At 40.1% G+C, this 121,896-nt stretch overlaps 6 protein-coding genes across 11 annotated transcripts; 1 reads left to right on the top strand and 5 right to left on the bottom strand.

The window, feature by feature from the left end:
• Positions 1–2,547: 2,547 nt before the first annotated feature.
• Positions 2,548–17,866, bottom strand: traf3ip2l (TRAF3 interacting protein 2-like). Of its 2 annotated transcripts, XM_072683050.1 has the most exons (10): positions 17,672–17,866; positions 12,453–12,551; positions 11,480–12,165; positions 9,897–9,930; positions 9,709–9,773; positions 8,238–8,335; positions 7,941–8,009; positions 6,350–6,463; positions 6,167–6,241; positions 2,548–4,467 (listed from the first exon to the last, which is right to left on the bottom strand). In XM_072683050.1, exons 2-10 carry the CDS (start codon positions 12,494–12,496, stop codon positions 4,321–4,323), a joined length of 1,332 nt encoding a protein of 443 aa, XP_072539151.1. In that variant the 5' UTR covers positions 12,497–12,551; positions 17,672–17,866; the 3' UTR covers positions 2,548–4,320. The 2 variants fall into 2 exon arrangements, with proteins under 2 accessions (XP_072539151.1, XP_072539152.1); XM_072683051.1 differs by lacking the exon at positions 17,672–17,866 and having other exon boundaries at positions 11,480–12,136; positions 12,453–12,520.
• Positions 17,867–19,270: 1,404 nt separating this feature from the next.
• On the bottom strand, positions 19,271–43,499 carry chd1l (chromodomain helicase DNA binding protein 1-like). The gene is made up of 25 exons (XM_072684371.1): positions 43,299–43,499; positions 41,674–41,786; positions 39,776–39,882; positions 39,340–39,454; positions 39,217–39,248; positions 39,039–39,120; positions 37,316–37,478; positions 36,579–36,734; positions 36,269–36,361; positions 34,862–34,958; positions 34,199–34,272; positions 32,879–32,989; positions 30,117–30,231; positions 26,929–27,082; positions 25,844–26,036; positions 25,608–25,753; positions 24,372–24,535; positions 23,658–23,860; positions 23,381–23,479; positions 23,208–23,278; positions 22,853–22,967; positions 21,579–21,687; positions 20,433–20,727; positions 19,861–19,944; positions 19,271–19,732 (listed from the first exon to the last, which is right to left on the bottom strand). The coding sequence occupies exons 1-25, from the start codon at positions 43,390–43,392 to the stop codon at positions 19,610–19,612; spliced, it is 3,108 nt and encodes a 1,035-aa protein (XP_072540472.1). The 5' UTR covers positions 43,393–43,499; the 3' UTR covers positions 19,271–19,609.
• Positions 43,500–44,259: 760 nt separating this feature from the next.
• On the bottom strand, positions 44,260–47,148 carry sft2d2a (SFT2 domain containing 2a). The gene is made up of 8 exons (XM_072683049.1): positions 47,083–47,148; positions 46,586–46,675; positions 46,189–46,274; positions 45,743–45,824; positions 44,898–44,933; positions 44,710–44,768; positions 44,552–44,581; positions 44,260–44,311 (listed from the first exon to the last, which is right to left on the bottom strand). The coding sequence occupies exons 1-8, from the start codon at positions 47,146–47,148 to the stop codon at positions 44,260–44,262; spliced, it is 501 nt and encodes a 166-aa protein (XP_072539150.1).
• Positions 47,149–49,315: 2,167 nt separating this feature from the next.
• On the bottom strand, positions 49,316–59,053 carry tmem45a (transmembrane protein 45a). Of its 3 annotated transcripts, none has more exons than XM_072683046.1 (6): positions 58,814–59,053; positions 55,489–55,699; positions 54,702–54,914; positions 53,524–53,708; positions 53,272–53,414; positions 49,316–52,067 (listed from the first exon to the last, which is right to left on the bottom strand). In XM_072683046.1, the coding sequence occupies exons 2-6, from the start codon at positions 55,682–55,684 to the stop codon at positions 51,971–51,973; spliced, it is 834 nt and encodes a 277-aa protein (XP_072539147.1). In that variant the 5' UTR covers positions 55,685–55,699; positions 58,814–59,053; the 3' UTR covers positions 49,316–51,970. The 3 variants fall into 3 exon arrangements, with proteins under 3 accessions (XP_072539147.1, XP_072539149.1, XP_072539148.1); XM_072683048.1 differs by having other exon boundaries at positions 53,524–53,633; XM_072683047.1 differs by lacking the exon at positions 58,814–59,053 and adding an exon at positions 57,903–57,917.
• A 4,351-nt stretch (positions 59,054–63,404) lies between these two features.
• Positions 63,405–70,984, bottom strand: lnp1 (leukemia NUP98 fusion partner 1). The gene is made up of 4 exons (XM_072683045.1): positions 70,829–70,984; positions 66,528–66,746; positions 65,045–65,152; positions 63,405–63,548 (listed from the first exon to the last, which is right to left on the bottom strand). The coding sequence occupies exons 1-4, from the start codon at positions 70,982–70,984 to the stop codon at positions 63,405–63,407; spliced, it is 627 nt and encodes a 208-aa protein (XP_072539146.1).
• Positions 70,985–76,096: 5,112 nt separating this feature from the next.
• Positions 76,097–113,879, top strand: opa1 (OPA1 mitochondrial dynamin like GTPase). Of its 3 annotated transcripts, XM_072684370.1 has the most exons (31): positions 76,097–76,279; positions 77,839–78,157; positions 79,502–79,598; positions 80,098–80,205; positions 81,716–81,763; positions 83,258–83,346; positions 84,768–84,914; positions 86,309–86,362; positions 86,445–86,549; positions 86,671–86,757; positions 86,909–87,022; positions 87,290–87,370; positions 87,474–87,548; positions 87,637–87,708; positions 88,058–88,157; positions 88,239–88,369; positions 89,062–89,134; positions 89,229–89,301; positions 89,396–89,511; positions 90,989–91,053; positions 91,258–91,334; positions 92,435–92,600; positions 93,393–93,545; positions 93,730–93,838; positions 93,980–94,059; positions 94,175–94,315; positions 95,003–95,119; positions 95,333–95,426; positions 95,582–95,692; positions 111,801–111,873; positions 111,968–113,879. In XM_072684370.1, exons 1-30 carry the CDS (start codon positions 76,251–76,253, stop codon positions 111,863–111,865), a joined length of 3,096 nt encoding a protein of 1,031 aa, XP_072540471.1. In that variant the 5' UTR covers positions 76,097–76,250; the 3' UTR covers positions 111,866–111,873; positions 111,968–113,879. The 3 variants fall into 3 exon arrangements, with proteins under 3 accessions (XP_072540471.1, XP_072540469.1, XP_072540470.1); XM_072684368.1 differs by lacking the exon at positions 84,768–84,914; XM_072684369.1 differs by lacking the exons at positions 81,716–81,763; positions 84,768–84,914 and having other exon boundaries at positions 76,098–76,279.
• The last annotated feature ends 8,017 nt before the right edge of the window (positions 113,880–121,896 follow it).

Raw genomic sequence — 121,896 nt, 5'->3', positions numbered from 1 at the left:
TCCAAGTCAGAAGTGAATCTGAAGTGAGGTGAAATCACTCTGTTATATATTGTAAAAAACACTGGATTCTAGGACGTCTCTGCACCCTGCTGCGCAAGAGAGGACTGCTGATACTGTCCTTAGCTGTGCAGCCTACAGTATGTTTGTTCATCCGGACAGATAACAATCATAAATCATAAAAGCAAGTCTGTTTAATATCAGAATAAATCTACATATGCATTTTTGAGCGAGTTCTCCTAGTGAAAGGGCAGAATTTACAGTTATCATCCCATACCTACTATGTAATCAGTCCTTCATTAAAGTGAATCAGACTCATACAGTGGCTGCAGTTCACAGAGTCTGCAACAAACCCGTGTTCTTCTGTTTTATTTAATATTCTTATTAAATATATATATATTTTTTACTCTTTTATCTAGGTTCATTTGCATCTGCAGGTATCTACCTGATTAGCTTACAGCTACACCTGGTCTATTTCTGAATAAGGCACAACACAAGGCACCCAGTCAAAATCACATTGGTCTTTTACAGTCTTGGAGTTTATCTTGGGCTCCTGAGGTAGGCAAACGCTCTTAGACGTTATAGTGTGTGTGTGTGGGCAGGTTTTTGTTCTTCAATACAACTTCATGAAAACAACAGAGGAGCCATTTTTAATTATAGCACAACCACCCATACACACACACACACACACACACATTGCAGCTGCTCCTGGAGTCTGCAAATGTGCTCTCTGTGCACGTACAGTACAACCAGTTCATTACTCTCATGCAGCGCCCCCTTAATACAACAAACTAAAACCCAGTCACAATTACTGGGTATGATGGAAACAGCCATTTCATGTCAAATCACCTGAAGAGAGGATGTCTCATTTCCACCCACTACACACCTCAGACTTGCAGTATGAACTGACAGAAAGAGGGTTTACTGTGAGCTTTAAGCTGCTGTTGTGAGTCCTCTGACATTTCCATGTGCTGAAGACCAGGCTGCCTCACTTATCTTTTCTAAGCTAATAGACCCTATTATTAGCATAAACCTATAAAGCAGCTTTTGGTTCACAGATTCCAGGAAAAGCATCTACCCGTATGGATTACACACACACACACATATGACAGTGGAGGCTACTGAACAAACGCCAGAACAATTATCTATTCATATCTAAACCCTAAAGGCCCTCAAACCCTCAACAAAGGTCATATATTAGTTTCACAGCAGCTACTATTATAATTTGCAGTTTCTACTGATTGTTGTTTGCAGTATGCAGCTGTAGTATGTATTATGCACTATTATGTAGTGTGCATCTGTAGTATTCAGTGTACTTTATTATGTAGTATGCACTAATGTGTAGTATGTGGTATGCACTATTACCTAGAATGTAAGGTGCTTCTTTAGTATGTAATATGCATTAGGTCATATGTAGTGTGCACTATTATGTAGCATGTGGGGTGTTTCATTCATATGTAGTATGCTTGACTGTGTAGTATGCATCTGGAATGTGTGGTATGCATTGTTATGTACTATACAGTGTGCATCTGTATAATTCAGTGTGCAGTGTTATGTGGTATGGCTTCACCTTGATTTATTTATATTATATTATTCATATTATTATACCATTTGGTAATAATTTAAGGCTACACAAATTTGATTAATTAATTCGTGTTTCATGAAACTCAAAATAAAAACAGTAGAGTTGTTTTGCTGAAACAAGAGATACTCTGAAGAATGACTCCAATATTGCCAACCAGTTCAATGGAGCTAAAATGTCATGTGAAGCAGGAAGGCTGGGGTTTCCATTAGTCCTACTGGCCTATTTTTCTAATCTGATTGGACGCTATTGAGAAACAGTTTAAAAGGAAAGGAGAGATTCTGATGACCTTGGTGTGATATGATTGAGAAATTGGACAAAGAAGCACTAAACAGAATTTTATAGAAGTCAGTAAATTGTGTTTAAATGTTTAAAACAATAGGCCTGAATGAAAAGACAGAATTAAGCTATTAGTGTTAATCACGTGTTCAGGATACCAGAGCTGAGAACGGCATATACTACCACACTTACCATTTGTGAACCGACTGTGAAGCTCAGCATTTTAATTATGTTACTTTTATTTATTTATTTTTAATTCTGTCATTCGTATGATTTTGCAGATGAAACTGCAGTTCTAGTATAATTTACACTTAGTCTCATTGCTAGTTTAAATCAGAAGATTTTTTAAAGAAAACACTTTTTTTTATTCTTTTTTTTTTACTTTAACCCCTTAAAAAAGCCTAGGGACCGTTTGCGGGCCAAGGTGTTATTAGAAACTTCTATTACCAAAGAATAGCCCCACCAGTTTTGTGTACTTCTGCCATCTCTGCAGAATAAAAGGAGTTCAAAAGAAAACTCAAGCAAGGGGAATTTGCTGAAAAATCCTGAAGTATTTGATATCAGCAAATAGGTTCAACCTTTTTCACAGCAAAAATTGTATGTTCTTGTGGGCTGCTTTTTAGCTCTTCGGGTGGTTCTCACTGGAGACACACTGATGCAGGTACACCTGTACCATTACACTATGTTTATTTCTCACATTCAAAAATTAAGGTTAACAAGTGGCTCAGCTCAAGAACAATGACACATACATACATATGCAAGGCCTCCATTCACATATCCAGCACAACAGAAAAGCTGCTCTTTGCTTCTATATATAACAAATATAGCATGAGGATTCTGGACATATGACCATGAAAAAATTGCACATCCTGTAGAGCAAGCCTGCTTTTTGAAGGAGGATATACAGTACAGAGCATATAGAAAGAATCGTGCAGCTCTATGTGCAGTTATGAATGTGTGTGTATGTTTAAAATTAGGGCATGTGAATTATGGCATGGTTCCAGTGCTTTTAAGATCATTTGAGGTAATGTCCCTGGGGGCTTGAGTTCTTATCATTGACAGGATGAGTGCACATTTTCCATTTCTGTAATCACTATTGCAGTTAAGAGAATATCTGCAGATGCTATAATCTTGTCTCTATGTTGAAACTAGAAAGGAGTTATGTGAGGTCATAAAATCAGATGACATTGTACAGATGAATTACTGGCTGCCCACTGGATGAAGCATAGAAAATCACTTAGACACTCAATCGGGGATGATTAATGTCGGGCGAATAGTGAATTACGTAAGTGAAAGCTCAGTTCATGTGGTTGGAAAAGCTCAAATATACACTCGCTCTTTTATCTGTGCAAATTTCCCTGTTTGTAATATATTTCACCCCCCTGATATCAGCTGAATAAACAGAATATAAAGAGGTGGGAGAAAGCTGAAAGCAATGTACATTTCTTTTTGAATTTTGTGTAAATTGAGTGAATATATTGCTTTATATATTTCTATTCTTATATATTTATTACTATACTATAACTTATTACTTTTAATATTTATTATCTACTTTTATATGTATGTACTTACTATATATTTTATAGTATTATTTGCTTATTATTGCATCTTATTTTATATCACTGCTGTCCGATGAAAAACATGTATCTCAAATTTTGTCTGTTTTTAGGTTTCTCCATAGTTTGAACCCTGTAGCTGCTCTGTACACTGTGTAAAACAATTAGGATGAATGGACCAATAGAAATGCTGTAAATTACGTGGAATAAACACTTATTTCACATTGACCTCAATTAAAAGCTAAGAACAGTTTTGCCTTGTCCTGTAAAGTCATCATTTTGGAGATATTTTTCATTGGACAGCGACGATATATTCTACCTTATAGTCAATGTTGTTGTTTCATGTGAACAGACAGTTATGGAAGCATTTCACTGCTAGTTGTACTGTGCATAATTACATACGTGGAAACCACACATATGAAAATGTGCTTTCTCTATTTCGATACAAAAGCGAACAATGTGTTTCACAGAATCTTCCTCAAGTCATATTTGGCAAATGACTTCTTATGCTTGTTATTTACAGCAACAACTGAAACCCATAATCTGCCACTGTCATTATCTCTGCTTCGCTGTCTGATTGCCTGTATGAAGAGATGCTATCAGAGAGGATGTGGAAAGAAGAGGCACCAAAGGAAGAAACAACGTTTTTCTATTTTTTTTTTTTACCTGTATCAGAAACTTTGACACAGAATGAATAGCCATCCAAACACATTAAGACTACAACAACAACACACAGCTTAGGTTTCATCGGCATAAATGCATCCTCCAGAAGGTAATGTAAGATTTTATAGCAGAAGAAGCTCCAAACTGGTCCACTTCTTTCCTAATAGCCAGTCACAGTTTCAACAATCCACCATGGAGCCTTATGTCTCAGCACTTACGCATGACGAATAGAGGAGACCCTCACTAAATTGGGATAGAGACGATGGTAGGCAGCTCTCCAATGGGGGGAGGGTTGTACTTTTCGACTCGCATGAGCCGACGCAGTATGTCATCTCTGTCCCTGGGCCAGCAGAAGACGTGTGTGTTCTGGAGCCACTTGGGAACATGGCACTGATGATGAAAGAGCTTTCGTTAGAATTAAGCCTGAATCTGACCATTAACATATACAACCGGTCTCACCTTCTCTTAATGCATAAACTGCAGGCTTATTCAGTTATTCTATAGTTATTATATAATCGAAGACATGTTACCTAGCAACTAGTATCCTTTATTCAATGGCTTTTAGAAAACTATTAATATATGTAGTCATGAGGGTCAGAAATGAACCAAGGAGTTCACCAAGGAGTTCATTTAGTAATAAAGCTCCCCATCAATGCTAAAACAGTCTGAAGTGTGGCAGTATTTGTTCCTGAGAGTTTTATGGTCATGTGACTAAACCGTTTGTTGCCTCCTCTCATGCAAATAAAAAACATCCACAATGCACGATATGTCTAAATAGCCAATAGAATGGGACTATAGAAGCCTAAGGTCATTCTGCCCAATGGCAAGCATCAGTTAGATGGGTATAAAGCCCCGAGCTGTAGATCGGTGTTCTCTGGAGTAATAGAGCTTTATCCAGTACTAGACCCCATGCTCTTGTGGTGGAATGCTATCAAATCCTCATAGTAATGTGCCTAGATCTAGTGGTAAGGCTTCTAAAAACACATGGATGTTGGACAGGCCCGATAGCCAGGCAGTGCAAACGCTGTGGAAGATGTTTGACAAGGCCTGTAGCCGACTCAAGTTTGCTAAACTTTATTATGACACTATTCTAGTACTAAATGTAGATATGGTTTCTGCCTTTTTTGGAACTGGAAATGTAAAGGCCCAGGGAACTATGGAGCCGATCAGCGACTTTGTGCCACCAGAACGGTTACCCTCCGTGCTCAGAACTGTTTGGCTCTGCAGATATCAATTATAATACATCATTTCATCATTTTGTTTTACTTCCACACTGTAAGTCTAGTCTTGAAAGCTGTGGTTCTTTTCCTGGCTTTAAAAACTCAAAACACAAATTACTAATAAAACAACAGGGCTTGAGTGACAACAGGACTCAAAGCCCTAACTTGGATGACTGAAGCAGCAATTAATTATGAGCATATGTTGTTTTTGTAGTGTGAAGTTTCTTACTTTTTAAACTTTTTTTTAAAACTGACAGCAGAAGTACCGGTGACTAAAGTTCCAGTAGTTTTTATAAAGAAGCTGATTTTGATCTGGTTGTATTTCATGATATACTTGTTTGACTGATAAATAATGACTGGGCTCACTGACATTAAATTCTTTTCTAAAGAAACATCCTATTTCATCTGAAAAAAGACTTTAATTGCCTTTCTTTCTCATAAAATGAAGACACCTGCTCATTCATTGTTTCTTCTGAAATCAAGGATATAAAAAAAAGAGTCGATGCTGTTGTTGTTGGAGTAACTGTCTAGATACATTCGGCCACAAGAGCATTAGTGAGGTCAGGATGTTGGATGATAACTTCCCCACCCCATCCCAAACTCCCCAACTCATCCTAGAAGTACTGGATGGAGCACCATCATTCCAGAGAACACAGTTCAACTGCTCCACAGCTCAATGCTAGTCAGCCCACGCCTGGCATTAGGCATGGTGCCAATAGGTGTATGTTTATCTGCTCCAGGGAGACCTATTATTATTGGCAGCTCTTCTGTACTAGAAAAGGCATGTGCGCATTTACATGTGTGTGTCAGCAATGGGTGAAACATAAAACCTGTATTTAAGTAAAGAAAGATTGATTAATGAATCTTACTTTCTTGGCACCGGGAAACAGTACAGGAATGAACCTGAAATTCTTGCAACCGTTCTGGATGAATTCATTCTGCAACTGAAAGGCAAACACAGCTGAGTAAAGCCTATGAACTGGTGTACCACAGAAAGTGAGATTTGCTCACAAGAGTGTTTAAAAGGCATTAGTAAATACAAACACACACACCTGCTTGTGGATATAAACAGTATTGAGTGTTTCATCATTTTCCATGAATAGTGAAGCATCAGTCACAATCTCATAGTACTTTGGACTGATGATGATAATGATCAGGTAGTCTTTCTGAAAGAAAAAGCAAAGATGTGAGACTCATTGAGTAACAGAAACCACAACACAATTTTGTTTCAAAACAAATATAAATGAAGTCCTCTACACTACCTGAAGTGATGCCTGTTTGTGTATGTGTGTGTGATTTTCATCACCCTTCAATTTCTTTAGACTCTGGCAACAGTGTAGACTGTCTGGAATTGTATCCACTATTTTCGCTATATCCACTATATTCCTTTTTTAACACTTAAAATAATTCTCTGGACGAGAGTTGTTTTACAAGGAGAGGGGGGTAATGTAATTTTGCCATAGGGTATCAGTAATGTTTATGACTGATTAATAAGAAGTATCATGCAGAAAAAAGAAAGATCCAGAGATCACATGCCTTCATTACATCTACATCTAGACTGCTCTACCCTCGAAATCCCTTTGTCCTCTATACAGTACATTCAAAACTCTGCAGCTAAAACCTCTGAACCTACAAAGAAATCCGCTCACATCACGCCAATCCTTTAAACTGTCCACCAGTAAAAGAATACACGCATTACAAAATCCTTCAAAATTCAACAAAATCCTTCAAAGCTCTGCATGGACTTTGTTTATACACTATTAGGCACATAAGTACTGGGACACCTGCTCATTCAGCATTTATTCCATTTCTTCAGAATTAAAGGGTATTAAAAAAAGAGTTTATCCTGCTGTCATCCACAGCCTAAACCGGGAGTCAGAGGACCTTCCTTTAAGAGACGAATCATACACTACATGTTCAAATGTTTGTGGACATCCCTTCTGATAAATGCATTCAGCTACTTTAAGTCGCTGACAAAGATGTGCAAAGGCACATACACACAGCTTGTCTAGTCCCTGTAGAGAAGCACTGCCAATAGAATAGGACTCTCTGGAGAAGATAAACATAAAGCTACTGACATCATGTCTAATGCCAGGTGTGGGCTAGAGAGGTATAAACCCCCCAGCATTGAGGTGTGGAGCAGTGGAACTGTGTTCTTTGGAATGATGGAGCTCCGTCCAATACTGTAGGGATGATCTGAGAAGTTGGGGATGTGGTGGGGTTAGGATCCCCTAACATCCTGACCTAACTAACACAAAAGCAGGGTCAACTACTATTTAATTCCCTTGAGTTCAGAAAAAAACAATGAATGAACAGGTGTCCCAATACTTTTGTCCATATAGTGTACTTTTACAACACAACACATTTAATTTAAAGGTAATTTTAATTTTCCTAGCCATCTACCTACATGTCATTAGCATTGTTGTTAGACAGCCAGTAGTTAACATCACTGCATGAGGTCTTAATTTGGACAACTATGAATACAGGTAAATTGCAATGTTTAAATGTTTAATCGTAAATTGTAAATATGAAATAGCAATTTACAGAAGAGTGAAATATCTCAATCCGAGCACAGGCTGTATAGTGAGTCAGTGACTCTAGACGAACAGCTTGTAAGAGAAGTAAAATAAAAGAAGGTCTTACCTCAGCGATGTACCTCTCCATGAAGTCAATTTTACTTATGCTTCTAAACTGTTGTTCAAACATGTCAATCTAGAAACAAAGAGCACAGGCAGGGGTTTGGATATCCACAGTTACTGAGAAGAACCAAATGTCTCTATTTTCTCTTGCAGGAGATCAGTCCAGAAGGTCTATTAGATCAATGATGGCATCTTTAAAATGTCTGCTCTCGTCCCATGAAAGTGCCCTCAAGTATAAGACTGATCTGGAATCCTTCATTACTCAGTTTCATACAGTGAAGTGTACAGTTCTCTCTCTTACGTGAGTGTAGAAGCCGTTGTGTCTCAGCAGAGCGACAAAATTGATGACCTCTTTAACATGTTTGTCATTGTCAGCTTCATAAGTGACAAACACCTTCCCTGCAGCAGGAGACAGCCATGAAATATGAAAAATAAGAAACACACACAAGGTACAAGTGCATTCACAATCCATCTTTATGTCAGACAACACTCTAAACAATAAAGGTGCTGCAAAGGGGTTGGGCGATTCCAGAGAAGAGCAGGTTTGGTTTCATAAAGGACTGTTTTTGTAAATGAGCAGTGGGTTTGGAGAACATGTAACTTGGTAAAGAATCTGTACACCAACTTCTTTAAACCTTCAAAAGGTTCTTCCCACTCCACCTCTGTTACAACAATAATTCTTAATGGGACCAAAAACGGTTCATCTACGGTATCATGCAAAGAATCCTTTGCAGCACGCATATTTTTAGGAGTGTATGCAAGTAAATGGAAAAAGTCTTGGTCAATAATTGGTCTGTTTACGCTTTCAAACGTCTGAGTTATGTGTTCTGTTTTTAGATGCCATGTAATTTGATGGCTGAAATAAAAATAATGTTTCATTGACTTTCTGCTTCTGAAAATGCTGACAAAAAACACTTACAGCTCTGGAGAGATAATGAGAGAATTTAATTGAATAATGAATGCCGAAATGACACATCCAAACACACAAATAGCCTGACACCTTGACAAAGCACACAAACACACACACACACACAGTCTGGCATACACCAGATGTACAGTATACTATAGTGGAAAAGTGAAAGCTATCCAATACAACAGTACTGCCTTGTGAAATACATGGTTTAACACCATTGTATGTTCTTAAATTACACAGATTAAGAATATATAGACATATAGATTTTGTTTTACTCAGGACAGTATAATACAACATTTTTTATTTCTGCAAAAAGTAAAAAAGACTAAAAATAAAAATAGTATTATAATATAAATTATAAATATCTGCCCTTGTCCCATCACAGTGCCCTCAAGTATAAGACTATACTATTTTTTTAAGTATTAAAAATATTAAAACATTCATATCAAACTTCTAAGGAATTACAGGTCTCTCTTGCATTGAGTAATGTCACTGTTCAATGTTCATGCCGTCTGGCAAACACTGGACAAGGACAGCGTACATGGCAGGATAGCAAGGAAGAAGCCACTACTCTTCAAAAAGACCCTCATCCCAACTGTTAAACATGGGGGTGGCAGCATGACACAAACCCTAAGCACACAATAAATAAAAAAAAAGATATGGTTAAAGCTAAAGAAATTAAATACTTCGGAATGTCTATGTCAACGTCCAGACCTAGCTTAGAATTCATTCAACCCTTGTGCAGGACTGATCTGACTGCAATCACATTATATTTTATTATATATTCAATTTATGTAACTCAATATTTTCACAAAAAAAAAAAAATAATAAAAAATAAAAATAACCAGGGATGACTCACTCTGCTCCAGAGAGAGGGGCGATGTGCTTGGAACACTCTTTGGCTGAGGCTGAACAGACGGGTGCCTGCTTTCACACAATCAGAATAATCACACCAACAAACCAATAACCACTTTCACTCTCCAAGTCATTTTCCTCTTTATTGCTGATTAAAAACTAACTTCACACTCAAAACCTGAAAAACATTACCTATGAATTAGCTCTGGATCTGGCTGTTTGGGACCTGAGCGGGAGGGGGGAGGAGAATAAACAGACAGAATTAGAAACACAGTGCTGTGCTCTTCTACACAGTTATCAGGCAAATCAAATGCAGTCTTAGTTGACATAGGAGCTTCAGTTTCAGATTCAGGGGGTTTTCTCCTAAAAGTCCACCACAAAGCTTGTCAGATGCTGCTCTTAGAGTTGGGCAACATGACAAAGTGTTACCTTTACTGTAATAATCTACATCAATACACTTTTCCTGGCAGTTTGTGGGTACTGTCAGTACTATCACAACACAAAAGACTGCATGTATCACAACACAATAAAGATTTATATCTATTACAAAGAACCTGTAAACAACAACAGCAACAGTAACAAATAACTGACTGATTGATTACTATAATAATAGCTATAATAATATAATAATACCCCCATTCCTTCTTAAACAGTTCATTTTTCCAAAAACTGAGTAATGTGAATGATGCTATAAGACACTGCATTTAAATCAGTCCAGAGCTTAAGGACAGCTACTTAACAGGGGGGAAAGTGTTTGTCCAAAGAACTACATATGATATGAAAACTAAAAATAAAAAGAGGATCTAGGGACAAGATGAGTCAAAGCCAAAATCTGCCTCGAGGGCAACATTTGTTTTCAGCTCAACCCTTTTAAGGGACCTGTTTAAATGTAATGATCTGGCATCAAATAAGTCAAAGCACTTTCTGCCCCCACTTGTCAGATACTTGTCATTTATCAGCATGTTGTCTCTGTCACACAAAAACCTTGTTTCTCAATTTCATAACTTTTTGACATCATTTGAATCTGGCAGCAGTTCTTTACACTGTGTCACAATTCCAGGATAAATGGACTAAGGCTGCTAAATGACTTAGATTAAAGTATTTTGAAGTTGTTGTTTTGAAGAAGGGACAAAAGGTTTTTGTCCAACAACGATACAGAACACTAATTTCTGAAGGTCGTAACTTCTTTACCATGCCCCATTCCTTTTCCTTAATCAAATAAACTTTCTAATATGTATATCTGGGTATAGTGGTATCTATAAAAAAATCCTGTAAAGTTGACTAAATACTCCAGAGATTAATTATTATTAATTATTATGCAGGTAAGGTGTTCCTAAAGTTGTGCCAGTAAGTTCCGTGCAGACAGTTGAGAAAAGCTATAAATTCATCAGTTAAGATGAATATAATAATAAAATTATAATAGTAAAAATAAAACACTGCACTTGTGGACATGTGTTTACCTGCTGTTCTGGAGCAAAACAATGCAACACTCATATATTCCTTAAATAAAGATATATATATATATATATATATATATATATATATCAGTTGTAGCATTGTCATGGGCAAAAGACAAGACTTAACCAATGTCCAAAGGGTGTAAAAGGATCCTGGGCAAAAAGTGGTAATGAGCTGTTCTTCAAACTAGCTCACAAAACATCCACTACTTCCTTCAAAAGAGGACATTCTTGTTGCATTGTACTGTATTTACGTTTACTTTGATCAATTGTAATGATTTATGGTGCTTTACTGTAAATATACAAAGAAAAACTTACATGAAGATGAACATGGCACATGGTTCTGCACCGCATAATGGAGCCTCTGATTTTCCCAGTAGGTGTCCAGTGGACCCTGACCACAACAGGCCGGTCTGTGTGAAGGGCATGGGCATGGAGGTGGGTAGTAACTGTGCTGAGCTAATGCAGTAGGAATGGAGTGCAGCGAATGGGGCTGTTCCAAACTGCTTCCACCTGGACTGTGTCCGTCCGGAAGAAAACGGGAACTATAGGCCTCGCTCTGGTAACCACTGAAATCTCCAGATACTACGCAGGATGGACGGCTGCCATTGGAGAATCCCCTCAACACGCTGTTGTATGAGCTTGGGTTGAGCCAGTCCTCTTTCTGGGGCTCTAGGGTACTGAAACAGCCCTCAGCCTGGCTGGGGAAGGGAGTCTGGGGGCTGTAGCCTGCTGGGAGACCCAAGGGAGGCTGATAGGGAGTGTAGCTGGACCAGGTGTCGCTGCTCATGCTGCTGCAGAAGTCAGAAAAAGGCGATGATCTCCTTTGAGGGGGCTCGTTGCTAGGCAACATGGGGTCAGCAGGTGAAGGCTTGGGGTCGGCCCGAGGGCTAACACTGCTGGCCTCAGGAACAGAGTCTGAGTCTGAAAGGGCGTCCTCGGCATTGATTTTACTCATAGTTTCGCCGTTCTCTTCTGGGAAATTGAGTGACTGAAAATTACAGCTGACAGAGAAATGTTCTTTAGGACTGACAAGAAAATTGCTGTGAGCACAATCAATCAATACAACTGAGAAACAGCATTCACTCCAGCAAAGGCCCTAGGGACCTGTAATGGATGTAAACAACACACTTTGTTCTTGAGTTAAAATTCTGAGTTCCACATCCATTTGCTAGCTGCAATGATGACACGGTCGCAAGCAAGCATGCTTTAAAAGGCTTACGGATAATCAGTCACAACTACTATGCTAAAAGCAAGCTGAACATGGCCAGATTAAATCAACAGACTGTACCTGTAGGATGGTGCTGGTGAGCAGTGCAGACTGTGCAGCATCATTCTGTCAGGGGCAGAAGTGTCAGTGCCATCTCAAGGCCCCAGGAGGTACATGGACCTACAAATGTCCTTAAAATGTTAATTGCAACACTGGCTTCAGTATTGATACAATATATGGACATAAATATTGGGACACCTGCTCATTCGTTGTTTGTTCTGAAATCATGGGTATATAATAGAAAATAATGCAAAACAGTTTTTGCAGTTGGAGTAACTGCCTCTACTGTCCAGGGAACAGCTCTCTACTAAATTTTGGAGCATTCCAGAGAACACAGTCCCACTGCTCCACAGCTCAATGCCGGAGGGCTTTCTACCCTTCTAGCCTATGCTTGGCATCTTTATCTGCTCCAGAGAGTCTATCTGCTTCTATTACCAATACGTCTCTACAGAGACTAGACAAGCTGTGAGTGTGCATTTGCACATCTTTGTTCAGCGATGGGTGCAGCTAAACGCGGCCGAATGCACTGATTAGAAGGGGTGTCCACAAACATTGGCCATATAGCGTATAAGCACTCCAAAAGTTTTTGATAAATATGCTAGTACTGAGGCATATTCGTTATAACCAGATGCACAATTATACTGTATTGGACCTATCACAGTACATCAGTACCCCATCAGCTGTGGTCCAAACACTCATCATGGACATGAATGTAATGGTGATATTGGGTTTTCTGTGATTTATTTGAACTGTTTGAACTGTAATCTAAAAGTAAAATAAAATAGAAAATAAAATAAAATAGAAATTGAATCAAAATAAATTGTACAAAGTAAAAAAAATCAACATCAACACATCAAAATTAATATTAATAATTGTTAGCTGCTGGCAGTTTCTCTGTGCCCACTTTAAAAAGGGTGTGTTTTTCAGCACTAATTGGATTGACCGACACTTTGAGGGATCTAAGACACAAGTCAGAAATGTCACTTACAGCTTGTTTACACCTGGCATTAATATGCATTTCTGGTGACAGAATGAAAAGCCAGGTGTAAACACACCCAAGCCTCAATCCATGATTGGATTACGATCAAAGCTGTTACAGGAATGTGAGAACCATCTATTTTCCGCCCGGTTGTAGAACCTCCACAATAAACAATCTCCAGGAGCGGGACAATTTTGATGAGAAGCCATTGTTTTCCGGAAATAAAATGTTAATGATGTTCATGTTGGTAAGCTTTTTTTTATTTTGTTACATGTGAAAGTAAAATGGGATCTCATCTGCTCACACTGGGGAAGCATTTAAAAGACAAGTGTAAACAGAATCTGGTCAAAGTAAATCCAAATACTATCCAGATACAAAACGCATGTTAATGCCAGATGTAAACATGCTCATACCGGCTCGTCGGTTCACACAATTCTATGTTCAATTCTAGCACATTATGAACTGTAGTCACGTTACCAAGGTCTGTAGGCAGACTCAGCCTGTCACTCTCAGCTGAGAGGAAATTAGTTTGCATGGTCAGGAAAAACCCAGCGTTACCGAAAGTGTCTGGTCAAGCTGCATCTTGCAAAGGCACATTTAACCAAATATGTTGTGTGCTGTATGTATATTTTTGATCCTGTATGAATATTTTTGGGTCTATAGGTATTCATTTTTAATTTAGTGATTCTGATATCTATTAGTTTAGGTTCAGATTTTTCAACACAATGCAAAATACACTTTGTCGGCACATTTCTATTGTAGCTGTGTCCTTTTTATAGCACAGTTTAGATGTGAGAGTGTAAACCATCTTAACTCGGGTGCCTTAGCCACATTTAAGAAAGGGTAAAACTGTGAAGAGCTCAGCAGTGTGGAAACACCAAAATGAAACTTTGACAAAGACAAAGGCAGTGTGCCAAATATGCTACTTGACACTGAAGGTACTCGCCCACAGAGGTATAGCACACTGTAAAACCACTTGAATAATGGATATAATGAGATACTTTGTGAGCAAACTAGCATGTGTTGGACAGTCATCAACAAAGTTGTTCTTATCTGCTGTTTATGTAGTAACGTTACATATGATAAAAATGTAAACGCAACTGAGCTGATAGCAATTCAATGTGAAGAGGAGACGAGATGAGACTTGTGTGCTAGTACAAAACTGGGGACGCTACCCACTAAAGTGGTATTCGCAGCCAGATGCTGCCTTTGTGTAGAGCATGTTTTCTTAAATGCCGCTACAAGAACTAGACTAAAAAATCTTCCTCACATGAAGGGAGTCAAAGGATAGTCAAAGGAAACTTGTAACTGGGTTGCTTTGTTTTTCTCAGCCTCATTTTCTATGAAATTAAATCTATTATATTTAGTGGCTTACTTGCATGCGATTCTCAGAGGAATCCATTTAAATCGAGGTTTTTCAGTGCTTCTTTATTAAGGCATTGGTTCTACGACAACTCAAAGAGCCATCTGAATGCTTACACTGTTCTCCTTTATGGTGGAGGACCTCTTGCATCAAGGAATAATACAATGTTGAACTGAATATCAGCATTTTTTGTATGCTGTTGCCTTTGTAATGCTAATCCAGGTAGATGTAGTTTCAAGTTCTACATGTCACGCAGCCTGTCTCTGATAAAGAGTATCAGAAAAATAAAAGCCTACCTTTACTTTTTTAGTAAAAAGCAATCATCACTCTGGCGAGTTAAACCTGATGAGTGAGCAGTACTGAGGGTATTTTTCTCCTGACTGACTTATATTTGTGGTGTAGCTATTGGTACAGGTCACAACGTCGTGGGAAACCACCTTAATCCTGTGGAAAGTCATTCGTGACATTACGTGATATAAACGTGCCAGCCGCAGAACCAGAGCAACAACATACACAGTTTCAGCAGGAGCCAGAGCTTAATCATCAGGATCAGCATACAGGTTCTTTGGCCTTCAGTAAAAAAAGAGAGTAGTGGAATGAGAAAGGCATGTGATACTGTGTGCGAGAGCAAATGTGATAGGAAAGAGGGAAAGAGAACAACACACAGCAGGTAATAATTAGTGCTGGGTTTCAAACTCTTATGATACTGAATGATCGACTTCAATAGTACTGAAATGCTACAGCTTAAACCAGTAGTCTGTATTCAGCAGATTACTGAGCCAATGCATGTTCCAAAATATAGACTGGTGATTTGCTGATATAAAAACAGCAGCAGTTAGGGGTGGGCGATATGGTAAAAATATTACATCACACTATTTAAAGACAATTTAACAATAAACAGTATGTATTGTGATATTCTGACGTACAGACAAATTCTTAAAAACTGCTATTCAGATACTATCCCTGACTGACTACAGCGATTTCTATTCTGCTGCACTTCTAATTAACTCCAAGGCTTATTGCACACTAAGGCGTATTACTCAGTAACAGCACAGGGACTTCTGTACAAACTGGTGGGGCTATTCTCTGGTATTACACATTTGGAATGGCTGCAGGCCATAGGTTTCTGAGGGGTTAAACAAAACTAATTACTCTTTAAATTAAATGTAGGTCAGCGTTCTTTAGGCGCGGGCGATATCCACAGTGCGCTTAGAAAAGCAGCATATTGTGTATCATGATAACAAAATTGATCCCAATCTCAATGAAATATCGTCATATACTTAGCAAGTAGGATAAGTGATAGTAATACAATTCTTTACAATTCAAGTTTTAAATCCAGGTGATACGAGTACTGATACCTTAAGAAAAGTTCTCTTGCATATGTAAAAATGTGGACATTAAAATATATTTGAAAGAAGAAAGTAGTCATGTTGCTGTAAGCCTATGTGTGTGTTTAAGAAGCAGATACACAGATGGCAGTGTAACAATTTGGCACCAGCAGCTTGAAATTATGGACCCACTCTCCTTGTGTCTAGGGATGCATCGATCCAATACTAAGAAAATTAGCTGCATCAGGTATCAGATAATCAGTCTGATCAGAAGGACCGATCCATTCACAGAACCCGATTCCCGCACCTCCGGAACCAGGGATCAGAGTAACATACAGGCATCATGCACATATCACAGCAAACAGCAAGACTTCCCCTATCTAACCAGCATGGTGCCCTTGACCTGTCATCAACTATCAGCGAGTAATCCAGCTTGTCTTCCATATAAGGAGAGCCGAGAAGGGAGGAGCTGCTAGCTCCTCTTTAGTCTCACAGACTACGAATTTCAGAATAAAAGTCCTGAGCCCAGACAACACTGTGTCGAGGTCCACCACAGGTCCAGTTATTAATTTTAGCCAATTTGACCAATAAACAGAAAATGGGTTCATTAATATCTGTGTTCATTTGTTTTAGTTTTACACTAGTAACTTAGTAAAGTAATGATCACATCAATCCTGATGCCTTAAGTGTCTTAAGTGTCTCCCAGATGGTCAGTTATATGGTTAATGACAATGATATCGGCCGGCACGCAAAGTGCATGTATCGGTATCTGTATGGAACAGAAAAAGATGGATCGGTGCATCCCTTCTTGTGTCAACAGCCCAGGCTACTGCAACAGGTGGAGGTTGTGTAGTTGTGCTTTGGGCCTGTCATCACATCCCTTCACAGCCACAATTTAGCTGTAAATGTACCTGTATCTTCTAATGGCCACTTCTAGCATGATGCATCCATAACGTGGATCTGAATCCAACAGAACTCCTTTGGGATGTCTCAGAAGGGGAGACACAGAGCATGGAAGTTCTCCTAGAAATCTGAAGGAATTACATGTCATGAAGACTTGAGGGGAAAGGAGGCCCAAGTTTTAGTATTACCCTCTTAGTAAAATGCTCTATATAGATGTAAATTCAGACAGCACTCATACATACTCATTGCAATTTTCTGTAGAAACGTACACACCTATACAGCCTTTGTTTTTTTTTGTTAGTAGCATCTCAATTTATATGGATGATTTAATATTTGATGAAGTATCATATTTGACACATTAGATGGGGGTCGTTTAATAAAGGATCTGCATGTACTACAGTAGGCTGAAAGCTGTACCTCAGCTGTCAGTGCTGCACTGGGATTTCCACGCACTCAGCACTGTCTGACCGCAAGAGCTCAAAACTACAGGCTCGACCAACACCTCGCTTTAGCCTCGTGTCTGAGCGCACGTTGCTCTAAAAAAAAAAAGACCTACAGAGACATACAGCCACCGAACAGCTCACTAAAAGCAGCTCACTGGAACTTGAACACATACATGCGACTCATGGCGACACGCTACTGAACCGGAGCTGGCGGACTCACTCACCTCGCAGCTCCTCGGCACAGCAGCCAGCTACAGTCATCTGCTCAAAAACACGGTTGAACACAGACAGCTCCACACAGTTTCCAGCACCGATCGCTGAAAGGAAGCTGGATAGTGACTAAAACTGAGGCTACAGGTCGAAGTTTTTTATTTTGGAAGCTAAATGAAGCTAAGCTAAAACCCACAGGTGTGCAGTAGCGCCGGGTCTGGTGGAGGTTCAGACTTGTGTACTTTCAATAAGCGCACTCTGTAGGTCGGCCCGCCTACTGTTCTCACCCAAAAATCCCCAGCAGCTCAGGGTTCAGGACTCTTCTGTAGACTGTAAATAGAACAGTAGCACTTTCATCGACTGCTTTTACAGAGATTTCACTTTCCGGTACTGCTCCACAACATAACCTGGAATGTAAACTGTATTCAGAGCTTCAGAGAAACACACCTACAAGCCCTGCACTCTTCACAGTCCCTCTGTACAGCACACCAGAGGAGATGACACCTATCAGAGAGAATGAATGGAATCCTGTCAGGCAGTCTGAAGATGAAAAAACAGTGTATATATATATATTTATTTTTTCATCACACATTTTTTTGTGTTGGTAAAAAGAGAAAACTTCTCAACACAAAAGGCAGCATGGGCTGAGCTAATGGAAGTGAAAGAGTAGGCTGAAGATGCTGATGTGCCTTTGTGTGTATGAGTGACAGCTCTGAGGTCGGTACACTTACCACAAGTCAGGAAGGAGAAAAAGGTCAAAGTAAATAATTCTTCCTTGACAGCTACAGTACTGTCAGTCCAAAAACAGGTGTCTTCTGTGGCACAGTAAAAAACAGGTAAATAAAAAAAACCCTCATGCGATCACTGTGACTTGTCATGAACACTGCACGTTGAAGTCTACATTTCTATAATACATAGACTATATGTCCAAATGTGGAGACCCCTTCTACTGAAAGCATTCAGCTCGTTTCATTTGCACTCATCAACACATACACAGCTTGTCTAGTCCCTGTAGAGAAGCACTGCCAGTAGAAAACTGTGGACACTGTGGAGGTGATGCACATGAACCTATTATCGGCACCATGGCTGATGCCAAGCGTGGGCTAGAGGGGTATAAAGCCCCCCCCACCCCCGCAGTGAGCTGTGTTCTCTGGAATGATGTTCCATCTGTGGTTGGTGTGGCGCAACAGATAACACCACTATCTGCCAGTGGGCAATTACACTATGTGGGAGATGAAGGGTTCGATTCCCAGTCTGGGTGACTGTGCTGCGCTATACCAATAAGAGTCCTTGGGCAAGACTCCTAACACTACATTGGCCCACACCTGTAATACGAGTAACCTTGTAAGTCGCTCTGAATAAGAGCGTCAGCTAAATGCCATAAATGTAAATGATACTTCTGGGTTTGAGGATAAGGTGTGGTGATCATCCAACATCCTTGTTGAACTCTTCCAGCAGTGCTCCAAAAATCTAGTAGAAAGCTTTCCCTGGACAGTAGAGGCAGTTACTTCAGCAAAAGCAGGATAAACTATTTTTTAATACCCTTGAATGAGCAGGTTTCCAATTTTTTTTTCCACAGAGTGCATATTCTAATTTAATCTTAGAATAACTACACACTGAAATGGACATTTATTGTGAAACAAGTGCTTTAGAAGGACCTGTGGCGATCACAAGTAGTCACAAAGTGGTAGAACATCCAGGAAACAGCCATCTAGACCATATAAAACAAAGCAATCATCGCCTACCCCGTGTCAATAAATACTTCATTTTATTGGAATAACATTTCATAGTATTTTAATCTAACCCAGGAAGAAAGCAATTTACCAATTTCCTATTCGGACAAATTGAGTTCTTCTCCTTCAAGGTTCATAATCAATGGAGTGGAGAATTACAGGAGATTTGCCACAGGAGACACAGAGGAAATTCACTGGTGGAAAGAAACAATAGCTGTGTCACTTCAAATGATGGACATATTTGGAAGCACGGACTTTTCTTTGGTTGGCAAAGCAAGACTCTAGCCATTTCTTCTTTACAAGGAGTGCTTGAGGATATTGGGTCTTCAAGTCCTGTAATTCCTATAAGAAGAGCAAATGCAACAAAATCAGCAGAGCACGGCAGCTGTTTAACGCCTCCATTAATCTCTCGCTTTGCAGGTAAGGCTCCATTTTCAGCACTCATGGTTGTAAGGCTTTGCTTAAGATACCTGAATATGAACGGGACTTTCCACTTCTGCTACAATGTGAGTAACCTGCGGGCTCATAATGTCCTCGTCATCGCCGTCATACGTACATAGAATGTTAAGGAAATCATCTGGAATGAGAGAAACTGCTGTTGTCTAAACGTGAGCACCAGTTGCTCAGCTGTCTGCTCTGTTATTTTACTCAAAACTCCTGAACACCCTTTGTAATTCATCTGTGCACCACAGTCTCATAACCGTACATCTGCCTGGTAAAAATCTGACTAGTAATTAAAATAAGTAACATAATTTTGCTGGGTGGAGTGTGCTTATTGCAGGGTGCTTGTGTATTTATGTTTGTAACTGACTTACATTATAAGAATGTTGATGTTTTAATGTCCACATAATGAACATAGCTCAGTAACTCAGGCTCAATAATCTACTGACTACTTGCTTTCAAAATGTGCAATAAGCCAGTCATTTCTGACATGACATTTTGTGTGTCCCAATTTTCGAACACGCTTCTTATGAATGATTTCATAATCATGCTCTGTAGTGTCAGCACAGCAACAACAACAAAAAAACATCAAAGGATATGTGACTAGGTAGCGTGTTAGTGTCTTTTTCTCAGAGGCACCCATATTGTAGAAGAAAACATGGACACCTCTCATGAAATCAGCCAGACCGGGAGCTCCTTCACCCTGGGGTGACGGGTTGGAGCCCTCTGGGAACTCTACTGGCTCCTCGCCAGAACCACAAGGACTCAGGGAGCAGGAGGAACGTGGAGACGTTGATGCCGGAGGGGCTGACGTTGAGCTGGAAGTTGATGGACCTGTGGCACTTGTGTGAGAGGCCTTCACGGAAGAGTGTGAGGTGCTTCGTCTGTAGTAGTATCTAATAGTCTTGTTAAGGATGTTTGTAGTGCTACATTGCAGAAACACTGGGATTATGATTAAGTGGTAACAACACCTAAAGCAAAAGAGAGTACAAATGAGACTTTTATTTAATGGTGTCACACCAGAGCAAGAGGTTGGAATCAGAACCCGACCATTGATCATTGATGCTAACTGGTGACACTGGGTTTGGAGATCGTTTTTATTATTTATTTTTAGTTTTACCCAATTTCTTCCTCAATTACCCAATCCTTGCAGCATGCAGCATCGCTAGGCAGCCAGCACGCTCTGAGGACGCCTGTGCTGACTAACATCACATTAAGAGTGATGTGGGGAGGAAGTGCCATCAACCCACTCAATGCCAACTGTGCTCTTTTGTACTCTGAATGCTGATGGAAAGCAGTCCAGGAATCAGAATGTTTCAATAGTTCAAAGTAGAAATTTCACATGGATTTCATTTTTTTATTATTTACCTCTAGTTTATCTCCCTAAACAACATTTTTAATCTGGCAATTCTTAATCGGTCATTGTGTTATGGCAGTGAGGTCTACTAGGACCACCATGAAAACAATGCATTGGCCTATACATGTTTGTTTTTTTTGCATTTGCTGATGCGTGTTTTTTTTTGTTTGTCCTTATTTATGATCTGATAACAGCATTCATTGCTATCTGTCTGTAATCTGGATTTTGTTGGTTAAGCCCGATTTGACTGGACAAAAAGTTTATTTTATTGCCTTATAAGGGTTTGGACCACAATTAAAGCCCGATTAAAGCTGAGCATGTCTTGTTTCTGGTAACCACAATACACATTTTCATTAGTGTGATCTATACCAGTCACTTTTACCAGGATACATGAATGTGGGGATGCCTCTGGAGGCCAGGTGCTTGCGAATCAGTCTCTCAGTGCCATACCAGTTGAAGCCTTTGGTGGAGTGGCCTATTCGTGGAAGATGGACGCTTGCTGGTGGTAAAGAATAACACATATGCTCAACGTTAACTGACTTTACCATTCATTAACAAACACAAAGAACATAGAAAGAACATAGAACGTATACACAAAAATGAAGGGGAAAAAAAAAAAGAAAAAAAAAAAAAACAGCATGAAAAAATAAATAAGATGACAAATAAGTCAATAAAGAAAACACCTTCTGTGGAAAATGTTCATGGTGAGGCAAAGATTGAAAATTAAACCCCCAGAACACTTCGCCAACTGTTAAACATAGTGGTGGTAGCAACATGCACTGGGGTTTATTGCACAGTTGATGGAATTATGAAGGAGAACTACCTCAGAATTCTCCAGCTTTTGGAATGGCCTTTACAAAATCCTGACCTCAACCCTATCGAAAATATGTGAACTTTTTTTTTTTTTTTTTAAAAGATGTGTGCTATACACTTAATCTACCCCAGAAAAATAACTGATCGAATAATACACCGAAAGCCCAATATTCCCATGACACTCATCTCCATGATATATATATAATATATATACATACATACACATTGTGCAGCTCTAGTTTGCATGACGTGCATACTACTATACTATGCAATGTGTTCCAGAGAGGAGGCCTATTTCCTTACAGACCTGTTTAATTCTAGAAAGTAAATAATAAGCTAAAATACATCTATGCAAATGGTATAACTATATATTACATAACTATAAAATATAGATATTAGTCACAATAACACTGCCAACTAAATGTACTGCAAGGTATTACTGCACTACTGCAGCCACTGATTTACATTTTAGTCTGTATAACAAGCACTTTTTTTCCTTGCTTCTGAGAAATGTAGTTCACACCTACTCTAGTTATTGCAGCAAGCAGTCTTTTTTAGCAGGAACTCTCAAATTGCAATATGATTCAGCTGTGTTCACAAGAAATTCCCTGAATGCACCATACATCTTTTTTAACCCTTTTTTCAATCTCTGTTTTACAAGCGTCACAGAGCCACAGTTATTTATGTTTAGTTCTATACCTGTGGAGCTGTGTGTCGAGAGCGTAAACTCTGACTTCCTAATAAGGGTGTGATGCAGTTTACAGATTGACAGCACGACTTCAGAGACCTATTAGCCTTGGCATATGCTGAACAATCTGGAAGTAAACGTTTCCAAAGCTGGTGGTGTTTACCTTTGTGTTGCTTGGCAGCCCTGTAGATCTTCTTGAGGCCCTCCTCCAAGGCAGTGAGGCGAATGCCTGAGGGGTTGTTGGACCTATCTCTTTGCTGGGCAACAACGAGTGCCAGCTACAGCAACAGGAAGCAACAGAGTGAGCGACTGGCATAAGCCGGTACTGTATGGGTGACGGTGTGATTTATGAACATTCAAGCAGTGTAGAAAAACATGAAAGAGATAGTATTAAAGACAGTGAGTGAGTAGCTCAGGTACAGACAGAAAGAAGAACAGACAAATTCAATCAACAACACAGAGAACAGTATGCGAGCGAAAGAGTACTAGGGCGAGCGACTAACATTAGGCTGACTTACATGGTCTCGTCCACTCAGTCTTGACTGCTTGTCATCAACGGGAAAAAGCAGCACATGCCCAAGGTCTAAGTCTGCAACAGAGCAAGTGCTACATCAGTCATGAAAGCAGCTGCTAAAATACCTGTTATGGCAATGTGAGTTAGACTGGCTGATGGATGTGGACAGTTTCCCACCTTCCATATCTCCTGCTAATTCGTACTGTTTCTTTGCCTCATCTGAACGGACTTCCAAAGCTGTGAACAGCCCACCTCGGCCCCACCGTCCAGAGTCATCTACAGACACGCACATAAACAGGCTTGTTCAAGTCATTTTTTATAAAGGACCAATTAAAAAATATCTCCTCTCTAATGACTTTACCTTGTTTCATTTCCACTGATGGATTATAATGATGAGGCTATGTCATTACCAGTCTATTTAAACATCATTTATCAAATGAATGCGTCTACATACCGACACAATGAACAATAATGGCATCCTCCCGGTCAGCCTGAGGGTGGGTAACATCACCCAGTACATAATGAATGGCTGTGTGCTCTGAGTCTGTAGAGTTCACGCTGCTGTTATCGTCTTCATCTTCATCCACATCCTCACCCTCGCTATCAGCAGAGGATAAGCACAAGGACTTATACCCGCATGAGGCCCACCATGCCATCCTGCCACAGATACAGACCCTTTTGAAGTCCCGAATACAAAAATCATTTTCCTTTTGCTCTGATGTGCCCAAGTGAGTTATTCCCTCACCATGGCGAATCAGTGACAAAGAATTTATAATAGTGGTTAGATAGCAAAAGCATTAGGACAAAGGAAAAAAGGAATACTTCACCCAAAGTGCTAATGACACAGACACTAAATGGAATAATGCATTAATTGGAGTTTGAAAAAAAAAAAGATCATGCCTGAAACCTTGTTCTCCTCCATATATTTCTTTTCTGCTTCACTGTGATATCTCTGAGTGTGTCAAGGGGCTTAATAGAAGACTCTCAGAATCTTGGACTGAGCTCCCTACCCATCTTAGAACCCCACAATCTCTCTTTATATTACGACTACACTCTCTGATTTAGAAAAATGAAAACAAAAGGGACTCTGCAATAATCGTATGTGTATAATGCTAATACTGTGAAGATATGTGGGTATTCAGTAGCACCAGGGCCACCAGTTTCTTACTTCTTCCTGTATTTTTGTTCTTCTCGTTGCCTCCTCTTCTCTTCTTGTAGCTTGGCTCTCTTAGCTGCAGCTTCCTGTCTCTTTTGACGCCTCTGCTCCAGCTCAGACTCTGTCAAAGGCCTCTTTCTCCTCGCTGGGGTTGCCAGAGGCCCAGACAACACAATCTGCACAAATATTAGATAGATAAAAGTTACCACAACCAACTGCAATATTTACAAATGTGCTTTGTCTTCCCAACAGAGCACTATATGTACAAATGTTCATGGACACTGCTTCTAATAAATGCATTCAACAGTTGTACTCACTGTTGAAACAGATGTGCAAATGCACACACACAGCTTGTCTAGTTTCTGAAAAGAAGTACTGGCAATAAATAGAACTCTCTGGAGTTCTCATGCCTAATGCAAGGTATGAGCTAGAGGGGTATAAAGCCCCCAGCATTGAGCTGCAGAGCAGTGGAACTGTGTTTTTTAAAATGATGGTCCATCATCCAATGCTATTGAAATACGTTGGGGAGGTGAGGATGAGGTGGGGTGGTGACTGAATTTATTGTCAATGTTTAGGCTGAACTCAAAGGCTCAAGAATGCATGGAACGTCACAAATTAGTGTTTAATTGTGTCAATAATAGAAAGTTTTACCTAAGTTGTGGGGCTATAATATTTATAAAAACACAAAGATCAGATCGGATTGGATCGGTATAAGAAGACTGTTAGCATTACGGTCCTGGACTGGAACTTGATTGGGACATGCCTAGATTCTGCATGAAATTTGAAGTGTAAAGTTATCCAGTTCATTATATTATAGAAATAAAAATCTAGAGCTCTACACTTTATCCTAAAGGTTACCAGCAGATAAGAACAGATAACTCTTGAAAAAGAAGGAAATAATAACAGAAATAAGGCTGTTCTGAGAAGCTTATCATTTTACAACCACAATTCAACACTGCAAATATTGCACAGCTATATTTCTTCACACTGTTCAGCTCACAGGTCAATGCAATACAATAAACACAGACAGCTTGAGCACATAAGTCTTAACCGACAATACAGGAATATAATTAGACCATACATAAAGAATAATCCTAGATGATATTGATTTAAAACAACTATGATGCCATTTTCACTGATAAGATTAAATAAAGGTATGTCTAGTAAGGTGCATGACTGCCAATTTCTTTCTTCAGAATTTATTTCTGCATGGCCATTATTTTTGGCTAATAGAACTGAATGACATACTCCAGTTTTGTGGCGTAGGGTACGGCCCTCTTTCCCTGCATCCACCAGTTGAGTTAACTGTTCCTCTAGTAGAAGCTCAAATGTTTTTTGGTCTTCTATGCTGGGGTCTTTGGAATAGTCCTTCCCTTCAAAGTAGTACATGTGGTCTGGGGGAAAAGGGGAAAAAATGGAATGCAAATGTTGATTTGACAAAATAGATAATTAATATAAGGTAATCATAAGTACAAGTGTCTTACTCTGTCCCTCATCCTCTTCATCCTCATCCTCATCTTCATCTTCATCTTCCTTATTTGGAATCACAAGTTCTTCATCCATCAACCAGCGGCCACCCTTAGATGCACCCAGGATCCGCTTAAGGTCCACGTCCTGAACAGAACTCTCCTCTGTCGACAGCAGCTTATCCACTCCAAACTTTAAAATTTCAGTCAACTGCAGACATGGAGATATACACTCAGCTGGACATTTCATTAACAACTTCCATATAGTAGCACTTTGTAGATTTACAATTACTGACTGTCTTTGTCAGCCACCCTCTACGCCACACATCAAAGGAAAGAGACCACCATAAGACCACCTGATATCATCTGGGTGGTGCACAATTCTAAGTCTCACGTTGGTGGGGAGGGAGAGCATATGTGTATTCATTAAACAGATGCTCAGGCTTTATGACACTGATTTGTCATAAATTTGGGGCAGATGGGACAAGATCTGTCTGCTGGACCCTTAACCTCTAGGCTATCAGCATTTCCTAAAAAGTCTGCATTCCTGGTCAATGAACGTTTGCTAGAAACTACACCTGGTCACAATCAGGTTATACTACATTTTCAAACATGTGCAAACATAAATGTACAACAGAAATAAACAACAGTATTTCACAGTGGAGAACAGGAGCATGTTCAATCTGAAAAGCTGCACTGCTTAGATATGGTTTCCGAGTTTTGGTAAAACGGTGCAAAACAGGATCTGAGGTACGTTATCTGTTGTTTGATGGGTGTGTCAGCAGTGTGACCCAATCAGTAGCAGGAGGCAGGCACACAATGGATTCTAATACATTTCTCTACAAATACACTTGCTTGGTGTTCAAAAACCAAGTGTCCAAAGGCCCACAGTTTCTGCTTAAATGTGCGATCTGTTGGGGCTGTTGGGCCCAGTTCATCAGTCAGCCAAAAGTATTAGCCAGTGGTCCTATGGTCAGAAACTGACAGCAAATGAAGGGCTAGAAAATGCCTGACTGTATATCCACAGGGTATTTTTGTGTAATGAGGCCAGTAAATGTACACAAAAGACAGAAAGATGAAAGACAAAGATGGTAGGGGAGCACCTGTAGAGCAGAGGCAGCAGCCTGTGGTTGCTCCAACAGAGAGAAGCGTCCGTCCTCGATCACTGTGTTGGTAAGACGCAGTTTCGATACTGCCCGTGAGTAAATTATCTCCTCCACCGTGTCCCTACCCAGGAGCCGGATCACTTTCACAGCCCTAGAGAGATTTAATCAAGTAAATGAATGTTAATGTGTAAACAAATAAAAGTAGACAATAGAGTGCTTTCATTGTAACACTGTTATATTGTCTCGGTGTGAGTCAGTTTGCTTTTCTCCTTATTTAAATTGAATAAAGTGTGTTTATGTAGCTTTCAATATTAATTATGCAAAAATATTAAAACTCTGCACTTCAACCACATATAAGACTTAATTACGATATTATTCACTAATGACTGAAGTACTCTAAACTAACGTGTAGGTTATGTGAAATGTGGGCCCACATACACTATATGCCCAAATGTTTGTGGACACCCCTTCTAATGAATGCATTACGTTGCACCTATTGCTGACGCAGATGTGCAAATGCACACACACAGCCTGCCTAGTCCCTGTAGACAAGTATTGGCAATAGAATATGATTCCATGGAGCAGAGCATAAACCTGCTAGCACTATGTCTGATGCAGGCATGGTCTAGAGGAGTATAAAGCCCCCCAGCATGGGAGCTGTGAAGCAGTGGATCTGTGTGTGTTTTGGAATGGTGGTGCTCCATCCAATACTATTGAGATGAGAGTAAGAGAAGATGGGGATGAGGTAGGGTGGTGATCATCCGACATCCTGACCTCACTAATGCTCTTGTTGCATCTTTTGACCACAGAACCAGAATTAAACTGGGTAATATTTTGTTTAGCAGACTCTTCTGAATGTATTGTTCAAGCATCATGTTAGAATTTAAAACAAAATGAATTATTTAAAGTGATTATTTAAGTTTTCATTAATTTTAAACTTTATAACTTGCATTTCAAACACACTTGCAATTAACTTCACACTAACAGAAACGGTTTATTCAATGGGTTTATCATTGCTTTTTTAAGTTGTTCACTGCAGCTACAAGGCTAGCATTGCTAACAAACACTAGAACCAATGTGATCAAAATCTTTACTGTACGTACATGCTCACACCCTTCTCCCACATCCAACTCCAGATTTGTTTCAGCAAAAAGTCAGTGTTTTCTGTTAATTTGGGCATTATAGGTGTGTTGACTTATGGATGACATCTAGGCTAAATGTGGACTTTATATTAAATTAGATATTTTGTGAAAGCATTCCTTTAAGATCAATCACAATAATATATATATATATATATATATATATATATATATATATATATATATATATATATATATATATACACAGTGGGGAGAACAAGTATTTGATACACTGCTGATTTTTCAGGTTTTCCCACTTGCAAAGCATGTAGAAGACTGTAATTTTTATCATAGGTACTCTTCAACTGTGAGTGATGGAATCTAAAACAAAAATCCAGAAAAATACATTGTATGATTTTTAAATAATTAATTTCCATTTTATTGTGGGAAATAAGTATTTGATCATCTATCAACCAGTAAGAATTTTGGCTCTCACAGACATGTTACTTCTTCTTTAAGAAGCCCTCCTGTTCTCCACTCATTACCTGTATTAACTGCACCTGTTTGAACTCGTTACCTGTATAAAAGACACCTGTCCACACACTCAATCAGTCAGACTCCAGCATCTCCACAATGCCCAAGACCAGAGAGCTTTGTAAGGACATCAGGGATAAAATTGTAGACCTGCACAAGGCTGGGATGGGCTACAGGACAATAGGCAAGCAGCTTGGTGAGAAGGCAACAACTGTTGGTGCAATTATTAGAAAATGGAAGAAATGCAAAATAACGGATAATCTCCCTCGGTCTGGGGCGCCATGCAAGATCTCACCTCGTGGAGCATCAATGATCTTGAGGAAGGTGAGGAATGAGCCCAGAATTACACGGCAGGACCTGGTCAATGACCTGAATAGAGCTGGGACCACAGTCTCAAAGAAAACAATCAGTAACACTCTACGCCGTCAAGGATTAAAATCCTGCAGTGCACGCAAGGTGCCCTTCCTCAAGCCAACGCATGTCAAAGCCCGTCTGAAGTTTGCAAATGACCATCTGAATGATCCAGAGGAGGAATGGGAGAAGGTCATGTGGTCTGATGAGACAAAAATAGAACTTTTTGGTTTAAACTCCACTCGTCATGTTTGGAGGAAGAAGAATGATGAGTACAACCCCAAGAACACCATCCCAACCGTGAAGCATGGCGGTGGAAACATCATTCTTTGGGGATGCTTTTCTGCAAAGGGGACAGGACGACTGCACCGTATTGTGGGAAGGATGGATGGGGCCATGTATCGTGAGATTTTGGCCAACAACCTCCTTCCCTCAGTAAGAGCACTGAAGATGGGTCGTGGCTGGGTCTTCCAGCATGATATCGACCCAAAACACACAGCCAGGGCAACTAAAGAGTGGCTCCGTAGGAAACATCTTAAGGTCCTGGAGTGGCCTAGCCAGTCTCCAGACCTGAATCCAATAGAAAATCTTTGGAGGGAGCTTAAAGTCCGTGTGGCCCAGCGACAGCCACGAAACCTGAAGGCTCTGGAGGAGATCTGTATGGAGGAGTGGGCCAAAATCCCTGCTGCAGTGTGTGCAAACCTTGTCAAGAACTACAGGAAACGTCTCATCTCTGTAATTGCAAACAAAGGTTTCTGTACCAAATATTAAGTTTCTTTTTCTGGTGTATCAAATACTTATTTCCCACAATAAAATGGAAATTAATTATTTAAAAATCATACAATGTATTTTTCTGGATTTTTGTTTTAGATTCCATCACTCACAGTTGAAGAGTACCTATGATAAAAATTACAGTCTTCTACATGCTTTGCAAGTGGGAAAACCTGAAAAATCAGCAGTGTATCAAATACTTGTTCTCCCCACTGTATATATATATATATATATATATATATATATATATATATATATATATATATATATATATGTGGTAGAATAATATATAACAATATTATATTATACAATAATATTTATATTAGATTCAAGTACATAACTCAGATTTACATTTATTGTGGAATAAGACTTATTTAAAAAAAAAAAAAAAAAAAAAAAAAAAAAAAAAAAAAAAAAAAAAGATTTCTCAGCATTTTACTCCAGTGATACCTTGTCTGTCCAATCCGGTGGGCTCGAGCTGCTGCTTGTAGGTCATTCTGAGGATTGAAATCACTGTCCACAAAGATCACAGTATCTGCTGCTGTCAGGTTCATACCAACCCCACCTGAACAACACAAACACGAACAGGACTCATAAATCAAGGAGGGGCAAGATGTGAAAACCAGGGCACACACGCTGTTGCAAAAACACCAACATAGTTGGTGCATGTTCCTCTAAACACATGTACAGAACTGGTAGCTACCTGTCATGGAAGTGCACACCTGCATCAGAAACACAAAGAAATAACAAAAATATTTTCTAGGCAAAGGGAATCTTAAAGGCAGTAAAGGTTGAGGTGTCTGGAAGTTCATCTAATTAAGTGGAAAAAAACATTCTCTCCCCCATAAATTATTCTACCCACAATTAACATGGAAGTAGTCATGTACGTCAGCAGCGGCACCATTAATCACAATAGAAAAGAAAAAGGTTATGGCTGATTTAAAAAGCAGATAATACTCCTAATAACTTATGACTTATATTTAAAAACTAATAACAGACTTCTGGGATTAGTGTACAAAATTCTGACACTTTCCACTGATCTCCATCAACAGAAGTCCTAGCAGTTTTGCTCTGGGCTTTCAGTTTGTGCACTAATACCCAAGGTATCTTTGAGTCAGAAATATCGATTCCTGTTCAGAGATCAGAAAACGCACGTGGGTGAGTCTGGAGAGATTTTAGTGTGATGAGAAAGAAAACCTCTATCACACTCCATTAAAGTGACATTTCTAGTGAAATTACATATGGCTAAAATGTCAGATTATAGATTATGGTAAGTCATCTAAGGGTCTCTCAAACCCTAACAGGGATGCACAGTAACTATTTAGCTTGGGTCAACAGTTCTAATATAATCAAATCTAATTGTACAGTTTACATAATAGTGACATTTCAGACACTGCTGGGAAAGTTGTGCTATGCAAAACAACAGTCAAAAACACTTTTTAAATATGAAATGAAGTCCAAGGCTGGCATTTTGTTAATCATGGCTATGATTATGGCCTTCTGTGTAGTATGCAACATTCCCATCAGAATCTTTAAAGTAATATTGCTTAATTTCCTAATTAAGAAAAAAGGGATCCTGCCACACCTGACCACACTTGAATTTTAACACTAGATTTAACACTAGATTTCTATATTATATAGTACATCATTTAAAACCGTCTATCTCATCAATTAGCTTGTTAAAACTCCAAATTACATTAGAACAGATGCGAGTAAACACAAAAACAGTAACAAGATGCCGTGTGTTCTATGATAAAATTTAGTCCATCTGTATCTCTGCATACTTCTCAGCCTCCTTTCACCCTGTTCTTCAATGGTCAGGACACCACAGAGCAGAGCAGGTAGTATTATTAGTAGTATTTGCAGTAGCATTCTTAGCACTACAGCAACACTGATATGGTGGTGGTGTGTTTGTGAGTTTGTGAGTGTGAGTTGCGCTGGTTCGAGTGGATCAAATCCAATTTATTTGTATAGAGCTTTTTACTGTTGTTGTCACAACGACTGTGTCCACTCCCTGTCCATTATCTTGGACACTCCTACCTAGTTGGTTTTGTATATACGATGTCTTCTTTGTATTTTCATTTTTTTCACATTTTGTTATGTAGCAACCTTGTGCTTAAAAAACAAACAAAAAAAAGTGTTCCCGCATTATTCTGCACTCAGTACCCACAAAATTGTAGAAATTACAAATTAGGACATACCTATTTTGACCCTTTGCTTTGAGACTTAAAATTTTGCTAACATTGAGATGTTTCTACACCTTGCTTGGAGTCCACCCATGGTAAATTCAGGTGTTTAGGCAAGATTTGCAAGGTCATGGTCTCACAGCTGACAATGCATCTTAGAGCAAAAACAAGGCAGGAGGAGGAAAGAACCGCCGGTAAAGCTCAGAGACAGGATTGTGTGGGCTGCAGTGAAAGTTCCAAAGAGCACAGTGGCCTCCATAATTCTGAAATGGAAGAAGTTTGGAACAACCAGGAATCTTCCTAGGGCTGGCTGCCCCACCAAACTAAGTAATCGAGGGAGAAAGGCCTTGGCAAGAGAGGTGACCAAGACCTGAATGGTTACTCTAGCTGAGCTCAAAAGATCCTGTGTGCAGATGGGAGAAACTTCCGGGTCAACAATCACAGCAGCACTCCACCAATCTGGGCTTTATGGCAGAGTGGCCAGTCAGAAGCCTCTCCTCCGCAAAAGATACAAAAAAAACACATAAGGGTCTTAACCTTTTTTTTTTTTTTACCTTCCAACAAGACAATGATCCTAAGCACACAGCCAAGACAACCCAGAAGTGGCTTGGGGAAAAACTCTGTGAATGCCCTTGAGCAACTCAACCAGAGGCCTGACTTGAACCCAGTCGAACATCTCTGGAGAGAGCTGAAAACCCCAATCCAACATGACAGAACTTGAGAGAATGGCACGAAATACCCAAATCCAGGTGTGCAAAACTTGCAGCGTCACACCCAAAAAGACTGGAGGCTGTAAACACTGCCAAAGGTGCTTCAACTTGGTTCTAAGTAAAAGGTCTGAATACTAATGTCAATGCAATATTTGTTTTGCAAATTTGTAAAATTCTGTTATCATGTTGTCATTATGGGGCATTGAGTGTACAATGATGGGGGAACAAGGCTAGAAAATGTGAAAAAGTAAAAGGGTCTGAAGACTTGTATATATGTGTTGTATATATACTCACTCATGACCACTGTTGCACCTACCAGCTTTGGTGCTGAGGAGAAAGATGAAAACGTCTTTGGTGCTGAAGTTCTTGATGGCCAGATTGCGCTCCTCTCCTCGCACTGAGCCATCCAGACGCTCGTAGCTATAACCTTCCAGGGTAGGAAGCCAAAGTGAGCTGAAGTTTAAAAACAGGCAGTACACTCATGTGCACACAGGATGTGATACTAAACCATAGCTTTTTCTCTAGATCACAGAACAAGATAAGGCCAAAACATGCATGGCATGGTTGCAAAAATGTACAGTAACCTATTACAAAAATGGTTAATTTCATGCTGATATAAATGAATGCAAAACACTTTGCAATACAAACACTAATTAAAACTTTTAATTACCTGTTTTATTACCAAAGTTTTATTACACTTTTGGCAAGCCCTAAAGTCCATGAAGTCTTAGCCAAAACTATTTTTTACAACTTTATCAGTCTAGGCAGAGCATTTTACCTGTTACCCTAAAACACTCTGTTAGATGACAATGTTAGAAAATTTTGCTAACATTGAGATGTTTCTACACCTTGCTTGGAGTCCACCCATGGTAAATTCAGGTGTTTAGGCAAGATTTGCAAGGTCAAGGTCTCACAGCTGACAATGCATCTTAGAGCAAAAACAAGGCAGGAGGAGGAAAGAACCGCCGGTAAAGCTCAGAGACAGGATTGTGTGGGCTGCAGTGAAAGTTCCAAAGAGCACAGTGGCCTCCATAATTCTGAAATGGAAGAAGTTTGGAACAACCAGGAATCTTCCTAGGGCTGGCTGCCCCACCAAACTAAGTAATCGAGGGAGAAAGGCCTTGGCAAGAGAGGTGACCAAGACCTGAATGGTTACTCTAGCTGAGCTCAAAAGATCCTGTGTGCAGATGGGAGAAACTTCCAGGTCAACAATCACAACAGCACTCCACCAATCTGGGCTTTATGGCAGAGTGGCCAGTCAGAAGCCTCTCCTCCGCAAAAGATACAAAAAAAAAGGGTCTTAACATTTTTTTTTTACCTTCCAACAAGACAATGATCCTAAGCACACAGCCAAGACAACCCAGGAGTGGCTTGGGGAAAACTCTGTGAATGCCCTTGAGCGACTCAACCAGAGGCCTGACTTGAACCCAGTTGAACATCTCTGGACAAGATAAGTCTAGGCAGAGCATTTTACCTGTTACCCTAAAACACTCTGTTAGATGACATCTGATTTATGGAAACCGTAAAGGTGCCTGAGGCATATTATTGTTGTCAAAGCCAGTGTTCTAAGTATACATTCGAAAAACATCTGTGTCTCTACACAGTACGGGAGTCGATTTATTAAAATGTGTGTCACCTCTATACTCCAGATAGTCTTGAAGAATGTCCAACATTCTGGTCATTTGGGAGAACAGCAGAACACGGTGACCCCTGAAATCAAACATATACAAACAGGCTTTGCATTTATGCTCCAATGGTCTCTGTATGTGCTCATGAGTTAAGCATGCTTTCTACCATGCTTATGAACTGTTAATGGTTGTGTCCTGATGTGGAATTTCTTGCCCTTCAACCATAACCAAAAATGAATGCCTTATGGAGACCAATGATGATACTGTTGCAGTTTAAATCTCTAAATATGCTACCAGGTAATTCTAGCTACTACACATTCCTTCCTGTACATATCACTGCAATGATAAGTTCCCAATACAGATTAATCTTTAGGATCTTTCCCCCTCCGTGCACCTATTAGTTGCAAACAGTTCCTCTGCTGAAACCATGAAACCACTTCCCCACTGCTGAGATTTTCACTCAGCTGCATCAGAGCACAAAAATGCTGGCTGTAGTTTCTGGTTGTAGCACCAGTCTCATACAGATAATAACCATTAAAATGTTGCTGCATTTAAGAATGTGAATAATATATTGTGTTATAATTACTAGGTATAGTACTTATACTGTAAACAATGCACATTTGGCACGCTGGTTATACAAGAATTCAAGATGTTACAAGAGACAGGCATACCCTTCTAGCAGATACGCAAGCATAGTATCCAGCAAAGAAAGCTTCCCACTGGCCTCCACCAAGTGCTCCCCCATCTCAAATGGTTCCGGCTCCACACCTTACACAGAGGGTGAGAGAGAAAGAGAGGGAGAAAGAGGGAAGGATGCTTAAATCCAAAAGGTGCTGAGGTACAGCAGTTACAGCTGGCCCAAGGCACCTCATTAGTTAGAGACTTGCCTTGATCTCTACACTATCCTGCCCTCGATGTGACCAGGACCTTTTCTGTGACACTAAAAGCAGTGGGATCTCTAACAACTATCTGTGGAAGGATCTTATCTGATTGACAGCTAAGCTTTTCCCATCATTTGAGCCACTGTGCTTCTAGATGTCCTTGAAGTTTTTTGATCAATTAGTAACGTGTGCATTTTCTTTGCGTAGTGACACTGCGGTTAGGGCAATAGACTAGGGGGTGTAACGGTACGTGTATTTGTACCGAACCATCAAAGTATGGTCGCCGTGGTTTGGTGCACACAGTTGCACAGTGCACAATAAGCTGTGGACGACTGCTGAGACGGTGGCTGAAGCTTGAAGCACGTAAAGCGAAGTGTGAGTTCCATCTGGAAAGCTTAAGCTGTAAGCTGTTTAAAAGAAACATCTGGATTTACAAGGTATGGTGCATTTAAGAGCGTCACTAAGGTATCCTCCTCGTCCTGCTCATTCTTTCTTTCCCCATTGCTGCCGTATGTAGAGAAGAACGGCTCACATGCCACTGGCTTTTCTTTCTTTTCTTTTAACACTCACTGTTCTGTCTGCAGTGAAACGACATAAAATAAACATGTATTTCAGCAACATTCTGGCCTATTTCAACTATTTTTAATAATCCTGGTTGACTGGAGAGGGATAGCATGTCAGTGATGTGTGTGGAAACATACTGAACATGCCAACGTTTACATTTCACTGCTTAATAATCTAGGGTGTAACAGCTTTCCTATTGGTGGAGTACATGAGACCAGGTAGAACAAACTGTAACTAGCATATGGAAGGCCTGTGCCTTGGTTGGAGTGGCGTCACGGATAAGACCAGTACCTTCCGAAGAGCTATTGTACTATGTGAGAGACCATGGTTTGATTCTCGGTCTGGGTGACTGCTGCGCTACACCAATAAAAGACATTGGGCAAGACTGCTAAAACTACATCGGCCCACCTCTGTAATACGAGTTACCTTGTAAGTCGCTCTGGACAAGAGCATCAGCTAAATGCCGTAAATGTAAATGTTTATCCCCTTGTACGAACTACCATAAAGGTCCAAATAGCAGTGTAAACCGAACTGTTTATTAAAAAGTTTTTAAGGATGCAAGAAGTTTTACAGAACCAACAAAAAAGTGAAATGCACACAAAGGAAGCAATGCACACACTTATCTGTCATTACCATCAAACAGGTAAGGGTGGTTCACACATTTTCTCAGCTGCACCAAAATATTTAGGAGCCTGGTCTTATTGCCTTGATCACTCCCAAATGCATCTGAAATCACAAAGCAATTTAAAAGCAAATAACAAGTGTGTGTATCATAGATCATCGCTGTCATATCACATCCTAGCATCTACAAAACAGTAAGTTATGAAGTTTTAATGACAGCCACAATATTCATTCTACTTCTCTCTCAACACAAAAACATGCTCTCACATTTCTGCCTTTAACTCCCACTGCACTTTTGTCTTCTGTCTAAACAAACTCTTACCCAAGTCTTTCATCAGAACAGCTTTGTAGTATTTCTTCTGCAGGGCAGACATTCCATGATACACCACCAGTTCTGTCTTCCTGGGCAGCTCTGCCGCCACCTCTGCCTTGACCCTGCGCAGCAGGAAAGGCTGCAGCACCTGGTGGAGCTCTTTGGCTGCACGCGCGCACACACACACACACACACATAGTTTACACCAACACAATGCAGATAAACATGTCAGCTTACCAGGTGGGTCGTACACAAAAACATCTGGGTTAAACAGCTACTGCGAAATCACTTCAGCTGAGCTTGTTTGGCTTGTGCTGTGGTAAACTAAAGCACTCAAGTGACTGAAGGAGAATCACTGGCTTCAGGCCAATCGTATCATCTCTGAAGTCCAATGATACAAAACACTGAAGCTGTACCGGAATTCCAAACCACATTACATAGAGAACTGCTCTGAGGGCAGCTTAAAAAACAAGCCCTGTAATTAGCACAGATCAGTCACTGACGCAAAGGAATCTTTATACTTTAGCATATTTCCTATTTACAAAAGCTGATATATTGTCTGAGAACAAAGTCAGTCACTAAGTGTCATATGTGTATGTACATATGTAAATGACTCTGATACACAAATGCTAGCTACTTCAAATCCTATGTAACCCACAGGTTCTCTGCTAAAATGAGACATCTACATACAAGAGATTAAACATTTAACAGATTCAGTAATTAGCTCTTGAACCACGCTGTTCTACCTAGAGTGTGTTCAGACTGCACATCTGCATAAGTACTGACAAACTCTTCTGTGGCATCACTTGGAAACACGCTGGGCTGAATGAAGCTGAGGAGGGAGTAGACCTCCTGCAGATTATTCTGGATTGGAGTTCCTGTTAACAAAACTCTGAAGCCCACAGAGAACTGTGAGAAAGGCAAGAGAGAGAGAAAGACAGAGAGAGAGAGAGAGTCAGAATGTGGTAGTCTGCGACACTAATCATCAAACAGTGAATTCAGCTGGGGCGCACTAGTAGGGATGTACTTAGTAAAGGTAATAATATTGTAATTAGGGATGTAAGAATATAGAAGTATTGCAATATTTTGTTTTGCAATACTGGATCGATTCTAAAAAAACACTGTCCATTTTAACTAATCATTTATCAAATTATAGTGGTTAATTTTGTGTTGATGTGTACTCATGTGTTTAGTCTGTGATTACATGTATTGTGATAAATATTGTGTATAGCGAAAAAAGCCTTTAAATATCGTGATATAGTATTTTTACCATATCGCCCCGCTCTAGTTTAAACCCCCAACCACCATATAGCAGTGTTGCAGTCTGTTTCTAGATCCCACTGTTCTGACTGCATTAACCCATAAGAGCCCAGACCCAGATTTGAATAATGTTATTCAAAAATAATTAAGTCAGTTAAAATTAATTGAGCAGTGTTTTTTCTAATTGTGCTAAAGAGGTCACATGACAACTTCTGTAAATATTTCAAGGTTAAAATCCATAACATGTCACAACAACAATTTCCAAATTTCAGCATTGTGTTTTCCAAATGGGCTCAGAATTGGCTATACATATGATATGACATCTTATTAAACCACTTGAATCGTTTAATGAGTTGGAACCAACCTTTAAAAACAGAAAACACACTTAAAATGCGCTGGTTTTATCTCAAGCACTTCCCAAGCACCCAACATTTCATAAATGAGGTCACGTACACACATTTGCAAACCGTCCTGTGACACATCCAGGATGCTGAGTATATGTCACTTAGGGACTTCATGAGTGGAGGATAAAGTGCAGTATCTTCTAAAGGGTCTTGTGATACACATCATCATGGGCTCTTATGGGTTAAAAGTGAACCTTTCTTTTAGTCAGATTTTATGAATATGGTGGTGTTTTGTATACTATGAGTTTACCTGAAATTAGTTTTTTTTTTTTTATTACAATATATTCTTGCTTACAGCACTGCAATGTATCGAGCTATACTGATTGTTTCGCCAGGTTCTTGTCAATACACAGCCCTATATCTGTGTTTGCAGATACTGATTTGAGCAGTTGTTTACATTTAACCTATAGTTTTTATTATATTTAATTATATTTGGTGATGTATTTCTTTTTATTCCATTCAAATAAAAATACAAATAAATGACATATAACATGCAAATCCAGGTTTATGTAGTTCCAATTTCTGCTTTTAAGACAAGGAAAACAACTCTTAACTTTCAATGGAAGTCAAGGTAAAAAGTATTTCTATTGGCCCATTCATCATGACATTCCGTATGTTAAGAACAATGTAAAAAACAACTGTCAGATTCATGTCAAAGCTTGAAAAATTACAAATTTTTTGATTTTTTGAAGGGTTGTGTATGTATTATCTATCTGCCTACATTTACATGTATCTATCTGCCTACTATTACAACAAGGAGCCAATAGACTGACTTTCTATGCAGCCTTCTAACACCACAGCTAACCTCTGTAAGGGTTTGATGGAGCAGCGATTTCTGGTTCTTCAACCTGTGAGCCTCATCCACAACCAAAATATTCCATTTCCACCTGCAGGGGGAGCGAAGGGCCAACATTACTGTATTATAGTAACATGCAACATAAATGTAATCTCTTGCTCACTTCAACCTTAATGCAGAAAATCACCTTTTCAAACTGTTTGCATCTTTCAGACACATCTGTGAAAAGGAGAAAAAGGTGTAAGTGCTAACGTATCAATTATGTGCTAAAAAGATAACCAGCCACTCCCCCTCAAATCTGTGTCCGTACCTCGTAGGTAGTTAACAAGACGTGGAAATGTCTGTTGTCTGTCATTTCTCTCAGTAGCTCCGCCCTTCGTTCTTTATCTCCAGTGTAACACACCACAGACAGACTGGGATAGAAGCTGAGGCAGAGCAGGCCCATGAAAGACATTTTCAGAGACTTAACAAACACTACTGACATCTAGTGACAGTTTTAAAACACAGCACACAGCTTCCAGAGGACAGCTTTAACAGTGGATTTCATGATTATGTGTATGTTGCACAACAGTTCAGGTCAGTGTGACAGTGTAAAATTAAAAGGCAAACCAACACTGTCCAAGTATAAATGACATGAATGTACACTGGTTATGACAAAAGTCTTTAAAGTACTGCACTTTCGCTTTACAGATTAATAATTTATTGGAACTCATCTAATTAAAAGTCAGCTGCTATGCAGGTCTTACCGCTCTAGTTCCTGTCTCCAGTTCTCTAGAACTGACAGAGGACAAAGCACCAGAAATGGACCCTTCATGCCAAGACAGCCTCGAGCATACACCAGGAGAGAGATGGTCTAATGGAGAATAGAATATATGCACATATACATATATTTATGAATATATTAAGACACATAATGTTTGTGCTAGAACATGAGATATTGACAGAGAATAAGAAGAAGAACTGTTCTCTTCTACCTCAGTAACTGCTGTGTTCACATGTTAAGAGCCGACTGCGTATAGCTTTGTCACAGCACATTACATGCCTCTGCACCATATCCTCCCCACCGCACACATTCAGTACCCTGTACACTGTACACTGTACTGTCTGTAGTGTCTGATGTCTGTTGTACATTTACATTTACATTTAGCAGATGCTCTTTTCCAGAGCGACTTACAAAAGTGCTTTGCTTTTTACCCAAGAATAACTAGTTTGAATAGACAAATTATTCAAAGATACCTCTAAGCTTAGACTCTACTAAACACAAGTCAATATGGAGACCATAATGCTCTACTATTCGCCCAAGTATTCTCAGAAGAGGTGGGTCTTCAGTCTGCGTTTTAAGACAGCGAGCGACTCTGCCGTGCATGGCTGTGCTTGTGACTGGTCACCTGGACAGACTTTATCATTTCACTCACATCTTTATCTTTTATGGCTTTATGGCACATTTGCCATATTCCATTAAATTGCCATTAAATTCAGCTGTTTTATTGTGGTCTTATTCTGTTTAGCTTGTTGTGCTATCTGATGTTGACCAGAAGAGGATGGGTTCCCCTTTTGAGTCCAGGTTCCTCTCAAGGTTTCTTCTTCTCAATCTGAGGGAGTTTCTCCTTGCCACTGGTTTGCTTAAAAGAGGCTCGGGCCAGGATCTCTGTAAAGCTGCTTTGTGACAACATTCGTTGCGAAAGGCGTAATAGAAATCAATCTGAATTAACCTTTCAAAGCCAATATATTTTATGAACTCATTATAATTTGTTTTTAGTGTATTTTGATTTGCTTGTATAATTCTTATGTTGCTGTTTCGTTATGGCTGGTGTTTTTGTCTTGTCAGAGCTGCCGTCGTTGCTAGGCTAAGTGTGTATTTGTGGTGGAGTAGTACCTGAAGAGCTTCGGTTATTGTGCAACATTAGCACTCGTAGGACGTCTCTCGACATTTCACATTACAGTATTGATCCATAACTTTAGCTTAGTGTCTATCGTTTATAAGAATGTGATGGATCCTCCTACTTTCAGAACTATTAACCATTGTTGAGTTTTGATGAGTTTTCCTTCATGTTTAAAACCATCTGCATCTTGTTATTTTAATAACACACATTATATCCAAACATTTACTATATAATTCGTGTTGTGAGCAATTTAACAGCTAAAACACACATATAACATGTTAAAAATGCTAAAACTAAATAAATAAAAAATAAAAAAAAGGGAATAAATTGTTTAGAGCTATAATATTACACTCGATTATACAGTCCAAGACAAATGTTTTTCCTTTATGGTTTCCTTTTAACCACATTTTATAATTACTAGGAAGGCATCAAAATGATGAAATAGCATGCATATACTAAAAAGTGTTCAAATGAAATCTTGCACTGTAGAAAATTCTTCAGAAGACTTTTCCTTTGCCCTGATGCTGCTTTACACACTCTTGAGTCAGAGACCCCTTTTTGCTTAGTGTGTAGTATTTCAGATTAGGGCTGAGCAATGTTTCTTAAAACATTAAAAAGCTTGTTCCTTAAAGCAGAATTATGTAAGACAGACTCCAGCCTTTATTCCCATACATCTGGAGGATCTACAGTACATCATAAAAAATAAATAAATATATCTATTTCCAAGAGCCTTGTGATGTTTAAAAGATTTCCCTACTGACCTGACAGGTCTTGCCCAAACCCATTTCATCACCAAGGATGCATCCTTCCAGATTCTTCAGGCACTCAGAGAGCCACTGAACTCCACACAGTTGGTAGGGGCGTAGCTGGATTCCTGAGAGGAAATACAACCCAAAGAAATCAAACCTTATTCATCATAAATTTCCATCTTAAACTGCTAAGGCAGAACTGCTGGCAAGCATTAATAACAGCTCTACACATAAAATGATGAAGAAAACTCTATTATTTTAAAATAACCGGGAAGGCTGCACAGCACCAAGAATGATGGTATAATGAAATCAATATACAGCAAGACTGTAAAATAACAACACCCAGAGATTTGATAACAAATCAAATCTTTGGGTGTTTAGAAATAACTAGTAATTCAATAGATTCATAGTAAATTAAACTCTTGTTTTTTTTTACAGGTCAGTAATATATTTATGTGTGGAACATACACTATTCTACAGAAGTCTAGGAAAAAAGAAAAGACTATGAGCTATTCTGTACTGTTGTCTCATGATCACAATTAATCATTTTTCATCAAGTTATCTTGAGGTCATGAGAAAAACAAGTTATGATCTCAAGAAAACAATGTTGGATATTTTGAGAAAACATTAATCATCTTGAAAATTCTTGAGATGAGAAGAAACATATGATATATAAAATCATATCAATCAATTTTATAAAAAATATAAAAGTGTAATCAAAAGATCATGGTAAAGAAAAACATAAATAACTCATGGTTCAATGTGATTCTTATGTAGTTCCTAATCCTCTTCTATTTTGTTGGTTCAGGACCTGAAGTCGGAATTACAGAAGTACCAATGCTTTTATTTCTTACCTTTAATACAGAAGAAAAAGCTTATAATACATTCTATAAGATTCTTTATAATGAATGTTAAAAGATTTTTATCATTACTATTTCTCTTAAAAAAAAATGATCTAAAAACATCTGTTCTTAAATACTTTGATGGTCTGATAACTCTCTTAAGACCCTCTAAAATGATCAGATGAAATATATAAAGGACTAGAATTACTGTCTAATTTAACAAGATGAAAAGTGGAGATTGTTTTGCACTGCCTACATAAGAACAATGATGTCTTTCAGATGTCATGTTAGTTATCATGCTCTCCGATGGGGATTATTTTTGCCATCATCTGGCTACATGGATTTCACTGAAAACGTCAAATTAAACGTGGATGCGGATTGTGATAAACTCTAAAATCCATCATAGGCTGCGTTATAAACTGTATTTATCAAAAAGTACAGAACCAAATGCAGGAGCTTGATTTTTGAGCTTTCTGTTCCACCGTAAATAATCACAATATACTCATTTAAGGTTGAAGAGGAAAACAGAGCTTAAAACTAGCTAAAAGGCTTGAGCTTCGTAGTGTAGGCGAGCTCTGTGGAGTCTATGTAAGAGACTGGTCTGAGCACTGTAACACGTTTTGGTAGCGCCAGACCAACCAAGCAGTTGTAGAGCAGGTAGCTAGCCAGGTGAGTCCTACACATGTCTTAGGTCTGCTGGAACTGTGAGCAGCGAGGTATTCTGTATAAGACTAGCCCTCATCTGCTGCTGTTCTCTGCCGAGGCTGCACCGACTCGTTTACTCAACACACACACCTTGCAGTCCCCATGTTTTCAAGTCTTTTTCTGACAATTCCGAATTGTCTCTGTCCGGTATGTTACTCTTAACCGCTTGAAGAAACCTTGACATTTCAGTTTCGCGTATTTGTTTTCTCTATATTGTTAGAAATATGATCAAATCAACACTTGAAAAACTTCTGTTTACTATCCGCTAACGTTTCTCCACTGCGCGCCATTCGCGCTGCTTCCTGGAGTGGGCGTGTGCAAACTGCAACTGTCCAATCAGCACTCTACATTAGCCTGCTCGCTCACTCTCTATTGGATAAAACACTTCAAAATAAAAGATTTTTAATAAATACAGAAAACACAATTTACCATAAAACTGGCGAATGCATCCATGTATTTATTAGACTTTATATAAAACTAGCACATACATTCATTTATTTACATTTCTTCATAGTTTACAGATACAGTAAAGCATTACATGTAAAGCATTACATTACAAAACATAGGCCCTGGTCTGTGAGCTAGTCTTTTTTTTTTAGGTCAGCTGAGGCACATTTTATGTTTCTAAAATCCTCCATGGGCCTGAACTAAGAATCAGTGCAACACAGATGAAGAAACAACAGATAATAATAATAATAATAATAATAATAATAATAATAATATTGTGAACAATACTCCAATATATATGCCTTTATGAATCTTTGGCAAGAAGTCCCTAATATCAGCACAGTGTATTTTAATAAAATTCTATATAGTTCTAATGAGTTATATAGATGTATATATATATTTCTATTTCTATATTTCTAATGAGAAATTAAACTAACCTATACATCCCACAGAACATTCAAAATGGCAAAAATAAGTTACATTCATTTTTAAGAGCAAATTCATGTGCAAGAAGTCTGTATGTAAACAACTGGTGAATGCACTGTACAACATGGACCCCACACTAAAACAGACAAGAGGAAAGGCAAACTGGGCTGAAGACTCTTCATTTCATGCACATGGTGCACATCATGGAGAAAAACTTCAATATGGCATCTCTGTAGTGAAGACAATGCAAGAGGATAAAGAATGAAAAAGTGCAGCAGGCACTTTCCATTTAAACGGCAGAAAACCACAGACTCAGCAAATACAGTAATATATTCCCCTTACACATCCATTTTCACACTAAACCTCTGCCCATCTTCATTGATAAACTAAATCCACCAGCACCTCTTATTTTATGAATAAATTAAGTCCAAATACATAAATAAGTAAATAAATAAATAAATAAAATGCACCTTGCAAATGGGATATACGAGAGTCCATACCTGTAATAAAGAACAATACGTAATAGCAATGCAATTCTATTAATTTAAATAGCAAAATTGCATTGTTGTCATTATTGAAGCTAATAATGTGCTAAATGGCACGACCTTTGTTTTCACAAAAGACTTACCAAGCAAATGCAAAGACTTGCAAAATAACAAACAGCAAGGATAAGGCAAATATCTTCCACTGTAAAAAGAAATAAAAATAAAATTATATATTTATTTTCCAGTACAATACCAATCAAGTTAAAATCCTGTCTAGTCCTGGAATAGTCTGTGGTGAGGTAAGCCAGTGATGCTCAATTCATTTACTCACCCAAAAAGCTGCACACAGTGTAAGCACCAGACAGGTCTATGAGGGGGGAAAAAATAAGATAATAATAATAATAATAATAATGTAATTAGATAATTAAATTATATAATTTTCTAAAAGTGATTCCTAGATAAAAAAAAAGCTCTTCTTAGATAACCAATTATATAGATATTTAACTAAACAATTAATATTTAAATGTTCATATTTATTTAACTGCATAAATTTAAAGAACCTTTTTTATTATTATTATTATTATTTTGTGGGCTAAATGAATTAGTTGTAATAAACCTTCACAAGATGACTAGTTAGCTACCCAGTTTGCTATTTTGGATATATTTGGGGCAAATTTGAAGTCACTGACTGACTCAGCCTTCAGTATTTCAATGTCAGATCAATGACATATTGGCCTCTCATGCCTTATGCCAGTTGTAGGCTAGAGGGTTATAATGCCCCCCAAAGTTGAGCTGTGGAGCAGTAGAAGTGTATTCTCTGGAATGATGGTGCTCCATCCAGTATATTTGGGATGAGCTGGGGAGTTGAAGATGAGGTGGGGTGGTAATCATCATAATCAACATCCTGATCTCACTAATGCAATCAGATCCTCACAGCAATGCTCCAAAATGAAGCAGAAAGCCTTGCCTGGACAGTAGAGACAGTTACTCCAACAAAAGCAGGATAACCCCTGCTTGTTTTAATACCATTGATTCCAGAAGACACAAAGGATGAATAGATGTCTCAATACTTTTGTCCATACAGTGTATATATGTATTAACAGTTGTCCTTTTTGGACCATTTGTGATAGGTACTGACCACTGCATGCTATCCAGTTAGGATGACAGGCTACTTACAATCATGACAACTGTTGCAAAGACTCTGGTTTTATCACACATCCTCTTGAGCTGTTTCATTGGTCCCATCAGAAACATGGTGCTGTGAGCAAAGCATTGCAGTTAGTATCTTATTTCTGCAGAAGTCATGCACAGTCATGCATGAGATTTTTTATAAAAACAGTACTGTATTGTGTCACATTTACCCCAATTTTCCATTACAAACATGACTTATATGCACTCAGAAGACAGGTTAACTGTTGTTTGCATTGTGGAAATTGTGACCAATGGCATAATTCACCGCTACTGTAGTGAAATCAATTAAATCACATAAACCACTCTGAATGACTTTATATCCATCTCAACAACTGAAACATGCAGAACTTTTGAAATATAGCTCACTCATCTCCAGTAATCACCTTAATGAAGTCAATAAATGGGAGGAAATAAGTATGAAGGACATTCACCTGAATAAGGAGCAAATATTCCCAAAGGTGTAAAACACAATAAAGAGAATCAGGCCTAACTTGGGGATGAACAGGCAGCACACTCCCTAATGCACACACAGAAAAATAATAATAAAAATCACACACAGAACAAGAATAGATGTAAATCAATCCACAGTGTTCTGTCTTCTTTTCGGGCCACGCAAGCAGACTACCGCACACTTATTCCTCTGGCCACGTGTTTGGCTGTAATAATCATAAAGACAGCATTCCTCCTCCTGCATTCCTCAAAGCTGGTCAGACCAGAGACACCGCTCAGTTCAGCCTCCACTCCCAACTGCGCTCTTACAGGAAGCTGGAAGCGGCTTTAAAGCCATTTTAACACAAAATTTAGACACTGAAGGTTTAAAAAACTAACCAGGATGCTGCAGCTCACTCCGATGACCATGCAAACGACAAAGCCTTTCACCCGAGTCCCCCATCCCAGTGTGGACGCTTCATTGGCTGCCTGACAGAGAGACCACAGACCCAAATAAAGCTCTCATACACAGTCACAACACATGAGCAGCATTAGGATGACCATCACAGTATAAGGCTCCATTTATACATACATACACACACACACACACACACACACACACGCACTCACTATATATATATATATATATATATATATATATATATATATATATATATACAAATAAAAAAAGAAAAGAAAAAATATTTTTTATATACACACATATATACATACATACACATAAATAATACAATGTACTTATATTACAACTCGTACTTATACTTATGCATATATATATATATATATATATATATACGTACTCCACCAACCTACTAGTACGAGTTATCAATCCTGGTTTCAGATACTTAAGAAGGAAAAAATAAAGAACATTAATTTACCTGTAATATATTTCGATTGTCATTGTTTCCCTCTCGACCACCCAGGAAAGCCCTCAGTTTATCCATGGCCTTTAACACTATGAGCTAAAAGCTACAGCAGCTTCGTGGCGGCTTGATTTACCTCATAAACTTTCTGTTTATCTGAGCTCTCCCGGTGCAAGGCCACGTTAATGGTGCCAAAACTCACCTGGGAACACACACACACACACACACACACACACACACACACACACACACACACACACACACACACACACACACACACAGCGCCACACAGTGGTAACTTTCGTGTTTCACAGGTTGCTCTTTAGATCAGTTCCACTGTTAGCATCAGGAACTAGCTAAGACAAGGAGGGCAGTTGCAGCACAGCTGGGGGTCTCCCTACTGCAGCACACCTGTTGAAGCTGGTCAGTATGTGGTCAGGGAACATCAAAAATAGCAACTTTACACGAGAAGGAAAAAACAATCCCTTTTATCTCTTTATCATATAATTTCAAAATCAACTTTATATCTCTTTTTCATCCAGTTTCAAAATTAATCTTATATCCCTTTATCATATAACTTCAAAATCAACTTTATATCTCTTTATCATATAATTTCAAAATTAATCTTATATCCCTTTATCATATAATTTCAAAATCAACTTTATATCCCTTTATCATATAACTTCAAAATCAACTTTATATCCCTTTATCATATAACTTCAAAATCAACTTTATATCCCTTTATCATATAATTTCAAAATTAATCTTATATCCCTTTATCATATAATTTCAAAATCAACTTTATATCCATTTATCATATAATTTCAAAATTGACTTTATATCCCTTTATCATCCAATTTCAAAATTAATCTTATATCCCTTTATCATATAATTTCAAAATCAACTTTATATCCCTTTATCATATAACTTCAAAATCAACTTTATATCTCTTTATCATCCAATTTCAAAATTAATCTTATATCCCTTTATCATATAATTTCAAAATCAACTTTATATCCCTTTATCATATAATTTCAAAATCAACTTTATATCCCTTTATCATATAACTTCAAAATCAACTTTATATCCCTTTATCATATAATTTCAAAATCGACTTTATATCCCTTTATCATCCAGTTTCAAAATCAAATTTTTATTCCTTTATCACCCAATTTCAAAATTAACTTTTTACATTCTGGGCACAAATTAATTCGATCCAAGACAACAACATTAATTAATTTGACACTGCGGTCACACTATTTTATACAAAAGTCATTCATTCATCTATTCATTGAATGTATTTCATTTATGTGTTAATGACACAGAAGCTGAAGATTAAGTAAATACCATGCACTTCCTTTTTCCAGGACAAGACCACAGCTGCTGCCACATATTTATTCAGAAAAACTGTTATTCCACCTGAACTTGCTCCAGACATGGGACTGCACAGGATTGGGGTAAACTGTTTTGCCTTTCATGTACCTCTGCTAGCTCTAGCCCCAGGGTCTCAAGAGGAGATATAGAGAATGAAAGTCCTCCTGAGAAATCTGCAGGAATTGCCGACCCAGTCTAATCAACATTTACCAGAATGTCAAGGCAATATCTTCAACATCATGTGGCATCTTCCATGCCTTGAAGAAACTGATTCTAAAGGACAAAGGGAGGTCCTACCCAGTATTACTATGCTCATTTTACATTACATTTACGGCATTTAGCAGACGCTCTTATCCAGAGCGACTTACAAAGTGCTTTGCTATTTACCCAAGAAAACCTTCGCTAGTTAGAATAGGCTAATAATTCAAAAGATACCTCTAAGCTTAGACATTACTAAACACAATACAATAAGGCGACCATAGAACTAACAAGGTGCTTGGTGAATGTATGTTGAGTTGCAGGTGAAACTATTAGGACACAGTGGCCAATGAGAGTACATCAGGAACCATATACTACCATACTAACCATCATGTCAAAATAGTACACCACCATTAGTCCATTGCTTAATTATTATGTGCAGTTTTTGATGCAGCCATAGACATGCTCTGGAAACTTAATAATGGAGACTGCTGGTGTTTTATGATACTGGTTTGCAGGATCATCTATATGACATACTTAGACAGCTCACACAGTTGATTACGTTCGCAAGAACACAGCCAACATCAATTTGAAGATATCAAAGACAATGTTTAATAATAAAGATCTATTTCTTAGATATCACATGCAGGATAAAAATACAAAAAAAAAACATACATCATATTCCTGATAAATAAACAAGACATTCCAAAATTCTGAATGTGAATTACATTTAAGACACTAAGGCACTAAATATATTACATATAAATACACACATGGACAAACTTTTTGGTAACCTTCGGTTAATGAAAGAAATTCTCACAATGGTCACAGAAATAACTTGAATCTGACAAAATAATAAATAAAAATTCTATGAAAATGAACAAATGAAAATTCAACATTGATTTTGAACCATGCTTCAACAGAATTAGTTTAAAAAGTAAACTCATTAAACAAGCCTTGACAAAAATGATGGTACCCCTGAAAATAATTTGACCATAGGGACATGTTAAATCAAGGTATGTCCACTAATTAGCATCACAGGTGTCTACAATCTTGTAATCAGTCAGTGGGCCTATATACAGGGCTACAGGTAGTCACTGTGCTGTTTGGTGACATGGTGTGTACCACACTCAACATGGACCAGAGAAAGCGAAGGAAAGAGTTATCTCAGGAGATTAGAAAGAAAATTATAGACAAGCATGTTAAAGGTAAAGGTTATAAGACCATCTCCAAGCAGCTTGATGTTCCTGTGACATTTACATTTACGGCATTTAGCAGTCGCTCTTATCCAGAGCGACTTACTAAAGTGCTTTGCTATTTACCCAAGAAAGATCTTAGCTAGTTAGAATAGACTAATAGTTCAAAGATGCCTCTAAGCTTTAGACATTACTAAGCACAAGTCAATAAGGTGACCATAGTACTCTGCTATTCGCCCAAGTACTCTCGGTGTACACAGAGTGTGACTACAGTTGCACATATTATTCAGAAATTTAAAATCCATGGCACTGTAACCAACCTCCCTGGACGTGGCTGCAGGAGGGAAATTTCTGACAAATGAAAGATACAGATATTACGAATGGAAACAAAAGAGCCAAGAAAAACTTCTAAAGAGATTAAAGGTGAACTTCAAGCTCAAGGAACATCAGTGTCAGATTGCACCATCTGTCGTTGTTTGAGCCAAATTGGACTTCATGGGAGATGACCAAGGAGGACACCATTGTTGGGGGGAAAAAAAAAGGGAGACTTGAATTTGCCAAACTACATGTTGACAAGCCCCAAAGCTTCTGGGAGAATGTCCTATGGACAGAAGGCACATCAGCTCTATGTTCACAGATGGAAAAATGAAGCATATCAAGAAAAGAACACTGTCCCTACTGTGAAACATGGAAGATGCTCTGTTATGTTCTGGGGCTGCTTTGCTGCATCTGACACAGGGTGTTTTGAATCTGTGCAGGGTACAATGAAATCTCAAGACTATCAAGGAATTCTAGAGAGAAATGTGCTGCCCAGGGTCAGAAAGCTTGGTCTCAGTCACAGGGCATGGGTCTTGCAACAGGATAATGATCCAAAACACACAGCTAAAAACACCCAAGAATGGCTAAGAGGAAAACATTGGACTATTCTGAAGTGGCCTTCTATGAACTGAAACATGCCGGCTGGAAAAGGCACCCTTCAAACCCAAGACAACTGGAGCAGTTTGCACGTTGAGGAGTGGGCCAAAATATTTGCTGAGAGTCTCACTGACAGTTACAGGAATCGTTTGATTGCAGTGATTGCCTCAAAAGGTTGTGCAACAAAATATTAAGTTAAGGGTACCATAATATCTGTCCAGACCTGTTTCAGAGTTATTTTTTAAATAATTCTGTTGAAGCATGGTTGAAAAGCAATGTCGGGTTTTTGTTGGTTAATTTTCATAGCATTTTTATTTATTATTACTTTTGTCAGATTCAAGTTATTTCTGTGACCATTGTGGGTTTTTCTTTCATTAACCGAGGGGTACCAACAATTTTGTCCACATGTGTATGTAGTATGCTGTTATTCAAGGTTCTCCCCATATTGCACACAGTTTCTTCCCAGAAAGACTAATGAGCAGCGTGATGTAACATGCACTACTAGAAGAACTGCTACTTGCTTGACATTTAACATCAGAATTTCCTAAAAAATGTATTGACTTTGCAACTTAAAGTTATCCAGAGCTACAGTCACACCAGCAGCAACCAGAATCCTTTCATGGAAGTGAATATACAAAAAATTCAACCTTGCAACTCTGAATACACAGATCAGCATTGCAGATCAGCAAAGGCCACAACATCCATGGAAAGTCAAATGATAGCTTTCCTTAAATGTCAAAAGGCTTCCTTTTAAAAGGCACATTTTCTTAAATTCTGATAGATTTAAGTGAAAACACACAACAAGAATATGCATTAAAATGTGGTTTCCTTAAGTGAATTAAGGAAGTTTCCTTAATAAGTTTCCTTAAGTGAACTGAAAAAAGAACAGTTCACTTGAATGGCTTTAAAATCTAAAAAAACCTCAAAAGCATTTCCTTAGAAAAGAGAGAGATCTGTCTATTGATAAACAAAAATTGACAAAATGGCCAGCAACAATTAAAATGACAAAAGAAAATAAAATGTAACTCAGACACACTATCATGGCGGGAGATGAACTGATGGCACCTGGATTTAGCCCTAGCTACTCACTGAAGGGTCTAAGACAGGCCCCGGGAGTTCGGACTGTCAGTGCTTATTTCATATTGGTCCGCAGGGTCAGCTCACTGAAAGCACTTGAAAATATTCTGAAGACTGTATTTGTGTGTGTGTGTCTCAAATGCTTATAAAACTTCATCTTCAGAATCTGCTTCTCTTTCCCGTGGTTTTAGTAGACCCATCTCCATTGGAGGCATTCTTCGGAGTTTGGAACGTACCACACTGAGGAAGAAAATGCATATAGCCATCAGGAATGCAACACATAAGGAACCATATACAAGGCTATGGACTAGAGTCATTCAACACACAGACAACAGATTTACCTTGACATTAAGGGCAAATAAACAAAACACAAACGTTTTCTTATTCATAAATAAGAATTACTTGCCTGTTTTATCATTTGAGTGATTTGTGGCACTTCTGCACATTTCCCTAGTTTACATATGCAGACAGCAGTTCAGAACAGAACACCACCTCAATGAGTGAGGTTACATGTTAGGACAGTAGCATTGCTGTACATAAATATGGTGACGGTTACTTGCAATGAGAATGGTATTTTAGCAAGGATGTGCATATGATCTGTCCAATTTCTGTTCTGTGTTTATCCAGCTACAAATTTAGCAAAGCTCATTCCCCAAGGGAGGGCAAGGGTGGGGGCATTTTGGAAGCTCACTGGAAAAACAAGCTACCTGAGAGTTTAGCAAACTTACTGATTTGTTTCAAAAAAGGTAAAAATCCAGCAAACCTGGATGAGTCGGTCTGCAAGATTAGTAAAAAAAAAAAAAAAAAAAAAAAAATAGTCGTAGCCAGTCATGATTCTCATAGCTGCCTGGGTGGCTCAGTGACACCCAGAACATGTTCATTACTGGCTGGTAAGTGTCTTCAAGACCAGTCACTCCACCCTGTGCTCTAAGATATCCTCGTCTTTATCCTCGAATCGTGTGCAGTTTGATCCCCAGTTAGCTGGAACACAGCTAGCACTGTGCTGTTTGTGGTGGCCAGCTAAACAAATCTAAACTAAGCCTAGCTAGCCAGCTATGGGATTAAACACTAAATAACAGGCTGCATTTTGGCTTACAGTCATTTCAACACCAGTTGCTGAACTTGCTCTCTTAGACACAAGTTTTAAATCATTTACCTTTATGTTAGCTGTTGTAATGTTTGGAGCTCATTTCAAGGTATGAATTATGTGGATGCTGCTACATGTGTAAGCCCAGATTAAAAAGTGAATTGTAAAGAGGAAATTGCGTAAATTAGATTTTTCGGTGACCTGCGCTTACAGAGGACAGTGCATCAACATAAGAATTCTAGAGCTATAAAGTGGTTGAATTTTAGATAATATTTTGAATAATGCAACAATACATTGGACTGCTCCAATGGGTCAGATGCTTATAACGTAAAAAGGCTAGAATATGACAGTGCTCACCAAAGAACAGTGGTGTGTGCTGCAGCCACAGTGAGCAGAGCGAAGGCCAGGTGCCAGCTGTAACACATGGTTATGAACATCATGTTGTTGTGGTCTGACAAATCCCACTTCACCTCACTAGGGGGGTACAACACAAAGGCAATCTGGGAAAAAGAACAGATGGCAAAAACACAACAAAAGTTACAAAACAGCCTTTAACACATACTACTATTAATTTTTAATGACCAGCACACAGCATTCATCAAATCTAACCTGCCAGAACCAGCTGCCCTGAAGCAGGCAGAGAGCGGCCCGCAGCAGTTCCAGCAGGATATTTCCCCTGTGGAAGACCTCCAGCAGGCAGATAACAGCCCCCCCAAATACTGCATACAACAGAAGCATATGGACATGGACATCCAGCATATCTCTGCCATGTAGGTGATAGAGGAATAGGAATCCTGCAAGGACACAGACATTTCACACAGTTTCAGTTCATTTGTAAACATTGGCCATCAGGTGTGTTGCTTAGCACGAACGTGTTGCTAGCACGAGTTGGCTAGCAGAGACTATTTCCCTATCAAAAATGACTGCAAAATGCCAAAAGGGAGCACTAAACCATGACTTTGCTTAACTGCTCCATATACAGTAAACTAATTCATTTTGAACTCGCCTGGGAGCGCCCTCTAGTGTCTGACAAACCCAGACGTTCTGTAGAGGAGTACTTTAGTTGTTAAATATGCATTTTTGTAGTAAAAAAGCAACTGTTAACCTTCAGAGTTAGAAGTTTTATATGTTTTGATGAGATGCATTTTGCACAATAATATATATATATATATATATATATATATATATATATATATATACACACACATGATAAAACCAATGCAAACCTATAGAAGGTCCCAGTCAATACCAGGGTATACAGTGAAACTGTCAGAAAAAAAGAAAACTGTACTAAACACTAGTTGTCAGATACTGGATGTGTTACATTTCTGCATTATTCAGAGACTGTGATGTAAACAAACACTAGCAATTTATTTGTCCTACAAAAGGACCAATTCATATTTTAAGCATTTGTAATGGTTAAATATAGTTATTTATAGTTAGTTATTTGGCGATTAATTTGTCTTAGATTGTCCAGTATGTGTCTCTCTGCTTAAACTGGATACAAAATATATTTTAGGCCAAAATAATATCCTAAAGATGAAAACAATATCTCAATGGTAATTTTAAAACATTTTCATTAGAACTTGAGAAAACTTGTGGAAGCAACTCTTTTGAACTCTTTTTTTGGGAAAAAAGAGTCATTTCAGTTTTGGGTTTTGCCAAAACTGAAATGACTTTTCTTTTCTAGACTATTGTTAAAAAGCTATTTAAAAGCAGGCATCACAGTGTCACATCTTTTCACGAAGAAAATTCTAAACAGTCATGTTACAAAGTAAAACGCTCACCTTCATTAAAGAAAGCAAGGCCCAGCAGTAAGCGATCTAAGGCCAGTGGTGCCCCATCTATGCTGTGGACGGTGAGCGATGTAGCCCCTGCTAAGGCAAAGAACAAGTACATGGTTGTGTGCTGCCAGTTCATCAGCTGGTACCAGTGCTGAGTGGAGGAGTCATACAAGTGAAACTTTGGTCCACCGGCTGCAAACTGTTCTCCTAATATGCCTGCGAGAGCAAGAGACACAATATTAGACACCTAATGCGCTGAATTAGTTCCTAATACACTGAACACTTTAAATGTGTATAAACAATAAATAAAGTGTATGAAGACAACATATTATAAATCTATTTTATTCATATGTAAATTAAGCTGATATTAGCTTTCAGAGAAAGCTGACACACTTTAATCTCATAGATATTACATTGACTAGAGAAAAGACTGTAACTATGCCTTGGTGTCTGCAGCATTTAATAGGAACTCTTACCTGGCAATTATCGTAAGCTGACCTGGCTGGGGTTTAGAAGTGAACCCATCATTACTTTTAGGCAGTGCCTTAACCCTTTAAGGCCTAAACCATTGAATAATTGCCAGAAAAGCACAATTCTTTAAACTTTAGAGGGTTTATTTTACCTGTATTTGAATTAGACCAGTCAATAAAATACCATCTGCACAAAATTTACAGTATTCTTTATCAGGAAGCAAACTGTAAGTGCAATTATGAAAAGCTTCAAATGTCTACAGAACTAAATCAGATTAGAAATGTATGCCTCTTGTTGTAATTGTGTGACAGCAGCTTACCAATAAGAGAAAAGCATAGGGTTACAGCTCCCTCAGTGATTTCTAGGCGGTGTTGCATGGCTCTTGTGGTGATTCTCCCAGCTCCTGCACTTTTGTTTCTGCGGGTGGCGTACCACAGGGAGTACTTCACTGCCCACCACAAACCAGCTATCAGAAAGAAACTTCCAGGAAGGGCATGTCCTTTAAAATTTCCCATGATTTCCAGCAGGCCCTGGAACACCAACAGAAAAGTTATGAGACATTCGGTAGATTAATAGTGTGCTCAATTAGTTGACCTCTCTGCTGAATACAGACAAGGCAGACAAGACAGAGAAAAAAATACATATATGAACTTTGGGACAAGAGACGGGCCACTTTGGGACAATATGGACTACAAAAAGAACACACACACAGAGTTTGGCGTTAAAGCTTGTCCAATCGCATATCAGACAAGCAAATACGCAAGGAATTTAACACTAAAGAGGCCAACAACCACAAATGTGTTCTGAGAGAAGTGAACACTTTACAATAATAATTTGCAGCTTAAATATGCAGGTTTCACAGCAGAGAATCCGACCAAATCCCAGTCATTATAATTAGTGAATAAGTTTACATCATTATCAGACCTGAGGCTCCGCTTCAGAAGCAGTAGCTAAGCTAATTCGTCAAGGATGTGTTTCCCAATTGCATCTCAGCACAGAGATGATAAGTAAACAAATGTTCTTTTCTTTGCCAGTTCACACATACGTTACCTGCCGTTGTATTTACCATCTGAAAAACTTTCACACAGAGGTGTCTGATGGACAAGAGAGTGTAGAAATGTGATATAAAGCCACATATCACACACATTAAACCTCTGTCTTAGTGAATGATGTTGGATTCACTCGATGTTAACAGACTCTCTGTGGGCGAAAGGGACCATATTCCGTCCTGGGCATTTAGCTAAGCTTACATTTACATTTATGGCATTTAGCAGACGCTCTTATCCAGAGCGACTTACAAGGTTACTCGTATTGCAGAGGTGGGTCAGTGTAGTGTTAGGAGTCTTGCCCAAGGACTCTTATTGGTGTAGTGCAGCATAGTCACCCAGACTGGAAATCGAACCCCATGGCGTGGTAGCTCAGTGGCAGGTAATGGTGTTATCTGTTGCGCCACACCAACCAAGCTAACTGGCTGATGCAAAAATAAGATAAAACACTCTTAGTTTATATCTGAAGAAATCAACTTCCAAACTAATCTGTATTTTAGATGTTATGTTGGTTACATAAATGTCAGTTTTGAGCCCCTTAACCAGCCTAGTATGTTAGTGGGGTAACACACAAACAGATGCTAATAAAGGTTACTGGGTAATGAAATAAAAAAGCGTATCATAAAATGACCAACAAAAATGATCAGTTCAAGAGCTAACGCTGATATGTGCAAGTCCGAGCCAACGAAACCCATTTTACAAATAGGTTCTTATTCACTACTTATTCACTACTATATACGTGTATGTTGTGCAGGAACAACAGAAAGTAAGTGATACATTCAGAGGCAGCAGAAAATGGAAGGGTGTATATAATTACAGAGAAAAGTGTTAAGTGACATAATGAGGGCCTGGAAGAGAGCCTTGAAGTGTACTGTGTGTGTTATGATATTTTTAAACATTTTAAGAAAATGGAGGAATACACAAAAACAGGCATGTCACAAACTGCCCAGTGTAATGAATGTGAAACGGAACAACGGAAAAAATGACTTCATGGATTCTCCCAGGGTGGGATATGCAGTTTTCACCAACTCACTGACTCCACACCATCTACTATCAGATTATGGAAAACAAAACATGCAGAAAAGCAGATAGTGGAGCCCCCCTACACAGTGGAGAAGTTCTGAAACAATATCTGAAACATTTAGATATTCATTTCCAGCTTAATTACCAGACTGAGTATTTTCCAGAGATACAGAGATCTTTTCCCCCCCCCAAATACTTCCAGAAGACTGGAAGTCTTAAAATGATCTGTTGCATTAGTGCTGATTCACACCCTGACCAAATTACCACTTCTGATCATCCAAACACAGCTTCTGTTATTTTATAGGTCTAGTTTAGTTTAATTTAGTTTAACTACAACTGAATTACAACTAATTGGACTAAGCAGAACATAGTATGAGTAGTTACAATGAGACTATTTATGAAGGTGAAGGGAGGAAACCTGAAATCTCAATGGCTTCTTGAAGACTTCTGAAGCATCTTCAGAATGAGCTTTTTCATTTCTTTAAATGAGAGGATCGAATTAGTCGCCGCTGAGAACCTAAATTCTGTATTTACTTGTTGGGGTTACATGAATGTCAGTATAGGGTGTGCTTACTGCCTTGTCTTATATTTCACAGTTTACAACTCATTGTGGACTAGCACACTAGAAAAACCCTGTATAGTAACAAAATACAACCAACTAAACCTTTAGGCTGTTCCTGGAACTCTCAAATACAGACACTAATGCTCTGGGTATGGGCTGATCCAGCTGGGGAACACCAGATTCAGGCCTGTTCCTGCAGGATGCAGTGCCATCGCCATGGAGACTAGATGACCCGTGAATGCCTCTTCAATGGAGAGCAGACCAGCTTTCTGATTGGCTGGTGCTGTTTTGCTTATTTCCAACAGGGGTCTGAAATATGCACAGTATCTTTCATACAAGAGCACACATTAATAAGGCCTACATCAAAAACGAGTGGATGAATAAGCAGTTTGTAATCAGTCTGACATTGAACTGAAACTGTGGCAGCTTATCTCAACTCGGTTGGCAAAACCTGCGTCTGAGCACCTCGGATTTAACAAGAGGTCACGCAGGAACAGGTCATTTCCATGTTATTTAACACGGACTGCAGCTAATGATGGAGGCTATGCATGTTTTTGTATCATGTGGGGTTGAGCGTTCATAACAGCCTATTCTCCATCAGATGTAGCTACTACTGACCCGGCTGCTTCATAAAAAGGAGAAAAGGTCAGATTTCTTTTCTTAATTATAGCTAGGACAAAGTACAAGAAAGAAAAACAGATCGCTGCCATGCATTTTGGAAATAAACCTTAAAGACAGTTAATGTCAAGGGTTGCTAAAAATATTTTTTTCTACTTTCTGCACTCAGAAGTGCCTGATGGCCTCGTAATTCGAGCAAAACCCCACATCTTAAACGTTATAGCTATCTCTAGCTAACCTAGCTAGCACTAGCTATCAACAACACTCCACAGGTCTCTAAATCCTAAATCAAACAATAAATTAGCCCCAACAAAATAATTAACAAAATGATGCACAAGTTTCCATATCCTCTAAAACAGGCCCGGTTGTGAGGAAAGGGCTTTTCTGACACTTACCTCACAGACTGAAGGAAATAAGCGACCGTTAACGTGTTTCTCGGTTGAACGGAATCACACTTCGCAGCAGTCGCTCTCCTTTCCTCGCATTGTTTTTATCTAGCTAATTAAAACCGAGAAACACTAATTGTCTTCATTAGCTAGTACTAGATATTGCGTTTTGCTGGAAACACTGTCATCACCAGTCCAGTAAAGCCTTTACGCGACCACCACATTTAGCCCAGTCGCTTTTCCAGCTGTTTCTCGGGTTTCCACGATTTTTTTTTAGAAGCAATCTTTTTCTCTTGAAGTGTATTTTAACGGAACCTCCCCTGGAGGCCAGCGATTGGTTCAAAGCCGTACGCTCGCGTCACTCCTCTTTACCGTGATTGGTTGAGCGTCCTTTCAATCAAAGCGCTCCTCTGAATTCCACGTGTGCAATTTCACTCCGCCTGATGTGAGAACAGAGTCTTCAGGGTTTCCCCACCTGTATTGCGACATGTCCCGCCTTCAAGCCTTAGGATTGGTTAGTAGAATCCCGTCTTCCGTGCTAGGATTGGCTCGTAGGGTCCAGCCTCCAGGAGTTCTGCTTTTGAGTGTGAACTATTAGCCAATCGTAGCGCGGGTGGAAAACGGGTGGAGAAAATAACAGTGTCCAGACTCACTTTCCTCTCCAGGAAACCGCTATGTGAACTATTTACTTTAGCTATGTGGAAACCTTAGACTATGCACTTATTTAGCGCAGTGTTTAGCTAGATTATACGTTTTCTTGGCTTCATCCTGCTCATCTTTCCTTACACTTTGAAGGAAATCACCTGACAATTAGCTCTCTTCACACAACTGTGTTGTAGCTCTGAATGAATATTCTGCTTGTGATGAGAGGGTGGGGTCAGAAATGCGCGGTTTGCCTACGTGCACATATTCACGGGCGGTCTTCAGGAGACGAGACGGAGTAACGGGGGACACTGAATGGAAAGAAGACCAAACCGAGACGATGGTGTGTTCACTAGACCTTCATCAGACTCTTTTATTTCCCATTAGACAGTAAGTGGCACTGAGGTACACTTAATATCATCTAGTCTTATAAAGACGCTACTCCCGGGCACCAGTCAGATGTTCCCACACATTTGGCATCTGGCATTCCCCAGGGCCAGACAAAGCCTAAATCCAGCCTGATCCAGGGTCTTTAATGATGAATCACCATAACTACTGAAGGAAACCTGGCCACTGTGCACACCACACACCAGACTGTTCAGATTTAATGGCATTTTCATACATGTCATGTGACAACTCAAGAATTGCAAGAAATCCAATTTTTTACACAATAAACGTACATTTCCTTCCATGAATTATGGCGGATAATAACTGTCGCATTGAAATACTTCTCCAACAACATTACCATATAACGTTGGTAGTGGTGCAGTGGTGGCTCAGCGGTTAGAGAGCCGGGATATCGATAACAGGGTTGTGGGTTCGATACCTGGGCTTGGCAAGCTGCCACTGTTGGGCCCTTGAGCAAGGCCCTTTACCCTCTCTGCTCCCCGGGCGCTGGAGTTGGCTGCCAACCGCTCTGGGGGGGTGTGTGTGTGCTCACTGCCCCTAGTTCACTAGTGTGTGTGTGTGTGTGTGTGTGTGTGTATGTTCACTACCACAGATGGGTTAAATGCGGAGGACACATTTTGCTGTACAGTGACAAATATGTGCACCTTAACTGGAAAACAGGCGAAAATGGCTTTTAATAATTTTTTGAATGTGATCTATGAGGACAAGTCACAATATTCTGACCATTAAACTGACCATTCATTTGGCATCACAAAGTTCAGTGTTGCTTTGAGACATATTATGATTGGAAGAAAACCTGAGATCAACGATAGGATAGGATAGCTGCATTCAGAGGGAGCAAGCAATGCTACGGTTCTGTTAAATCCTTCCTTTGGAGGTAAAGAGGTGGGAAGAAGGAGACTAGAGGAAGAGGACGACTGGAATTGAGGAATCAAGAAGAGGATAAAGATAAGGAGAAGAGTTCATGATGCAATGCAGAGAGTGGTTGCCTTATCTCAGGCAAGCACTGCACACGCCAGTGAAAGAACACAATAATCCACATCTCATCACACATGCCCAGCTCAGCTTTCACGCATTCGCGCATAGGACAGTAGACGCAAAAGTCCTTCATGCACACACAGTTGCATTTACATCCACAGAACGTGTGTGTGCATGCATTAAGTGGGATTTGCCACAGCATCATGGTAAAGCAAACACTTAATTGGACACAAATGACCATTCTTCATTTGACCTAGATGAGATGGGATGTCTGGCCATGTTTCTGCCATGCAAGAACATAGAGGGTGCTCTTTTTCCCATTCAGAAACAGGTGAGGTCATGCAGGTGTATGTTGCAGGGGTCATCAGGGGAACTGGAGCCGGGCAGAGGACCAGTAGAGAGGTTCGGGCATGACCACATAGACGCTACAGGCGGGACAGGACCGCTTGTTCCACAGCCCCTCTTCAATGCACTGAAAGAGAGGATGCTGAGTTATGGAAGGCCAGCATGCAGATTGTGCAGGCTCCAAGCATTGAGGACAAAATGTTGACACACATACACACATGTTGTTAGTTAAAGTACAATCCAGGTGCTGTAAGGTCCATACAGTTCCACTGTCTCCAACATCGTAATCAACCAATCACCTTCCACATCATTAGAAACACCTACTTTGTATATGTACCCCTTATGCTCGTGTACAGTTAGTGACTGTAGCTCATCTGTTGCCTTTACGAAACTTGAATTAGCCATCGTCAAGACTAGAGGTTATCCATTTCTGTCCTGGAGGGTCGTAGTCCAGTCACTTTGGTAATTTCCCTGCTCAAACACACCTGGTTCAATTACCAGGTTTAGTTGGCATATTAAAGTAGGGAAATCTGTGAACTCTTCTGGACTACATTCCTCCAGAACAAAAATGTGTAATCCCTGCTCTAGACCTTCATCAGTGATCAGTCTCTGAGTCGTAGATCTGCTCATGTCTAGCAGAAACACTAAGCAATGCTGTTGCAATGCACACTGCCAAATAGCTGAATCTGGATAAACGTTAGGACACCTTAACATTTTAAGAGAACCAACTGCACAGCCTTTTTGACCTTAAGTTGAATAGCCCCATAAACTGAAATTCCTTCATTTGTTTAATTTCCAACTTTGATCTTAGAATCCCTCTCTTGCACAGTGCTCCCAGAATGGAGGCTTAGTACTTCCTTCTTTTAGACTCTCATTCAATTGGGGTTGAAACCATAGGGAAAAGGCACTGGCCGGATTTCCTGTAGATTGGGCAGTTAGACAGTTACACCACTCTGGAGATTAAATTTGTGTGGCCAAAAAGAATGAAACAGACTTAGACGTCTGCTCAAACAATTCCCCATGCTGAGACATAGAGCATTGTTAAAGCCAGGTAACTCAAAGTGTATTTTTGAGTAAACTGTCTAAACTGTCTTGTTTAACAAGCTGAAAGAGAGGCAGTAGTAAAAACCTGAGCTATAGAACTATAGCTCTGTTAACTACAATAAGTTTGAGATCATTTGGATTATTCATTATTCATCAAAAACTGATCAGCCTGTAACTGTACTTCAACCTATTCAGCAAGTGGCCCTAATAAAGTGGCAAGTAGGTGGAAGTCCAAAGTAGGTTTTCCAGTTAATATAACCCACATCTGTGTTTTCTTTGCAAAGTTTTGCTTGTGTTCCTCAGCATTGCTAAGCTGGATTTCTTTATCATTTCCTGTTTTTTCTGTTTTTCAGCATTATTCATTAATTCATTAATTAGAGAAGACATCATTAATGTCTGTGAGAAATAGCTAGAGCTGTTAAAAATGTGCTTCTGTCATTTTGGCTACAAATTGGACAGACATTGACATTGACTTGTGCTATGGTGGCTAGACGTCCAGTAGCCACCAGCTAATTTCCAGCATGTGCGTGCGGATGTCCTCTCATGTCTACACTGACCCCTTATGTCTGACCTGTAAACTCGGGATATGACCAACGTCACAGCTACCACAGCGTCACACTCAGAGTCTGTCACTGTGACAGGATGGCATGTTGATTAGTCAAACCTTTGAACAGATATATTCCACAAAGCTTAAACATTAAGATTTCCAGATCCAAAGCATGACCCTGTTTCTCTGTTCAGTAGCGTATTTTCAGCTTTCACATAGAAATTGTGCTTCTACACCAACATCAAGGTTATCTTGAACATTATTGTTGAGGCAGTTCCTGGTTAGTAAAATGTTACATGTATGAGACAGAGAAATATTCTTATTAAAATGTCATTGTACAAAAAAAAAAAACAGATCAGAGAGGAGGAAATACCATTCCATGGATGGAGAAGTACTAAAGTCATTAATATTTAGTAATGCACTGAGAAAAGCCATGCACTGAACTTTCTTGATTAATTTCCACATTAATGTAATAAAATTTATTACGTAAAATACAATTATTGCCAAAATGACCTAAAGCCACATACTATATTAATGTAGAAATGAATCTAGCAGGTTCAACACACCACTTCCTCAGTATGATGCCAGTCAGTATGTACATGTTCTGTGTATTCACAGTCTTCAGATGGAGGTGTATCAGCGCTGTCTGCGTAAGGAGAGTTGGCGACGGGGCATGCGGTACTCCTCTTGTCCAGCGCAGAATGGCACCTCCTTCCTGCGCTCGCACACACCAGTGGAACTCCCGCTGCGTGGACGGCCACCTGGCTCTGACCTCCTTGCCTTCTCAATCCACCAATCAGAGATAAGAGATGTAGTGACACTGCTGGACTAGATGTGCCCAGGGAAACTACACACCACAGGCCAAACATTTGGAAGCAGCAAAGTAAACATGAAGGTTGTATTTTGAAGAGGTAATGAACAGTAAGTCCCGTTTCTGCTTTGGTGAGCCATTATCAAAGCTGTTAAATGGACACAGAAATAATTCTCGATTGGTCCCGAAACCATTATGCTGTAAGTGGGGTTGACCACTGAGGGCACTGACAGATGAAGTAAGAACTCGCTTTTGTCTAAATGGAGAAACAGACAATTCTCTTAACAACTAAAACTAGGCTGATGACCTTGGCTGATAAAAATAGGCCAAATAGGAGGTGCAATAAAAGTAAGTAAGTAAGTAAAGTAAATAAATAGAAACAAACTAGACGTGTGTATCTTACTGTTTGGGTGTAGGAGCCAATATTTTAGGACCTACATAGTGAGTCAGTGTGGGAAGTGTGGGTAACAGGGTTAGGAGGATTAAAAACCCTTACCCATGGTAAAAAAAAACAACACAGTAACACAGCCTCTCATAGCTTATTGCTGTGCTACAACTAATCCTTAAGCAGTGGTGGTCCTATTGTCCTGCAGAGTTTGACTGTAGCCCTAATCATTTACATTTACATTTATGGCATTTAGCTGACACTCTTACCCAGAGCGACTTAAATGGTTAGTCACATTACAGAAGTGGGCTAATGCAGTCTTAGGAGTCTTGCCCAAGGACTCTTATTGGTGTAGCGCACCCAGACTGGGAATCGAACCCTGGTCTCCCACATGGTGTAATAGCTCACTCGCAGCTAGTGGTTTTTATCTGTTGCGCCACACCAACCAACCACAACAATAATAATCATATCCACCCAATTCTCACATTTGGATGTTCATAAATACTTTTTGCTTGTGTCACGTGTGTTAAATTGGGACATTTTTAGTAATTAAGAAAGAATAAACAGCATACAAGTGTAGAAGGCTTTACCCATATAATACTTTAGAATAAGAATCACTGCAAACCAGTGGACATTTAGTAAAAGTGTCTTTGGTTAAACTAGATGGCATTAAGAATGTTATGCCGTGTTAACTCTAGGCAGATCTACTGAATTGCAAAGAACGATTAATTGCTTCCATACATTCAGCCTGTTGTGTATGTATATGTATTGCAGCAAAGATATGAAGCTAGCATGGATGGGACTCTCTTTAGCTGGGCACCATGCAGTTGCACGTAAGATCCGGGACTGGGTTGTCATTGCACTTTTCATTTGTGAAGTGTCAAAAAAGCAGAATGTGTAAAAGCCAGCGTGCAGCAAGCAGGGGGGGGGAAAGAAATCATGATTCCGACACAAGGCATCGGGTTCAGTGCATGCGGATGAGTTACTGAATGAAGTGTTTGGTGTTTTGTACATGCAGTAGCAAAGGAACCTGTAAATGGTTTGACATATGCCAGAAAAATGCACTTGCTTGACTCTTACTTCTTTGTGGAAACGGTGGGAGCAGTGAAGTTCATAGGCTCCTCCTACTCCACCTCCTCCATTGCACACTTCTTCATGGCAGATCAAGCACACACTGTCTGCATCACTCTGAAACAGAACAGTATGAACAGACTCATGTTGGAGAAATCAGCAACGGTGGGAAGACTTAGGATAGAGTCTTCCTACTATAACGTATTCCTGTTGCTTTTTGCTAAATTAAGAACACATATCCCTTTCAGCTGACTTGGTGCTAAGGTCGCTAACCCTGAGGACTAATGGAATAGGCCAAAGCCTTCTGGGATAAGGACAATTTAATCCACAAGATTTTCTGGATCTACAAGGTTTTAATAAAAAAAGATTATGAATCTGAGTAAATATAATAATATTCATAGATAGTCATGTATTTTCTTCACCAGGTTACTACTGTTCCGGTCAGCACTCACCACATTTATGGCACTTTGCATTGCTACTGACTAAACTAGCTAGCTAACTTAGTGACAAGATCCATCTCCTGAAGAAAGGGACATGTGTCAGTCAGATGGATGTGGCAGCTCTATCAGGTATGGAATTGATTTGCAGTTAAATAGCATTCATATTTTGCATTAATTGCTAGATCAGCTTGCTACACTTGTATCTTTTTACACCTGTTATGCAGATTTTACTATTTTATTTACACACACACAATGATGTATATACATTATATTAATATTATACTATTTACATATTATTAAAAAGGTGAAAATCATTTTTTGCAGTATACATTTAGACCTAATAGGCCAGAGTCACAGATAATTGATGACAAATATGTGGTTATATCTGAAGTTCATATTATAAAACTAAGAGCAAAGTTAGCTGAAAAGCTATGTAGATAAACACCTCATGTTACAGATTGAGATTGGCCCAGACACGAAATGTCTTTATGAAATACCATGATACCATGCTACATTTTCTCATTAATGGTACTATTTAACTTTTAAATTGATATAGTATATACTTCAATATATAGATGAAGTGCATAGCTCAGTCCTCTAATAAGTCTCTGTAAGTGATATCTGGCCAGCAAACAGCACTGGCACATTTATAAAACTTCATTAAAAAAAATCTTCATTTAAATTTAATGACTTTGAACTAGTCAGATAAATAACTAAATATGTGTCAGCAAGTAATATAATGTTTTTCACATGTTTGCTGTGTCAATTATTGATAACCAGATTTTTATCTAGCTATTATCTTCTGTCGGCTAGTTAATTTCTATGTATGTGTGTCTGTGTGTGTGTTTTTGAGATGGTCTGGAAATATGAAATGTTCTTTTTAGCAGAAACGTTTGTAAAGAAAGAGTGAAGTAAATGTCTGTTGAGTTTACAGACAGATAGCAGTGTTGTCTCTTTAGAGCCCACTGTTTCAAATTGCATAAAAGTTACTTAGATTTTATGCATATGGTGGTGTTTTCTATATCTGACCCCTCACTCACCAGAGACATGACCTTCTGGTTGCGTAAGCGCAGCCTTCTCTCCAATGACTCGGCCAGCTCAGGGATGGTGCTGATGCGACTCTCTTTTGTCCTGCTGATGTCATCTGAGGAGACGCGGCGAGCATGAGGATGAGGCCGTATCTCTTTCTCCTCACGGGTCTTTAGGTGGACGGGGGCTGGTGGCATGGAGGCAGCGTGGAGCTGCTTCACCTTAATAGCTTCCAGCTGTGACTGAGAAAGTAGAGAGGTAGGTCTGTATGTGAGTCCTGACTTCTTCAGTTCCTCAGTCTCATAATTGTGTCACATAGTTTCAGAGTAGTTACTCACAGTAGATGCTCACAGTACTCACTGTAACTGCTATGAACCCTAAACTCTAGAGTAAAACTATGTGAATGGATTTAAGGTTTATTGATCTTTAATATATGGTGCTTCATATGATCTAATCTAAACAGTAATACATTCACTATTACTTGTTATAACTTGACTCTAACAGTCTGCGTTAGGTGTATACATGCTTTTGTGCAAGTATTCCAATGCCTTCAATTATTTAGTTAATAAACTGATGTGAAACAAGACTGCGAGACTCTAGAGTACACACCATCTGACTTTTCAGAAGAAAATGGAAAAAACTACTTCTTGACCTGAACTTGACCTGAAAGTGTGCTGGTGTCTACTATGCCAAAATGAAAAACATATAGGATCGTATATTATACAGTATAGGCACTGTATAGAAACCCACTGAAACAAACTCAATTTTCATTAAAATTGGACTCAAAAAAGTGCAAAGAAAATCTAGTAAATGCTTAACTTTAGTACATTGGAGTACATGTAATCTCTCCACGGTGGGTCCTCAGTAGCATGGCTATATGCCCCCCCCCCTCTTTTTTCATGGCTTTTGCAGACAGAGAGACACAGTAGCCAGTAAGCTTTAACAGAGGTTACATTGCAGTGGCTTATATAATTATATTTAAATGGCCCGGTATGACCTTTCACTTAGAGCTCATTATTGGTGCTTAACCTGTTGACTCAGTGCTGATTACAATACGTTCGGCTCATTTTTACAGACTGCTTAGAGAGCACTTAGTATACAAACAGTACATAAACAGCACTAAGCATATAAACAATGCACCAAAAATGCAATTTTTTGTTGCTTATTGTCAGCACTAACCATCTAAATGTATAAAGGCAGTGATTATGGCTGGTGAACTTAATAATACTTAATAAGCTTAATAAGAACTTAATGAGCTGAGAATCTAATCCTATTAACAGACCTAATCTTATTAACAGACGTTTAATCTGTGTCTTGTGTAAGCATTAGAAAGAGGGTTAAAACTTAACCTGAGACTCCTGAGCCAAAATGGATCTCATTAAACTGTCAGAGGTCAGGCTTTCAGCTGGTCAGATTCAAAGGCTGATATTCTGTGTCCCTCTATCGGAGGCCTGAGGAATAGCAGGTGCTCGAAGCTTGATGGTGAGTCCATTTGCATGTTGTATTCAAGCAGTACAGTTTCAGATTGTTGCACATAATTGTTTAATTCCAGCAACTAAAATGACAGTTGTGGAGGTTAAGATGGACTTGCATGTCTATGCAGATTCTCAACAGCAATTAACCGTTGTTAACTTGCAGTTATTTCACATGACACATACATGTGATAATCTCCTATAATGAATTCTGTATGGGTTCATTCAACAGAACCAAATAGACTATGCATTAAATGAGGGTATTAGGGTAGGGCATCAGGAGGAAGAAGTGTTCAAGGATAAGGTGTCATACCAAATTTTCTCAAAATAGTTTGCAAACAATATATGCCAGTGGGGATGGAATACCCATAAATCATTTCGCTGTTTGATTTGAAGATTTAAAGATCTGAAATCTTTCACTACCTTGTCGAACTATGTTCCCTATAATAGTGCTCTATATAGTGATCTGGATTCTGGAATATAGGGGACAGTGAATAGGGCATAAATTCAAACACAGCTTTGGTTTCACGCTAGTGAATTCCCCAGAAAATCACCTGCTCTGTTCACGGGCTGTGTCTGAAACATAAGAAATGCTTTCTACTCATTCAGGATTTTAAGGCACGAAGTTGCCCAGTCATGTCTGAATCAATCTATTTTATTGGGGAAACAGCAGTGAGCTGTCGATACTTTGGCAACGTCAGGACATATGGATCGGTTCGGTTACAGAGACCTTCATGACTACACTGGCTTTTGAGACACCGTGGACAACAAGGCATTAAGTCAGCTAGTTATCTCCAGTTTCAGATACAATCATTGGCTCACTGGGACATAACCCGAACTGGCTGGCTGGCTGGATAGTCGTGTAATATTCGGTGTGACTGATTCAGACATTTGTGTTCACACATACAGCTCTTCTGGGTAATGTTCTGGGTTACCATGTATGTCTAAAAGGGGCTAAAATGTGTATAACTGCAATTTATCCAGCAATATTAAGCAGCTCGGCATTCCTGGAGAAGAATGTGTGAAGAATTTGTCCAGAACATCACTTTGCATTAGCAAAGAGAACAACTATGCCATCCATCAACTCAGTGAAAGCATGGCCCAGTTAATGCACCATGTCCTGGACTCAGATGACAGAGTGTCTGTCTGAGACCTTCATATGGGTTCCCTTGAGGTGTTTCCAGTAGAAGCCAACTCTTTGCGGAGATACGTTGGAAGCAGTGTGTTAATTAGTTGAGCCACTTGAGTACCTCTTGCTCATTTAAATCACTTCATCATGCAGCAGTAGTTTCTTTAGCTGGGGGAAGAAAAGGACATTTTATTGACTTAAGCTACAGGCTTGTATATTTTAGTTAGGTGGCCAGAACATCCCTGCAGAATCAAACAGCAGGTTCAGTTTTGCTTATATTTGCTGGGTCATTTTGGAACACATAATAGACTGGTCATTGTATATTCTGCAGATTCAGGCTTTGGTATAGAGTACTTAGGCATCTGAGTACAGAAGAAATATGAATAATATTAATACATCATTTGTATGTCAGCTTGGGTTTTATTTCCTTATAGCAGCCTAGTGTTACTTGTAGTTATTATCCAGTGAGGCAGATATCCCGTGGCCGTCTAATTTATTACATTCATTTTTTAACGCACTTAGTCATGCGAATGAATTTTGCAAATGCCACAAGCAGAAACAAGTCTATTTGCCAGCTGTTCTAGTGTTAAACAGTTTGCACAGTACTGTATATCTGTGTGTGTGTGTGTGTGTGTGTGTGTGTGTGTGAGAGAGAGAGAGAGAGACAGAGGGAGACAGAGAGATGCCCTAGCCTGAGGGACACTGCGTGACAGTGCTGGCACTGCTAAAGTGAAAGTAGCATGCAGTATTGCCCACCAGTTCAGCTTCCATCACCTTCATCTGGAACAGTGTCATTCCACACTCAGTCCTACTCTTTCCAGATGTAAAAGTAAAGATACAGCTGCGGAAATTCACATTTGAGCATTGAAGTGAAAATGTGGCAATGATTTAAGGACCTAAAAAGGCACTGGCAAATAGACGACATACTTATTCTATCAGTGCACTCCGTGTTGATGTACTATGCCTACACTGTATGCACATGGATGCATGAATAAAGGCTTACATACATTTACATGCATGCTTTCCTACTGAGGTATTGGGTTGTATAGAAGCAATGCTAGTATACTATGTAAGCCTATACACTTACTTTGTAAGTATTTTTGAAGTCATGACAGTAAAACTGAACTAGTACGAACTGGGTGAGAGCGAGAGAGAGAGAGAGAGAGAGAGAGAGAGAGAGAGAGAGAGAGAGAGAGAAAGAGAGAAGGGGGATACTGATGTGTGATGGGAGGAATGTGATTGATTATGGGTCACTGCTTTTGATCAGATGGCATGTAACACATTCCTGGCATCTGAATGCCTCTAATAGACATTATGCAATATGCATAGCTGTCTAATAGAGACTCCAAAACTAAGTGTCAAATAACAGTAGTCTATTTATAGTCATTTATAAGTTATCTGCCTAGGATTTGATCTGCACTTTTGAAATACGAGACATAATGAATGTTATGCAGCTTTTTTAGCTACTACTGAATCAAAATAGTTGTTTATAACCTATGAAGGTATTATTTTGGAATCACTTTATTCATGGCAGTAATGGATCTAAGTCAATGATGTTGTTCTAAGTTTGAGATTTCATGCATGATTTGCAAAATATTTGGCCAATTTACTCAACAGTTGGTCTGAGCTTTGCATTAGTCTCCTGTTCCCCACCAATCCCAGTTTCCACCCTTCCCCATCCCCACCCTCTAACCTCTTCCCCCTGGTGCCTCTGGCTTCCTACCATGCAGGGCAAAGAAGCGCGGCGGTCAGCAGTGTTGCGTGTGGGCCTGCGGAAGCTCCTCTTCCTCTCTTTGGCCGACTCCTCCCCGGCTCCATGTCCCCAGTAGCTGCTCATCCACTTGGTGAAGTTCCCATCATCATCCTCATCATTGTCCATGATGATGGCGGGCAGCAGCCGCAAAGACAGCTTGAAGGCCGGTGTGTGTGGAGCTCCCGACGGGGCTCCTGACCTGTGAGAGGAAAAACTGGTCCGCAGCCGGACCAGGATAATCCAAATCAGACAGCCGAACAGGTCTTTTGCTGGATTGACTGCTCCCTAGCTGGATGAGCTGTGGCACTCTCTCTGGGTGCTGCAAGGGATGGAGCTTGGACTCCAAAGAATGGCCTGCGCTGGACCAAATGGGGCAGTGCGAGAGGTTGTAATTAGATCCCCCGGGTTGGTTAGGTGAGCTCAGTGTGTAAGCCAGCCTGAAAATACACATGCACATTCACACGGCTCATCCAGGTCTTTAAATAAGCGAATCCCCTGTAATCTGTTTAACATCAGAGCAGGAGGGAGGGGGTTATGGAGGAGGGAGAGAAATGCAGGACTAGCAAAGGGTGGGAGTCAGAGGGGGGCGGGGGTGCTACCAATGTGTTGATGCAAGAATCTAAATGGGCGGGGTATGGGTGTTTGTTTTGCGTGTATGTAGGCAGTGTGTATGTGCGTGTGTGTGTGTGTGTGTGTGTGTGTGTGGGGGGGGGGGGGTCTGCTTTTAAAATCTTTCCATTACAGAGCTCAGGCCTAGAGGGCCCAGTCACACCCACACATACAACACTCACACATACACACACACACAGAAATACTATTTTCCCCATACTTTCCACTGGTTGAGCACATGAAACCTGCCAATATTTATGGACTGCATCTGTAAAAAACAGATCGCTCTGCCATAACTGCATATACACAGTACTCTCGACTAATTAAGCCTTATGTTGTACAGATAGCAGTCACACAACTGGATGATACAGTACTTACTAAATAATGAATGTCTATCTTACAGTAAATCTGGCAATTCTGCAATTCTGACTCCTATAGCTGATATTGGCTTAGTAGCCTCCTTTCCTTTGTAGCTGGTGTATTTTGGGCTGACCCTGTTTTGGAGAATATGACAAACCTCACTTCATAAAGAAGCAATCTGGGGCGCACAGCAGCCTCCCTGCAGCTCTGTCTACTGTCCTGCTCCAGTTGTTCATACCACCCTCCCAGAGGGCAGCAGAGTCTACAGTAGAAGAGGTCAGAGGCATGTGTAATATGGAGCACCTGTTGTGTGTTATGCTGTAGTAGCAGACTATATGAACTCTGGGTCACATAAATGTGTCATTTAGTCTAGTCCTGCACTTTGTAAAGTTCAAAACGAGAGATCTCTGGTTATTAACTTTGACACTAAGATAGATTTATTTTCTATGTCGAAAGCAAACCCCAGCGTGAGTAGAACAAAGCTGTAAAACAGGCCAATTCAAAAACTGCCTTGACTCATTTTATTTTCTCCCCAAAACTGACATACACCCAGCCTATAAGCGGAAGATTTTAATAGTTAAGTGCAAGGACTACTTCAGGAGAATATTAAAGTGAGACTAAAAAGGCCAAAAATGAACATTAGTCAACTGTCTAAAGCACCACTCGGGGAAGAAAGAGCCGACCACAGAGCCGACCATGACTAAAAAGAATATCAGTGTGGTTCTGAGCAACCAAAGACACATACTTAATATTAATAAAACAAAGAACAGTTTGCATACTCTGGAAAGTTACAAATATTTTGCTTTATTCTGTAAAGTTACCATTTTGTACAAACATGTTCTTTAGATGCAAAGCTATGCAAAATCTGTGCTATAAAATGAAAAGACAGTCAATCAAGGTTAGTTGTTCTCATTTCTTATCCTGGAGTACTACTGGTTTTTTCTTGTTGCTCTAGTATACCCAACTTAAACCACTTTAATCCCCTTAACTGCTATTAAATCATAAAAAAGGATCATTCTGATTAGTCTGGTTTGCTGAGCCATGTCCGCTGTAAAATACTTGATATATGCACTTCTGTATTTATGCACCAGTTTATTACAACTTTTATAAATATTGGCAAGTGTGACCTACTCTTACTGAACTGCACTGCTTTATGAAATAATTGTTGGCTGCTATTAATATGAATGCTGAATTATTAAGTATTATTTTACAAATAGTTGTTTGTATTTCTTTTTATAAAAACATGTTTCTCGTGGCTCAAAGAACAATTTGTATTAACTGCAGTGGAGTTAAAGCAGGGGTATCCCAGGAGTAACAAATATCACTTCTTGCATAATGCTGCTTTAAGGTGCACACACTCACAAGAACTATCACAACACTGTTTCCATTTAAAAGGATTGCCAATAGGATGGAGTGCTCCGGAGTTGCTGTTCTTGAGCCTAAGGTGCCCATTCCCAAAGTCACTGGACTATGGAGCAGTGAAATTGCATTCCAGAATTGATGGAGTGCCGTTGAATACCTTTGGGGTGAGTTAGTGGCGTTAGTGATCAAGAATGAATCATCTTACATTAGTACCTGACCTTACTAATGCTGTTGTGGCAGAATGCAACCAAAACAGCAATGTTCCATGTAGTGTGACACATTCTCTTTTCGTGATATTATTGATTTTGGAAGATTTTGAAATTTGAGTCTGTGTCTACAAACTTAATATAATATAGAAACATTGCGACATAGAGTTAGCTCTAAAAGCTCTTGGAAGAGACGGGGAATGACAACCTCAGTGATGCAGTGTATGTGGTGTCCTCATTAGGTTTGGATTTCTTCACCTGGCCTGAACCGCTTAGGCAGAGCTTAGACCCTTAATTCAGGTTCATCTCAGGGCAAACATACTTCAGCCTCCCTTGCTATTTTCAGTCCACTCAATTGTCTTGTCACAATGTGTATAACAGCATAACTCATATAGAATTATGATCATGTTAAATATGCAAGCCTGTATATTTTCACACTACTCGGTTTGAATTAAAATGTGTAGGGTTGTTAAATTATCTTCATACAATCATTTAGTTACAGTGTAGTGTAGTTTCTCAGATTTTTATTCCACCCTTGTTCTCTAGAATAATGTAATTCAAAGATATATATATATGTATGTATATCCAGCCATTAGAACTGAAGTTTAGTCAAGGTGTCTCCATAAGAAAACTCCAGAACAAAGGAGGAGGACAGGCTCACTGTTGCTTTCTGCACTTAGTATGTGATAATGGATTTAGAGTCAGAGAAGAAGAAAGTGCTTCTATACATAGTCTCTGTCCTGGCGATGACCTATCCCACAAGCAGTCTGGACTTAATCGGAGTGTGTAGTCCTATAGTTGTCTCAGCAGGCTGAGGCCTCTGTGGGTGTTTACCTAAGCCTGAGCCTCTTGACACAGTTCACAGCACCTCATGTCGTGGTGCAACACACAGCAAACTGCCAGAACAAAAATAACCTTGCATGTTCTTATAACTTACACTTACACCCACATTATATGAAGTCTGTAGAAATTAAATTGGCCAGTACGTCTGGCCCTAGTCTGGAAAACACAACCAGACCGTCTGCACTGATGCAGGCCCTCTGACATGTGCGCTAACAAGACATCAGCCCTGACCCTGTCAAATAACATTATTAAGCACAAACATAGATTGATTGTGTCTCGTGTTCTGGCTGATAGCTACGATTGACCAGAGATGTCCATGCCTCAGTGCGTGGTGTATTGGATTGATATTTTGCATGTGTCAGCTGGAGGCTGTAGATACAGTATGGAGGGCATTCTGAACTACTGAGCAAACTTACTGTCTCTTAAAGGGCTGCTCTGCAAAAAGTTATGCACTGATATTTGACTTAAAGGCATTCACAATTTCCAAAAATAAACCGAAGTTGTACTGATGTAATATAGTTTGCTTATGTGGAAATGATATGTGCAATAGTTCTCTAAAGCAGTAGTAGTAGTAAACAGTAAAGCAGTAGTAGTAAAAACATTTGATCCGATTTTGAGTTTTTTATAAGCTCTGAGGAGGCTACTGACTTGTGACTTGACTGTACTGGGAGGATTGTGATGAGTGATTTAGTTTATACCATTAAAAAGGTCCTTGTGCTTTAGCTTTATTTAAAAAAAAAGTAAAAAGTAAAGAAACACACATAAACAATGCCCACATAGAGGCTTTTTTCTAAGCACAGAGAGATACACCTCCCAGTATAAAGTTCTATCAGCTTTAATGTAGACTATACAGAGCAATACTGTTATATGAAAGTGGCAGCCTGTAGCTTTTAGATGCCAGCAGGTTGCTGGAGCTCATTAGGGTGGAGGACAGAAGGCCTCAGGGCAGAGGGATTGAATGGCCAAGCCTGACTGCTCACACTGGCATCACCATCAAACATACACAGGAATTCAACTCACGTGAAACTGAAGCTAGACGTTAAAGTACAAACTCATAATAGAATGAGTAGATTTTAGATGATTGAAATCTTTAAAGCAGTAAGAATGATGTTCATATCTTTAGAGCCAATTAACCCATTACTGAATACGGAAAAAAAGTACTTTCCTTTTTTTTCTGCAAAAAACTGAAGAATTTATGTTTAAAATAAGGCCTGGTTCTGTGGATTCTTCAAAACACAGTATGTTAGATGTTATAATTTAATTTTCATAATTAACCAAGTTAGATGCCACAGGTTTATTATCAAATGTTCAAATATAATCACTATAATGATGATGATTTTAAATATATCCCATTTTATTGTGCAAAAAAGAAAAAAATGCATCATTAAGCATTTAATATATTTGTTTTATTCCACAAATACATAAGTTGTAAATATGTAAGTAAAACCTTTGAATGGTATTTAGATGCTTAGGTGCATTTGTAAACAGGACATCTAGCATTTTGCGTGAAAATGATATTTCACAATGAATATTTCACAACATTCATAATGCTATGTGAATAATAGAATGACAATGAATCAGGGTAGAAAATTAATATTTAGAAACATAAACAGTTCCCTCAATTTAACAATCACTTCCCTTAACTTAATACAATGCTGCCTCTGAGAGGATGCTTTTGTTAAACTAAAGAACAATTTAATTAAATCGTGGACATATTTTTGTAAATCGAAGGAAAGATTTATTAAATCGAGGAAACGTTGGAATTCTCTAAATATTCTTCTTCTAGTTTTTTAAAAAACTCCTTTTAAAGGACTTTTATTTTGCCCATCGCATTTGTGACCAGGAAATACTTTTTGCTCCCTTACTCGTTTGACACTGGGCATTACAGCGCTTGCAATGCCCTTGTTAGCGAGCAGGCTATCTAATGCCCCCCATCTGGAAAGATGAATTACAGTTTGTTTTGAAAGAAATCCCCTAAATCTCAGTCTATACTCTTAATTCTTCATACCACGATGTTACGAGCTGGAAATGCTGTTGCCTGGTAAGACACGACCCCTGTCTCCTAAGCCTCGCTGCTTTAACTCGGCTCAGCTGCTCCGCACCGCTCCGCTCCGCGCTAGACTGGAGCCATCAGCGTTAACCACATTGGTTGCAGTCAGTCAGAACCAGCGCAGCGCAGCGCAGCTCTAATTTTGGCTGTATGAAGCATGTCTGAAAGTACTCGTGGTCTTGAGAATCTAGCTAACTCTGTAACGGTGTGTTTTCAGGTTTTGCTGTGTCTGGTTAGCTACCCGCTCTAACATGACAGCTAGCCGGTTAGCAGATCGGCTAGTCGTTCAGTTGTCCGTGACAGCTCTTCACAGCGGCTCACTCACTCACTCACTCACTCACTCAGCTATTAGCTAACTAACTATCTAGCTAACTCATCAGAAAAAGCGACACCTTTTGTGTTGCCCTCTGTCTAACCTGCAGGTCGCAGCAGGTTATATGAAGGCTAGCTAACACTTGATTTCGTGGGTAACTTTGCTAGCTAGCTACCAGGTTCATGTAGCTACAAGTGATACGGGAGTAAATAACGCGTCTACGCCTGGATGTATGTAACTAGCTGATGTAGCTATCTAGCTAACGTTAGCTAAATGTCCAGGCAGCAGATTACAGTGCTGTGTCCTTGTTTTCTGAATATCATATTGGAGGAATACTGTAGGGGCTGGTCAAGGCTGGCCAAGCATGGTCATTTGCCTAGCTGGGTGTAACTTGCGGTGAGGTAAAGGCGGAGACGGACCTCTGCGAAATTCACTGACCATTAGCTAGCTAGCTGTCTGTTGAGACGTTAGAAGTTCCCATTGAAAGTCATTATTTAGATCATTTTCTGTGTTTAATGATTACTGTAATCACGGCTTGTTTGCTTTGCAATGATTAAAACATTAAAAGTGAATTAATTTTTATGTATCCAGGTGAGTATTTTGAGCATTTGAGTATTTGAGGCTGTGGAATAAGTGCCAAAGGCCTGAGCTCTCAGTGGAAGGCTGTATTCTCACTGTTCAGCCAGCCAGCAAGTCCTAAACACACCCTGCAGTGATCAGTTGCAGTGATCCAGTGATTTCTGTCAGTGCTGATGCTGATGCCCATACACACGTTAGAAAAATCAGAAAAAAAGATCTAGCTGGATCAGCAAATCTCTCTATGGATCTCTATGGATCAAAAGCTCTCTATTAGTTCAGAATTAGATGTGCAGTACAGTGAATGTAACTGTCTTGCTCATCTGATGTATAATAACTGTATAATCTATTATTGCTTTAATTCAACAGTCAAATTGAAGCAATTTCAAAGGAATTTAGACATCATATCTATATAATTCTCTTGTTATTGTGTGTATGTGAGCATGGTCAGTATCCTCAGTTAATGGATGAACACTGAGTAAATGCATGTTTCATTACAGAGAATGTAATGAAACTTTACAAACCCCAGAAACAATTAAAAATATTTTACTATTTATTAATGTCTTTGAGAGCTGTGATAATACATTTGTCATATCACCCCACCTCCCAACTGTAGCAGTCCAGTGTCTCATCTTAATCCCACGTTTCCTTTTCTCCTCAGCATGGCTTGCAAGAATCTCCTCCCTTCCAGGATGGGGGTGAGGTTCCGCCTGCCTCTGCAGAAACTGCACCCTCTTTCTCGTGCCATCCACCACCGCTACTCGTCCAACAACAACCCTCAGAGGCCTCCTCACTGTTCATCTGCACGGCATTTCACGTCCCTCTCAAGGCTCCCCATGCGCCCCCCCAAGTCTCGATCGGGAGGCCACGGCTACCAGCAGCAGCGCTCTTTTTGGGTAGCCCGACTGGCCGCTAGGCTGCTGAAGCTGCGCTACATCCTGCTGGGCTCTGCTGTTGGAGGAGGCTACACTGCTAAAAAGGTAGGCTTACTACCTTCATGTTGTTTACTTCAAGGTAGAAGTCCAATTGGTTAAATAGCCATCTGTTCACTATTATGGGCTCTATCTTACAACCTGCACAAGACACATCGTACTGCTCATTTCCATATTACACCCCGCCAACAGTCTATTTTCACACCTTCCGTCTGCGTCTTTTTAAATAGCAGCGGTGCTTGCGAATATATACACTGATGGGCGTGGTGGTCTCGAAATGAGGTGTGTTCAGGTAAATTTCTTAGCAAAGCAAAACAAAGGTGGGCCACCGACTGAAAACAACCTAGATGTCAACAGTCAGACATTCATTGCTATCTTAGCAGTGAATTGTCAACACAGGCGTGTGCCCAACGCGAGTACACCCCACTTGTTACGCACACATGGACACGCAGCAGTGCACAAACCCATAGCGTGTGCCAGTTGGCAGCTATGCAGAGTTTTACATCAACAATAAACAGGATAAAAACAATAAACAAAATAAAATTATTTAAGAGGCGAGGCGCTCTACCGCTTCAGCAAGCCTTCCGAGACCGTGCGCAATGCACCATTGAAATAGCAATCTGCCAAAGTCAGACCACACCTGGCTTTTAAAGGCAATGGCAAGCAACATGCTGATTGGTTTATTGCACATTACACCCAAAACACACCCAAGAATATTTAAGAGACTTAGTACATGCATACTTTCCCTGTTGTTATGATAGCAAAGACACACTGACATGCCCCACAAATCAAGCTCTGTGGTGCGCCGTGGATGGTTCATCTAAAGATTGCTAAAGTAGGGCCCTATGTGTTATTACTATTGTCTGTTTTAAATTACATTAAAAGCATAGTTATTAATATAAATACTGTAGTTATCATTTAAGAACATTAGATTACATTAGATTGTTTTTCTGTTTTAGGCCTTTTCACCTCCTGTTCTATGTAAATAAAGGCCTTTTTTCATTTTTAGTTGGGAGGGATCACTAACACCTAACTATACAGTGGCGTGACTTCCGAATGTAATACACAGGATACATTTTGTTTTTATTACAAGCAATGTGGTTTGACCTATCTGTTACCTTGCCTACATTTGTTTGCAAAGTAAACATAACAGCGAGGGAGTTGAACTTAGATTAAGAACTGCCTTTTGTGGAAAACACTACTTATCATGCCTGAATATTATCAGATGATTACACATTGTGTAATTAGCTGATATTTCTTAATTAAACTGTAACAGTATAGCTTAGAGTATTTAGTCAAGTTTAGCAATATTCAGGTCATGTATTATAGAGCACTTGTCATGACCTTTTCCCTGTTTTCATTAATGAACTGTTATAAACTGTTGCCCTTCAGACATATGATGAGTGGAAGGACATGATGCCTGATCTGAGCGAGTACACGTGGATAGTGCCCGACTTTGTTTGGGAGTTGTCTGAAAATATTGACTTAGGTGGGTAAAAGTAACACAGATATCTCTCTGATGGCAGACAAAAACCTTGTATCTCCCTTCGACTATTTTTACATTTAAGTAGTTTAAATCTGACAATTGTCATGTACATTATGTCACCTTTAGTATTGCTCCAAAATTACTTTTTTTTTCCATTGGATGTCAAAAAGCTTATTTTCTTCTTATTTAAAGTTGCAATTTTGAAGATAAAGGTTGTTACATGACTGTACTCTACCATCATATAATTGTTTTATCACTGACCAGTAGTCATAGATATCTAATTATATATCTAAAGCCATTTATTAGTAATTGTTAAAACACTAGCATTAAAATAAATATAAAGTATTATTTCATATTAAATTTATAGAGTGTAATTTTATAAGTGTGTGTAACTTATGTATGCATGTATGTATAATGTGCACTTGTTGGAACAAATGCATTGTTCTACAGTTCAGTGATTTTGGTAATAATAACATTAACAATATCTCTCATCTTAATCAAGACAAGCTAGCCAGTGCTTTGCCTGATGTGGAAGAAATTGCGAAGCTGCTGCCAGACATGGAGAAGATTGGAGAGAACTTCACCTTCCTCAAAAGTCTTCTCTCCAGTGGTGAGCATCATTGTACATTCCATGATATCTCAGATGATACTGACACATTTAAGCCCCAATCTATTGCAATAGCTTTGGTCTAATGAATACCATCTTTCTATTGCGAAGCAGTCACACTGCTGTGGTGTAGCTAAGCTGTGTGACACATTGTAAATATCTGACAGCACAAACTGAAGCAGAGCTGTTTGCTACTTTTATAAGCTATAACTATGCAATTATTGGAATAAAAGTCTGATTCATGTCTTGTTGTCCACAACTGTATAACACAGTAATATATAATTAATGAACATTGAAATGAAACAGACCTATATTAGAATTATCACACTGGCTAGTCAAAGGCTAGTTACTCACATATGTGGCATGTTATGCCTGATGTTGTAAAGTAGAGAATCCAATGAAAACCTTTCTAAATGACTGATTCTCTCAAAATGCCAGTGATAATGTTAAAGCTAACGTTGACACATTGTCCTAGAAAATGGCCTCATTAGCATTCAACACTGTATTGGAAAGTAGTGTTAGCTCAGAAGAGGAAGCCTGTTCCTGTTACTCATTCAACAAAACTTCTAGAACCCCATAAGAAAATGCAAACATTTGTATATTACATACAGCGGGTGAAATAATTATTGAACATGTCACCACTGTTCTAAGTAAATATATTGGTTTGATTTTATTGACATTCAATCACCAGATTTTGGTAACAACCCATCCAATCCACACATGCAAATGAAATCAAACCATAGATGTCCATGAATAAAGTTGTAATGTGTAATAATGAGAAATGACGCAGGGAAAAAGTATTGAACGAGTGAAGAAAGAGAGGTGCAAAAAAACATGGAAAGTCATGACACCAGCTGAAATCTATCAGCTATTAGAAAGCAATCCTTCCACAGCTGATTACCAGCTGCTTCAGCTGATAGCCTACAAAAAGGTATCTCATTACCAAGGTGCCACAGAAGAAACATTTCATGATGGGTAAAATCAGTTAGCTCTCTCAAGACCTTGACAACCTTATTGTTGCAAACCATACTGATGGCATTGGTTGCAGAAGAACTTAAAAATGTGTTGCTACTGACATCATGTCAAATAGAAATGTATTTAAACATTGGTGACATGTTCAATACTTCTTTCACCTGCTGTGTGTGTGTGTATGTATGTATATGTATATATTAAATATAAAATTATATTTTAAAATGAACAAAAAAGGTTAGCTTGTAGTATTTATTGGGTTGTCACATTCTAGCATATCCAAAACACACAGTGTCAAGTGATGTGTGAAAAAGCTATGTAGATTAAGATTTTAAACAGTTAAAACAGCACGTTGATTTGCTTTGGTGTTTTCTACATTTACATTATACAAGATTTCTTGTCTGCCGGGGCTCCAAAATAAGAATTCAACTCTTTTGCTGCCACCTTTTTGATTTTTATTTATTTATTTTTTCCCCCTCCCATTTCATTTTTTTTTCTTCTTGTTGTCCCCCTTCCTTCCCTCCCTCCTTCCACGTTTTCACAGGTGTGGGTAGTGAAGTCATTGGAGCTTCTGGTCTGCGTCTGTTGTTAGGTGTGTAAACAACACACAGTGCCGTTCCCCCTGCGCTGTTTGAAAACTCTCCCCACTCTCTGTCACCCCCTTGATGTAAATGGACTTAACTTGATGGGGTGTGTTTTACTAAGGACCGGTCAAAGGACTGATCAAAACACCTCTTCAATGTTCTGATGTTTTGGAAGAGAAAGCTCAAAATTAGCTCAACTGAGAAATTTGCCTAAAAGCCATGTAAATATTTCAAATCAAATAGTGCAGTTTTCATGAGAACGTTTGCACTTACTGTTTGTTTATTTGTTTACAGCTGAGATATAGAATGTGCAGACCACAAGTTGAATATCAGCCTTTCAGTGCCTTTAAGCACAGTGAATTGGATGTGTTTTATGGTCTAAGATATTCACTTCCGACCCATGTGAACAGTCAGACATTCTATAATCTGCTTTCTAGAACTACAGACACTTTGTTCACTGACCTCTAAATATCATTGACGGCATTTTAACGGTCTTGCTTTCTACTTCACATGACTGTGTAACTTCCTCTTCTTCTTAAAGGGGTCTGTGTATTTTGCGACGTCTCTGATTTCCTTAATCTTTCTGTCTCTCACAATTCTGATCTTTTCTTAAAAGACTAACTGCTCAAATGATCTGAAAAGTGCACCGACCATGTTTACCTGCTATATTTTCCAACCAAATCAAGTGCACAGCTCTGATTATTGTGCGCAAGGTCAATTCTGTATGTTAAGCTGCTGATTGAGCTGCTTACAATAGGGCTGCTAATGTTTTATAGACACTATATGTTCAAATGTTTTTGGACACTTGCTGACACAGATATGCAAATTCACACGCACACAGCTTGTCTAGTCCCTGTAGAGAAGGAGTGCCAATAGAATAGGACACTCTGGAGAAGATAAGCATGAACCTATAGGCACCATGCCTAATTCTAGGTGTGGGCTAGAGGGATATAAAGCCCCCCAGCATTGAGCTGTGGAGCAGTGGAACTGTGTACTCTGGAATGATGATGCTCCATCCAGTAATTTGGGGATGAGTTGGGAATGAGGTGGGGTGGTGACCATCCAACATCTTGGCCTCAGTACCCCTCTTGTTATTAAATGCAATCAAATCCTCACAGCAGTGCGTCACAATTTAGTAGAAGCCTTTTTATCAGAAGAAACAATGAGCAAGTGTCCGAATTCTTTTGTCCATATAGTGTGTTATTCTCTTATGCTTAATTGTGGTATTATAAGTTGAAAGATGCTTTATTAAGGTTATTAGAGACGTGTGTATGCTCTAAAACTAATGCACTGTGGGATACTAGCCTGGCTGTGGACTTTTCAAACGTTTGAGTCTATTTTGGATATGGTTCCTGGGAAAGTTTAGCATTCCTTCAGATTGCATGTAAAAGAATTCTGTAGTTTAGCCTGATGTCCTGTTTGATTCTTGAGATCCTAGTCTTTGTTAAATAAGACAATTGCCAGTTTGTCTTTTTTTGTTTTGTTTCTTTCCTCTCTCTTAGAAACTTCAGGTGATCCAACCCTGAAAGCACCTGAGATCCAACCAACAACAGCAGCTGGCCCAGAGAGTGGTGACAAGCAGTTTAAGAAGGCAAGTCCCTTCTGCTTTCTTGTTTTTCCTGCTGGCTGGCACGATTATGGCTGCGAATGGAAGGTCCAAGTCTCATGCTACGATTTTCTGATTTGCTTATAGTTAGCTTTACTTGGCTCTTAGCTTAGATGGACTTTGCAGCCTTAATCGTACAGCATGGCGAATGAATGGTGGTTCGATTCATGTAATAGATTCCACACAGCCATTGGATCAAGCTTATCTCTCCATTGTGATTTTAACCAGCTTGTAGCTCTTTTGCTCGGACTGTCTGAACATACATTTGGCCATCTTTGTCATGCACTTGATTATTTTTGTTACAAGACTGATAGTGTAGCACTAATGCAAAAGCTGCATTGCTTTTTTTTACCTGTAGAGTTTTAATGACCTAATATTTAATTCTTGTGTTTCATGCTTAGCAACTTGGTAATGCTTAAATCAAACCCTCTGAAATGAAATGTGATGCATCAGGAGCTCTGGATGCATTTCTCATTGTATTTCTTCTCATTCACTGTGCATATGTTTGTCCTCATAAGCCTCCATAAGTGTTAAATGTACTCATTGTCGTGCCATCTCCTTCTGTTGAGTGTTGTCCTTTTGCCCTTTTGCTTTACATTCACTGCACATCACAGGGTAAGATGATGCTTTCTGAGTCAGATGGGACATTTCTTAATGTTGTCATGCTCTGTTTTTTTGTACAGTACATGTAATGACAGTTACACACTATTGTAAAAAAAAAAAAAAAAAAAAAAAAAAAAAAAAAAAAAAAATATATATATATATATATATATATATATATATATATATATATATATATATATATATATATATATATAAAATAGCAATTGTTTTTATCATCTTAAATCAGATTTGCAATGAATATAATTATAAAAAGAGCGCTACATTCCTCAGCTTCAGCAAGCTTTGTGTTTCTCCCTGCATAAATCACTCACTCTATCTGGTCTTGCTCTCCCTCAAAAACTGTAGCTTCTTTTAAATCTCTTGAGCTACCCATCACCTGAATGCTTGTGAAAGCCTCACTTATTGCAATGTGAGTAAAAGAGAAACAGCTGCTTCACTTCTGATAACTTTAAGCTCTAAGTTGCTCTTGGCTTGTGGTCTGAATGTATGGACTTCAGACCTGTTCTAGTTCACGTAAGGATTGAAACCCTTCAAGATGTATGCTGATTGTTGGACCAGTTACTCCTCCTGCTCTTTGTAAGCTGAGGCTCTGTTAGATTCAAGTAGATCCACAGCTACTGAGATGGACTATGCTGTGTACCATGGCAGTATCTAATTATTCTGTGTCTCGCTGCTCGCAGCTGTTCGTACTTACTGTGGACTCCTGCTAGAATGTCCTGTCCGTGATCAACAGGTTGATTTACCGCTGTCTTCCCCCTCTCTCTCACTGTGCCGTCCCTCAGCAGGGGCTGCTTGCCGAACTCATTCTCATTCAGCAGCAGATCCAGCAACATGAAGAGGAGGTTCGGCGGGCGGCGGGCGCTAACGCGCCTCCCCCACCGTCCCAAACCCGTCCCACCCAGGCCCCGAACCCCAGCCCCTCGCGCAAGGTGACGGCCCCCCTCCCCATCACCTCAGCTGCACTTCTCAAGCCAGTCCTCAAGCAACTCAGGCTGTTCTTTGTAGTTCATAAGTTTGACTGCATGACAGAGGAATTTTCAGAGCTCTTAGCAAAGTCTGTGAGAATTGTTTTAGCGTTTTCACTATTAATAACACTATTATAAGTGTAGACCTATGTTTTAATTTGGTTTGACTGATCCTAATTTGAATGCCAAAACAGAATAGCAGAGGATTTAAGACTGGTGTGAGAACCGCAGAATGTACAGTATTATTACAGTGGATTGGATATGTAGCGCCTTCTCGTAGGACTTTAGACGGAGACACCCACTTCCCCTGCAGTCACTTCTATCAGCGGTCTTTGATCAATGAATTGAATGATTATTAAATATGTAGATCAGATTGACACTGTGTGTCCCCAATATTTGCTTCATCTTAGGCTCAGTGCAACACACATTTGACTGTGTTCATATTATTTTAATTCTAAGAATTTTTTTAATCTACCTCCATCTCTCTCTCCAAAGCACTGAATGGTAGCTTCGTTAAGACCAAAGCCAGATCAATACCTTTTGCCCTTCTCTGCCTGAAGCTTCCTTGTTTACAAGTAACTGGTACCCAATAGGACTGTGTCCACTGCTGCTCTTGTCATACTAGCATCATTAAAGCTTAGAAAGGCCTCAGGTGACCAACTTGAGAACACCACCACCAGCCCCTTACCACCTCTCATCCAGTCTGATTCTTTTTTTGGACGGGACCTAAAATTGTACTAACACTGCATTAACTTTCACTGCATGGAGTAGTGTGTCTCCCTGCTGCATGGGTTGCAGTGCACCTGGCTGTTAGCGCTTTAGCCATCTGCCTGCAAGTTTAGTCAGCCTAAGAGGATACTTAGTATTATAACATATATATTCAAGAGACAAAACAACACCTGCCATCCATATCATATATATATGTATATATGTGTGTTGTGTTTGTTTTATGTCAGTCTCCCCCCCTCAACCCCAATCATGTGGTGCTTCTTCTGTCTGTGGTGTACTGTCCTGCTTTAGAAATCCATTGCAGGTGTGGAACTGACAATGATTCCTCTCTGTTGGTTTGTTATTGATAATTCTACCGTCTTTTGCAGGACTTCTATTCTTTGTCTCTTGTAATATGATTCAGTCCAGTGATTAATGCAGACCAAGACTGAAAGACTTAACGGAATCAATGTTTCTTGCCTTTGCATTAACTTGATTTTGCTCCAGTGCCTAATGGTATTTAATGCATGAGGATTGTTTTTGCAATAGAGTGATTTCTCCAGGGGTGGAAGGGGAGGTACAGCAGCTTGCCCGTTCAAAAATAAAATGAGTATCACATGTTCTGTAACGCCGTTTCTGTGTGTCTGTAGTCATCAGATAAGGAAAAAGTTGACCAACTTCAGGAGGAGCTTCTTCGTACGCAGGTGTGTTTATTTGGTTTAGTCTTCTTTTTTACTTTTGTCTTTTTTGGAAGTTTAACAGTTTCCAAATCGTATATTTTCTTAGCTGAAATACCAGCGGATGCTGGAGCGTCTGGAGAAGGAGAATAAAGAGCTGAGGAAAGTGGTGCTGCAGAAGGATGACAAAGGAATTCACCAGAGGAAAATCAAGGTCAGATTTTACCCTCCTGCAACTCACTGAACAGTCATATACACTGTTTTGTAAAGGGCGATGAAGTGACTGACTTGCTTTTTTTATTATTATTTTTTTTTTTTTATTGATTCTTGTGCAGAAGTCTTTGATTGACCTGTACTCTGAGGTCCTGGACATTCTTTCAGATTATGACTCCAACTACAACACCCAGGATCACCTCCCAAGGGTCAGTTCTCATCATGGTGCCCTGTTGTGTTTCCTTTTTCTTCACTTGAATATCAATCCTTCAGCGTAAAGAAGACCCAGAGGATTGATAGTGTTGCAGTAATAGATACGGGAAGTGTTTTTTTAAGCCTGTCCTTAACCCTGTTTTGTAGGTGGTGGTAGTAGGAGACCAGAGTGCAGGAAAGACCAGTGTTTTGGAGATGATTGCCCAAGCAAGGATCTTTCCCAGAGGCTCGGGTGAGATGATGACTCGGTCTCCAGTCAAGGTGAGTAAAGTGAATCCAAACTCAGAGATTATTGCAGTCTGTTTTCATCGGTTATCAGGCCCAACGTCCACTGATTCTGATGCATGACTGAAGAAGGCATCAGAGAAGCTGTCTGTTAGCATTGGTGTGTGTTTTGTTAAGAAGGCTTAATGCTAGTGGGCAGAAGTACTCAAGATTTGGGAACTCTTACTTGGAGAATTGGACAATGTTGTTAATGAATGATTAAGGTTGTGTTTAACATATGTGTCTGTCTGTGCTTTGCTTTAGGTGACACTAAGTGAAGGCCCTCATCATGTAGCCATGTTCAAAGACAGCACCCGTGAGTTTGACCTGGGAAAAGAGGATGATGTAAGTCACTTGTAGCAAATGCAATGCTGAAAGTTTTCATTCTCAAAATGAGTAAGTCACTCCTAATGACCTTGGCAGCCAGGGTAATGTTTTTCTTGTTTAGCTTGCAGCACTAAGGCGTGAGATTGAGCTGAGGATGAGGAAGAGTGTGAAAGAAGGCCAGACAGTGAGCCCAGAGGTAAGCCTAGAACCTGGTCTTCGCATATGTATGTTGTTTTTATATTTTTGAACTAAACCTGAATTAGTTTTTCCATCTTTTTTGTTAGACCATCTCTTTAAGTGTAAAAGGCCCAGGCATTCAGAGAATGGTTCTGGTGGACTTGCCGGGAGTAATCAGTGTAAGTGTTACAAGTTAAGTTACAAGGTTTTAGTGAGACAGTGAAAATACAGATATTTATACACACAGGCACACTGATACAGAACAGTCACATTGTATTTTAACTCCCACTGATTATAACAGAAAATTTGTCATCTTACTAAACTATAATGTTTTAGGGGAATATTATGGTGAAGTGTGTGTGTGTGTGTGTGTGTGTATATATATATATATATATATATATATGCACAAATTATTTATAAGACCTACTTTGTGCATGCATATTGTGTCAGCATTAACCTAATTAGAAAGCAATCCCACAATTAGATTTATAGAACAATGTCTAATAATAGTAACACATGATGTTCTAGACTGTCACAGCTGGTATGGCTTCAGACACTAAAGAGACCATCTTCAGCATCAGTAAAGCATACATGCAAAATCCAAACGCCATCATCCTCTGTATTCAAGGTGAGTTCTTAAAACCTGATGTCCTTGATGACGTATAGAACAATATATGCAATCTTTATGGAACTGTTCTGTCTCTTTCAGATGGCTCAGTGGATGCAGAGCGCAGTATAGTCACTGATCTGGTCAGTCAAATGGACCCTCAGGGAAAAAGGACCATTTTTGTTCTGACCAAAGTGGACCTAGCAGAGAAAAACCTAGCTAGTCCAAGCAGAGTAAGTGACGCTTTTTTTTATTTAATTTTAGCATTTATTAGGCATGTAAGTCCCTTATGGATCCACTAGGTGGGGCTGTTTTATTACTTTACTTCAGAGGTCTATAGAGGTCTATAAAGCCAGTGTCAGTGATTTCCCTGCTCAGACACACATAATAAACTTGGCAGCAACAACTTTCCTTAAAACATCAAAGTGTGAAAAGGATCTTCACTGGTAGTGTTTAGTGTGATGCTCGCTTGAATATTTCTGAATTATTAATGTGCTTAGATTCTATCTATAACTATTTAGACAAAAATATTTGATGGAACATCTTCATTCCAGATAACACAGTTTCACTACTCCACAGCTCAGTCCTGTCGGGCTTTATACCCCTCTAGCCCACGCCCGGCTTTAGACATGGTGCCAATAGGTTTATGTTTATCTGCTCCAGAAATCATATTCTATTGGCAGTACTTCTCTTTAGGGACTAGACAAGCTGTGTGTGCGTACTTGCACACCTGTAAAGTAGTTGAATGCATTGATTAGAAAAGATGTCCACAAACATTTGGACACAGTGTTCAAAACATTCTTTACATGCTCATGCTCCAATTTTTGTATAGAGGAGAGTTTGTTAGTGTGTGTAACCCAAAAAACAGTACAGTAAAGTATTTAATTCATATGCTCTTAATCCTGGTCTTGTTTAACTTTTGTAGATCCAGCAAATAATTGAGGGCAAGCTGTTCCCCATGAAGGCTCTGGGCTACTTTGCTGTAGTGACTGGCAAAGGTAGACAGTTGTAACTTTTGAAAAAATCTGTAATTTTTAGACTTCTGTCTTGTTTTTAATGGTACCTGTTGGCTTTTCTTCTGTCTTCCTCTAGGCAGCAGTAGTGAAAGCATAGACTCCATTAAGGATTATGAAGAGGATTTCTTTCAGAGCTCTAGATTGCTGAGGTAGGACTTAACTTTAATTATATCATTTACTTACATTATTACTGTTTGTCACTGCGAGTTTATCTCTGAATAATGTGTGCTTGACCTTGTGCAGAGAAGGCATGCTGAAGGCCCATCAGGTAACTACGAAGAACCTGAGTCTGGCAGTGTCTGACTGTTTCTGGAAAATGGTTCGAGAATCCGTAGAGCAGCAAGCCGATGCATTCAAAGGTACAGGGAATTCTTCCCTAAGAGAACTATACTTATCCTGCATTATTGAACCTCAGGAGAAACAGCTGGATCATCACTGCATTTTAGCACTTACTTTGGAGGCTTCACAAGATTCCCATTTACTGGGGTGTGTTTTGAGACGGCACAGCCGTCCACCCTCTAGGGTTCTAGCTGTGAAATCTTAATAGAAACCAAGACAGCCACTATGCCTGATAAACCCACCTCAACATCAGAGCTTCTCAGCCACGTTAGCTATGATTCCACTCACAGTTCACCTCACCTCCATTCCCCCTAGAACATCTAGACCACATCCAGCACATAGCTTGGATCCACCAATTAACCGGCCACTCCCGTTAACGGAGTGCCGCTAGATTTATTGCCTGACGCGAGATGCTCCTCGACCCTTTGTGTGGGCAATCGATTGCAGCCGCTGTGCTGGGGGCCAGCCCGATAACCAGAGCAATTAGCGTCTTTTCCATTGTGTGGGCGAGACAGCTGGCCCGTGTGTTCTGGGGACGGGGGTCCCCCAGGGGCTGCGGGGACGTTGATACAGAGCACGCCCAGCTGCAGGTGCATTGATCATGGCCATGGTGCTAGATCTTGAACCCCTTAGGGAGAGAGTAGTATAGAAGGTGTGCTTAGGGAGAAAGTTTTGGATGTAGTTTGTACTTACTGTGATGAATTTGGATGCCTGGTCTGTTTTACTCTGGTTATGAAGGTCATACATCTGAATGGTTTTAATCTGATTATTTTTGCTGTATTATAACTTCAGGATATTACATTTACACTATGATTTCTCAATACGAGCAAAATAGCTGAGTCATATTGAATTTGGTGAATTGTTAATGTTAAAGATAACCCAGTGGTGTTTGCCTTTGGTACAGTGTATGTCCAAAAGTTTGTGGACAGTTCTTCTTATTGGCAGATTGGCAAGGTTAAGGTGCACCAACCACTGGCACGGATGTTCAAATGCACACAGACGCACACCTCTTACATAATCCATAGAAAAACATTGTCAACAGAATGGTGTGCTTTGGGGTGGCTTCACATGAACCTAAGGTCACCATGACTATGCCAAATTTCAAACATTGGCTAGAGTGATGGAGAGCAGTGAAACAGCATTATTTGAGTGACAGCACCTAATCTAATACTTTTGGGATGTAGTGGCATTTATGATCTAGAACTATTCAATCGACTTCTGCACCTGACCTGAGTAACGTTCTTGTGGCTGAATGCAATTAAATTCTCTCAGCAATGTGATACAATTTAGCAGAAGAACTTCCCCAAAGAGTAGAGGCTATTACTGCAGTGCACAGGGGTGATGAACTTCTTTTTAAATTTGAAATACCCTATATTTTAGAAGAGCATTTACTGAAATTGGTGCGCCGCAGCAAAAATGTACACCACTTTGATCTTTTTTTAAGACTTCATCAGATTTAAGGAACATAATTGAACTTTGCTTCCATTTCCAAAACAGCATCTCGGTTCAACTTGGAGACAGAGTGGAAGAATAACTACCCGAGGTTAAGAGAGCTAGACAGGGTAAGACAAAGACATTTATACATGTGCGCTACTTTATGCTATGCTGTAATGACGGGTGCTCCACAGGAAGATTAAACACACAGTTTTACCATTTCCCTCCTCACATAAAACTGCTGTGGTAGTATACTGTATGTTGTTTGGTGTAACACCAAACAGACTTTAGACTAAAAGAAAGAAAATGAGACCTTCTGTTCCGTTCCACAGAATGAGCTCTATGAAAAAGCCAAGAATGAGATCTTGGATGAGGTAATCGGCTTGAGTCAAGTCACACCAAAACACTGGCAAGTACTTTGTGTTTTTCTTTATTAGTTTTTTTAGTGTAAACTTTAAGATTGTAATAGCCTTCTCTTTGTCCATTTAATTTCCTAATTCTCATTAAAGCTAAATGTATAGTCATGTGAAAAAATTTGTTGTGTGTTTTGTCTGCCGGGGTTTCCTCTTTGCACACCTGTCATACTTGTGCAGTCTCTTTCTCATGGTGGATGCTGTACTTTAACATATACTCTGAGAAAAGCTACCTGTATGTACCTTGATGACACTTTAGACTCCAGATTGTTGGAGACTTCTCTATCTATCTTCTAAACTGCTCTTAGCCGTTCTGAAGGCCTCTTAGAGCTCTTTGGATGGTGATACCATGGCCAGATTCATTTTAACAATGAAAAGCAAACCAAACACATTGTCTTATTTAAATCTCAGACAGGCTCCTCTAAAATCCTCTCTCCTGATCCACTCTAATCTGCAGCTGATGTGATGCTGCACCTAATTCTACTTTTAGGCATTTGATATTAAATAAACATGCACCAATTATGGTTTTGCTTTGCTTTGCTTCCATTTTCTATTGCTACCTTAGCAATGACCCAGCCATACATGCCTCTCTCCACCTAAAGTCAGGATGTGTAGCTGCTAGCGGTGTGTGGAGTTTTGAACCCAAAGCCCCAAGGAACAGGCGGAATGGAATAGATCAGATGTTTGCAGAGGGCCCCAGTGAGCTCCATCAGCCTCTTGAATCAATGCTGTGATGAATAGCCAGAGGGTGGCTTCTCTGGGCCGCTCTAGTTGGCGGTATTGGAGATATGTGTATTGATATGCTGTGGTCGAACAAAGCAAACAGGAAGCGATGAAATATGAGCAGTCCTTCATGATAAATGAGCCAGGTCATCAGGCACAGAATATTCTTTTTGTCTCATTGTCAAAATATTCACAGTCAAAACAGATTTGAGAAATCTGGCAACGCTTTGGCAACACAAAGATCAGCTTGTTTCCTTGCTGTTAATCTAAGTCTACCATTTAAACGAAATAACCTCTCATTGGTTTCATTTCCAATGAGATTATTGGAAGATAAGGTGTCATTTGGGTTTTCTCTTTCTTGTCAATAATGTAGGGAGTCCATCTTGCAAAAGAAGCTGTGGGACAGAGTGTCTACACATGTTATTGAGAACATCTACCTGCCTGCTGCACAGACCATGAACTCCGGCACCTTCAACACCACAGTAGATATTAAGCTCAAGCAGTGGACAGACAAGCAGCTCCCACACAAAGCACTGGAGGTAATGTAGCCCTGAGGTTTCTGAAAGTACATGTGTGGGTTGGTGTAAGTGAAATGTACATTTCAAGACACTCTTTAGGAATGAGTAAAAAAAAAAAAAAAAGTTCAAATAATTAGACGCAATAGATGTAGATGGCAGTATAATGAAATTGTCTTGATATTGTCTTATTGTAATACATTTTTTATTGCGCTAAATAAGCATATGCTTTTTAAGCATGGTTATCATGGAAATCGCCAGTACTTGGCCAAGCTTTAATGTCAAGCCCTGCCTTTGTAGTCTCTATTTCCATCACAAAGTATCATACTTGGTAAATACCAATTGCGAATTCACTGTGTTTCCATGCAAGCTTCTTCTTATCACAGTTGTTGTTACCATCTCTTGTCCCAAATCACACAGTTTCCTCTTTCCTGTCTGCCCTGTCTGTCTTTAAACTGACTGAGCACACTTTTAAACTTCTGGAGATAATGGGCATCGTGTGTGCTTCGTTACAAAGAGCATAATCAGTCCAGTGTATTTGACTTTAGTGTCTGTCCCAGTGTCATAAATGTATGAATGAAACAAAGCTTTGAATGTTTAAACTGCAAAATCTGTTTGACCATTTATTTTCATTTTCTAAGACAATTCTGAGAATTTCTGAAATGGTATAAATGGTTAACCTTTAAGATCATAGGCATAGAATTACAATATCCAAAAGTGGAATCACTGAAACTTTTCTTATTCCCAATATTTTTGTGACACCTGGAGTTTCCAGATAACTTTGTATGCATTTAATTTCCCCTCCCTTCTATGCAGGTTGCCTGGGAGACATTGCAGGAAGAGTTTGCCCGTTTCATGGCAGAGTACAAGGGAAAAGATCAGGATGACATATTCGACAAGCTGAAAGAAGCCGTCAAAGATGAGAGCATTAAGCGACATAAGTGGAATGAAAGGGCCATGGACAGCTTGGTAAAGACATATTATTAAAATTCCCAACTGCGTATTTGTTGCTTATCTCTGCTGGTTTAGAACTGCTTACCTTCATTTAAGCAGTACCAAAGCTGGGTATGCTTGTTTTATGTTTCTGCTAACTTTTACATAATTTCTAACTTTAGTCTACTGACTAAAAGAAGTTGCTTCTTTTTTGGTGCAGCGAGTGATCCAGCACAATGCTCTTGAGGATAGCTCCATCACAGACAAACCTCAGTGGGATGCTGCTATCCAGTTCATGGAGGAGACGCTGAAGTCTCGCCTTCAAGACAGTGCGTTCTACACTTTCCAGCTGGCTCACTCAGACACACCTTTGAAGCATTTCCCCATTGTCTTTTCTCTGCTCTACTCTGAGTTGTGCTTAACTTTTGTTTTGTCACCTTTATTTCCCTCCCCAATGTTCTCTCTCTCAGCTGAGTCAGTAATAGCAGATATGGTTGGGCCAGACTGGAAGCAGAGATGGTTGAGCTGGACGAATCGTACGGCAGAGCAGGTTAGAAAGAGTCCTCCCTCTGTCAGCAACTCAGCAGAGCTAGTTTTATTTCTGTATTTTACAGCAGGGTATTAAACAGATAACAGTTAATATCATGAATGTGCCTTTCTTGCAGCACATCCGCAACGAAACCAAAAATGAGCTGGAGCGACTGCTTAAGTTGCATGAGGACCACACTGCTTATCTGGCCAATGACGAGGTCACCACTGTACGCAAGAACCTGGAGGCTCGAGGGGTTGAAGTGGACCCTGTGCTGGTCAGTGGCATCCGGCCACAGAAAACCTTAAACTGGTTTCTGTTATATACAGTGTATATACTCACTAAGAGCTTTATTAGGAAGGCCTGTACACTTAATCACCCATGCATTGTGTGGCAGCAGTGCAGTGCACAAGATCATGCAGATACACAGACCTGCATCTTTACATAATGTTTACATCAACCTCAGATAGTGGAAAAAAATAATGTGCGTATGAGCATGGCATTGATTGTTTTGGTTCCAGACAGGCTGGTTTGGGTATTTCTGTAACAGCTGATCTGCTGGGACATTGGTCTCTCAGAATGAACGACAGGTCTTCAGGTGGAAAAGCATCTCAGAATGCACAACATTTTGAACCTGCAGATGGGCTTGAACAGCAGAATACCAAATAAGGTTTCACTTCTGTCAGCCAAGAACAGAAAGCTGAGGCTGCAGTGGGTAAAGGTCCACCAGAACTGGACAATTGGTCTGAATGGTCTGATTAACCGGATTTCTGCTTAGGCAAACAGAAGATCAGAATTTGGCATGAACCCATGGACCTCTAAAATAAAAAAATTAACCTGATCCTGAGCAAAGTAATGCCCCGCTCATTATTAGCAGTATTCCTAATAAAGTGCTCTGTGAGTGTATCTGTAGCCTGGATAGTCAAACGTTGCCTCATTATCTTGTATTCCTCTCTTGCTATAGATCAAGGACACGTGGCACCAGCTCTACCGACGTCACTTTCTGCAAAAGGCCTTGTTCCACTGTAACCTCTGCAGACGAGGCTTCTATTATTACCAGAGACACTTTGTAGACTCAGAGGTAGAAACAAGTCTTGTTTATAGTTCTGTGTATCAATGATTAGGAAAAAAATCTTTACATACAAACATGCAGTTTTATAGCAACATATTAGAAGCTGAACTCTAGACAAAATCTTTATTATTATGAGACAGAATGTTGATTCATTATTATTAAACAGAAAAGCCACTGGACTGCGTTGTAGGTTTAAAACAATGGTTTGCACATCTGTTCTAGCTTGAGTGCAATGATGTGGTTTTGTTCTGGAGGATCCAGAGGATGTTGGGCATCACAGCCAACACTCTCCGACAACAGCTCACCAATACTGAGGGTATGTAATACCGAGGAACTGGGTCTCGACTATAAGACATTGAGTATTTAGTGTTTGAAAGTGCTTGTCTTCAACTTTATTTTCTATTATATTATTATATTTTTTTATAGCCTAGATGTTTAATGATCCTTGCTTTCCTTTTGTTCACTCTTCAGTGCGGCGCTTGGAGAAGAATGTAAAAGAGGTGCTGGAGGACTTTGGGGAGGACAATGAGAAGAAAGTGCAGCTGATCACAGGCAGGAGAGTTCAGTTGGCTGAAGACCTCAGTAAGTGCATTACAGCATCTCGCACAGTTCCTCAGTCCCATACCCAAAAGCAATGACATTTTTCATTTTCCTGTAAGCAGTAGGTCCTTTTAGATCTACAGTGTAAGTCTGACCAGTCTAAAGGGTCTTTCATCTCTTCGTTTAACACCTCACTTAACTGGAAGGTGTTTCAGTCTGGCCACAAGAGGGCAGTGATGTTCTTTTAAAAAAAAAACAAAAAAACAACAACAACTAGGAATTAATTTCAGTCATTTGCAGTGGTCTGGTGATAATTATGTTTTGTCACATTCGACTCTTGGTTGTGATTTAGCTTTCATGTGGTATAAAAGATTATACAGTACGTGAAGCTGCACTCTTTAACTTCTCTTAATGTTCATCAATATACATTTCCTTTCCTGAAGGAAATGTTCATAATGCTTGTGTTTATTTAATTAAATAGCTTTTAGCATATTTTGAAGGATCGTTCCCACTTAAATCTTTATTTTTGGGCTAATGTATTTCACCCTTATGCAACAAAGAAACACTTTCTGTAGCAGGTTATGTCTTTCCATCATTTAGGTGGTTTTGATTGCAAAGAGTGTCTTGATTTCTCACCTTCCAATTCATTCTTTTCCTTTTTATTTTCTTCTCTCTGTTGGAGCTTGAGTCCTTAATTGCCATTCAGAGTGACAGAGAGTGAGAGAGCAAGAGCGATCTTGGCTGCATGCTGCCTGCCGCCTGTCATGTCCATAGCCTTGGTTACTGTTAAACAGCCTGTTGATTAGAGTAGCAATTTACTGAGGCAACGCTGACATGCCCAGACTTGTGGATGCGCATACACCGCGCTTGTGACCAGCCGAGTGCCGTTATTGCTCTGATAACAAGAGAACGAGGGAACGATGCCGCCGCCCAAATTAGTGTGCACCCACAGACAGTAAAGACACAGGCAAAGCAGCCTCTCCACACACTCCTGTGTTTGGGTCATAAAAAGTGACTCTTACTCTTCAGTGATGAATTGCCTGGCTGCTGGATAAGGGCCCATTGTTTAGATATTTCTCTGAGCGCTCTGCGGAAAAGACAGCTCAGTATGTTGGGGAGGAAGTGCTCTCTTTATCAGGCAGGTTAGCCAAGTAACATTACAGCAGGCAGGTCAGGACTTTAGTGCAGAGGAGCAGCACGACTCGTCTAGTTCTTATCTGTAGGTTTCATAGCCAGACCAGGCATTCAGTCTGCTCGGCTGCTGAAAAGCTCGCTGCTTTATTCTAAACCTGGATTCTTCCAGTCTTATAGTACCGTTCAGAAGTTTGGAGTCAACATTTTTAATAATATAAATCAGTTTTATTTCATATTTTTGTATAAAATAATTCAGATGATGCCAATACTGCAAGTTCTAGAACATCCCTTTTTTCCAAAGATTTTATGTTGTTCCTAACTTAAAATAATTAATAAAATGTCTAAATTACACAAAATGCCCATATTTCTGTGGACGCGCCTTCTAATGAATGCATTTAGCCATTTTAAGTTGCACCCATTGCTGACACAGATGTGCAAATGCGTGCACACGCACACACACAGCTTGTCTAGTTCTAACTGTCTAGTATTAACTTACATGTAAGGTAAAATATGATATATTTGTATGATATATATGATTTTCATATAAAATAGTTCATATAGAAACATATTGCCAATAAAATAAAAAGACTGGAGTGGATAAACATAAACCTGTTGGCACCATGCCCAATGCCAGGCTTTGGAGGTAGGGTAGTGATCAGCCAACATTCTGACCTCACTAACCCTCTTGAGCTTTTAGTGTCTGCTGTGTGATAGTACAATCTACATTGTATAAGTTATTATAAATGAAGCAGCCCAAATTGTTCTTTAATATTAATAATTGACTTGATAATAATTGACACAACTTGAGCTGTAGTGTAAGTAAAGACCTCATTGCACAAATATATAGGTATAAAGTTCAGGTTTAATAGTATTTTAATCAGCTAATAAGCATTTGAATTAAAACGCACCTGTTTTAACTGGCTTTTCAGAAATGTTGTTTAGGGGTTTGCATCCAAAGGACACAATAGCTGTGAGGCAAAAAAAAAGGAGTGGAACCAATTCTTAGGGCAAACAAAGATGTGTTGGCAGACACAGTGGTCAACCTGTACAGTCCTGCCGTGAGTGTTGGTTCTTGGACCCAGCTGAATTCAAAACCACAGGATGCTGGCCTGTTCTGGCACTGTGGGCACGTCCAGTGGTCATTGTGCATCCCTGGCGCTGCACCGATCTCCTCTGCTGTTGGACGGTGGGCGACGCTTAGAGTGGATTCCTGTGCTTTAAGGCGTGACGTTGCCCAGCGGACAGTCAACACTTAAGAGAAAACACCAGGCTGACCTCCCATGAAGTGGCTGATATGCTAATAGAGACATGCTGGGGCATGTGCTTGTGCATCGCTGCCCTTGTAGTTGCTAACGCTCACACACACGGCACATGGTCACCCTCTGTAGTCTGTGTTTAGAAAAAAAGAGGGGTGGTTTGTGGATCACTGGCTTCTAATGACTACTGCTAATGGCTCTGGAACGAGCCAGTTTATGTGCTCAATGTGAGCCATGCTGAATGCTTCAGTTTATGGTCCAGCAGAAGGCTTTTTGCACAAACAGCCAGTTAATGTGGCATCTGGTTTACTGAATGCAGGTTTTAGGCAAACGGTTTGGCTATAAAGTAGTGGTGCTAATGAAGTCACACAGAACACATTTCTCTCTTTATCAGACCCTTCTTTGTCGCTCAGCTGAATAATAACACCATGCCAAGGCATCTCTTGCTCTTTCTTTTATTTATTTTGCTGGCTGACTTCACTTCTCTGCGATCCTGAGGGCATCAGAACTGAAAACAAGTTTGGAGAGCTGCCTGGCTTCCTCTAGTGTGCTCTTCAGAAAGCAGGGAGGAATTCCTGGGCCTGCCCAGCCTTGCTGCCTTTCCTGCACAAGGTGGCATCGTGTTCCCCGGGTTTCTGCTGCCTTTGATGTGGGATGAGGGGTGGTGTGCTACAGTTTAGCGGACCTGTCTTCCTTTCCCAGCTTTTTGAACACTTACACTCACTGTGTAACCTCTGACAACAGCAGCATGAACAATAGTTGAAAAAAGGCTGAACGGTCATTATCGGTTATATTAGTAATCAAGTTATCTCCAATAAATATTTCTTCTTTAAAAAAAAAAAAAAAATGTAAAAATAAAACAAAGTCAAGTATTAACTTACATGTAAGGTAGAATATGATATATTTGTATGATATATATAATTTTCATATAAAATATGAAAAAACAAGCTGTTTCTTGCATTAAGAATTAGACGAGCAAGATTATTTAAAATGTTTTTTAATAAATTTGCCATTTGTGATCTGATGTCAGGTAATCGCTACAATCACAATAGAATGCTGCGAAAAGAGTTTTTATTTTTGTGTAATTTTCATAAATAATTTCATATTTTAACCCACATTTTAATAGAAAACAATCTAAACAAACACAAGTGCTGTGCTAAAATCATGTCATAAAAAGACACTATACACTGGTAGTGTGTGGAAAAGTAATTGCGCCCTTCAGTCACTTAATTAATAAGTCAAATTCAGTCATTTGGATAAGGTAAAATAGACACACCCAGACTTCACTACTGCGCACCGTACCAAATGTACACCCTACTTAAATCAAACCTTTACTGCAATGTGAAGTAGGCTTCGAGTTCTCAACAAGAAGCACACTGTGCCACAATCAAATCACATTCTGGAAGATATTAGAAAGAAAATAATTGAAATGGTTAGTCTGGAAAAGGTTAGTGATTATCTTAAGGCCTTACTTTCCAATTTTGTGCAATACTTACTGTAAGGTCCCTAAGTATTTTCCCTCGACACCATCTTGGTATATTCGAAAGTAAGCAATCAGGATCATTGTGTATCTTTGTCAAAGTGTACAATCAAGTACAGAGGGTCCTCTTAGAATGACCCAAACATACTATTAAAGCAACCAAGGAGCTTCTTAAAGTGAATGAATTGAATGGTCTTATATTACATGCTCTTCATTTACTGAAGACAAAACTGAAGGCAGAAAGACTCAGAAACAAGCAGCAGGCGGATGCAGCAAAGGCCTGGCAACGCATCTCAAAGGAGAAAACTCAGCATTTGGTGATGCCCATGGATTCCAGACTTTGGGCAGTCATTGATTGTGAAGGATTAGCATCCAAGTATTCCAATTGTTATAATTGTTAGTGTGAAAATGGATGTATGTAAAAGTACGTCACATCTTGGTTTCTTCTTTTCAAATCCATTGTGGTGATATAGTGAAAAAAATGTGTGTGTGTGTGTGTGTATATGTATATATATGTATATATGTGTATATGTATATATGTATATATATGTGTGTATATATATATATATATATATATATATATATATATATATATATATATATGTGTGTATATATATATATATATATATATATATATATATATATATATATATATATAAATAAATCACTGTCCAAATACTTATGGACCCAACGTGTCACAAAATATGGTTGGCAGACGTTAAAGTACTTTGCTGACCAGTGCAGTAGTTGGTCAAAGTGCAGTGGAATTTGGGCTTATACTGTAATAAGTATTTGTCACCGTCTCTAAATTAAATTGATGATCACAGGATGGCCTGTAGAGCATTTTATATTGATGAACATCACTAGTTCTTTCTTGGTTTTGAAAAGTCTTGTTTTACACAGTTTGCCAAAAACAGCCACTAGACTTGGAACAAATCAAGTCAGCCTTTTTTGAAGATGTAATGAACTTGGCACTCACTCTTTTTCGCAAACTGTTTAAGTTTCAGCTCCTGTCATGTCATTAGGTGACTGGCAATTAAGACAGCCTTCTCCCACATGCCTGACTTTTCTGAGGGCTGATTTTGAGAGGTTTTTGAAGTTTAGAAGTTGGAGGAGCCCATTACTTCAGTGGCGAAGGCTCACTGAGTGTCTTGCTCCAGTAGACACAGATGAAGCTAGAATGGAGCCTGTCTGGGAATGCGTGGAGCTGACAAAATTAGGCTGTTTGGGCCATGTCATGTCTTACCTCACTTCAGATCGAATTGAGAACTCATTATTAAGTCCTGCAGTCTGTCGCTATGCGTAAAAAAGCTTTAGTCCGTTTTACTGTGGGAGGTGTCCGCCACACGTTGCCCACCATGCAAGACCTGACAGGAGAACATCCTATAATCCAGCAGCGGTGGGGTGGGGTGGGGTTTCGGAAAGAGGGGATCTGAATCTGGCTGGCTTCAGTAATCACCTGTGAGCTGTTGTTACATGCTCTCTGTGCATGATGATGTTTTTTTTTCCTGAGGTGAGCTGGAAAAAGTGATTGCCCCCTTCAGAAAGTGAAAGATGTATGGACAGGAGTGGATAGCCTGAGGCTGGGCCAGGGGGTCAAGCCCAGCACACACATACATATACCCACATGCACATACACCAGCACTCACACACCGAGAGACATGAAGACTGTTCCTTCCACAGGTGCAGAGAGCCCTGTGTGTGTGTGTGTGTGTGTGTGTGTGTGTGTGTGTGTGTGTGTGTGTGTGTGTGTGTGCATGCGCATGTGTGTATGTGTGTGACCCCACGCTCACCTGTCTGCCTGTTTGAAGAGGAGCAGAGGGGGAGGATGAGGGCACTTCCTTTAACAAAGAGAAAAATTCACCCCCTGCGGCTCAGTCTGGTGTTAAGAGCAATTTGCCCTTACTCGCAGGCAGGTAGAGTTTTGCTCTAGTTTCACACCAGGGGATTGTGTGTGTGCGCGCGTGGGTGTGTGTGCTTAAATGTCTGTTTAGGATTTCCACGAACATGGACCGAATCACAGAATATATATATGGAATAACAATGGAATTTCTTGAAAAGAACATCTCTCCAACTGTTAAGGCGCAGGTGGATTGATCATGCTTTGGGGTTGTGCTGCAGCCAGTGGCACTTTCCACTGGTAGACAGAATAATGTATTTAATATTTAAATATTTAATAACAGACAATACTAGAAGCAAACATCACACCGTCTGTAAAAAAGCTAAAGATGTTCTCTACAGCAGCATATAGATCCTAAATACCCCTCAATATCTACAAGAACTGTGCATATATATGACTTCCTATCCTGTCATTGTATAAAAAAATAACATAAGTGATATGTGAACCAGTGGTTGTAGTTGTGTGAGCAGGCTGCGTTCAGGCTTGTCACTGTTGCAGGCTGTCTGTGGGTGGGGTGACGGGCAGCGTGTAAGAAAGCGTGTGTGTGTGTGTGTGTGTGTGTGTGTGGGGGGGGGGGGTTGGGGGGGGGTTTGGGGGTGTGCGTGAAGCAGAGGGGGAAAGGCGTGCGCCAGAGCAGCTGCATGGCACTGTGCCTTTGGAGCTGTGCCCGTGCTGCTAATATGCAACTGCAGGCCCGTCAGGAGGAGCTGGCTTTATGAAAGCTCCTTTAATTCACCTAATAGACTCGATTCAATTATAGACGCTCGCTGCTTACACACACTCCTTTATTGCTGTTTTTAGCTTGCACTGAGTCTTGTGACAGTCAGGGATTTGGCTGCTTGTCCACCCCGTTTCCCCCTCATTCATTTTTAAATGTTGGAAATTTGCTGTGTAAACCACCACAGTAGGCTAATTATCTTTTCTCCAGGTAGCTAAAAGCAATAAATCTTGGTCATACGGTTCTATTCTATTTTTAAACCTATAATGCGTTATGATAGACCTTTCGTTTGTGGCGGACACACAACGTCATTTTTTTCCCTTTTTTTACACTGTACTTCCTTCTTAGTTGCCTCTTGGCTTTGCCTAATGCCATTCCAGTCAAACAGTAATCCTATTTGTTATTTATTATTATTTATTTATTTATTTGGTCAAGTAAAATGTCACATTTTCCTTAGCAGTAGGTCCCATTTAGAGACATGTAAGAACACGTAATGGAAGGCTAACAGTAAGCAACTAAACCACTCAACCAGTCAAATAAAAGGAGGCTTGAATCCATCCACTGATTTTGTGTCTAATGCTCTGAGCATCTCCCGAGATTGAACCGTGGAGCGTTCGCACACACACACACACACACACACACACACACACACAGAATCAGTGTACGCCTGTTTGCAAAATGTGACTAGGATCTTGATTGTATCATGATGAGATTTTAGCCACATGAATTTACACTGGGTAGTCAAATGCGTCTCCGTATAGTCCGACTGAAATCGGATTGCTGTGTGGGATGGAATCTGCAAATCCGCTCGTTGCGAAGCCGTTATTACTGGTGTTTCAGTTATACTGGAAGGGGTTTTGGTGGTTTGTAAATGTACAGACTGATGCATTTACACTGCTATAACGCTCCTGAAGTGGTTTGAGTGATTGGATTTGTATCTGTATTAAATGCGTCTTGGGTGTTTTTACACTTGCATTTTTATGCGGCTTGGCCTTATCCAGATATAATCCTGATACTCAATACACATGAAGTGACCAGGTGTACATGAGGTCATAGTGTCTTTTATTTATTATTTGGAAGTAATAAGACCCTGTTTATACCTTGGTAGTTCATTTGTTCAGTTTCAGGATTCTATCTGAGTAAGGCCAAGTTTCCCAGTTTCCCATTTTCCACTCTGTCCTGTCTAGCCTGCAAAGTGCTGTCTGGATCCACCCTTTCCCTGCCCCCTTCCCCTGGCTTCGCCTTTTCATCTTTTCTTCATCCTTCCTGAAAGTGTGACACAGGAAAGATTACTTTCTTTGCTTTCCATGTCTCCATCACTTCCTGGTCTTGTACCAGTGATATACTGTATGGACCCCAGAGCGATGTGTGTGTGTGTGTGTGTGTGTGTGTGTGTGTGTGTGTGTGTGTGTGTGTGTGTGTGTGTGTGTGTGTGTGTGCGCTCAGGGTTTAAGTGTGTTTGCACTAGGCCTTAGGCCACTGCTCTGTCCTTTGCTTTGCACGCCCCCTTCCCTGCCTTTACACCCTCTCCTTTTTCCTCTAATCTAATCAGCGGCTGCCGTATGACCCTACTGTATGCCCTGACCAGCTTATCTAAGGGCTGAATTGGAAAGTGGAGCATTGAGCTAGCCAGTGGTAGACTGTTGACCATGCATGTCTTATCTTCGGGATGTGAAGTTGTCAAGGTAGGTAGATACACAACTTGCAGTCCAAGTTGTCGGAGAAAAAGGTAAAAGGAACGATTTTGTATTCATCATTGAGCAACTTCAGCAGCTGCTGAGGAAGGGGCTTTGTCATGTGCGTGTAGATGCCTGAGAAAATGAATGAATTTTTAAGGCTGCTGACCTCTGTAAATCAGTTCGTTCTCCTTGGCAGGCCTGTGTTCATCTCACTGCGTCTGTGCATCTACACGCAGAAACATCCGGTATCCAGTGTGTCATAAATGGAAACTGGAACTCTGTGTATGTGTGTGTGTTTTAATTGATTTATATGCAGCTGTAACTTTTGGTCATTCATGAGAAAGCTGTAGTCAAAGACTTTGGGGCCAAGTTCTCCTGGTCCGCGAGGGTCTGTACGCAGAATGGCACACTCCGAGATGTCAAGCCATATTTAATGTGGAACCGTGTAGGCATGCCTTTTAACTGTGGCCAGATTTTGGCCTTTTCCTCCCTGCTCTCTTCCGCTCCCACTCTCACACTCCCCCTGCCGCTCGCTGGACTCCCTGTGGCCCTAATGGGAAAAGCATGTGCCGGACCTGCCCTTTCACTCACAGAAAGACGTTTATGCTTCACTCTGTCAGGCTGGAAAAAAGGCGCTTCCGTCTTCAGAGCAGCTGGAGGAAAAGCCCCCCTCCCTCCGCAGGCCGCGCGCCCAGCTTCACTTTCCCAGGCTGCAGGGGGAAAAAGGGATTGAGCCGCCTACTCTTTCACACTGTCTCTCCTGCTCTCTCTCTCTTTCTGTAACACATCCTCATCATCCTCGTCATCTTCATTACCCTCTTTCCCTCAGAGCTCTGAGCTTAAGTCCATGCGTATAAATCTCGCAACCCTCAACATTCATCCAGCCCATAAAGAACTATCTCTGCCTGTCCATTCCTCACTCTTTCTCTCCCTCCCTCTCTCTCCTTCAGCCAATCTCTCCTGTCTCAACCACATTTTCTCTCTCTCTCTCTCTCTTCCAGCCTCTCCCCCCTTTTCTTTCTTTTTTTTCCTGTCATTCTCTCTCTCTCCCTCTCTCTTTTCTTACTCTCCCTCTGTCTCTGTTCTTTCTTTCTTTCTTTCTTTCTTTCTTTCTTTCTGTCTCTCTCTCTCTCGGTCTCTTTCATTTGATCTGCATTCCTCCCTACTTCTCTCTCTTAGCCCATCTTCCCTTCTTTTTTCTTTCCCTGTCCCTTTCTATTTCTCTCTCTATTTCTATTCCTATTTCTCTTTCTTTTGCTCAGCCCCCCTCTCTCTCTCACACACACACTCTCTCACTCTCTTCCTTTCTTCCTACTTCTCTCTTAGTCCATCTCCCCTTCTTCTTTCTTTCTATTCCCCCCTCTATTTCTATTCCTCTTTCTCTCTTTTGCTCACCCCTCTTTCTTCTCTCTCTCTCTCTCTCACTCTCACTCACTCATTGTAGCTGAGAAACTTGAGTTCTCATGTCCAGGGACTGAAGCAGTAACAGGTCTTCTGGCCCTCTCTTTACTCCCATCACTGTGGAAGCCTTTGGGGCCTGTCTGTCCAGAGCCAGCTGTCAGACTCCTAGAGAGCTGTTCTCACAGTGACTTCTGCGCACCACATTATCTATATGTCAGATAGCAGGCTATGAGGTAATATGAAAACCATACGTTTCCTCTCTCCCAGGGTAAAAATAGAGCAGTTGTTTCAATGGCTCATTTTTTGACGCAGTGAGGATTACACTTGCTCCTTTATCATGTCTTGGTTGGGATCTGGTGAGTCTCTTCTTTTTTTAGCCTGAACATCATTTAACATGAACAGCTACCTTTTTTCTCTGTCGTAGTTGCTCTGGCACACAATGTTCTTAGTCAATCTAAGAAGCTGGACCTAAGCAAGAGCTTTATGAGGGATCTGCTTATGTTTATGCTTGAATAGTATGACCTTACCACATGAGATGCCCCCTTTAAGACCCTCAATATTTTTCCATGCACAAATTTCACACTGTTTAAAAGGATCTGTGTTGTTTAAAATAACTGGAAGCAGAATGATCAGAGAGGTCAGTCAGACTGAATTATAAGATCCACTATATGGGCGAAAGTATTAGGACATTCATTGTTTCACTGTTCATTCATTGTTTGTCCCTCAAAATAAAAATGTTTTTGTTAGAGTAACTGTCACCACTGTCCAGGGATTCCACTAGATTTTTGAGCATTATTGTGAGGATTTGATTGCATTCAGCGACAAGAGCTATAGTGAGGTTACGATATTGGATGATCTCCACCCCACCGCATTTCCAACTCCCTAAGTTAAGTTGTGTGGCTGCATTACTCATAGAAACACAAAGATGGAATCGGATTGGTATCGCTATTGGCCGATACTCAGCACTAAGGTGCTCCGATCACATTCAGGGCCAAAAAATTAATCGAGACCTCCATACTTGATATTGCTTACTGAACAATTCAGCACATTTTGGGTTAAGCGTATGATTAATTAAGGTAAAGGTAAAGGTGCACGTATTTGTCACTGTACACTGTACAGCGAAATGTGTCCTCTGCATTTAACCCATCTGGTAGTGAACACACACTCACACACACACACACAAACGTGTTAGGGGCAGTGAGTACACACACACACACCCAGAGCGGTGGGCAGCCAACTCCAGCGCCCGGGGAGCAGAGAGGGTAAAGGGTCTTGCTCAAGGGCCCAACAGTGGCAGCTAGGCATGTTATTTGCATGACTTTATGTAAAAAAGCTCATTTCAGACAACAAATGTGTCTGCTGGCCTTCGTTTGAAATAAGAAAAATTATCAGTGTAATGTTATGTTGTACTGGGTCTTAAATCCTGAAATAAATGATAGGACTTTGAGTTTTTCCCACAGGTTAACCAGTCAAATGATCCATCTACTAGGCAGAGTATCGGGTTCCCCATCCAGCTCAGGCTTATCCTTGGCAGGCCTGAGATGACGGTCTGATGCTTGTAAAATCATCAAAGAATTTGGCGGCGTTTCTCGTTATGGCAGTAGCTGTTGTATATTGACATATTGAGGTGTGTCAGCTGGGCGTGGCAGTGTTTGTGGGAGATGTTGAGATGCTTTGAGGTGTTTGAGGAGAGTTGGAGGTGCTTGGTGGTGAGTGTTTGGCCACCTGTGCGCACACGCCTACATGTGTGGGTGTGAATGCAATGGCCGTCCAGGGTCAGGGGTGGGGCTTTGATTGACATGCAGTTATTAGAAGACTCCCTCCACCACATACACATCATCCCTCACGCACTCCCTTTTTTTTTTCTACAACATTCTCCGTCTCGCTGAGGCACATGGGCAGACAGCCTTCTATTGTCCCTCAGGCTGCTTCTCGGCTATTCCAGGCCCTCACTTGCCCCTTGCCTGGCACTCGTCTCTAGTCTGTAATTAAATGCTTATTGAAGGCCGGCAGTGGGGGTTAGGTAAAGAGTTCAGCAGAGAGGTGGTCTGTACACCTGGGCTGGCATGAAGCTGGCTTACAAAGATCTCATGAGTGACTGCCTCCATCAGAAGGGGCTGAGAGGAGTGAGTGAGTGAGTGTGTGTGTGTGTGTGGAGGGAGTACAGTACACTTTGTTTCCAGATACTGTTCCAAGTTTATGGTTCTTAAGCTGCGGGCACTCAGTTAAGTTGTACTTTATTCTGAGTTTACTCTTTATTAAGATCTTGTTCTTTGTTCAGTAAAACCCAAACTAGACATTTCTAAATGGTTTCAAAATTTATGAATTGGAACCTGTAATACATAACACTGACTAAGCTCTTCATTAGGAACACCTATACACCTTCTGGACTCATTCATACAATTAGTGCTGTGCTGATGGAAGACCAGCAGGCTTCAGATGATGTTCACATCAATAATTGGAGCGAGGAACAAATGTGATCTCTGTGATTTTGAGAGTAGCATTAATGTTGATGCCATACATTGAGTGTTCCTATAACTGCTAATCTCCTGGGATTCTCAGCATAACAGTCAACTAAAAAAAAGCATCTAGTGAGCAGCAGCTCTGCAGATGGAAATGCCTTGTTAATGGTTGAGGTCAACAGAGAATGGCCAGACTGGTTCAAGCCATCAGAAAGGCTATGATGACTTTAATAACTACTCTGTACAATTGGGGTGAGCAGAAAAGCTTTTTAGAATGCACAACATGTCCAACCATGGGATGAATGGACTACAATTGGATTGGACACATGATGGCATCAGGATTTGGTACCAACACTTTAGGCCCTTTAATACCAGTCAGACTCTCAGACTATTTAAGGCTTTTTGCTGACCATGTGCATTCCTTCATGACCACAATGTACCTTCTGGTCTTCTGATGGCTACTTCCAGCATGATTACACAATGTCATAAAGCAAAAATAGTTTCAAACTGGTTTAATGAACTGCAAGAATCTGGAAAAAACTGCAGAATCTCAAAGAAATTTTTCCAACATATTTTACATTTATTGTATTTTACTTACAATAGCCCATATCTAAAATGAGTGCACAGAAGCACTTGTTAGCAAAATAAGGAGCAAAAAAAAGTGTTTATTATGCATTATAAAAAAAACCTTTTGTAAAAGATTTTGTGAATAAAATCAAGTCAAGTCAAGTCAAGTGGGTTTTATTGTCATTTCAACTACATACAGAGTACACAGTGAAACGAAACAACGTTCCTCCAGGACCATGGTGCAACATAGACAGTGCATACAAGACACAAGTGCAACACAAACAAACAAGTGCGGACAGACAACACAACACAGAACAGACCAGAGAATAATATGTTAATAATATTTTAATAATATGTAAAATGTTTAGAAGTTTATAGTAACTGCTCCAAATTATCTGGAAACTACTATAAGATTAATATGAAGGTTTAAGAATTAAATTCCTAGCCTACATACAGATTCTTATGGTTTGTCCCCATGTCTTAGTGCCCAACTTAGTGATTTTCATAATTATTAAAAGAGCTATCTGTATATCTTTTGTGGCGTAATGTTCACATAATTAGCCACAAATAAATAAATCAGTTTTATGTGGATCTACCTCATTCTTTAGGAATGCTTTTGTTTTTTAGCCTTATGTTTATCATTCTGCTGCACCTGAATACTGTTTCCCCTTCTGTTGAACTCCCATCTCTCTCCAGCAGAGCAGGCCTATAGCTCCTCTGCTCCTCATAGCCATCTGTTTTAAAGATAAGTCTGAGTGCTGATTTGTTGCACTGCCACTGCTGGGGTGTTGCACTGTTGACATGCTGTTTTATGTGCCACCTCAGTGTTCCCCTCCTGCTCTCTTTTATAGCCAATGTTATTGTATGGATTTTCAGACAAATCAAGTGGCAGCAGCGCCTTTTTCTGCTCCTTGCATTAGGAGGTCCATCTCACAGAGACAGTCAGTCTCTACTTTCAAAGGGCTCTCTTGTCAGACTTTCATGAAAAAAGGCCCACCTTTGAAATGACACAGTGAGTTCCCAAGGACTCACGCAGCTAGTCCCGAAACCCTTTCTCAGGCATTTTGGGGAGTGAGCCGGTGCTGCTGAAAGAGCTGTTGCCACATTTTCATATCGTCCCTATTGACTGCCCACCTCAATGGCAAATATTGAAGGCTACCTATTCGAGGGACAGGATTGAGTTTCCTTCATCTTTCCTGTTCTCCTCCTCCCTCCAGATCCAAGACTGTATCCCGTGCCTTGACTATTGCGTCTTTCTCCCGTTCTCCTCTGCCACACTGTTTCGCAGTCTAATTACAGGTCAATTAAAGGCTTTCTCCAGCCTTCTGCCGTGCCTGGCACAGGAGGCTTAGGGCTCAGTAAGAGTGGGAGTGAAAGAGATATCATTTCATGTGGAGATCAAGCAAGAGCCTCTTTGAAAGAAGGGATTGAGAAGGAACCCCCGAAAGAGTGAAAGCCACCCCACCTACCTCCCCCTTCTGGAAAAAAAAAATGAAGGAGGGGGCTGCTGGGATAGGGGCCAAAGGATTATGGGAATATTCATGACCAGATAAAGAGCGGGGACCCATGAATGGATGTGTCCAGAAGCTCATCTCTTAGGTAAACAGGGGCCTAAATGGAGTTTAGATCCTGCTTCTCGGACGAGCAGGAGCAGGGTAAGAAGTGAGAGCATTCGCTTCTTTTTCCCCCCTGTGTCACATTTCCGTCGCAATGAAAAGAAAGGCCTTATTTTGGCCTTTTCTTCATAGTCTTCCTACATTCGTCCATGTGGAACAAACAGATGGTGATGGAAAGAAATAAATGCCTGTTTCTCACAGTCTTTTCAGACACGTTAAGCCAATGTGCACACACACATGTGCCCGCCATCCTTTGCTGTGCTTTATTCCATAAAACTGGAATGGCTGCAAGTCTACAAATGTGTTGTTGGTTTGTATATTGTAAGCATATTGCAAAGAATCAGGCCTGTTTTGTCTCTGTCGGTCAAGCCTGTCGCCTTGGATTGGGTTTGTCGTTTTGAGTCATGGTCATGCAGTTCGCACAGGCCTCCGTTTTCTCACCGTTTGATTTCTTGTTACTTTTTACGTCCAGCCCGTAACTTCCATTTTCTTCCAGGTGCATGGGCTAGGGCGTCATGACCGTTAAGACAGTTCAACAGCCAGGTTTCCATAGGCTTAGGTTTTTGGCGGTGCTGTTCTGCCAGCATCCCGTGAGAAGCTTCTTCCAGCTTGAGTTTCAGCCCCACACCTGCAGTGTGTCAGCGTGCCCACTCTCAGCTCTAATGCCTCCATTACCCTGCCTAATCTCCACCATCTCAGTCTTTTAAATGCCCGTGATCTAACAGAGTATCAAAGCCTGGGCCATTGCTGCTACCTGCCAGAAGTGTGTGTATGTGTGTGTGTGGAGGGTGCCATAGGGTCATGTTTCAGGGGCTGTAATTATTTGGGAGAGATTGTGCACGTGCAACTGTGTGTGTATGTGTGTGTGTGTGTGTCTTTGCATATGTGAGGGGTCAGAGTGTTGTGTTTCAGACCACAGAGGTGTCAGACTGTCTACAAAGCCTGGCTTATTCCTTTCATCCCTCACCTCTCAGCAGAAAGGGGGAACCCCAGTGCCATAACACTCATAAAACGGCCGCACGAGCCTCACATGACAGGATTCAGTTACAGGCACAAGCCTGGAGCACAGTGTCCACGTGAAAAACCCATTGACGCTATTGTGCCTAAATGATGTGGGACAATGGGGCAAGTCCCAATGATTATGCTCACACTTTAGATGCACGTCTTCAAGATGGGTCGGCCTAATGTTTTGGTTTAGAACCAAGGGTTAGAAAACCTGTTTGAGAATTATGCTTATAATTGTATACACTGAATGGGTTGCATTCAGTTTTTCAATGCAATGGCAGTAAAATGTAAATTTGCACAATTGAAAGTTTGAAAGCTTCTTTAGTTTTGCACTGGAATTTCAAGGCCAAGTAATGGATCTCAAATTGCAGAGTGGTTAATTAACCTTAAGTGGAATTGGAGATGTGGTTTCTGACACTACAGTAATAATGCTGTTATCTATAAATATGGACACCTAATGTACATATCACAGCTACAAACACTAGAATGGCATAGTCTTATACATTACAGTATGTCATACATCTTGCTGTGCTGAGGAATCTTACTCTCCTGTCTCCATTTCTCATTTGGACTAAATGCCAGCGTGAGCCTCTAGGGCACAGGCTTTGAAGTGGTGTGCAGAGCTGAAGTTGTGCAATGGAACACCACGTCCATCTAGCACGAACTTCTGAATAGTCAGTGGCTACCATATGCTGTTTGGGTAACTGAGAGGGCAGCCACCAAACCACAGTGGTTAATGACAAGACTGTTGACTCAGTATTTTCCCCCCCAGTACCTTTATAAGCTAGGCCCCATGGTGCTTAATAAGCCTAATAAGAAGAGTCTGAACTGCAGGTCCCTGAAGTCAACACAGTTCATCATCTTGGATGAGCCCAAAAAGTTCTGTACTGCTAAACAATAATTCACTTGTGCCTTTTCTTGTTCTTCTGCAGAAAAAGTACGAGAAATCCAGGAGAAACTTGAAGCCTTCATAGAAGCTCTTCACAAGGAGAAATAGTGCCACAGGTAACTTCTTTTTCAGGGCTGGAATTGGCTTTCAGAAAATTAGTTGGATGGATGATATTTTTGAATGATGTTTAACAATGATATTTTCTTCTAGCCTTTGTTTCAGAAACGCTGAATGCCATCATGTCCTCACCCAGAAAATGCACTGATCACAGAAGAGCCCGTCTTGCTCTTTTTGCTGTGTAAAGGATTGGCCTCCCTGCTTTCCTCCTGTTTTTAACCTTCACTACTATAGCTCTGTCATTCTTCATGCACACGCACACACACACACACACACACACACACACACACACACACACAAGCATCAGCAGAACTATGCCTCCTTCTTTAAAATTTGCCCCTGTGAAAACAAGTCAAGTGCATAGGAGCCCCTTTAACTTTGTTGAACATCTAAGCACTGTTGGAAAGGAGCGCTTGCACGAGTAGAAAGCGGTGCCCGTCACAGCCCCATGCTTTGTTCTGGTCTCCTGTAGCACATAACAGCCGGCGTGCTTGCCAGAACTATTCTTCATGTATAACTGAAGAGAGGTGTGGGGACGCAGAGAGTGTGCGCGTGCGAGAGACCGAGAGAGAGCGAGACACGCACACACATGCACTTACTTCTGTGTTTTCTCCTCCCTCATTTCCAATAAATGAAGATTTTGTACAGTTTTCTTTTTTTTCCTTTTTTTTTGTTCGAGCCTTCTTTATTAATTGCAGTGATGTTTATGGAGAAGGCACATGGTTAAGCTCATCTGTTGCTGGTTTGGCTGCTGAAGCATCCCAAATGTCTTTTATCCTTCGCTGTTGCTTCTTTTGTTCTCATTGGCCAGCAGCTTCACCATGGCCAAAGAGCCTCCTGTTCATTTTTGTGACTTTACGTACGCAGAGCACTGCAGCCAAACCCAAACACCTTCATAATCTTCTCTCTAGCATATCAGAGTTCCTGCTCTAACTTATTGGAGCTGCTCACATTAAATAGCGTTCGAGCAAGTGGTTCTTGTAAGCGTCTCAGTGTTAAGCTCATGAGCTGCCCTTAATGAAACAAAGCACTTAAATTTGACACTTGTTTTTATGGTGGATTCTGATGTTCACCAAATAAACCCTCATCTTCAGAACCCTCTGAAGGACACCTGCTCCGTAAAGGATAAAATACATCTGCTTGATCTGGGTTGCTTGTTCATTTGTTTTCATTTTCCTGATTCTAGGCCACTTTTTCCTTTTTGCCTTTCACTGGGAAAATCGTCCTCTCTCCTCTTCTACTCTGATGCGAAGCTTTCCAGCTGCACTGTTCTCAAGCTAAGGGACTTGATAGATCTAATTATTTCACACCATTTGGTCTTTCTAGATCACCCTCTGTCCTAGTCCCAACTTCTAATTTATACACCCCCAATTACTGCACATTTTTTAATCTCTGATATTTGTGCTGTTTACTTGGATTTTGTAAAATCCACTAAGTTATCCTAAGTGTATGGGGAACGTTACAGACAGCTCATATGTATAAATGGGTAAATATACATTGTGTACATGTGTGTACATGTTAACGTACCTGAAATCATGAATCTGCCACCACAACATGGGGGGGGGGTAAGAGTGTGATGCTTGTAAGAGTAATATATCCATCGAAATAGGTTGAAGATTTTTCTCCTTTGTTGTAGATTGTAATGTTTGCATGTTGTATGCCATCAAATGCGGTTTATTTATTAAACTGGTGTTAAAAAAGGTAAAATAAAATGGATATTAATAATCTAAGGCTTCAGTTTTAGCTGGTAAACACGAACAATGGGAAACAGTCATGATTATTGTCTACCTCTTTTTTTTTTATTTTTATTTTTTTATTTTTATTTTTAAACACATTGAACAGTTAACCTGAGAGCTTCTGCAGATAACTGCATAGAGGCCTACATGTGTCATGCTGTCTACCTGAGTGCAGGTTGGGACTTTTGCTACAGACACATTCAGGATGACATTATGTTCTTCACTGTTCCAATAAAGTTTCATTTTACAGATTAGATTTTGTCATCTAACATGAAAGTCCTGGAATGCCTTATTTATATGTCTTTAACTAAAGTTAGCCCAGATTTGAAAATTTGGCCGTTTTACTAGTCATGCAGCAAAGTTTGACAATTTATACCATGAAAATAATATGAATGCCTGTGTGAACCCACTTTGCCTAGATGTGGAATAGCATAGATAGAGGCACCCATATTTTTGATTCTTGCTTCTTGATAACAGCTGGTACTACAGACTCCAAGATCATCCAAGATCATGTAGATAAATACAAATTATTGGGAGGTGTAGCCAGATCACCATGACACCTTTTAAGTTCGACTAAAGTTGGCAACTCGCCACGCAGACACAGAAAAGGTGCTCTGGTGGAAGCATTATGGTAAATTGAGACAAAGGTTGAGTTACTTGCCCATAATGACCAGTTGTATGTTTGGAGGAGTAAAGCGGAGGTATTCAATTCTCATAACACTACACTGGGGAGTAACACAGATTCTGTAGCATAACCTTGGACCACCAGATAGACGGTGGAAACCCTAGTAAAACACATCAAAGGTGGTGGAAGAATAGATTAAGCTTTTGGAATGAAGATATGTGGAATGTGTTGCCAGATTTGTCAAGAGGTGGTCAGTACAGAAGTTTCAGTACAGTAAAAAGGAAGAGTTGTTGAAAAGGTTAAACCCTACCTTGTCGAGGGGGTATTTCTGCACTGCGCCCAATGATTCTGGGTAGGACCCGCTGCGACCCTTACCAGGAAGAAGTAGATAAGATAATGGTTTAAGGGATAGACAGAAGGGTTAATATTGTGTTAATGTTGCAATTTTCAGTTTGTTAACAATTTTAACATTATACAAGTAGAAGATTTGAAACGTAACATGGTCAAACTTTAGCCCCAAAAGTTACTTCCACCAGGTTAACACACTAACCACATGCTAACAATATGACACAGTACAACACAATATGAAACACTATGACAGAATTCAATACATATAGATATATTCCTACTACATAGTGTACCAACTGGCTCTGTCTCTTAACAAATCTGGCTCACATTTGACACCAAAGGCTATATAAACTTCGAAATCCAAGTCTCTTAATGCTAAGAATCGGCTAATACTTTTCAGATTCAGTCTTTTTGTTCCCAGTGAAGAAAAAAGACTCAAGTAGAGCTGGGTGATATGGAAAAAGTTTATTTCATGATATTTAAAGACATTTTTTACGATATACAATATTTATCGCAATATTTGGTCATCTAGACAAAATGCACCAACAGAATAGAATGTTTAAAAACTGAAAGCAAAACTATCCAATAATAAGTACCGTGATTTTTACTCAAAATATGCTGCACTAATTAAATGAGACGTGCAGTTAATCAGTGCCCTTTAAGTACTGCTGATATCCACAAATTTAAATCCATATTTTACATTAAAGAGCAATTAACACCTAATTAGTGTTACGACTGCATTACATTAGAACTGTACTAAAATATACATTGAATATATTTACATTAAGACTGCAATCCAGATTCCAGTTCTGACCTTTGTTCTCATTGGATCATTTAATGTAATTAACAGACTTCATAGTGTCATACCCACCAAGGAATACAAAGTCCAGAGTTGAAGACCTCTGTACTCACTACAGCGTTCATCAACCTGAAGACCCACTCAGCAACAGAGAGAATACTAACCTTCTTTTACAGCATTCACCATTAAGACCAGTAGCCTGAAGGGAATGGCTTCACACTGACGGTGAGGAAAGGAAGAGGAACACATGCCCAGCATGCAAATAGGTGGTGCCAGGAGCCAATGAGAATCAAAGTATTATTTACACACACAGACCCACTGTATATTATTGAACAAGCACAGCTGACTCAGTTACCAGACTTATTGAGAAACATCAATATGAGAATAGTGAGTAAATCCAACATTAGTGCAGTTTATTATTTTCTGTGTGTTTTATTAAGCTTTCATGGGCCAATCACAGACCTCAGTTATTAAAAGTTGATTGAACTGAAAAAGATCACATAACTCAAAACAGTAATATGTAGGATATATTTAGTTTTACGCAAAAAGACTAAATTTCAAAACAGTTTAAAAAATAATCCAGTCACACAGATTCTAATAAGATGTTCTGATTAATATTGAAGTAAAATCTCTTTATTTTTAGTAGAAGTTTCTATAATGAGACATTCTGGACTGATTTATCTACTTTAGTAGAGACATTTTTTAAAATTAGTATAAAAATAGTTTTATAAAGTTGCCCCCCTGACCATTACCATATGACCCTGACCTTTTATGTTCCTAGTCATGTTCCACTGTAGAACAGCTCCACCCTGCAGACTCTTTTACTTACCTTCTGAGAACATCCTTACTGCTGCCAGCTGGGATTCAATAGAAGTGTCAATAGAGACTTGAGGACACCAGAAGGCCCTCTGAACACTGTGGTTAAAACAAAGAGTCGGAACTGGATTGGGATTACAATAGCCAATACACGATCCATTAAGAGCCTGGATCAGCTCAGATCCCGATCCACTGTAGTTGTCATAATGTTATGTAAACCCAGAAAATGCTCTGGCTCATACATGTCAGTTGTCACAATAGGGTTAATGTAGGTGTCATGTATGATATTTCATGTTAGTCATGTATTCCGGATAAATAGACTATTGGCTCGTGTTTGTTAATAATAGGAGCATTGTGTTCAATTTGCTGTTGAAAGGTTTCCTCTTGCTATTGCAGTTCTGTGGGTTTCATTTCTGACTCTTTGTCCGTGGATTGTTGATGAGAAAAAGGTGCAAGCATGCCTAGATATTGAGTGTGTGCACAGGTGCGTGTGTATGTGTGCCCAGTATTCAGTGGTCTGTGCTGGTTATGTACATGTCCTGCAGCTAATGAAGCAGTGAGAACATGACCTGTGTGCTGTGCGGGTGGAGTCTGTACTTGGTTACCGTTCCCTGCTCTGTGGTCTGCGTGCTCACAGGACCTGTGGGCTATGTGTGGAAGCTTGTGGAGGCCCTGGAGCCCAAAGCTGCAGCCTGGCCTGCTGAATAACATGGGGCAGATAGTGTCTGCGTGTGTGTGGTGGTGGTGGGGGGGTGTTTTTAACTCCTGGGCATCCTCTCCCATTTCACAAGGGCCTGATTGTTCCTGGCATCGCAACCTTGCCGGAGGGGGGCAAAGGGAATTGAGGAGGTGGGGGGATTTTTTGTGCGTTTTGTATTTTAGAGAGAGAGGGGCTCTATATCCCTTCCAGCACCTGAGGGCCATATACATGCATACGCTCCAGCCTTGACTGGCTGCTTCTTGCGCGCCTTCGGAGAACGATTATATTCCCCTGTTTGTTAAAAAAAGACCGAAAAAGGGGCGGTTTTGGGGGGTTGTTTGGAGAAAGAGGCTTTAACCTAATGACTCTGTGCAGCATCTCAATAGGGGCGAAGAAGAAGTCAACCTCCAGCAGAATGCCTTTGTGCTATCAGATAACCGGCTTCTGAAGAGGAGGGGGGGAGAGGAGGACACACTATACGGCCATTAGCATCTCCAAAGGCCGTCACGTTGACTAATAGCCCGGGCCACAACGCCACACTGGCTCAGTTTGTGTTTTTTCTCCATTATGCAATGGACACAAAAGAGCGGGAGACTGGTAAAGACCTGTCAAATGTGCCACCGCTGCCGTTGTGCACAAAGCTTTATTTCTCCCCTCACCAAAAAAGGACTGACTTGTTCTTTCTCCGACTCTTTCTTTTACCGTCCTCCCAACCCACCACCCGGTCCTTTTTTTATGAGGGGGGGTTTGCATAGAGGGTGGACACCAAGAGTCACTCTGTGAATAAAGGCTTGAGAAAAGGAAATAAATTCAGTAGTTCAGTGCTTGGGCAGATTGGGCCATGTTACCATTTGTTCGCAGGCTTGTCTTCAGCCCCGGGCCTTCCCCCTTGGGCTTTGCAGTGTCTCTGTCCCGTGCACATGCAGTTGATGAAGCGCCAGGGCCAGGGCAGGGTTCAGCTTTTCATATGCCACCCACAAAGATGTGATCAAAAACTAGGAGCAGAGTCAGGCTTTCCGTCTGTTGCGCACTGGCAATTTGGTGTTACACCAAATACTAAATTCCAGTTATTAACTAGAATTACTGTAAATAAAACTTCTTGTACTCTGACATTGAGTGGGTCTCTTTTTTCTCTTACCAGTTCAAATGTGGCTCTTTTAGCAATACAAATACTCAAAAAAGCAGGTTCTTCAAAGGTTCTTTAGTAAAGTCAGTGGTTATATATAGAGCCATGAGCATTAAAAAATATGTTAAATGGTTCAACATCTACAAACCTCTTGTAGATGCCACCAAAAAAGCCAACAAGCCATTTTGAGGGCTAAATAGAACTTTTTGCTAAGAGTATACACTTATTTTATCATAAAAAATATTCTAAACCTATTTCTAAATATTTTCAATGGGGTGTCAGCTTCCTCTGATACACAATATTAAAACTGTAAATCATCCAGAGTTAGCACTGGAAAGTCAAGTTTTCATATATTGTTTCTGGTTAGATGCACCCTACAACGACCGAAATAACCTAAAACATCATACCATAATATTATACACATATCTTGTTTTTTAAACTGTTCAAGTGACTGGATTAATTTTTATAAATTTTTTATGCTATTTCTGTATTAGTATTATTATTGTTCATTTATTAATTTATTTTTTCCCTTACTCATAATTTAGGGCCACATTTCCTACAGACAAAATTTTACAGTGTGTCTCTTTTAAACTAGTTGCTGCCTGTAAGACGAATGAGGCCCGAGTGCCTCTCTTGATTGCTGAGTCGACACCTTTTTTTCATCACTCCGCTCTTGTCCTGCCTGAGAAAGCAACAGGCTGCGTTCTCCCTTTACTGTCCCCTGGGCTTGATACTTAAAGGACAGAGAGAGAAACCATTGCACAATTGCCTATTGTGTGCATTATGTTTGAGGCATCTTCCCATTGCTGCTGTGGGGTCCATTCCCCTGCTGAATTAGGCCCATGGGGATTTTAGCCAAGTCGCAAAGGTCACTTATCTCCCTCCTTCTCATCCCCCTAGCCTGTGCCTCAGCGCGAGCCATAAATTACTATAACCATTTAGCATTGATATTAGCCCCTGTTCGCAGTGCTCATCCTGAATACATAAGGGAGAAGTTGAATAGTCCTATGGATGCCGTTTCTCATGCGCTGGCTCATGTGTCCCTGCTTAGGCCGGGAGTTCTTTTCTTCCTCACCCTTCATCCGAATGGGAAAAGTGGGAAAAATCAATAAGATGACCTCACCGTCTCATGGCCCGGAATGCCATAAATGAATTAGGCCCTTTGTTGGGAGAACGGGGCCGTTTAATGGATTCCCGATGGCAAATCTATATTTCGTCTCGCTAATCTCCTCCACGGCTGTTTCCACGCGCGAGACAAAACAAGTCTGTGATTCTGTGTTCGTTCATAAAGGGACACTAGCGCTTACTGTTAGGGGCTTAATTTAACACACCAGCCACCCTCTATCAGGGGAGGTAAACACAGCGGCCTGTGAAAGCCTTTGGAAACAGCAGGAGAGAGCTGAGGTGGAGAACGAGGTTTCGCCTCATGACAGGCACCCACTTTTATGTGAAGATAAGGGCCGTTGCCATGGACGGCAGATCGGCAACAGAGTGCTTCTTTTTTGGGGGGCCTAGGAACTCTAGTCTGGGTGAGTTTGCATGGACTTAGGGGGATTATTGGGGTATTCATAGCAACCCTGGGGCCAGCAGGTGAGGTCCTGCCTCAGCTCCCTTATCCTTTAGGTAAACACTGCTGTTTGGGATGGAGAAGGGAGGACGGAGGGATTCGTTGCCAGGATGAAAGTGTATCCACAGGCTCACTGATCCCTCCCAGCGGAGTGGCTTCTCTAGGGCCCTGCCACTTGTTTTGGCATGGGGGTATCTGAGGGCCGCATTCACTCTGTAAGTGGTATAGTGTGGCTGCACCATACACGGTCTGGTGACATTACTTGACTGGCAAGAATGGTATCTTAGCAGACGCTAAAACCCTTCACAAACAAGCGCTAAGCCATTGCATCAGTGCTGTGGCTTTTGCTAAGTCTACGTGCTTGTTGTACAGCATGTGTAACGTAGCAGCATCGATGCTAAACATGAAGGAAGTAAGGAGAAATGCCTCTTGCTGAAGCCAGAACAAGTTGCAGCATTTTTTCAATAGTATGTCTTGTATGTGTTTATCTTATTTGACTGTAATTAACCTTCTAAACTTGATGGATTTTATCCAGTTAACCTTAGGGTTTATTATTGAGTTTTTGTATATACAGTGAAACTAATGTATTAGATATGTAAGCACACAAGTAAAGACTTTTATAGTTTAAAGTAGTAAAAAAAAAAAGGTAGCCTAGTAAATTTATGCAGGAAAAAAACATACAGAAAAGTTTTAGCTGCTCTAATGTTACTTCTCCTACTCCTTTTCCCTTTGGCTGGCTGAAGATCTTACTTTCTCTGAATCGACGCACAGCGTGTACGTGTTTGAGTCAGGCGAGCCAACATGAGATTACACCAAGTCCTCACGAGACAGAAAATTGCACTTTCAGACATGCAGGCACGGTGCCGACTACTCTACGCTTGCATTTCCATCCCTGACATCCAGTGTAGTCTCTAGATAAACGTGATCTTGTGTGCCTGTGGATCTGTGTTTGTTCACCTGCTTGTCAGAGAGAAGGAAGAGCCTACTTGTTTGGCCTGGGTGGGCGCTTGCCTGCCCCTTCCTGCCCCCGCGTTGCCCCTCTCGCAGACAGCACGCCCATGAGTCTGCTCAAATATTGGCTTAGAGCCCCGGGCCTGGATGGTACACACCCTGCAGCCTTTGACAGTTGCTGCCTAATGGGCATTGTGCTCATTGTCCACGCTGACTCTTTGGCCTCTGCCAGACCAGGCCCTGCCCTCTTCAACCAAGGGCCGGGAAAAGGACCTCTGTAAATGCGAATGTGTGGGTCAATGTGTACTGAGGCTGCATAAAGCTGCATGTGTATAGTGGTGGTGGTGGTGGTGGGGGGGGGGGGGTGTTGTTGTGAGTGTGTGTACCCATTGCTGTGATCCTTGGCTCAGGAATGTTTGCTCTGACAATACAGAGCAACTGTAGTCATTCTGCTCCGAGCCCTCTCCAGCCTCAAACCAAACAGCACTTGCGAGGCGAGAGGATCTTCTTTATCTGAGTGACGCTGCCCTTTTTTTAGAGGAGGAAGGTAAATAATTACAGGGCTTTAATAGGTGGATAATGTGCTCCCCGGGTGTCTGGACTCACCCTGAACAAACAGGCCAATCCACTACCAACAGCATGTTCTTGCACATGCCAGTTCTCAATAGGTACAAATTCATTTACACAATCAGCCAAAATAATGGCAGGCTTAGTCAGTGTGTTGTGTTTTTGTCATCTTATGTTACCTAGAGAGGCTAGTAACATTAACTATCATTTAAAACCCTTTTATTTTTTTAAACAATTGGGTCATCTCTATTTGGTATACCATCCACAAATACTCAAATACGCAACCTGAAGTAAGCTAAGTAGGATTGCACTGACATGGGATTTGTGGGCTGCTGTAGTTATCTAATGATATTCATATGCATATCTGTTAATGCTAATGCATACACATTTACAAAATGTACCTGGACTGGATTTTTTTTTCTATAGGGTTACAAATGCAGATATTTTAACACAGTAGCCAGAAGTCACCTGGATATTCTGCTCTTCTGGAGTACAACAATAACATAATTAAGTATTGATCTGAAACTTGAAACATTTGTCCAATGGTAATGTTTTTAAGCAAATTTTAAAAGTGATATAATCCTGATATCATCGTGCATCTCGTACACCTCAAAAATCGAAGTGCATTTTCTGTTCTGTTCTTCAAAAAATAAATAAATAAACTATTTAATACAATCGGAAAGGCTTAACTACTACAAACTACTTTTCAAATTAGGTTAGCTATGTATATATATATATATATATATATATATATATATGTATATGTATTATTTATTTGCCATAATGA

The sequence above is a fragment of the Salminus brasiliensis genome, chromosome 7 (genome assembly GCF_030463535.1).
Source record: "Salminus brasiliensis chromosome 7, fSalBra1.hap2, whole genome shotgun sequence".
Classification (NCBI taxonomy): domain Eukaryota; kingdom Metazoa; phylum Chordata; class Actinopteri; order Characiformes; family Bryconidae; genus Salminus; species Salminus brasiliensis.
The sequence above is the reverse complement of the archived record's forward strand: the minus strand, read 5'-3'. Positions and strand labels throughout refer to the sequence as shown.

Coding starts and splice junctions, on each gene's coding strand:
- traf3ip2l (XM_072683050.1), bottom strand. CDS start 12,496: ATGATGCTGCACAGTCTGCACTGCTCACCAGCACCATCCTACAG. Junction 9,774..9,896: donor GATCCAGAGCTAATTCATAG/GTAATGTTTTTC, acceptor GTGTGAAAGCAG/GCACCCGTCTGTTCAGCCTC. Junction 8,010..8,237: donor ACAACGGCTTCTACACTCAC/GTAAGAGAGAGA, acceptor CTTTGTTTCTAG/ATTGACATGTTTGAACAACA.
- lnp1 (XM_072683045.1), bottom strand. CDS start 70,984: ATGGACAATGATGAGGATGATGATGGGAACTTCACCAAGTGGATGAGC. Junction 65,153..66,527: donor TGCGCTTACGCAACCAGAAG/GTCATGTCTCTG, acceptor GTTCTGTTTCAG/AGTGATGCAGACAGTGTGTG. Junction 63,549..65,044: donor CCCACCGTTTCCACAAAGAA/GTAAGAGTCAAG, acceptor TGGATTGAGAAG/GCAAGGAGGTCAGAGCCAGG.
- chd1l (XM_072684371.1), bottom strand. CDS start 43,392: ATGTCAAGGTTTCTTCAAGCGGTTAAGAGTAACATACCGGACAGAGAC. Junction 36,735..37,315: donor GCAGTCTGAACACACTCTAG/GTAGAACAGCGT, acceptor GCGCGCGTGCAG/CCAAAGAGCTCCACCAGGTG. Junction 25,754..25,843: donor TGAAGAGGATGAGGGACAGA/GTAAGACACTTG, acceptor CTTTTCCCCCAG/ACCACATGTACTACTTTGAA.
- opa1 (XM_072684370.1), top strand. CDS start 76,251: ATGTTACGAGCTGGAAATGCTGTTGCCTG. Junction 76,280..77,838: donor GCTGGAAATGCTGTTGCCTG/GTAAGACACGAC, acceptor TTTTCTCCTCAG/CATGGCTTGCAAGAATCTCC. Junction 89,135..89,228: donor TGCTGTAGTGACTGGCAAAG/GTAGACAGTTGT, acceptor GTCTTCCTCTAG/GCAGCAGTAGTGAAAGCATA.
- sft2d2a (XM_072683049.1), bottom strand. CDS start 47,148: ATGGATAAACTGAGGGCTTTCCTGGGTGGTCGAGAGGGAAACAATGAC. Junction 46,676..47,082: donor ACAATCGAAATATATTACAG/GTAAATTAATGT, acceptor TCTCTCTGTCAG/GCAGCCAATGAAGCGTCCAC. Junction 44,769..44,897: donor CACTGTGTGCAGCTTTTTGG/GTGAGTAAATGA, acceptor TTCTTTTTACAG/TGGAAGATATTTGCCTTATC.
- tmem45a (XM_072683046.1), bottom strand. CDS start 55,684: ATGGGAAATTTTAAAGGACATGCCCTTCCTGGAAGTTTCTTTCTGATA. Junction 53,415..53,523: donor AGGGCAGCTGGTTCTGGCAG/GTTAGATTTGAT, acceptor TCTTTTTCCCAG/ATTGCCTTTGTGTTGTACCC. Junction 52,068..53,271: donor GCACACACCACTGTTCTTTG/GTGAGCACTGTC, acceptor TTTCTTCCTCAG/TGTGGTACGTTCCAAACTCC.